We start from the raw sequence: 124237 nt of genomic DNA, 5'->3' as shown, positions 1-124237 counted from the left end.
ACAGAGCCACCTAGCGTGTACTATAGAAACTACAAAGGTTGTTACATTAATATCGATAGTATTACATTGCAAACTCACTAGATGGCGCTGAAACGGAAGTCTAAAGCTTCATATTTGTATAAATATAAACGAGACTTAAAAATTAGTTTGAAAAATAAAGTAAATAATACTGCTCTCAACCAGTATTGTGTTTCTGTGGTGAGTTAGGAAGCCAGAGCTCCTGGAGAGGGCCGTAAGTAGCGTTGGCAACGTGTTTGCGATGCTTCTTGTGTTGCTAGCATCTATATGCTTCGGAAATCACAATCAGGTGCACTTGTTTACCGACCTACTTGTTTAAAAAATAAAATAAATATAATAATGGTCATTGAGGTGCGGTTGGAAGAGCCCGTCCATCCGTCAGTTTCGGTTGTTGTCAAGGACAACAGATAGACTTTAACTTATTGTGGGAAAAAATCCGCCAACCGGTATCTGAGCACCGCTTTGGTGTAGTGGTGCGTGTGCCGTGTCGCCTAAAAACGGTAAAGGATTTGATTAACGCTGGGAGTCGATATTTATATTTGTACCAATATTTACTTACGGTCTGAATATGTGTCCTTGTCCGTCTCTCCACCGTGCCTCAAAGAGTATCGGTATCAGTTGTTATCATAAACACCTGACATCCCTATCGTTACTCATAGTAGGAAATATATCTGCCAAACCGTAATGGAACAGCGTGGTAGATTAAGCTCCGACCCTGCTCCTCGGTGGCGTATTACAAGATTGAGCGCCCCAGGCCAATTAAAGTTTGCCGCCCTACAAATCATCAATCATCAATCATCTTGGCAAAATAGATCGATTAATATAACTGATAAAAGAAATTGTCGATTTATTTTAATACGCACATAGCTACTACACGGAGAGAGGGGTCTATTCCCAGTAGTGGGAAATTACAGGCTGAATCAATCAATCAATCTGCTAAACCCTTTGGAGTAACGTGGTAGACTCGGAGTAGGATGTTTACAGATTAATCTGATCAATTCAATACTATTGGGTTTATAACACATCTGGGTAAGATAGAGTAATCGCGGACCTTTTAGAACAAATGTTGTAACGACCAGAAGCACCACATTTTCTTGGTTTCAAAATTATTAGTCTCTACATAATTTGCTAAATTCGGACTGTTTTTATTATCAAAATATTACTAAATTTCAACCGATTAACAGTAAGAAGTAAAAAAGTGTCGCAAATGTTTGTAACCCAAATTAATTAGCTAAATTTAAACTACCTATCTGCCAAAGCACTAACCAATCAGCAATCTGATGATGCTGGAAGTATGAGTTGTACGCCACTGCAAATAAATTATCTACTTGTAAACAACTTTATTTGTATTAAAGTAACATGCCTGAATAAAATAAATGTTTGTTAACTGAGTACATGGCTGAGTGTGAATATTTTTATTTATTTTTTACTAAAAGATTCTTGTTGACAAGGCTATTTAGGGTGTTTTACCGGTTGCTAATAAGATAAAACATATCTGACTGATTTTTTCTGCAATTCGCGCCGACACTCTTTCGCTCATAGAGAACATTAATGTGAAGAGATTCAAGACAGGTAGGTTCTACCGGAATTATTATAACATAACCTGTAGGTAGAACAAAGTCGAGAAAGCAAACGTCAAGTGTAAGCAGACGTTGGCAACGAAGATTGATAAACAAATGAAAGATATAAATTATATTCAAATAAATATAATTTATTTGAAAGAAAAATTTAGTATAGTCGTCACAAACCTACCTACCTATCCTCGATTATGCAGATGTGTGCTATTTAGATGTGACAAAGGAGCTACTTAATAAATTAGAGCGTCTACAAAATCTTGCGATACGCTTCATCTTTGGTTTACGTAAATACGATCACATCACCCAATTTCGCACTCAACTTAAGTGACTCCCAATCCAACTTCGCCGTGATATGCATATCCTTTCTTTTCTTTATAACATACTCCATGACCAAAATGCTCCCTCCTACCTTCGGTCCCGTTTCCTTCTTTCTCCTACCCCAACACGATCTAGAAGATCTTGCGTCACGTCGATGCTCGAAGTCCCCAGACATAACACCAACTTCCTCCTCAATTCATTCACAATACGCGCTGCAAAACTTTGGAATCATTTACCGAGAGTGATCCAAGACAGCACTTCAATTTATGCTTTCAAGGACAGGCTAAGGAAACATCTTCTCTCCGAAGCTATGAACCTCTCATAATTGTTGTACTCTCAATATATGTATGTATGTATGTATGTGTATGTATGTATATGTGTATGTATGTGTGTATGTATGTATTTATGTATGTATATGTGTATGTATGTATGTATTTATGTATGTATTTATGTGAGTGTATATGTAGGTATGTATGTGGGTATGTATGCATGTATATGTGCATGTAACTATGTATGTATTTAAGTATATATGTATTTTTTTATATCACTAATTTTGAATGTATATATCGACGTAGGAAAGCATATTTGCTGTAAGTAGACAAAATACCTAAAGTGACTTTTTACTACCATTGGAATCAGAAAAAAAAGCCGCATCGAATGATCCGGGTCGTGTGTCTCTACGATGAAAAAAAAATTACATACGCCGTTGAAAACGCCCGTACTCATATATTTTTTAGCAAGATTAAATGCTGTATGTAGACCAAAATCTAGTCATTTTAGACATTTTGTACTTACAGCAAAAGAAAGACTGCATTTTTTGCTTTACAAATACTTACTTCTTCCCATTTAAAAACTTAACGCTACTTACAGCATTTCTGTGGCGTGTGATTTTTACATTCGTTTACTTACAGCAAGTTTAGGGAACCTACAGTCTTAGTTTTTGTTATTTACAGCAAATCATCACGTATTTGCTTTAAAAGCTCACACCACATAATGCATTTTAAAAACCTGTGATGTTTTAGAAATTTTCAGATAATGCATTTTGATAAATCATTTATCAATTCATTTTACTGTTACGCCATTGAAAAAATGATAGTACTTTGAAGTTGTGTCGGTGTTACCGCATCGCTACCGGCTCCGCCCGCACCCTTCGTTCCTTGTACGACATTCTGTTATTGTCGTTTCTGCTGAGTATCCGTAATAAGTAGCGTGATTTAGATTGAACCTGAGTATTATATCACGAAAACGTAAGTAAATTTTCCGAATAATTATTATTAAGTGTCGATAATTATTTACGTATTGTATTTTAATCGAATCTATCTGATACAAGCAAAGATATTTGTAATTTGCCATAATTAGGTTTAATAATTTTTTCTAGGTAGTTTCAAAGTATAAAAATGATCAATTTACTTGTCCGTCTACAGATTTTTTATGAATATCGTTACACCTATAATCCCTGACGGAGTAGGCATTTCACCGACGTATTTAGTCTCCAATGTGACTGGTGGCGAACCAACCAATATACTACGAGCACAAACCCGGTTACGAGCTGCAATTGCTGCAGTTTCACAACAGTAAAACCACATATATTACACTTTGACATAGCCGGGAATCGAAACCGGAACCTCATGACCTATAATCAGCAATCACAATCAATAGACCAACGCGGGTAACAATATTTTTTTTAAGCTGCATTGCTTATTTTAGATGGCGAAACGCAGGGAATGGATGGACGAATTGAGACCTCTTCAAGAAGACATTGTTGAAAAGCATTCAAGAAAGAAACCTAAAATACAAATATTAAGAAACGAACTATACCTACAAGGCAATTTAATTCCGTCGAAATTGAACAACAAAACAATAAAATCACAGACCGATGAATCTAATATTTTTTCGCAAAACAATTGCAAAACGACACCACGACATGCATGGAATTTGAAAGAGGACATGACTAGTAGCAAAGAATTGACTCCAACTTTTCGAAACACCCACGAAACATGTATTACAAAACACGCTAAATTAGATTTTACTGTAACCGTCCAGAATGAAGATGTTTTGGATAAAAGTATTCCACATTTAACAGCTTGTAAAGCCTACTTTTCAGTTGAGAATGATGGTAAGCAAATCAAAACCCAATGTCTCTATTCTATCCCAGAATTAGGTGGTGATGTTGAGAGCAATATGGAACAGCCTCAAAGTAAATCACCAGCTACTGAGAAGAGAGCTATGATCGAAAGCAATGTAAAATTGATGAACCCTGAAAGTCTACCCTCCGGTCTTAGAGCATGTGCAGCAGTAGAGAGCCACGTGCAAACGCAACTTCAAGGTCCATCTCCAATTGCTACTCAAAGTAACGTGCTACAGTTTCGGCGTCCATCTCTAGTACCTTCAACGAGTTTTGCGATTGAGAGTGACGTAGTGTAGGTATCATCTTCAAGCTATTCTCTGATTCCTGGCATAAGTACTGCTACAAATGACGTTGTGCAGATGCAATTTATTCCTGACAACAGTTCTACAATTGAGAGCAATATAGTGCCAATAGGATCTCCAAGTCTATCAATGTTCCCTAGAACGAGTGACAGCAACCTGGTACAGATACAGTTTCGAAGCAGTTTACCATCCCCTGAAACAAACAAAATACAGATAACAGAGGATAGAGGTACCAGAAGGATAAATCCTAAAAGATGCAAGAAAAAACTAAATTTCGATAAATGTTATCTTGATTATGTGGACGATGTGGATACGTTATTGATTAATGAAGCATTTGTATCAGATGACTCAACAGATTGGAGTGAAGAGGAAGAGTCATCTGACGAGATGGAAGATGGAGATCAACACACTAAAACTGCAAAAAGAAATAAGAACAAGCAAGGCAAACATAAAGACAAAATAAAAACAAAGACAAATCATAGGCACATAAATATAGAAAAAAATAAAACAAAAGCGTTGATTAAAAAAGAAAATGAAGAAGAAAAGGAAAAAGGGAAGTGCAATTGAGCAGCCTCAATAGTGCAATGCCGAAATCAAATTTATATTTGACTAAGTTACCAATATCCCAACAAAAATATAACGACTTAAAAAAATTAGTAGAGAAAAAAGTGATTCCAAATATTTACGCCAAAGAATATTTAGGTTTTAAGTACAGCTGTAAAACAAATGACTGTTTACCTGAAACCGATGAAGATGACTGAAAAAAAAATGTGAATGATTCGCGATAGCATAATTTTAATATCAATGGTTTATTTACTTTTCCTTAAATATGCTTTTGATTGAACACAATATCTTCATGTTAAGTTTCAATTATAATTGTATTTTGTTATATCTTTCGTTCTATAAAATGAGGCAAATTGGCACTAAGTTTCTGTTTTTTAGTTTTAAATAAACATTGTTTGATTGGATACAATGTTTTTATTTACATCTTGCATTCCTAACTAGTTTTAGGGCCTTACTTTTTATATTGAATATTTTATTTTTTTACGTTTTATCTCTTATATATAAGAGAAAAATACTTTTTTAATTCATCGTATTGTTGAAACGAAGTTCCGGCAGTATAATTAGAGTTTCAAATTTTGTTTCAACAATTCAAAAGACCACATTTTTTTTACAAATGGTAAACGACATTTTTTTTTCAACCAAACATTACATTACCGACTGACTCACTGCATTTCTAGATCTAATCATACTTATAAATTTAATCTTACATTTTGAATTGCAGTACCCAAATAAATAAATTTACTACATACAGCATATTTCCCGCCTGTAAATTAATAATATTTCCATCTACGCGTACATTTTTCTTCCTTAGTTACAGCGTTTTAAAGGTAGGTGATTTAAAAAACTGTTTGCTGTAACTAGCCAAACATGTACTTATAGTAACTTTGGATAAAAAATTTACATTGCAAATAGTGTCTGGTAGCTAAATAAACCTATGTTTCAAAAATGGTAGCAATATCATGGATAGGTCAGACACTATTAATTTTTTTCCGAAATCAATAAAGTTTCTTGGCTCTGGTGAACAATTGCAATATGTCTACTTACAGCAAATATGTTTTCCTACGTCGATATAGCAAAATAAGTATATGGCATTTTATTATTATTTTTAACTTTTTGTTCAGTTTTTTTTTCTCACTTTATCACAAATGCACTTATGAGTCCCGCGATAACATCTTCTCTCACCACCATGGGTAGACTGGTAGAGATCTCTTACAGAGATAAGTTCGCCCTTGCCAACATTTTTTGTAAAAATGACTTGTAATTGTGATTTTTTTTAAGTGCAATAAAGAATATAATAAAATTAGAGGCCCGTTTGGACATTTGACAAATACCCTAGAACTTAGTGTTTTTAAAACATACGTACATTTATTGGCGCGTTAAATAATATGAAAGAATATATTGGGAGTATTCTTTTCGTGCATACTTTATAGTACTCGTAGCATGCAATTTCTAATTATTAAGAAACATCTCAAAAACAATTACGTTATAAGTCTTTTTTTTTTAACCACTAGGTACTGTAACTAATTAATTACTGAATTTTACCAGCTTTATTCGATTTTAATCGTATATAAATGTTGTGTCGTGATCTTTACTGAAAAAAAGGGCTTCGCGCTTAAAGTCGAAAAGAAAATTTTGATTTGGCTAATGAGCCGCGATAAAATCTGAAAAACTTGCTTGATTATAATAATTAAAATTCGTGTAAACAATAGAAAACAATATAAAAATATAAAATAAAGATAAATTGACCTTTTGTACCATTGTATTATTTCAAATTACCTACAATATTAAAGTTTAAGTTAAATTTCCGATCAAAATTATAATCGAAGTATCGAGTATCGAATACCGACCTGTATGGTTACTTCGCCATTGACATCCCGATGACATATGTCCAAACGGGCCTATTATTTTGTGACAACTATAGTAAGTAAATTGTTATTATCTGCATCATACACATTATACTTCAATTTAGACTCTAGACCACACGACTAAAGTAAAAGTTCGTAAAACAGCATTCTATATACTTTTTAACTGTCTAAAAATCGTTTGTCCCATCTACGAGTATAATGTCCTTCCTTGTAAAATCCGCCACCTGTAAATATCGAATGTCTGCTAATGCTCGTGTTTAATCTTTTTTATCCTTTCTTATGTAAATATATTAAACGAAATAAAATTAAACTGTAAATATATGTGTTGATCGTTGTAACATTACTTAACTGTACGTAACTAACTAACAATGTTTGAATGTGTTTGTTGTACTCTGAATGTTTGTGTTGTTTTAGGTTACGGGCTAGCTATTAAATACCTACTATTACTAATTACTACCTTCAAAAGTCGATTGATGCCGTATTTTCAACCGCGCCGATTAATCTCCTTCGTGTCTTCTCCATCCTACGTGACATTGGCGAAATCATCTGTACTAGTTTGGCACTGTTGGAAGCCATTAATCTGAATTAATGAATGAAAACTTCGTAAAATCGCAACTCTCTTTCTTTCTATCTTCACTAACTTACATCTCCTCTCAACTTCCTTTCGCCTTACCCGTCCACACTTTTTGTAACTCTCTCGTCACGCATTCACAGCTTACTTGTTAAAAAAACAAACACTGAAACATTGAACAAGCACTAAATTGTCGATAAAACAAAATAATAAATAAAAAAAACGCCTAGCACTTAACGGCTCCCACTAGGATTTGTTTCTGTCTGTGGTTTCTGTGTCGAGGTTCCGGAAACGCACAGAATATACAAATACAAAGGCCTAGACCACGGCAAGGGCAAATATCTGTATGGCCAATACAAATATCAATGTCATGTGCGGGGATCGAACTGGCAACCGCTAATACCTCTATATAATTGTGTTTGCAGGCAAACGAAGAAAAACCGACTTCAATTATATCGACGAGTAATACAACGTAGGTAGACGAAAAAATAGTCAAGTAAATACGCATTATCAAAGATTACTCCCAAAAGTTGTAATCAGATCTCGATAAAATTTAAATATGACCACATGATAAACATCGGCTTTCAATTAAATTAAAAATCATCAAAATCGGTACACCCAGTAAAAAGTTATGCGGATTTTCGAGAGTTTCCCTTGATTCCTCTGGGATTCCATTCACGCCAAAAATGACGTGAACTGAGGTAGTAGTGGAACTGTATTAGCCCTTAGTCGCCTCTTACGGCACCCACAGGAAGAGAAGGGGTGGCTATATTCTTTAATGCCGTAACCACACAAGCAACATGTTTATTCTAAACTTAATTTTTTTTTCTAATGTTTACGCGAATTTTACTCATTTAAATGAAATAACTTTTTCGGATTGCAGATTCAGATTCAGCAACCATGGTTACGGGAGTACCTTCCGTGACCATGGTTGCTGTAAAGTATCCGAAACGTCGGGAATCTAAAAAGTTAATAAACCGCGATAAAATCCAAAAAGGTGTTTCACTTAATAATTTTTTCATAATAAGTTGTTTATAAATATTAGATTATGATTTTCGTTCGTCATCGCTCCAATTAATTTTATTTGTAGTTCACAAAATAACACTCGAGCGTAGAACAGAACGCTATATTATTTTAAACTTGTTTATGAAACGGTTTTTGTAATGTCAGTTTATGAACACTGAATTTTGTTTTGTTTTACTTTTAAATAGTTTGTTTTGCAACAGAAATGATCATATTTGGTTAAGTTACATTTGTTTGTGGGTGAATTTGTGGAATTGTATTCCTGTTCATATTGTAGTGTAAGTATTTTCAAGTTATTGAAAGTTTTATAGCTAAAAAGTTGTTATAAAATATCAATAAATCATAAACACATTTTGTAGTAGCATTCACAAAACTGCTAGTGCATAAGCTAACTTAACAGTATATAAGTATTATTTGTAGAATGTTTTCTCTTTTTTGTGAGTTATACAACGAAAGGGAAAATATTTTCTTGAAATTCTTCCATTGAAACATATAAAATATGTATTAATACAATATTAATGACGTCCTTCGTTCAAGTAAATTCATAACTAAAAACTAGCTTCCTTAATTAAGAAAATATACTATGTTGATTATCTACTATTTTGCATCTAGTAGAATGAATTTTTCTACTAATGGTGGCCTGCAATCGCTTTTAGTCATAAGGCTGCCATTGTTGTTTTGCTATAAATTTTCTATAATTTTGTATTTCTAAAATTTATGCCATCAATTATTAAATACTTTTTTTTTTCTTAATGTATAACATAAATTATAAAATAATTTTTTATGTTTGCAGTAACAAAAATGAATACATCTAGAATACCCTCTCCCGCTCGCTCACTAGGTGTAATATCAACACCTCGGAAACACACGCCACGTCGTAGCCGCAGCGTGTGTTCAGCCAAATCAAATGTGTCAGTTCGTCTAACCAAAGTGATATCTGATTCATTTCAAATATCACCAATATCAAACAGACGATCTGTGTTAAATGACGATACAGACATTGAAATCCCAGGACGTAAGTTATTGAATATCTTGTCATGATTTTTATTATAGAGATAAGAACAACTTAGATTTCAGAACTTGGCTATCGCTACTGAGATTTTAAAGGAGGAAGGCAACTTGTCTTTGAAAATATTTAGTTCTACGTTGTAAATGAAAAGTACTGCATATTGTAAATTAAATGCTAACTATACATGTATGCCAACAGACTGTATGACAAATTAAGCTGAAGCTATAATCTTCTATTGTAAAAGAGGTCTATTATGTTTTTAGCCGATGTGTGCAGTTTTACCCTTATTTACTTTAATGATTGTTGCATTAGAGTGACACTGCTTTTCACTCCAGGATTGTGGGCTTAATTCATTCAGAACAATTGACAATTTGTGAATATTAAATGTTGTTATAGAATATAGATACTATTCTCTATGTATTGAACTTTACACAAATAAAAAAGTTTTTACTTTAAATTACAATTTTTTTACATGAGAGATAAAAAGCAGATAACTAAGCAAATAATATTTTTATTGTTGTTTGGTTACATTATTGTTATATTTAGTTTTATATGCAAATGTAGTGTTTACAACATAAAACAGAAAAGTAAATTAAAACACAACTTTTCATGACCTACTTGAATATGAAATTGTAAACAGTTACATATTTTATACCATTTATAAAATTAAGAATAAGGTACCTACAAAACTTATAAAATTAAGAATTAGCCCTTTAAATATATATGCAATTGTCAAAAAAAAGCTAAATATTTTAGGTAAAAGTTGGTGGAAGAAATTGGGTGAGAATTCTAGAGACATGATGGATTTATTGGATAATAAGGACATAGCTGAGGTCAATAATGTAGCTGAGGAATTTGATGTGGAAATTTTAAGGTTTGTTTATTGTAGTTTTTTTTTTTTATACTTCTTGTGTAATGTGAAAAACTTTACTTATAAAATTATATAAATTAACAGTATTTGATTTAAGTTCCTTAAGATAATAATTATATCTTATATATGTATTTCTATTTTAATACTATGCAAAAAGTCATAAGTAAACTAATGGTCTATTTATACATATATTATCAGTTTACCAAAAGTTGTTACGCTAAAACATTTATTACAAAATGGAAACTAAGTGCACAATTCAGTAGATAAACATTATACCAGTTATCCAAATAGCAAATAAACAAATGCTACAAAACTTACAACAAGTACATCTCTAAAAAGGACAGCAAGTAGCAGATGGTAAATCGACAACATGGCTACTGAAATGTTGAAATGTGGTGCCAAATATATCGATCTATTTGCTTTTTTGTAGTAATTGTATAATATCTTACATAGCCGTAAAAATGGTGAGTTAAGGCTCAAAATCTATCTTTGAAAGGAGGATGCAGGAGATAATTGGTTTTCTAGGATATAAATAATTTTTAAGTTTACAGATAATATGTACATGTAAATTTTACAGTCTTTATGATGTGTTTTTTTTATTATTTCAATATAGAGATTTTAATTAAAATAAAACAAATTTTTTTTCAGCCAAGAAAAAAAGAACTACAGCTTAGATTTACCAGAGAGTAGTGACGGAGAATCAATTAACAGTATAGTGATACCTCAAAGAAAGCTTTTCACACAGAAAGAGAATCAAGTTCAAAAGAAATTCGAACATATTATTGACAATAGAGAAACATTAGCCAAACTGCAGAAGAGTCACTTTGATCAAGAGAAAGATATTGATGTTGGCCCAAAAAACCTATTTAATAAAGCTTCAAAACCAAGAACAAAACCTGCCTTTCCTGCTGCCTTATTAAATGTATCTTCGAAAGCAGTTAATAAGACGAAAGAAATGCCAGCGCCGGAGGTTGAAGGACAAGTTCGTAATCTTTTCGGTAATCGACCAGGGATGAAACGTAAAAATTTGTTTGCTGACTTCATTGTATCTGAAAGTGAAGACGAAATACCGGACATACAACCAAAAGTGTTTGGATTTCAAAAGAACGCACAAAAGCGTTGTGAAAATTCAGCCTCGCGGGGTGTAGGTCATTCTCCTACATCTAGTATTGATTTAGAATTAGATGACTGGAAACTCCTTCCGTCTTCAACAATGGTTGAAAATCAGTTTGAAGAAGCAACTACTCCAATTAAACGAGCAAAATTAAGCAAATTGTCTGAGGCCAAAGAATCAGAAACTATGAATACTAATAGCACTGTAAATAAAACTAGGCAGTCAAACAAATCAGCTACTTCAAAGAATAAATCGAAAACTTCTATGTCGAAACTAAAAGATAAAAAAGATGAAGAGTTGCTTTCTGCCTCAAAAACGAAAGAAGATTTATTAAAAAGTAAAAATAATCTAAGTTTAAATACTTCAAGCAATGTTAGGATGACGAGAAATAAAAGTAAATCAATAGAAAGTCCTCTCAAAGTAGAAGAACATACAAAACTTCATAATAAGTCAAAAAATAAATCACAATCTCATTTAATCACTCCAATGGAGGTTCAAGAAGGAGATAAAAATACTGAAAATAATGAAATTATTATGAAAACAGGCTTGAACCAACAAGATTTTGAAAAACAAAATAAAAATGTAGCCGCAGCAGATGCTCCTGAAGAAGATGACGAGGATTTTACTTTAGAGTATGATAATGATGATGAACAAGTCAATGAACCACTTGCTGCTGATAATATTGAAAACAAATCTAATGAAAATATTAATTTAATTGATGAAGAAAGAAACAAGACACAGTCTAATAAAGATAAATTGGATGATGTACATGTTGAAAAGCAAAAAGACGATAATAAACAACAATACTTCAACACGAGCTTAATTAAAAATTTCAATAAACAAAATAAAAGTGCAGATAAAGTGAAAGAAATTAATCGATCTCAAAGTAAAGGAAAACAGAAGCAAAGTCTTTCTGATTCCCAGAAGAACAACTCTCGTAAATCTAAAAACGTTACCTTGGATGAAGTTCATCAAAAAACGAAAAATGAGTCTCGAATAGAAAAAGACAAAATGGACACTGAAGAGAAAAATGTTACTAATGACATTGAAAATACAGATGAAGGAGAAAATATAAATGAAAGTACCCAACACAACGAAAGTACACAACGCAATGATAGTTCAAAAACAAACGATGAAATCGATTCACAAAATGAAACTGATGAAACAGATGAAGAAAATGAACAGCAAAATGAAAGTCAACAACTGGGTAATGAAAATGAAGAACAAAGAGAAAGTACTGATTCGAATGATGATAATGAAATACGAAATAAAAGTAAAGAATCGGAGGCTGAAATCAAAGAACGAAATGAAAGTACACAATTAGACCATGAGCGTGAACAACAAAATGAGAGTAGTCAATCGAACAATGATATACAAAATGAAAGCATTCAGTCAGATGTTGAAAATGAAATTGAACAAGAAAATAATCATGAAGATGTCGATGAAACAATTATAGAAGCAGAGGAAGAGGAAACTGAAAATGAACAGGATGAAAGTGAAGATGAACAAAAAACCGAAGAGCAGGTACAACAAGATGAAAGTGAAGCTGAACAGGAAACTGAAGAACACATACCACAAAATGAAAGTGAAAATAATAATTCTAAAAACCAAGAGCAAAGTGACAGTAAATCTAATCACAGTGAAACAGAGGAACAAGAAAATGAAGCTATGGAGATTGAACACGAAGAAGAATATGAAAGCGATCTTGAAGAACAAAATGAAACTGAAAATCAAGAAAGTGAAACTGAAAATCAAGAAAGTGAAACTGAAAATCAAGAAAGTGAAAATTATGATTCAGATGACAACTTACAAAATGAAAGTAATTTATCTAAGAATGATGAGCAAGAGGAACAAGTTGAGTCAGATCAAGTACAAAACGAAGACGTTCGCGAAGAAAATGAAGTAATTGAAACATTTAATCATGATGCTACACTACGAAATAAAAAGAAAGATCCAACAATTGTTAAGTCACCAGAAGTAATATTGCACGATAAGACAAACCAAATGGAATCCTTTACAACCGAAGGTCGTAACACAAGCATTAGGAAAACAAAGAGCATAATTAAAAACCTAAATATAAAGCCAAGTCTCGCTCCAGTGAGAGAAAGTACAGGTTTTTCAGACGGTACAAGAGATTCTAGTGCTGAAGGTTCCGGTTGGGATTCACACAGAACAACTCGCAAAACAATAAGATTAACTCTAGGAAAAGATTTCACGCCTCGAAAATCTCTACGGGCTTTAGTGATGGAAAAATCGGCTAAACGGCATACTAATATTAATGAAGTTACAACAAAAGTGCCACAAGCTAATTCGACAGAGCTACCTGCGTTTGATTCGTATGAAGATGCGGCGGAAATGAATGAAATGGTTGAAGAACCTTCAGACCATGAGATTTCTGCAAGGACGAGACAGACTACTTTAGAAAACTACTTGCAGAAGATTAAACAGGAAAATTTGGAGAAGAAACGTAAAATGGTTTGTATTTTTTATTATACCTATGTCATTATGTCGTTTTTATTCCTTCTGAATTTGTAAACTTGTCAGGTTAATTGAAGTTTATACTATTTATAAATCAATGTGTGTCATTTAGTAGCTTCAGATATTTCAGCATGAATAATGAACACAAAAACTGTTTTTTTTTTTATTTTATTAGGATAATATCAAACCTCATTTTGATTTTATATTTTTATAAAAAGAATTATTTGGTAGATTTCGACAATTTATATTGTACACTAACTGTGCCCGCGACTTCGTCCGCGTTGAATTTAAAAAATATTATTGTTCAGTTTGCAGAGTTACATAATAAATAAATTTATAAAATAAAAGTAGCCTAAGTTACTCCTTATTACATCAGCTATCTGCAGTCAAAGTCCCGTCAAAATCAGTCCATCTGTTTCAGATTTTAGCTGGAACAAACAGACAGACATACACACAGAAACAAAAATTGTAAAAAATGTTATTTTGGTGGTACCTTGTATACATCGATATGCATTTAGTAAAAAGCACACGACAAAAGGCACTCTTATTTTATTTATTTGTATAGATTTTATTCATTACAATTTGTACTTTGATTGAGTGAGTAAAATATATTTGCATATATTATAAAATCTATTTGAAAATCTTATTAAAATACCTTTATTAGTCATATAATTTTTATTAATAATTTACAGGAAGAAGAAATCAGAGCTTCTCTGAAAGCGCCAACGAGAGATATTTTTAATCCTTTCAAAGTTCCTTTGAAGCCTGTTAGACGTATAAAGCCGGTACAAAATAAACCAAGACCAAAACAGACAAAACCGTCGGCAATCCCATTAAATATGTTACCTCCAGAAGTATTGGAAGACATGAAATATAAGCCACCTAAGAGATTCCAGCCAAGTAATGCATCATGGATCACGAAAAGATTGTATAAGTTCTTAGAAAACAAATTGGAGCCCAAGTAAGTTGAATTTTCTTATTCAATTAAATTCTTAACTTTATGGCCCGTTCACTTTTGGATTCTATACTCCTGTAAACAAGAGGAAGTTACAATTTTTGCACACTGTATCATTCCGTAGGTTCTTTTTTTAAATCTTTGACGCAGTTTTGCCCTATTACGCCCCAACAAATCAGATTTGACGATTTGCACCATCTTAATGTTTCCAATCTATCACTTCTATATGTGGCAATATACCTGGATGGAGATCGAAATAGCCACCTGTTTAGACACTATCCACTCGTATATACTGTACTCTAAAAACAGTTATTATAATTAAATAAAAAATTCCAGATATGACTACAAAGCTCGGATACGAGCGGAACGACTAGTCGAGCTATTGTACGGTTTTACTCGCGAAATCAAACGAGGTCCCAGTGATCAAGCCATCGACACGCTCAAAAAGGAAATGGCGAGACTAGAGATTGTCAAGACACACTTTGATTTCTACGAATTCTTCCATGAATTCATGCCGAGAGAAATACGAGTTAAGGTGACATACTCGTAATATCCATATTTTTATTTATGTAATACAGGTAAATTAAATAAGACAGGCACGCGTCAGATACTCAAATTGCGCGTGTAGTGGCTCGCAGACATACATAAATAAATAATAATAAATACTTCCCACTCGAAGTGCACGTAAACCTGACGGTTCTGGTTTTAATCATAAACTAGGTAACTTGGTAGCTATTGTTACACGTAGTAGGTAAACTATTTGGTAACTCGTAGCACAGTAACAGAGGATTATGCTCGAACTCTTATCCTCTATGGAAAAAGGAGTTTTTCCTCAGCAATGAAAGCGGGTAGTCACAAGGGTCGTCAATTAATCACGAAATGTTTTTAGCAGCTTTTTAACCCCTCTACACAAACCCTCGGGTGACACGTGGTGAAGCTAAGACTACCCCCCTCCCCCTAAATCCAATAACTAATAATAATATGTATTTTATTCAAAAACGGGATATTTACCATGTTTTTTTTATATCCATTTTGCGGAACTCCATATTTCAATCAATCAATGTCGAAATATTAAGCTCCGGAAAATGAAAATAAAAATAATGGTATATATCCGGTTTTTGAATAATTTCTGCAACAAAAATAGCCATGTTAATTTAAAATCTAATATGTATTATTTTGCAAAGTATATTGAAATTTTTATAACACGTAGTATCTTTATTACCTGTATAATCTTAAATTTTAAAATTAGCATTGTGATACTTTCTAGACATTATGGTTGCAAGGTGTGTTTGTCGTTCTTTTTGGTTTTGACAGCGCGTTCACTGAAAAATAAATCCACGTGATATTAAACCAAACCCCCCGCCCCATTTTTATTATTTTGTTATTTTTTTTCTTCAACCCTCACGTGATTAATGTCATACGATCCTTATACGTAAGCGACGCGTCAAGATGCGACTCTGCCGTTGCCATGTGACGTCACCCTTAAAGGTGTAATTATTTCAATTTTTCCGCTCAAATATAACGATTCATATATAAACCGTTTAATATCAAAATCTTGTTCCAGGTTGTTCCCGACATTGTAAACAAAATATCCTTACCAAGGGGCGGTGTCTTCTCTGAAATTTTACAATAACTTATAACTATATTAATGTTCTTAATAAGTGTTATTATAGAATAAACTTCCGGTTAAGTTTGTAATTAATTATTGATGAATGACAAGTAATTACAGATAATGATTTCAAACTTTTTTTGTTATATTTATCCTAATCTCATCTTGTATATAAATCAAAAAGAAACGCTTAATACGTTGTTCCACGCAAAGTCAAAGAAGACAAACTATTCGGATAATTTTTCTGTAAAAAAAATTACACAGTAAATAATAAAAAAATCATCGATTATTTAAACTTCACGCGTTTGACAGTTCAAAGAGAAGACAACATCTTTTGATTCAGTAGGTCAGTAAAAAATGGATACTTGAATCAACGGTTGTTTTAGGAAAAAAATAAAATACATAAATTATCTAGGACTTCTTTATTCGAAAATAGGATTACGAATGTACACCCTATACATACAACGGAGCACCATACACATACATAGATCGCAATTACATAGGTACATATTGTGGGATATAGAAGATTTATACATCATTAATCATATCGCTGCCTCATCATTGTAATTAAAATTTTAAAAGCACTTAAACATCAGATATGACGATTACAAATAATACACATTTTATTAAGCTATTTAGCATTATTAACTTAAAAAAAAAACTTAATGTCATAAAGCTAAATACATACAATAACTCCATCTCTCATCTGAACTTATCGTCTAGAAATTAAAGCTCAGATTTTTTAATGTCTTATTCGAAATAGTATTGCATTAATTACAGACATATAACATTCAATTATATTTTAAACAAATTTTATTATGCAAATAATACTTCTAAATATTTAACTAATTTGAAACATGTACATCAATCATAATCAAATCATAAGACTGTAATAAATACATTTTAAAATATAGAAAAAGTTTGAGGCAGGGGCTTTAGTATAAAATGTGTAACTGACTTTACATTCTATAGATACTGTATTATTAAAGCGAAGCTTAGAAAATTATTTGATTCGCACCTACATTGAGAGACAATAAATTACATGAAATCTTATACAAAATATTGTTCGAGATTGACCCGAAATTCTGTAAGAAAAATAAACTTATGTACACTATAGAAATTTTAAAAAATGTAGCGAATGTTGTAAAATATTCAACTATTTGTGTTAATAAATCTACATAAAGCTATGTGTTACTTGAAACAAAACAAAAATTACTATTACAAAGATATTATGTAAAGTTTGGATTCATAAATACGTTAAACATTTTATGAATACATTGCACTACATGTTTCAAATATTTATTGCAGTAAGACGACAAAAAACTGTTAACATTCATTCCATTAACGAAAATTGTAATAAATCTAGATATTATAGATTAGTGTAGTAAACGCACAGTGGTGCATATTCGTGACTGGGGTTGCCATTAGTCTTAAAAATTCATTAATTTATGACGAAAAAGATTTAATGCATAGTTTGTAAAATTTTTGAAGTGTTTTTTTTTTTTTAATGTGTCAGTAATGTTATTTGTGACTGAAAGGTTTTTTAAAAACTTACAAAAGTCTATCCTAATGACAATTACAAGGATTAATATCGCCAATTATATTTTATGATTACATACATTTTCGTACAAAACGGTACAAAATTGGGTAAAAATGACTTTGGCACTACTAAGACACAATTTCGAGGGTAATAAGTTAATTGCTTATATGTAAATTACTAATAAGGTTTAATTTATTAGAGGATTAATGATAATCAAATGGTAAAATTATGGTTATAGAATTAATATGAACATAAGTCAATGCATTTTATATTTAGGCATATAAGGTATATTTTAAAGCACTAAATTTTACTAATGTTACAGTTAAAAACAAGCTTTTTTTCAACATTTTATAACTATTGTTTGCTTAATAACTATAACGGCAGTAATCAATTTAAAAATAAAAGTTGTGACATATATCTTCATACTAAATATTAAGATATTATTATGAAGTAAATTAAACCTAAATTAATTAAAATAAAATATAATAATAAACCAATTATATATTTCATTTTTTTTTTTTTCATAAAATTTCAATAAAATTCATTTCAAACCAAATTTCAATTATGCACTTAAAATGTTCGATTCTAATTTTTAGATAAATAATACTTATTGAAATATGACTAACTATTAAAATAACTGAATAAGATAATAAGATTAAAATAGTAAACATTGTAAAATAAAATTCACAACTCGTATCAAAGTAAAAGTTAAAAATACATTTCGTAAAATTAGGCTAATTTCTATAAGAAACGAAATAAAGTAAATTCGAAAATATTATTAAATTAAATGTAATTAGTAATAATATTGATTTAAGAAGATACTTTATTTACTGATCGTATATAAATAAAAATGCATTTGTAAGAATTGACTAACATTGTATAGCAAATAAATGCATTTAATAAGCATAGTATAAATGAACGACAATCCAAAGAGATCAATAAACATAAACTCCTACAAAATACAACTAATGTAAAGCGGTAAAAAGCAGTTCTTTTAAGCAAAGACGGCCTGTTATTAGGCCAAATAACATCCACTTTGTGACGTCATAAATATTAAAATTATCGCACGATGTTATGTTCAACACATTGAGCACTGCTATTTTAATTTTTTATTTCGTTTTCCATTTCCATTATAATAATAATAATTTATTTTAATTAGAGATCTGGGTTGCACGATAACTGACTCACATTTCAGAGAGGAAGAAATTAAAATCCGCATCCAAAATACCCTCAAGTGTGGGGCAGCCTTGCATAAAATGCTTGTGTCCAGGCTTTTAAGTAACAACACCAAACTGTGGATATACAAAACAGTTATCAAGACCTATACTGATGTATGGTTGTGAAGTCTGGACTCTAACCCAGAATGAAGACCGTAACCTTTTAGTCACCAAACGAAAGCGTCTTAGGAAGATCTTTGGTCCTACCAAACGAGAGGATGGAAGCTGGAGAGTCCAAAAGAATGCCGAATTACAAGAATATATGGCCGAACCAAATATACTTGGAGAAATTAAAGCACAATGCCTCCTTTGGCTTGGTCATGTAGAACGAATGGGTGAGGAACGAGGACTGAAGACAGCTGGACTGGACCGACCATCGGGCCGACGCCCGATTGGACGACCTAAGTATCGCTGGCGCAATCGAGTTGAGGTGGAGCTGTGTGCATTACAAGCCAATAATAATTGGCAAGAGACCGCTCAGGACCGGGCAAGATGGAGAGTTCTCGTCTCGGAGGCCAAGACCCATTTTGGGTTTTCAGTGCCATAGGAGTAGTAGTTGTAGTATTTATAAAACAAATTTCTTACAACAAGACCAATGATTGACCTTCTTTTAGGCATGTGCCAGTAGACTGCGCTCTTATTTTTGTTTTATTTCTTAATATTATTTTATTTTTCTATTGAAAGGAATAAATAGTGCACATCGCTCAAAGTGTTAAATAGTCAAAAAAACGAATACATTTATTTCATTAAGAAAATTCAGTCACATTTGACAAAAACATACACATTTTTTGTTTCGATTTAAATTCGTAAAGTTATTTAATTGAATAAATCGCATATTTATTTAGTGTACGAATTATAGCCGTTTTCTATTATAATAATGAGCAAAAGTAAGAGAATAAAAAAAATTGTTTAGATCAATTAAATATCGCTTTTTTTTAAATTACGCTTGGAATCATCGTTTTGATGGTTATGTGGTCTAAGGTCACGATATTTAAAAACTTTAGATGGCGACGTTTTTAAAATTCATAGTTATTTAATATAAATTGGCATCCTCCTTCTTCATGGGGAAAGAGGCCTATGCCCAGCAGTGGGATATTACAAACTGAAGCGTAATATAAATTAGATATCGACCACCGCGGTGAAAAAAAAATTAATTATATATTTACGTATTTACGAGTTTTATTTATTTCGGTAGACTAGATATACCAGTTAGCACTAGTCTGGTATTTTAGTCGAGTAGTAAGTCACTTAGTAAACTAAATCTCTCAATATTGCCCAAAAATCGTTTGCACTTCAATCATACAGAAGAGACAAATTTTTATTTTAATGTTCTAGACAAAAATAAAGATTTAAACTTACGTAAGCAACTAAGCAGTAACTAGCAGTAATTGTATGATGAGATATTTCTTGCTAGAAAAAATTCCACTAAATCATATTGACTATATTTTGGTTTTCAGATAAAATTAAGGATAGGGACCATATATTGTCGCACTACATTATTAAACAATACAATAACAATATTGATTTGCATCACGGAAAATTACCGTGTAGTGCGTGTCTATCTCTATCTATCGTCTTAGTTACTGAATCACTACTAGATTAAAATGCCAAGAATGAATAAAATCTTAATTTAAAAGATTCCACAAGCTTACTTGGACTAGGCAATTTAATTGAGTAGGGACTAGAATTTTTTTTTCAATAAATTTAGTCTATTGTTCCATCGTTATATAGAAAATTCTCCAAAAAAATCCTTTACATATCAATGCTTTCGTACTTGTCAATTTGTTCACAATGTTGTGCTTAAAGGGCAAATGATTTTTGGGTGGCGCTCATTAAACACTGCAATAATCGCCGTAGCTAGTAATGCGCGTGGTAGCGACGGCACCACTAAGGCTAGCGGGCACCGGCCGCACTAACTGGCACTAGTAGCACCAGCGACACTTGCACCCTTAGCGCTACCAGTGGCAATAGCCAGCACCAGCGGCAATAGCAAGCACCAGTGGCACAAGCAGCACCAGCGGCACTTGCGCCATTAGCGCCACCAGAGCCACCAGCGGCACTACCATCACTTGCGACACTAGCGAGAATAGCCGGCACCAGCAGCACTAGTGACAGTAGCGGCACTAGTAGTAGCGGCACTCGTAGTGTCGGCACTAGCGCGGGCGCGCCGGCAGCAGTTGAACGTAGTTGGCGGGGAACAGGCCGAACAGGCCGCGCGGCCCGAGCCCCTGCCACCAGCCCGCGTCGATCTGCTCGATGTGCGTGATGATGTCGCCCGGGTCGAACGTTATCTCGGACTCGTCCGCTGTACACACACAGATCGGTTAAAAAATGTACGATATTGGTAAAATATAATAATATTAGCACTATTTTGAACCATTAAATTTCAATTCCTAAGAGCATGAGTTGTTGAAACATGTACGGGGAGGATACTGGCTTCTACAACACAGTACTGCTAGGGCAGAAGTCAGTGTAATCTACTTATTTTTTGAATTATGATTTTGTCCAATAAAGATTATTATTAGTATTATTCTTAGTTTTATTTTTTTCGGTGTGTAATGCTGTTGGCGCTATCATACTTGACAGCGTCACAGGGTGAGGTGGCCGATACTGAAACCCAACTGTGAATAAAGACGCGGAGCCCTTTAGGAAGGCTCGAGATGGCCGTACGTCCTAAGAATGTCTCGGAGTGAAATATCTGCATTGTTTTTTTTTAACTAGTTACAAAATTTAGTATTAATTTATTAGTAAAAACAAATCTTGTCTTTTTGAATCAATACATATAATAAAAATGTAACGGGTCGCTGTCTGTAAATTTAGGATATATGAGAAAAAATATTATTGGGACCGTTATCAACGCAGATAGCACCCAAAAGAATTTTTGTCTGTTTATCGGTGTGTTTGTGCATGTTAATCACAGAAACGGCTTATCCGATTTAGATGTGGTTTTTACTAATATATTGTGGCAAGCTTAGCTTAACATTTAGTGTTTGTTTCATATCAATCGGTTCATAAATACGCAGACGAAGTCGCAAGCACAGCTAGTATAGTATATGCACCTGCTTGGTAGTCGTACAAGGCACGCGCAGTGAGTCCGGGATCATCGTCAAGATCCTCGTATATGGTACTTTCTTCATCCATACCTTCGGGAGATATGTCTGAAAAACGATATACCGGCCATTAAAGATTTCGTCGAGTCATAGCATACTATTTTTACCCTATAACTTTCCTTAGTAAGCAGACTGTCTGATTAAAAAAAATGTAAAATACCAGGGTGCTAAAGGGTCTTGCAACTAATAAGCTCTTTAACTTCACTACACTTAATCATAAATAAAATTATGCTTAAAGTTTAACATGACTAGGGAATAATATTGCTATAAACTCACCTTCAAGCGTCGTAGTACCGTTCTCCTTCTTATAGTTAACATTCTCTATGACGGTGTTTTGCCTACTTAGTTCTCTAGTGTCAGTATTCTTGCTGTACGGCGACCGTTTTATCGTACTAAACTTATTATCACTATCGTCGTCATCATTCTCATTCGAACTAGAATATGACGCGTCGAACATATCATTTTCTAGAATATTCTGTTTGATCATCGGCTCACTCTGTTTAAGGTCAGTTTCTTTGAAGTTTTCTTGATACTCAGAGTAGTTGATGGCGCTAAAAGAGCTAGGGTTATTTTCAGTGCTCGGACTTAAGTCGGCCGATGGGTCAATTATTGGCTCATATTGTATCTGAGACGGACTTTCGAGGCTCATTTTTATTTTGTCTATATTCTTTAACGGGCTCGTTTTTAGTTGGTCCTTGGGTTCTTCTGCCAATGTCTTGTTTGTTTCTTCTGGTGATGAGACATTGTTCGATGATGAGACGTTGTTCGATGATGGGGCTGGATCTGATGGGGGTATGGTAGTCGTCGGTGATATTGGGGATTTGGGATGATTCGGTGAAGCCGGTTGTGACGTGTTTTGCGAGAATGTGTTTATCCTTTGCGCTATTACCGAACTGCGCACTGGCTTCTCTGGTACTGAGTTGGATCTGTAACATTGTAAAAAAATAATAAGTATAAAAAGCGTGTGTGCAATTCACAAACGGTAACGTAACTGTAACTTCAGAAAAGTACAAGTCTACAAGGGATTTTTTCACCAAGAACATAAAATATTTTGTAATATACTCTGTATCAATATCTCCTATACATTTATGTGTGGTTTTTTTTTATCGTGACGCATTTTCGTTTCATCAAGTATAAAGTTTCATTAAATAGCAAATCACAAAGATTCTAAAGAGTTTCACTTCGAAAGAGTTGATTTACCAATGACGACCGCTGTTGTGTAATGGTGCGTATGCCGTATCGGCGGCGTGTAACAACGACGGTCGCGGGTTCGATTCCCGCTCGGAGTGGATATTTGTGTTTATACGAATATTTATTTCCGGTCTGGTTATTTGTCCTTGTGGGTCTCCCCACCGTGCCTCGGAGAGCACGTTAAGCTGTCTGTCCCTGTTGTTATCACACCTAATAGCTATCGTTACTCATAGCAGGGAATGTATCGCCAATCCACATTGGAGCATCGTGGTGGATTAAGCTCTAATCCTTCTCCTACATGGGAATAGAGGCCTATGCTCAGCGGTCGGATATTACAGGCTGAAGTGTTGTGTTTTATTATTATTCTTTATTGCACTTAAAAAAACCAATGTTTCCAAATTTCTCTTATAATAAAAACCGTGTCATTTTATTGATTTCATTACTACTTTACTATCATAAAACTTAATCCTCATAGTAGTATAGATCGATCGACCCTTAATTTTTTTGTAGACAACTGACTTTAGCCAGGGTCTGTTTCTCTCAACAGGAACAGCTGCTCATCAAGATCGCTCCAGCCCTGGTCTCACCTGGAGACAGTCCGGGTAGCTGAATACATCCTAAATTTTTTTCTTAGAGAACTGACTATAGCTAGACCCCATCACGTACTGTTGGAACAGCTCTTTCCCTCGCCCTGGTCTCACCAGCCAGTTACTTGCCCTCGGTTTGCCGGAGATCTACTTCAGGTAATGCTGGAACAGTCTACTGCTGCCAAGTCTCACCTGGATTTACTCCTGCACCCGGTTCAGGTTGAACAACTATCTCCCTCCCCCTCTCTCCACCTCTTCCCCTGCGTAGGTCTCACCCGTCCTCTTCCCTGGTCTCACCTGGAGGAGATTTGTCCCTGAGCTAAGTTCTGCTGGAACAGCCTCCTGGCGGCGGCGGTGCTGGCTCCGATGAGCTGCCTCGCCTCTTGAGACCTTTGTCGCCGAAGCGCCTCGCTAGAACTCACACCCTCCACACTTGCTTCCGACCTGGTTAACATAGGAAATTGGTCTTAACAATTGGGTATATATATTATGGGTATATTATTGGGTAATAAATGTATTAATTTCATTACATTTTAATTTCAGTACCAGCCAGGATCGAGACCAAATATCTAGAATTATTTTAACAGTTTGCGTATACAATTCATTAATACAAACTATTGCCTGAAGGCACAAAATATTTTTGAAAATGATATTTCCTTAAAAATAAATATTAATAAGGAATTCAAGGTCTAGTAGAATATTGATAATATAACTCCATAGCATTTCTGAAGAGAAACCCAACATTTGACATGTAATGATATTTTCTATATATTAATATTATATATGAAGCAAAAACATTGTACCCCTTTTTACGGAAATTGCGCGGACGGAGGAGGATAAATCTTCGCACATCTATAGTTTATATAGAGAAGGAGTGCAGAATGCTAATATATTTCTTTTATTTTGCAAAAAATACATTCAATGAATAAAGAAAACGTTTCACACACTACTATGTATTTAACACACACACGCATATATATATATACTCTTTTCTTTATATTTAAAGTCTGTGGTTAAATTATGGTCGAATTTCGACCATTGGGCGACTAGTACTTTTAATAATTGTGTTTGCTCGCAAACGAAAAAAAAACCGACTTCAATTACATCGAAGAGTAATACAACGTAGATCGACGAAAAAATAGTAATACTTTGTTCGTATTCCATATAACGCGACATTATAAAATTGTAGAATTATATAATATTTACTGTTATTTCTAACATTTTGTTAGCGATTGTAGGCAGAAATTTCATAAAAGGCCCGTCGTCGATTCGCGCGAAGCGCTGACATCGCTTATTACGGCGGGTTTTTTAGTTGAAGCGGATTTATATTGAATTACGGTTTATGTCTTTTTTATTAAAAATATGTAATGTTCATGTTTTCACACAGCTCCGATGCACGACTGGAGTTTACCCCTTCAGATCAACTGTCTAAATAGGCACAAAAAGGCTTACTAGTCTAAGAAATATATTATTACTATATCAAATTGTAAATAAATTAATGCAATAACGCCATCTATCGGAACCTAATTGCGTTATTAGAAAACGTCTGAACGCCATCTCTAACAAGGTCATTCGTTCAGTAGATTTTACTGTTCAATTTTTTCATTCCGGGGCCTTAAATGAAAATCGATTCTTAAGGAGAAAACTCCAAAAACAGTCAAGTAAATACGCCATATCAGATATAGCTCAAAAAGTTCGAGTCAAATCTCAATTATATTTAAATGGGACCACATGACAAGCACCACCTATCGATTAAAAAAAGAATCATCGATATCGATCCACCCAGTAAAATAGTAATGAGGTTAATATAACGTTGGTCGACGTAAAATAGCCAAGTAAATACCCAGTATTAGCAATAACTCAAAAATTAAAAGCTCAAATATATTTATAACGAATAAACTGCTACTCTCTACTCTAGTGGAATATTGTAATTTGATCGATAGTGAACGAAGTAATTTCATAACATTTTGATAGATGGCGTTGTGGCAAAGTATTGAACATGACCACAGTCGTCTTAACATCGTCATGTAAATACGTGTCATCAAAGATTACTCAAAAATTGCTCATTATATCTCAATCATATTTAAAACGGACGACATGACAAGTATTAGCTTTTGATTTATACAAAAAAGATCAAAATCAGTGCACCCAGTAAAAAGATATAACGTATAATACAACGTAGGGTGACGAAAAAACCGTCAAGTAAATACGCAATATTAGATATAACTCACAAATTACGAATCAAATCTCAATTAAATTTGAATGGGACCACGTGACAAATAGTAGCTTTTAATTTATATAAGAAACGTCAAAATCGGTGCACCTAGTAAAAAGTTATGAGGTATAATACAACGTAAGGTGACGAAAATAATGTCAAGTAAATACGCGTTATCAAAGATTAATCAAAAAGTAGTTATCAGATCTCGATAAAATTTATATGTGACCACATGATAAACATCAGCTTTCGATTAAAGTAAAAATTATCAAAATCGATACACCCAGTAAAAAGTTATTGCGGATTTTCAAGAGTTTCTCTCGATTTCTCTGGGATCCCATCATCAGATCCTGGTTTCCTTATCATGGTACTAAACTAGGGATATCCCCTTTCCAACAAAAAAAGAATTATCAAAATCGGTACACCCAGTAGAAAGTTATGTGGTATAATACAACGTAGGTCGACGAAAAAAGCGTCAAGTAAAAACGCATTATGAGATATAATTCGAAAAGTAGTTGTTAGATCTCAAATAAATTTAAATGGGACCAATCGGCACACACCACCTTTCGATTAAAACAAAATTTATCGAAATCGGTCTACCTGGTCAAAAGTTCTGATGTAACATACATAAAAAAAAAAAAAAAAAAAAAAAAAAAAAAAAAATACAGTCGAATTGAGAACCTCCTCCTTTTTTGGAAGTCGGTTAAAAAATAGACAAAAATGTTCATAATAAATGGTAAAAACTTACTTTTGCTGTTCTGCGTTAGCTCTCTTAGCTGCCTCTAACGCATCTCTTCTCTTAACCTCTTCTTCAGCCTTTTTCTTTTCCTGTGAAGAAAACATAAATATGTGTATGTTATGTAGATTTTTAATAATTTTACTGGTTGTAATAATATTGAAGACAATTTTTAAACGACTTCAAAAAATGAGGTGATTCTCAATCCTACAGTATTTTTTTATGAGTAACCTCATATATCTCCTCTATTACTTTTTAATGTATTTACTAATTTTGATGATACTTTTTGTAATCAAAAGCTGGTACTTGTCATGTGATCCCATTTAAATTTGATTGAGATCTGAGCTTTGGAGTTATCCATAATAGTGCGTATTTAATTGACTGTTTTATCGACTATCTACGTTGTATGTACTTGTAGATGGAAATTGAAGTTCCTTTTTTGTTAATGAGCAAAGACAATTATTTTTAAGCCATGTATGTAAAATAATATTTTTAAATGATTTTTTACGAACCTCTTCTCTCCTTTTCCTTTCAGCTTCAACTCGCTTTTTCTCCTCTTGTTCTTCTTTTAACCAAAATTGGTCCCTTTCTTTAGAATTTATTTCTTGAACTAAAAATAAAATTTTACATTTGAGAAAATATACTTCGCTACGTCTATTTTGCTGAGAAAATATTCGGTTCCCTGACACGTCATTTATTTACTTCAAATTCCAAAGTATTAAACACTTTCCGTTATCCTGTGACAATTTTAGTATTTTGTCCTTCCAAAAGACTAAAATCCTAAGTAATATTTATCCATTTCCCCTTAGACGAAATTTATGCTCTAGGTCATTACAGGCATTCACAATTAAATATGTATACACTAAACAAACGAATCCTACCTCGATAAAACCTACCTCGTCTCAAACTCTTCTTCCTCCGTTTTATTTCCTCGGCCACTTTTCTCGATAATATAACATCGTATGACAAGACGTTTGACATTTCAACAACAAAAAAATATAACGAACAGTCAACAATATACTCTGACGAGTCTCTCACAAGTGTTCCTGCAGCGGTGAAATGTTTACATTCTCGATTAGCACACAATGCACTAGCGCATGTGTGGTCATAGCATTGTTATTCCAGTAATGGTAAACAATAGGATAGTCTATATTGTTGGATAATCGTAATTTTAACTTTAAAATAGAATAGTGACGTGGTATGTTGCATAGAACAAGCTTTTTTTTAACTTGACCTGCATGTATGAACATGTAACGGAATCGTTTATGTAAATTTTGACCAAATACGAAAATTCTGACCAACTTGAAAATTTACTCCAGGGTCAAGGGCCGATGGGATAAATAACACAAATTCGTACCTAAGCTTTTTTTTATACAACTAGGTCAACAAACAAGCGTACGGCTCACCTGATGGTAGGCGTGTACCGTAGCTTATAGACGTCTGCAACATCAGAAGCATCTCAAGCGCGTTACCGACCCTATCACCAATTCCCCCCAGGAGCTCTTGTTACCTTACTCACCAACAGGAACACAACACTGTTTAAAATATTATTTAGCTGGATCTTCTGTAATGTTGGGGTACTTCCCCAGTCGGGCTGCTCCATATTTTGAGCTGAGCAATTTCCTGCTGTGCCCTATCTCTCATTTATATATCGCTTATGACTACAATTAACGAGTAAAAAAAAACATTAGATAGGTTTGTAGATTAACCGTAAATAACATACCAATTATAGTCGAAAATGTCATTCTTCTTTATCGACATACTCGCCCAATTTTCTTTTAAAAGGTGTATTTATTATTTCAGCTACAATTTATTTAATCACCTTTTTTAACTTAGTTTTATTAAATGATCTTAAAAAACGAAAAATTGGACATTTATGAACAAATAGGATTTTTTTTGATTGTTTACATTTTTCTATTAAAGAAAAACTATCAATTACATTTGAAGAAAAAATAAGGGCAGTAAACTCTTTTACTGTAACTGCGTACCCTATTCCTATATGAAGAGTGAGACATTGAGAGGCTGATTTGGGTCAATTTAGTTCATACATAATACGGTTGTTATCATAATAATATGGACCTCACTGACTTCACTGAGGTAGGGCACAGCAGGTATTTCCTGCTCAAAATATGGAGCAGCCCGACTGGGATAGTACCTCGACCTTACAGAAGATCACAGCTAAATAATACTGTTTTCAAGCAGTATTGTGTTCCTGTTGGTGAGTAAGGTGACCAGAGCTCCTGGGGGGATTGGGGATTGGGTCGGCAACGCGCTTACGATGCTTCTGATGTTGCAGGCGTCTATAAGCTACGGTAATCGCTTACCATCAGGTGAGCCGTACGCTTGTTTGCCGACCTAGTGACATAAAAAAAACCTGATTGCGATCGTCACCCATAGTAGGTAACATATCCGCCAACCCGCAGTGGAGCAGCATGTTTCATTCAGCTACGACCCTTCTTCGTTAAAAAGAGGCCTATGCCCTATGTAGGATGTTACAGACTGAATCATGATCCGTTACTTTTACTTCCATTTAAATTATATTCCATTAAATTTCCATTATATATTAAATATTTATATTAAATATTATTATATTTTCCATTATATATTAAATTCCATTTAATATATATATATTCTAATATCAATATACAATTATTTTACAATTGCAAATCGTTATCCTATATAAAGAGGAATGTGATTGTAGACTGATTTGGTTCAATACAGTTCATAATAATAAAATTTATAATTATAATTTTTTTTTGATCTAAACAATTACATTTTCTAACCCACCAAATTGCAGGTATTGAATAAATAAATAATAAGTTATTGGTAATAGATTTTTAAATATTTGTTATGTATAAAATTTATTATTAAACGTTTGTTTCCATAAAAATAAATAAATAAAATATCTTATAAATACATACGGTCGTCTGTTCCTAAGGTAAGAAACTTAATCCTGTGTTAAAGGTAACAGCCGACTGACTATATCTATAGCTATATTTTTTCATTTATATATAGTTATCACATACCTGGATTGACCTTCTGATAAGTAGTTCCAATAGGTCCGCTGGGAGGCAACTCTTCGTGTCGACTCGACTTGAAGTTAAATGCGGAGCCGGCCTTCGCTAGCTTCTCTAGTATCAACCTCTCTTCTAAATCGTCTTCAGTTCTTGCGTGCATCGTTAGGTGAAAACCGGTGAAGAATTGAGCTACTTGCTTTATATGATTAGCGCAGGTACCTTTGCGTACCGTTGGAGCGCCTTCACCCTAAAGGATTAAATAATTAAATAAATGTTTCAACGGCCGTTAGGGTAAGTATTATTTTAGACGTTTGGAAACATAGAAAACACGCATAAACGACTAGAAACTTGGATCAAATGCAAATATGAGTTGATTCTGCAAATAACATCCGTCTTTTTTTTTTTTTGATGAATTTAATAGTAAAACTCTTTATGTTATAAAAAGTATTATAAAAATACCTATGTGAACTATATTTAAAGATTTTCGAAGAGACACCAAAAAAAAAATAAACATTAATTGGCTAGAGCACCGACACGGTCAGTCGGCGATGCAGGTTCGATCCCCGCTGGTACGGTCAATTTTTGATATGATATTAAAAAAAGTTTAAAAAATAAACATTAAAAAAACATTTTTAAGAATAAAAAATATTACTTTTTTAAATAATTGAATAGATAAATATAAAAAATAGGTATATAAATATAAGGTATAGTTTCTTTTTGTCGTGTTCGTTATTGTCAGAGAAAGATTTGTTTGTATAAAATAAAATTAAAAAATTTGGTATGTTTACGAAAAAAAAAAATGGCGATACAAATTTCGCCAGATGTTAATATTATTTAAAAAAAAATACACAATTTAAAATAAATGAATAGTTAATTAATTCTTAATTTTTCTCGTCGTAATAACTACTAATAAAAACCGATTATAATTTATTTAATTATGATAAGACTCACGTATGTATGTAACGTTTTTTATTATTAATGCAACATTAAAATGACGTTTGTCATGCATCAATGAAGACTTTCACAACTAAACACACACACCTCATTTTTATAGATGTAAGTGCCACCTTATTTATACCTACATGTAACTATAAATCTATTTCAATACATACATACTTTATTTTATATATATAAAGTCAGACATTGTGTAATTTAACAACATAACATAACAATACACTTTATTGTACACCAAAACAGAAATAATACACATCAAATTGATTTTAACAAAGTATCATAAGGTACAAAGAGCAGCCTTATCGCTGAAAAGCGATCTTTTCCAGGCAACCTAGAGTCAGAGGAGATGGTATTGTGTCAGTGTAGGTGTACAATCATTACGAAAAATACGTGTTTATAACATTAATGATTTTGTTACATATTCGATTTCGATTTTTCTCGAGGCAGATATCTGTATCTGAACAAGTATTTGTTTCTGGTCTTAGTGTATATCTTAGTAGGTCTCCTCGGAGCATCTTAGAGATGTAAAACAGTTGGTCCCGAAGTTATCATAGAGACTATAATAGCAATTGTTATTCATGTTAGGACAATTATCCGTCAACAGGCAGCGGAGCAGTGTTTTGGTTTAAGCTCCACACCTCCTATTTGAATAAAGAAACCAAAAGGTTTCATACGTTCCAGTGTTACCGACTGGAATCAATTCATCAATCAACTATTTTTTCATTGAAAGTAAAATTCAAACCTGAACAAACTCATACAAGTAAACATACTTATAATACAATTCTTACAAATAAATTACTATAAAAGTACAATAAACACAGAACTCCTTATCTTATCAACTTACCTGCCAGTTGATAAGAACATATTTAGATATGCTGCCGTCTGGAAGGTCAACTTTTAAAAAAGCGTATTGTATCTTCCCACTGTTAAATTCATCGATCAGCTCTATAAGACCTCCGTCACCTTTGCTGATATATTTAAGATCATTTGATAAGCCGTCGTAGCCAAATAACGCCCTGAAAAAAAATAGGCGTTATAAGTGGTCACGAATTTTTTTAGGATTAACTCCTAAAGAAACAATATATAAAGTAAATGCGCTGTATAAATATGTGAAATATAATATATATAAAAATATATAAAAATATGTGAAATCGTATGAAACTATGAAACAGAAGTGACACTGAAAGTGATGCTTCAGTGTTTTTAGCTGTAGAAAGATGTGTATTAAAGTATACCAGCATTTAGGGGACATCCATTAATTACGTGAGCTCAGAATGGTGGGGAGGGATCCAATAAAATCTAACCAAATCTCATTTAAACCATAAGTGGGATAATCGAAAATCTCACATCAACTTCAAAAAAATATAAAATATTTTAAAAAAAATTTGAGCGTTAATCCTTGCTAAAATATTCAGTCACTAACTTGATTTGCCATTGTAATTATTGCAACAGGAAAAACTGTCACAAATATTTGTGAAACACAAAAGTAATATAAACTGATTAATATGACTTTTGTAATTTTACTTTGTGCTAAGTACATTTTTTTTAAGAGCAGGCATTCTAATTCATAGAGTATTTAAAATTAGCTTACTATACTCAAATACATCAGATTTTTAGACTAACTAAAACACAAGGTCTTTTATTAAACAATTTTGTTGATGTTAATTATCACAATCAAAAGTTACAAATTATTGATTATTAAATTTATAGTTATATGAAACATTAAAACTATGATTTGTTATTGTACTCAACAAATTCAAATTCTTCATATCTATTAGACTTATCCCAAGAATGTGTTAGATATGTATATCATAGAGATTATAGTTATCAATTATTCTCATGTATATTATCACTTCTTAACACATCATTAATATTATAATCCTTCTATCCATGCAATCACACTGATAGTTTAGACTTTATGTCCTTTCTTCCTTAAGATTGCATTAAAATAGTTTTATTTGTATTTCATAGATTTAATCAAATTTTTTAATCATTTAAATGGTATATCATATCTACAAGACATGATCCTTATTAAAACCTTGTATTTTAATAAATAATCCTATTAGTATGTGTGTAATTAGGTTTATAATTATATATAAAACGCATAGTTTTACTACGTGATAAATCTGTTTGATATCAGTACAATATTCGAAAAGTATGAAATCACTTTTTTCTTATCCAAATTATTTTATACTTTCACTAAACAAAAGAGGTATTTTGTTTGATAAATATAAGTTTATTAAAGTATTTACATTCTATTAATAAAAGTAATTCAAATGATAAGTCGATATTTACGAAGACACGAAATACGCGTAAGAAATAAGTACAATTGTACCTATTATTTAGGCAATAGTTAAAAGTTGGCTATAGTCAAACATAATACATTAAGGAAATATTAATTGCGCCACGTTACATCCATAATTTTTAATATGGGATGTTTATTTCATTTCACTAACAAGTAGGTCGACGTCTATCTGGTCGTACTCACCAATTTGTCTCCGTTTTCTCATCCAAAACATCTTTCCACGCTGCAACAAGGGCCTGTTTATGTTTTTCTAAATTTACAGCCATTTTTCATGCTTTGCATTAATATCCAAAGGTAATGTACGAAGGTATTCCCAAGAAAATCTGAATCGCCGACGGGCTGACTGACTCACAACAATCCTTCCCACAGATAATTATTTGTAAAGTTCATTCAACTGTCAACGGAATATAAATAGAAATTGTCCATGGACAGACAGGGTGCGTTCCACTGAGCGACCGCAACGATTATAACGCCCTTTCTATCGTTCCACCTAAGGCCCGCGGTCGTCGCGAGTGATTACTCGACGTCATAGATTACGTCACTGTTCACGACCACATTGCGCCCACTTCACACACAAAATATAGGTAGGTAGAGTTGGCTTTTATCAAAACGTGGAGGGAATTTGAAAATACAACTGTCAATGTTAAATTGTGAATGTTATCTCTAATTCGATTCGACAAAAACGCAACGATAAATTTCCGGGAATCCATGTTGAATTAAGTTTTACTCCAATCCATGCGAAATATTTACTCACAACCCCCACAGCTGTATGTTTTCACGATGCCACCATATTGCCAGCACACAGCTGACACCTGACAGCGCTCAAATATGCGTTTCGCTCATAAAATTCGCCTACAACGCCCGCGGCGCGTTTCACGTTAGTGGAACGGCAATTTAGCGGTCGTGGTCGATGGCGTTGAGAGCCTTTAGTGGAACGCATCCACAGTGTTATTCACAAACCTTACTAAACCAAAACAGATATATATAAGAGTCATAATAGTAATTCCACGATAAGAGTACCTTTATAATATACTCTTTGAATAAGAGAAACATTTTTCATTAAATAGAAATTTTAGAATTAAAACTTCTTTACGCACGCTTGCTTGACTAGGGGAGTAAGCTGGTGAATGTGTCACGAGAGCGTTATAAAAAATGTGATCGGGCGAGGCTAACGGAAGTTGAGAGGGATAGGTGTGAGCACACATATTCTTTCGCTCTTTCTCTCATAGCCATTTACGTTTCGTATATCTAATACACAGTGCAGATCTATTGTGCAGGCCTATTGCTAAAAAGTTCTACTTCAGAAGTGTGGTCACTGAGTCAACAGCACACTCGTTTTTTTTTTTTTTTTTTTTTTTTAAGTAAAACTTCTTTACGCACGCTTGACTTGGGGAGTCAGCCGATGAATGCGAGACGAGAGCGCTACAAAGTGTAATCGGGTGAGGCGAACCGAAGTTAACAGGCAGATATAAGTCAATGAAGATAGAAAAAGAGAGAGTTACGTTTTATAAATTTTACTTCAGTCGAGTGGTCTAAAACACACTCATTTTTTGAAGTTATATTATTTTATTTTGACACATTAGGGGAAAATGATGAGAGTAAATTTTTACGATGCGTAGCGAAAGTTACGTTGCGAAGTTCGTTGGTACACGAAGAAGAAGTTAGCATGCATTAGGCAATGAAGTATAACTTCGTACATACGTACATAAATACACACACACACTTTTTTATTTTAACGTGTGTAACCTCATAACTTTTCATTGGATTTATCGATTTTGATTATTGTTTTATGGTATATTTTTTTCTCTTTATTTATTTTAACTAGGTTTTATCTTTAAATAGTATTCTTGTTTTTTACTGCTTTAAAATGATGAATGTCTTGTTCTAAATGTAAAATACGCTGAAATTACAATTAAGCTATACTTTGTTACAGTAGAAAAAAGTTTTTACTTAACTACAATTTTTCAACCATGTTTTTATCGAAATATTTATTACAATGTACTTAACGTTACTGGTAAAACGATAATGTAAAATAATATTAATTTGAAATATATGTAAGATATACTATTATTTTTGTTAGTTCTGAGTTTTTGTCGCTTCTCATGCGTGCGCAAACTTTTAACGCATGCCCTTAGCTCGGCCTTTAGGCGCTTTATTTAACGTTCTAGTCTCGACAAACGTCTCTTAGCGGTTAAACGCCGCGAAGTCCGCTATGTTTTGTTTACGGAAATAAAACAAAAACAAAAGTTTTTTTGAAAAATGTGGGTAGATGTTAGTGGTCGCGAAAGACAAAGTTACATGTCCCAAGCGAATGGTTCTTTTATTCCTGGGTAAGTAGGTAGTTGATAAATACCTGAATAATAATATTTTCGTTGTGGAATCGGATTTATGACATCACATAAAACTAATACTGATATACAACTACTTTATGCTTTTGCATAATTTTATGGGATTTCAAGACATTTTACTGATTTTGTTATACTATAAGTAATGTTTAACGTAGTAATATTTTAAAATATAGGTACTTTGAACATAAAAGTTATATCTTTGAAATGATAATGATATAATTAATGACTTAATATAAATAATTGCAAATAAATGTTAAAACAATAAAAGCAATAAAACACTAGTTGAAAAATTCCCTTTTTTACCATTCCTGTTTATAGTTCAGATTATTCATCCTCATTATGATTAATTGTTTTTACCGTTTAATCTGCCATACTTTGTCATCTTCAGTGTTATCTTCATTTATGTTATCCACATATCTATCTGTCCAATATATCCGGTCGGTCCACAGGTTCGTAAGTCATGGTCAATTATTTATCTAAGATAGTACTTGAAAATTGATTCACAATCAGTTCTAAAAATTGTATTCCGCATAAATGTGATTAAAATGATGATTAAATTTTGAATACACAATTATTTTTAATATAATATCGTTAAATGTCTTTCCCCGACACTGGATTACATATGTCATTTCTCTATATTTTACACGCATTGGTTTTAAAGTAATTGGTAAAACAAAAGTTTTGTTAAAAATGTAGGAAATAGCCCAATATAATAATTTCAAAATTCTTTTAATTGGATGACAGAACTGAACCTATTAGAAACAAACATTAAAACAAATATAGGATACGCTACTACTGGCCGTTTAACTCTAAATTTAAACTAAAAATAATTTTTTGCTAATAATTTAGCAATTGATCTGATAATAAATGATAATATTTTTTGTTTTCTTGCTCTTCAGCTAAACAATACCTATTTTATTATTTATTATTTTTATTTTATTAATCGTCATCATAATGGTTTCACGTCACACCTCTTTTTTATCCACTGCTGGAGGATATAACATTTCCTTTAATAAAATCTATCACTGCTGGACATTGCCAACAGTGATAGTGTTGTTCCTCCTCTGATGTGTGTATGGCCCATACATTCTACATTGGTACGTGACTGAGATCAGTCTGGGTCTCTATCTATTAAGAAATGCGTCCAGCCATATTATCTATTGTCACTTTATCTGGCTGTAATACGCTTACCATTATTAAAGGAATATCATAAAAAAATCATGGAATACTCGTAGGTGCGGAAGTGAAACTAAAAATAGCAATAATAAAATAATAAGAAAAAAAGAAAGACAAAAATACTCACATACAATATATTATTCATTCCTAAAACTTTAAATAAAATATGGGATAGATAAGCATTGTAAAGTGTGATACGCGAAATCGACATTCAGAGATTAGCAACATTAATGGCTTCGTATAATATTTAAATCCCTTGGTAAATGTCGTTTAGGGTCAAGGTTTCAAGTAAATTCGAACTGTTTAGACTAATATTAGGTTTAAGTCATTTGTTCTCAGCCCGTGAATTACTTATCCAGCTTTTCGTTAGAAAATAATATTTTAAATAAGTATTTAATTCATTTAGAAACGCGCCATATTTTATTAAATTATCTGTATAAATAAAAATGAATGTTGCTAAGCGCATAACTCGAGAATGGCTCGAACAATTCGGCTAATTTCTTTTTTGTATGTTACTCAAGGCCCACGGAAGGTTTTTATCAAAAAAAAAAAAAGTAAAAACAAAAATTGCTTTATTTAATTATTACTATTTACTTTTGACAGAACGAAGTCTGTCCGGGCAGCTAGTTTATAATAAAAGAAGTGATTTAAAAAAAAACAAATTAAAATTGAATAACTTCTGTTTATTACAGAAGATTAAAAGTTTTTTGACAAGACACAAACTTATGACTTAGGTATAGTAGTAATCAGGAATATCGAACACTCAGTAAAGTAGGTATTGAAATTCGATGCGAATAAAACCACAGAGATTGATTTAACACCATACGACCTCGTAGTTAACGAGACATATTTTTTGTATATTCAATTAAGAGTGCTTTTTCTTAAGTTTATCAAAACCTGCTTCGAGGCCTTGCCAACAAAAAACGAATAAAAAAGTTTCCATTTAACGGAGATGTCGCGAGTACAGACGACACAAAAACGCCCAAAATATCAGCCTCATACATTTTTGTAATCTTTTGTAAGTTGACTTTTATATGAAATACAATAAATCAACCTAAAAGGTTGTAACCTGAATATGACAATTCCTTTGAGAAATGAGCTAAAAATAATCATAGTCATGACTCTCGTTTTACTTACATTTGCTTCGTCAGCGAAATAATGTCCTTCAGAATAAATTACAAGAAACACCTTTATAGCGATACTAGCTGACATCCGCAACTTTGTTTGTCATTTTGGTTCAAGACATCGTAATAAATATGGCTGTTAAGTCATCGAATACCTGTTAATAGACGTTCTATAAGATAGTAACAATAGTTTGCCTATCAATAAAGAAATCCATGTTCATAAATAAAAACTTGAATTTAACTGCTTTCATAACGTTAATGCACTTTTTTACTAGGTACACACACACACACACAAGATCAAAATATGTTATTCTGTTGCAAAATGCATGCTCTTCGCAAGTAGAAGGATTAGGGACCTAGCCCATATTACTGAAAAGAATCGAAACGACCTTTACGACGATAACTAAAGATCTAGAATCAAAACGATCGAAAAACTTACAAATATCTTTTAAAGTATCTAAGAATTTTTCTCAGAAATATAACTTGAGCAAAATATCGGTGAAAGTAATAATTGCTAGCATTATTCTTTTTACAATTGACCCACGGTAGACAGATGGTATAGAAAACCAGATAATAAAGCTTTACAATTTTTTTTATTGCTATAGATCAGAATAAATAAATAAAACAATCGATCGATTGATAGAGCCTGTAACATCCCGCTGCTGGTGTGTCCAAGCCAGGCTTATTTCTCCATGTAGAAGCCTATAACAATTAGCAAAACAAATATATTTTTAAATTTAAACTAAATGAAATTACTGATTAACTCGTAATTTTACAATACATATTTACAAAATAATGTTGAGAGCATTTCTCTGTAGAATCGTCATAGCGATTCAAAGGGTAAATGCTATCCGTTGAATCGCTATGCCGATTCTCTGGCAAAAAATGCACCAGTTCTCTTATCACTAGTGGAGGCAATAAGACGAGGAGTAATCTCTTTAAAAAAAATAAGTGTTTTGACTGCAAACGGAAGTAATGACGCTTGATTCGGTAAGGGATACTTTTCGCGTAAAGCTTCTATCGTTTTATTATCAAACGATGCGAGGGTATCACTAAAAAAAGAATACGAGCAGCATTCTTAAGATTAACTCCATCAATTACTTTAATTTCAATCATTTTATTTGAGTCAGAAAATGAAGGTCATGGGCAATTTTTAGGAATAGGGAATAATAATCTGAATGTCAAATAAAGTATTCTATTTTAATTTGGTTGATAAAGTACCATTTTTGCTTTTATCAACAGGTAAATATCTGAATGAGAAAAAAAAACCAAGCCAAACCAATGTCCGAAATACATTTTTGAAACACACTGATAACTTGATATCATTTTATCGTAGTTTAAAATATGGCGAAGGTAGGGCATTTATTCAGTCCTTGACATGAACTTGACATCACAACGCCATGTTTGATATTCAGAGTTGACAAGTAAAAATTGTTGTGTTTCGCTACGGTAACTTCATTGACTTATTGATACTTTAATTACTTAATCAATCACCATTAAATATTATTTTTGGCAGCCATTAAATAATGTGTCACTATATAACTTTTCAGTATTGATCTTTATGAAATTATTTGCTTGGTGCTCGTCCTCCTGAACTTTTTTTAGCTGCTTTAATACGAATAAGGAAGATTTATTATGTCTACATGTAAAATACCTTTTTAAATGAAGTCCTTAAACAGATTACATACAAGTTATTTAGGGTGCCAGTAACGTTTATACTGTAATTCCTTTTAACAATATCTTGAGGGTTCCCTAATCCTCTAATGAATAGTGAAACAAAGTCTAAATAAATTTATTATTGTACCTAGTAGTTTTTTTTTTTCGTTATAACCATTATATTACGTGCTATAGGTATCTATTGCAACAAACATAATTTGCACATTTTATATACCTACAGCGAAATTCATGAATTTTCATGTTTTTTTAATAACTTTACATTTGAAGGAAATATAAACCCTACGTAAACGAAGCTGTAAAAATACCAAGCAATTCAATATCCACAAAACTTTAAACAGCTAACAAGAGTATATTACGAATCCGATCAAAATTATATTCGAAAGGAGAGAGCTACGGTGGCATAGAGACGACAAACAAAGGCTATTCTATAATAATTCTTATAGATAGTGAAACTAAATCGAGCATTGTTCCCACGATCTCGATTCGCTTCGATTACTGTCCAGGTATAGAAATACATGTCTCAATTACATGTTACATAAACAAGATAATACACTTCAAATATAGAGATATTGGACACCTTATACCTTAATTATATTATACACTAGCTGCTGCCCGCGACGTCGTCTGCGTGAACGCTATCCAGCACCAAAAATACCTACGATTATACCATTTAAAATAACATTCATTTACCCATTTCTTCTTTACATTTCATATCTACAGAAATATCTCATAGATGGCGATGCTTTAAAACTGTCTTGTCTACTTATTCATTTAATTATGTTTATCGGCTTAGTTACTTATATTGCGTGATTTTTATAGTGTGAAGCTAGCTTATATAGCATGGTTATTAACATACTAACAACAACATTTAAATGTGCGTCGTTAGATTACACGTTGTTACAGAGTGCATTGAAGAAATAAAGGTTCACTGCTCGTTCCCCGTAGGTGATAGCGTGATAATGTGTAGCCTATATGTTGACCCGACTTCTTAATAATATTCGTGCCAAATTTGAAGTAAATCCATGCGGCACTTTTTGAGTTTATCCCGGACATACATACAGACAAACAGACAAAAATTCTAAAAACTATATTTTTGGCTTCGCTATCGAATTTAGATCACACCCCAAGTATTCTTTCAAAAAAATATTCGATGTACAGTTTTGTCTTTCCTACCATTTTATTACATGTACATATAGATTATATGCAACTATTATATTAATAACTTCCAATACTTCTGATTTTTTGCAAAATTTTTTACAGGCTTAGGTACTTAGTCAAGGGTTTTTATTTAAGTTTTTTTATGAGTCTTGAAAATAATAATTTAAATTGTTAAGTTAGGTCATCTATGTTAAAAATATTGTAAATAAGCTAATCTGCATGCAGCTGCATCAAACCCCTGTCGTAATAAACAATTTGCGCTATGAATACTTATAGGTATACATATAATGTAAATAATATCAAAATTATACATAAATCACGTGTCAGCTACCAGTGTGTGCCAGCTATGAAAATGTTCGACCATGACATATTTCCTAATACTGGAATGCCTGCCCCTAAAAGTGTCACCCTGAAAGCTGATTGTTCTTTAAGAAAGTCGCACATGACGGAAAGAAAGACAAACGCTTCAAAATTTTCGCAATTGTGTTTTAGACTTTATTAATGTTAGGTTTAGTTAGAGCAAATGTTTATACCCTTTTTATCCACCAACTCTCTACCGTACGTCCCTTCTTTTTAATTGGCCTTATCGTGATTACCTACTTGTTTATAATAATAAATTACATAATAACTTTTTTTTTAATTTTAACTTAAATAACAGAATTCATTTTAAAATATGTAGTTATGTGAACTGCAAAACGTAAAATTACTGTGTTTATATTTGTAACCCCATTTATTAAACCAATGAAAATATGACTGTAACAAAATAAACCTTTTTTTTGTTTTCACCTCGCATAAAATCCACGATACATTTTTAACATTACCTTGAAAGGTTTGTACCAATCGAATAAGCCGATCGTACTGCTTATTAAAATACCAAAAAACTAAGTCAGCTGTTTGATACACGCAAATTTGCGTTACTCATAACTTAACTTCGAGAAACATAATTTAAAAAGTTGGATAAAAATAGGAATTTTAGAAAAACTTCAGAACTATATTTATGTGTGGTAAAAATCGTGAGCGATGAGCAGCATGAATGTTTGAAATTATAAAATTAATTTTTAATTATTCACAATAAGTTTGATTTTTTTAAATAATGTTTAAAAAATAATGGCTAAATTCATGCAACATTATACTTCAATTTTTTTATATATATATTTTTTATTTTCCCTTTTAAAAACTTTATTTAATTATTTTAATCAATCTCTCTTGTCTTTAACGTATCATCTATTATACAGGGTGTCCGGTAATTAATGGATAATCCCACAGGTGGCAGATAGTGGTAATTTTTTTTTAATAAATCCTAGACCATTGCAGATACATTTATTTTTTATTTTTTTCTGGGTAGGCCCTGTGCCCCTCCATAAACACCTGCGGGGTTATCCATTAATTACCGGACACCTGTATTATTATTAATACGTGAACCAAAAACTTTGTAACCCTTTTTACGAAAATTGCGCGGACAGAGGATTATGAAAATTCGTACCCTTATACCAGAATGGTAATATTTTTTTTAATATGCATAAAAATTTATTAAATCAACAATAAAAAACATTACACACACTACCATTTATTTGACACATACGCGCATATTATACTCTTTTGTTGATTGTCAGTCTGTAATCAAATATAATAAATACGCATTATCAAAGATTACTCCAAGAATTGTAATCAGATCTCGATGAAATTGAAATGTGACCACATGATAAACGTCGGCTTTCAATTAAATTAAAAATCATCAAAATCGGTACACCCAGTAAAAAGTTATGTGGATTTTCGAGTTTTCCTCGATTTCTCTGGGATCCCATCATCAGATCCTGGTTTCCTTACCATGGTACTACACTTGGGATATCTCCTTTCCAACAAAAAAAGAATTATCAAAATCGGTTCATAAATGACGAAGTTATCCCCGAACATACATTAAAAAATATATATACGGTTGAATTGAGTAACCTCCTCCTTTTTGAAGTCGGTTAAAAAGGTTGTTCTAAAAGGTGTTTTTCGTTATTTTTTGGTTTTGTTTAATTTAATTAATTGTCGTCGAAGTTCGACCTCTGGGCGACCACTAGTTAAAGTAAAAGTGAGATTACAAATGTATCATTTTTTTATAATTTAAAAATATTCTCATCGGCTCCTATGTATCAAATGTATGGCATGTTAGCAATCTGCGAAATCTCCATTATCACACATTCTACACAGCAAGGCCGCACCGACCGTTCCTGGTACCATCATATTAGCCTGGCTCTATTAATGAGGGCTGGGAGGAATCGCTCCATATTTCAAACCTCGCTCATTATGAAGGGAAACTTCTTAGGTTTAAAAACGTGATTCTCAAAATCTTAAATATCGATAATTGTTTATAAATAATCAAACTATTATTATAGCTTTAAGAAGAAATTGTTATAATGCCTAAAACTAAAAAACTAATTTTAGCCCGGTTTTTAAAACTATTTTACGTTAGCACTTCTCTAGTCTAAAGTCCTTTGTGACATATCGTCTAAAATAGTATTAGTAAGAACAAAATAATTAAAATTTTATAAAATTTTAAAGTTTCACGTCTCAATCATGTCTCTCAGCTCATGTCTCTGACTTCTATATTCAATACAATTTTAAAACAAACTTTTTACAATATTAAAAGTATCTAGCTTATTCAAATGTTGTCAACAAATATTTCACGCAATATATCGCGTAGAAGTTTTCGTTCCTGGTACATTCGTGGTACTGTAATACGTAGGCTCAATATTTAGTCTTTTTTTCAAATATAACATCGAAGTTTTGTATATATATTTATTTTTATTTATATAGAATAGTGGTAAAATTATTCATGAGAATAAAGTCTCTTTAATAAACATAATTTTAAATATTAATTTAATGCAAGTCCAAATAAAAGATTACTTTCTTCTGAATACAAAAATGTAAAACAAAAAATAAAAAAGTGCGGTCAAGTGCGAGTCGAAATCTTGCGAGAAGGAGAAAGTAACATAATTCGATCACATTATATAAATATTTTTTGTCACGCATTTGAATATCACAAAAATTAATATTTTATTAGGCTTTGTAAAATTAATTTAAATTAATTTGTCATTATAGTATGTAGTTTAAAACGCTTTGTGTAAAGGTGTCCTTAATCATCAGTATTGTACAGAAGGGACATTCGTGATTCGCACAAATTTATCATCTTTCGCCAACTTAATACCATTAAATTAATAATGAGGCTTTATGTAAGTTTGTTAATTATGACAACCACTTAGCTGGATTTATGATTAATTAGTTGCTCTCAGTCAAACAAACTATTTGTGATGTTTCTATTTTATGTATTTTGTAGAAAGTTTGAGTGTCCTTTGTTATTTACTTTCTCATTATTAAATTAAATAAAATTTTAATACAATTGAATAGATTAAAATCTTTCAAAAGTCGGTAAACGTGTTGAGTGCTAATTACCTATAACCTACTGGTTTCGCACATACTTCAAGTATTTAAACTTTTATTAACCACATCAAGACGCCAAATTAAGCATATTTTTATTTTTTACCTGTTTTTATTTTACTTAATTTCACAAATGAGACGACTTAATTACCTTTATTTTATAAATAATATGTACCTGTATTAAGTATTATGCTATTATAAAAAAAACACAGTACATTAATTATTTAATTTTCGTCAATCAATTGCGCGGGGCCTTGACCCTCGCGTGCTTTTCGCCCCTAGCATGTACAATTGTACACAGATCTGACATTGAACCAAACATACAATAGAAACAACATCCATTAAATCTAAAACGATCTTTTATGCACCCTGTTATCGTTTTTGACGTGCACGAAACTTGATAAAAGTATGTTACAATTTCCGAAGTCATTTGTAAATAAACTACGAGTAGTAAGCTTAAATGATGTAAATGAATGAAAAGCTTATTAATATTCATCACTTCAACCTATCGCAGTGCACTGCTGGACATAGGCCTCCTCAAGTTCGCGCAAAACATCCCGCTTTCTCGCAATCCTCATACAGCCACTATCGGCAATCTTATGTACAAATGGTCGATCCAGCGGGCTGAAGAACTGAGAGATATCGTATTGAATGCCCAGGGGCGTCGATATTAGATGAATTACAATGTTTGAAAATATCATGTGGACTATTTACTAAGCTTTATATCTGAATCAAATTCGTCTTATCATAAGATCAATAAGAGCTTCAGTACTGAACCACTGCGTAAAACTCAAGAAACACGGCCAGCCAAAAATTTTTTCAAAGATTAAAAAACCAATAAAATTAAGCAACAAAAATATAATGTATGATCAGAAAACTAAATACAATTTTTGGTCGGATGGATGTGAAAGAGTTTTTATTACGGTTCTTCAATTTTAACCGCCACAGCTGGCAGCACTAGTAAGCTTTTAGATTAATGTTAAAGCAACATGGCGGCATGGTGATACACTTTGGATTGGTTAGTAATTTTCCTACCAAAAGTACGCTAACATAAAACATACGCTTTAACTTATTAACAGTATTACTGTGTTTTAAGGAACAGTGAAGTAAGCCACTAGAAACAGTTACACACAGTTCGGAAACAAATACATTTTTATCGTTTTATGTTTCTCTCCCCATCTGTACAAAAATATTATATATATATATTGAATACCCTTAAGAACAGGTATTGCTGTTGTAGTTAGTTTTATTATTCGTTAGGTTGTACGTATATATAGGCGAAGGCCAATATCAATTATATTAATGCTATAATGTTCAAACAGTAAATGCCAGTAACGTCAGAAATGCGCATACTTACTTATTAGTATTTTACTCTTAGATTTTTTCTCTTTAGAAGATCAAATCTTAAATTTCCGAAAGGTCAAGGGCAAATATTCAATTATTCCTGAATAAGAAAAAAACTATTCAGACTCAACGACGACTGGGGTGAAAACATTGTTTCGGGGGCCGGAAACACGATACAAACACAAACGCCCCGACACTAAGAAACATCTATATGGTCTACACAAATACTTAGCATGATAAAACCTGCGATCGCCATCATTAGTAGACAGTACTTTTACCATTTAAACAACCATATCTTCTATGCCTAAATCTGTCGCAGCATAAGGTCTAGAAAAGTCCTCCAAATAAGGAACATATATTTTCGTTAAGATTTTTTCGAAGGACTTCGGAAAAACAGAGAGAGAAACCTACAAAAGAATCAAATATAATACTTTCGACTTATATTTTTCATATATAGGACACGACTTTAGATTCTACAAGATTTACCCAACCATTGCAGTAAGTCCAGTAGAACCAAGTGTTTATCGTAAAAGATTTAAATCTTATTGATAACTCTCTTCTCGTTTCTCTCTCATGTATAGGCCTTGACCAGTCACAATTTTATTATATTTATACATAAATATTTTCATTCCTATGATACTATGTCGACCACTAAGGAATTGCGGTTAGGTATGTGGAGATTGAATGTCATTTGACGATTCACGATTTTTAGAACTAGATTTAGATTATTATTTACCTTTTTTACATCATAAGTCCAAAGTACGTACTTTTGTAATAGTCTATTTGGTTTAATGACTTTTAATGGCGCCAAAAAAGTACAGATGATTATGTCAATTTCACGAAGAAGTAACACTTGGTAAGTCGTAATATTATTTTTCGGTTTATTGAATATTTTTTTTTTTTACTAATTAGCGATAAACACACAATGTGAACTTAATGCAATCATAATAGTAGGTTATTGATTGCCTTCCATAATAGATATTCTATAGAAATATTTATAATTAAACTATTAAATACTAGAAATGGCGCTTTCAATTTTAAAACAAATGAAAAAATAAAAAAAAAATATAAATTTTGTGTATTATCGAGAAAGAAGTAAATTCTGAATATGTTGTAACATTCAATATTAAATCATATAATTACACTAGCTGTGCCCGCGACTTCGCCCGCGTTGAAATCAGTGTGTCACAAAGTTTTCCCGGCAAACTTCCAGTGAAACTCTCATCAAAATCGGCTTAGCCGTTCCGTAAACCTTCCTCTTGAAGCTCTCTCTCCATTGGTTTTAGATTTTGAGGGAATCGATCACAAACATTTTTGCGGACTTTGTTTTATAATAACTGTTGCCCGCGACTACGTCCGCGTGGTTATGAAGATATGTATTGCTATTAAGATGCTTAATGCAATTTTTTTTATTTCAGTAACTTGAAATGCTTATATCACACTGAGTAACTTTTTAAAAGGCACAATTTAGTATAATTTAATAGTTATTTTTATAAAACCTCTCTATATACCACATTTTTAGACATATTTTCAGAATACAGTATAAATAATAATAATAATAATAATAATAATCTTTATTGAACACAATCATAAATTATACAATACAGATTACCCTGACTCCTGCACTAGTTTGCACTGTGTTGCAGACGCCAGTATCCTCCCCTTAAATATATGTAATAACAAATTATGCCCTTAAAAACTAATTATTATCAATTCAATGGTACGAAAAAAATCAAAACTAGCTAACATTAACATTAATAACTTTAAACTATAATTAACATTTAGATGGAAAACATGTGCCATGTGTGTTTAGTTGATCACTATTTATTACCATGTGTATGTGTGTGTGTGTGTGTGTGTTTGTGTGTGTGTGTGTGTGTTTGTGTGTGTGTGTGTTTGTAAATAACCTATCAGGCGAACTTATAGCTGCTGTATATGTTTCATACAAACTATCAACCCCAATCAAAGCCTCTTAGCGGTGAAATATCGCAAAATCCGTTCTTAGCGGACGTCTACTAACTATAATCTAATTTCAAATTTAATCTTTGTCCATCCTGGATGGATGGACCATCCAGCGATTTTTGAATTCTTGTGATGAGAGTGTCAGTGACCTTGCTTTTTTAACTGACTTCCAAAAAAGGAGGAGGTTCTCAATTCGACTGTACTTTTTTTTTATGTATGTTACTTCAGAACTTTTGACTGGGTGGAGCGATTTCGACAAATTTTCTTTTAATTGAAAGGTGTTATGTGTCAATTGGTCCCATTTAAATTTATTTGAGATCTAACAATTACTTTTTGAGTTATATCTAATAATGTGTTTTTACTTGACGCTTTTTTCGTCGACCTACGTTGTATTATACCGCATAACTGTCTACTGAATGTACCGATTTTGATAATTCTTTTTTATTGGAAAGGGGATATCCCTAGTTTGGTACCATGATAAGTAAACCAGGATCTGATGATGGGATCCTAGAGAAATTGAGGGAAACTCTCGAAAATCCGTAATAACTTTTTACTGGGTATAGCGATTTTGATAATTATTTTTTTGTTGGAAAGGGAATATCCCTAGTTTGGTACCATGATAAGGAAACCAGGATCTGATGATGGGATCCTAGAGAAATCGAGGGAAACTATACTGCATAACTATTACTGCGTGTACCGATTTTGATTATTTTTAATTTAATAAAAAGCTGATGTTTATCATGTAACATTTAAATTTTATCGAGATCTGATAAATACTTTTTGAGTAATCTTTGATAACGCGTAGTTGACGTCGATGTAATTGAAGTCGGTTTTTTTTCGTTTGCGAGCAAACACAATTATTATATATATATATATATATATATATAGATTACGATGCATTATTTGGACCCCTCCTCACCATCTATAGAGCATACATTTTAAATTTCAAGTCTCTTACTTCAAAACATAGGACTTTGATACAAACTTCCAACCCCCGCTTTATCCCTTTAAGGGTCGAGTTTCGTAAAATCAGTTCTTCAGTCTACGTCCTATAAGGAACCTACTTGCCAAATTTCAATTTTGTAGCTGTTATAGTTTCGGAGATTTCGTGATGAGTGAGTCAACCTACCATCCCCCGTTTTAACTCCAAAAGAGAGTTGATTTCTAAAGATGCATTATTTGGTCACCTTTCTACTATCTATAGAGCATACATTTTAAATTTTAAGTCTCTTACTTCAAAAACAGAGGACTTTCATACAAACTTCCAACCCCCGTTTTACCCCCTTAGGGGTCGAGTTTCGTAAAATCCATTCTTAGCGGATGCCTACGTCTTATAAGGAGCCTACCTGCCAAATTTCAAGTTTGTAGGTGTTATAGTTTCGGAGATTTCGTGATGAGTGACCTTTCGCTTTTATATAATGTATAGACCAGCTGACCCCGCAAACGTTGTTTTGCCATATATTTTATTAACCCCCTTAATCCCTCTCCCCCTTTTAACTTAGTGGTATGAAAAATTGATGTTGTTCAATTCTCAGACCTACCCAATATGCACACAAAATTTCATGAGAATCGGTCAAGCCGTTTCGGAGGAGTTTAACTACAAACACCGTGACACGAGAATTTTATATATGAGATAAGTCAATTAATAAATAAAATAATAATTATACAGTGTTTTTTTTTTTTTTTGTTTGTGACAGTCACAAAGTGTTCATTGCTCGCTATGTAACAACTTAAATGTAATTTTTTTTATTTTCATTGGACCTTTTTCGTTTTAATTTTTCAATATCATAAAATAACTGAGAGTACGCAATGGATAAACGGTTATATAGGTTAGTATAAATATATGATTGTTGTGTTTCTGTGGTGAGTAAGGTGACCAGAGCTCCTGGGGGAGATTCGGGGTAAGGTCGGCAACACGCTTGCAATGCTTCTGGTAATCGCTTACCATCAGGTGAGCCGTACTCTTGTTTGGCGACCTAGTTGTATAATAGTAGTTTATGCAACTGTCATATAATGAAGGGTATTAAAACACGAGTGTGAGTTTATGAAACGAGCGCAGCGAGTTAGCGAGTTAGAGCGAGTAGAGCTCGTAAACGGAGTCGGAATAAGTTATTATATTCTTTTTCATATAATTTTCTAGATTTTTCTGGCAAAAGATTGTGAGTTAATTTTGTTGCCAATTCTAGAATATCCGGAGGCGTACAAATATCATCGTCGCTATCCATTTTTAACTTTTAATTTATTAAATTAAATTCACGCGTACGTGTATTGTCACAGTGATTTTGCCGCCATTAAAATCTAACCAATGAGAGCGCAGCTGCGCGCATGCGCGCGATGTTATAATGAGATTTTACGATATCGATGTGGATATTATACCATCATGTGAAATTGCTTAAATTGAGTGTTTTGTTGTCTGCGCTATAACAGTAGTAATTATAAGTCAAGTATTGGAAACATAAGTAGAATGTTACAACATTAGTGTAGATAAAAAATATTATAAATATTTATCATGTCTTATTTTTATCATAACAGTTGAGATATTTTTTTTATATTATCTCATCTGTTATGCTACGAAAAGAGATACATTTTTTCGATGGATGTGTTGGCGTGTTGACGTGCTGGCGTATTGGCGTGTTGGCGTGTTGGCGTATTGGCACATTGGCGTGTTGGCGTGTTGGCGTATTGGCGCATTGGCGTGTTGGCGTGTTGGCGTGTTGGCGTGTTGGCGTATTGGCACATTGGCGTGTTGGCGTGTTGGCGTATTGGCACATTGGCGTGATGGCGTGTTGGCGTGTTGGCGTATTGGCACATTGGCGTGTTGGCGTGTTGGCGTATTGGCGTGTTGGCGTGTTGGCCTGTTGGCGTGTTGGCGTATTGGCGTGTTGGGGTGTTGGCGTGTTGGCGTATTGACGTGTTGGAGTGTTGGCGTATTGGAGTGTTGACTTGTTGGCGTGTTGGAGTGTTAGCGTGTTGTCGTGTTGGAGTTTTGGCATGTTGGCGTGTTGGCGTGTTGGCTTGTTGGCCTGTTGGCGTGTTGGCGTATTGGCACATTGGCGTGTTGGCGTGTTGGCCTGTTGGCGTGTTGGCGTATTGGCGTGTTGGCGTATTGGCACATTGGCGTGTTGCCGCGTTGGCGTATTAGCGTTTTGGCGTGTTGGCGTATTGTCGTGTTGGCGCATTGGCGTGTTGGCGTGTTGGCGTATTGGCGTATTGGCGTGTTGGAGTGTTGGCGTATTGGCACATTGGCGTGTTAGCGTATTGGCACATTGGCGTATTGGCGTGTTGGCGTATTGGCACATTGGCGTGATGGCGTGTTGGCGTATTGGCACATTGGCGTGTTGGCGTGTTGGCGTATTGGCGTGTTGACGTGTTGGCGCGTTGGCGTATTAGCGTTTTGGCGTGTTGGCGTATTGTCGTGTTGGCGCATTGGCGTGTTGGCGTGTTGGCGTATTGGCGTATTGGCGTGTTGGAGTGTTGGCGTATTGGCACATTGGCGTGTTGGCGTGTTGGCGTATTGGCACATTGGCGTATTGGCGTGTTGGCGTGTTGGCCTGTTGGCGTATTGGCGTATTGGCATGTTGGCGTGTTGGCGTGTTGGCGTGTTGGCCTGTTGGCGTGTTGGCGTATTGGCGTGTTAGCGTGTTGGCGTAATGGCGTGTTGGCGTATTGGCACATTGGCGTGTTGGCGTGTTGGCGTATTGGCACATTGGCGTGATGGCGTGTTGGCGTGTTGGCGTATTGGCACATTGGCGTGTTGGCGTGTTGGCCTGTTGGCGTGTTGGCGTATTGGCGTGTTGGCGTGTTGGCGTATTGGCGTGTTGGCGTATTGGCACATTGGCGTGTTGGCGCGTTGGCGTATTAGCGTGTTGGCGTATTGTCGTGTTGGCGCATTGGCGTGTTGGCGTGTTGGCGTGTTGGCGTATTGGCGTATTGGCGTGTTGGAGTGTTGGCGTATTGGCACATTGGCGTGTTGGCGTATTGGCACATTGGCGTATTGGCGTGTTGGCGTATTGGCACATTGGCGTGATGGCGTGTTGGCGTATTGGCACATTGGCGTGTTGGCGTGTTGGCCTGTTGGCGTGTTGGCGTATTGGCGTGTTGGCGTGTTAGCGTATTGGCGTGTTGGCGTATTGGCACATTGGCGTGTTGGCGTGTTGGCGTATTGGCACATTGGTGTGATGGCGTGTTGGCGTGTTGGCGTATTGGCACATTGGCGTGTTGGCGTATTGGCGTGTTGGCGTATTGGCGTGTTGGCGTGTTGGCGCGTTGGCGTATTAGCGTGTTGGCGTGTTGGCGTATTGTCGTGTTGGCGCATTGGCGTGTTGGCGTGTTGGCGTGTTGGCGTATTGGCGTATTGGCGTGTTGGAGTGTTGGCGTATTGGCACATTGGCGTGTTGGCGTATTGGCACATTGGCGTATTGGCGTGTTGGCATGTTGGCGTATTGGCGTGTTGGCGTATTGGCGTGTTGGCGTATTGGCGTGTTGGCGTGTTGGCGTGTTGGCGTGTTGGCGTGTTGGTGTGTGGCGTATTGGCGTGTTGGCGTATTTGCGTGTTGGCGTGTTGGCGCATTGGCGTAATGAATGAAAACTATTGCTAACGGGCGTCAGATGTAGCCCGGACGACGACCACTGACTACTGTGCTCAGTCAGGCTTTATACACATTATGTAATTTATATGTAGAAAGCCGGTAGAGATAACTCTAGAAGAAGTCTCTTCCAGTTAACCTGCGGTAGTTGTTTTATTTATTTATTTTTTTTTATTTTATTACTGGACTTTCATTTGGACAAAATCTCTGTGTTGTTACGGCAATAAAATATATAGCCCCCCCGCTATCTTCCCGTGGGTGTCATAAGAGGCGACTAAGAGTTAACACAGTTCTACTACCACCTTGGAACTTAAAAAGCCGACCGGTTGCGGGATAACCATCCAACTGCTGGATTTGAAATACACAGGCTGAAGACGGACAGCAGCGTCTTCGGTGCGACAAAGCCAGCCCTGCGGTCACCAATCCGCCTGCCCACCGTGGTGACTATGGGCAAAACACATGAGTTCACGTTATGCCACCCGACACATTGACGGAAAAAGTTGCCCGGCTATTTCGGAATACAATGTGCCGTTGACAAAAAAAAATAGTGATATAACTTTAGGGCTAGGACCAAATACAAATTTTAAGCAGGTAGGAAAAAAAAAAGATTTAAATAATAAACCAACTAGATATTCAACATTAAGGTAGTTTAATTTCCATTTTTTTTACACTTACCCTCATGTAACAAAATATAATAAATAAGCCTAAAAATATAATAAATAAGCCTACCTAGCTAACCCCAAAACCATCACTTCAGAAATTACAATTTAAACAAATACTAAGGTTGCTCAGTCGTAGAGAGAAGGTTCTTAATATATTTACTACATAAAAAAAAATACGTGATGAGTATAATTGCTTAACGAGTATAATGAGCTTAACGAGTATAATGAGCTTAACGAGTATAATGAGCTTAACGAGTATACCACCAGAAATCAAATAACCTTGTAAATAAGCATAGATCAACTAAATAATGAGAAAGTCTGTACCTCTTCTGCTTTAATTCATACCAATTACTTGAATTGTCAATTTGCTCTGGACATCCACCGGGTGTTAAGGTTTCAACAGGAAGTTTCGATGAGCAGGATCTCCAGCCCAAAGGTTCTACTTTAATACGGACAGATGTTTCATTGCTCTGGTGATCCACGGTAGACTCAGCTTTCAAAATATTGAAAAGATACCTTTTAGTGTTTTATTTAAATTCCAAATTCAAATATCCAGGCCTCGATGATTGAAGTTTAACGAAAATGACAGAATGAAATCGAAATATAATTTTAAGTTTGAGTTCTGTTTGTAACTCATTTAAGTTCCATCTTAATTTCAAATTATAAATTTTTCATATTTAAATTTTTCCTACATCATGGTAACGCAAGTGTATTTTCTTCTAAAGACATATCTCCATTAATTAGTTACGTAATATAATAAAATAAAACAATAAAATACTAAGGAAATATAAAAATGAAAGAATCAAAAAAAAAAAAAAACCCCAGAGTAAATTGCATAAATGTAATCTCTCGTTCCCACTATCCCCGAAATCAGATAAAAATATCTATTTCAAAATGAACAAAATAAGGAAGCATTATTGTTGAGATAAATAAAATTATTATTCTCTACTTCAGAGACATAATTTTTAATATGCAGGCGAACCTGGCCAACAAAACACGAAAACGTGAAATCTTTCCCTCGCCGTCCCCAATCATGGTCGAAGCGAAAGTCCTTTAATCTGGCAGTGTTGCCACTCAAAATTAAAAATTTATCCAATACAGTAAACCGAAAGACATCTATATAAATATTTTTTTTATTATTATTTATAAAAACAATTTAGACAAAAATCCTAAGCAATTAAATAAATATTTAAATATGAAACAATGTAAAAACAAAACCGTGCAAATACATAGCAACTCTCCAAGCACGCCATCTAGTGAGCCCGCAAGCTTCGCTAGATAAACCTCAATACCAGGATCAATAGTAATACCGCGGCTATAACTAGATGTCGCTATGCACCACAATTTTACTACGTTACAATACCCCCCCCCTTACGAAAAGGTTCACCGGGTGAACCACGCTGCCCTCAGCGTTTCAGACCTGAACTAAAGAAATTCCAACTAAACTATCCGGAACACTTAAAAAAAATGCAAACACTAACGTATACTATATATACAGCAAAAGAAAAAAAAAACAATAATATTGCGGTGTATTAAAATGTGCTTAAGTGAGAGCACCTTGACATCACCTCCCAGCTCATTGTTAAATGCAATGAAGCTATCTCCACGGTGACTCACTCCTTGCTGCCAACCGCCGGAATACAATTGTCAAAAGACAATGTTTGAAATCGAATCATGTGTAGTAGTGCGCCCTTCCTAGCGACTAATCACAAGAAAATGCAAAAGTTTCTACTATTTATTAGAATTGGTTCTAAATAAGAAATAGTAGTTTTCCTGGAACTGATCATAACAAAGACCTAAAATCAGAATCTTGAAATAAAATTCAATAACCCAGGAACTAAACAAAACGGAAAATACACGGAAAAATCCAAAAAAATAAAAAAAATACAATGTATCAATCAGCCAAAATCTTAAGACAGTAAATATCAGCATCACACGTTATTTACTCTCTTTTGCTAGTCTTCCACGAACACTCAAATCTCAAGCATCCTAACCTTACTTACATCAACTTCATCAATCCCTATTCAAACCATGGTAATGTAACTGCTAACTCAGTACATCACTACACACTCAAAAAAAACTAATTGAATATAGTCGAAACTTAAATATCCAAACAGTAAAGACCACAAAAATGAAATGCTAAATATTTACCTCTTAAAATCCTTAATATGCCAAGTACCTATAGGATGGTTGTCAGCAACTCTAACCAACTCATACACTAGAGGTGACAAAACTTTTACTACCCTGCACTTTTCATATTTAGGAGCCAACTTGGCTGTAAAAAATTTCTCAGCATCGCTTTGTGTATACGTCTTTTTCCACACAATATCGCCTACCGCATAACGTGCTGGTCTGCGCCGCAAATTATAATGCGTTGCATTCTCTGCATGAGCCTGGAACAAATTCTCTCTGACTTGACGAAATATGTCCTGTAAAATTCCAAAATTTCCAGCATATTCCTCCCTTGGCATTCCTACCTCGTAATCCTTATCCGAGTCTTTATAAAAGGAACCATTTAGTACCGGTTCTCTTCCATGGACAAGAAAAAACGGGGAGAAACCAGTGGACTCGTTTACCGCGCTGTTAATGGCAAACTGGACTTTATACAAGTTTTCATCCCAGGACCTGTGGTTGTCCTTTACAAAAGCAGCTACTGCAGTCATAACAGTCTTGTTATACCTCTCTACAAGATTTACTTGTGGTGTATACAATGGTGTGTAATGCAAATTCGGAATATTGTAACGCTTTATGAGATTACGGAATTCGGAACCCGTGAATTGCGATCCATTGTCTACAATTACGGTTTCCGGAACACTATGGTTCAGAAAAACAAAATTCTCAAGCGCCTTTACAACAGCGGCACCTGTGGCACGCCTTAACGGAAACAACATTGTATATTTTGAGAAGCAACAAGTTACTACAAAAAGAAACGTAAAACCTGATCTAGATCTGGGCAAAGGTCCTACCAGATCAGCAGAAATAACCTGAAACGGTCTACTACAGACTTTTGGTTTTCCTAATAAACCAGGAGTGGCTGTTGTTGTATGCTTATAAGCAGCACAAACATCACAATTTTTAACATAATCAACCACATCCTTATACATACCGCGCCAAAAGTATCGAAGTGATATTCTACGATGAGTTTTGAACACGCCGAAATGACCAGCAGTTGGGTCTGCATGGTTTTCTTTCAAAATCCTATTAATGTCGCTCTTATGGACTACCTCTTTCCAATCGAACTCACTCAAAAGCTGGTATTTACATTTACTGAAACGGAATAATTTATTATTCAAAATGCAAAAATTTGGAAAATTGGCTGGATTATTTTTACAACCATTGAATATTTTGTCATACCAGTCATCAACGATAGTCTGTTGTCCCGAACTACTTCGTCCAACTTTAACCACATCAACCTTTATGAGTCTCGACAAGGTATCCGGAACTACGTTATCACTACCCTTTCTATGCTCAATAATAAAATTATACTGTGACAATCTGCAACCCCATCTGGCCAATCTCCCAGAGGGATTTTCCAAATTCAAAAACCACTTAAGCGATGCATGATCCGTAATAATCGTAATTGTTTTTGAACCAAAATAAGCTTGAAATTTCTCCACTGCAAAAATGACAGCAAGAGCTTCGCGTTCTGTCGCACTGTAATTCCTTTCATTTTTATTTAAACTCCTACTGACATATGCGATGGGATGATCATGTCCATCTACCTCTTGTGTCAACATACCGCCAACTCCATAAGCTGAAGCATCGCAATGTACCTTAAATGGCTTGTCGAAATTCGGAACCGCAAGCACAGGTGCCGTTACTAGTGCATTTTTCAAAGTATTAAATGCCACCTCTGCTTGTTCACTCCACTCAAATTTTGGTGCGTTCTTGCCTTTACTAGTTAATCTATTGAGTGGGGCTGCTATAGTCGAAAAGTTTCTAATAAAACGTCTATACCAGGAACATGTACCTAAAAATATTTTTACATCCTGTGCGGATTTTGGTGTCGGAAAATTCATGACCGCAGCAACCTTCTCTGGATCAGTTCGTAACCCGAATTCATCTACCATGTACCCTAAATAACGTAATGATTTCCGAAAAAAACTACATTTTTCAAAATTTATTGACAATTTAGCCATTTCTAATTTATCCAAAACTCTATTTAACAAAATTAAATGCGTTTCAAAATCTGAAGAGCAAATCACAATGTCGTCTATATAACAAAAAACTCTCCCATTCGTTATATCGTTACAAAAATTTTGATTAAATAACCGGTCCATTAATCTCTGTTGTCGTGCTGGAGCACCGCATAAGCCAAAAGGCATAACTTTAAATTTAAACAAACCCCTACCCGGAACTGTGAAACTAGTTTTCTCTTGAGAATCTTCACTTAACGGAATTTGCCAAAAACTAGAACTTAAATCAATTGATGACAAAAATTTAGCTTCTTTTAGGCTATCCAGAATTTGCGGAATGTACGGAATCGAATATGAATCCCCCTTGGTTACTGAGTTTAACTTACGGCAATCCAAGCAAAATCTCCAGTCTCCATTTGCCTTTTTAACCAAGATCACTGGGTTATTCCAAGGACTCTCACTAGGAGTGACTACATCCAATTCCAGCATTCTATCTAGTTCTTTACATAACGCCTCTTTCTTTTCCGGAGAAAGTGGATATTGTTTAATCTTAATAGGTAAAGCATCACCGGTATCAATAATATGTTCAATCAAGTTAGTTCTACCTAAACCTATCCTTTGTGATGAAATATCCAAAAATTTATTTACTACTGAATTCGCTAATTCTTTTTGCTGGTTTGTTAATGATTCAAAAGATTTTATGGTATGAAGTGGTTCATTATCAATAACATTTAAATTATAAAATCTTGAAGGTGCCTTACTCAATTCCAAATTATCAAAAATTCCTGGCGCTAACTGAAACGTTTTCCAAAAGTCACAACCAAAAATAACATCTACCACAATAGATGGAATTACAAAAAATTTAATAATGTGAGTCATAGAATTGTAAGTAATCGGAATAAACATGTAACCCAAGCAATGGAGTTGGTCCCCATTTGCCACAGAAAATGTGGTGTCATTATCCACATGTAATTTGTAACCCATTTTCAAAAAAACCTTGTGCGCCTGGTTACCCAAAATTGACGCGCAAGCACCGGAATCTAGTAATCCTGTAATCTCTAAGTTGTCTACTGAAGTCTGTAAATGTGGTCTAACATCCTTTTCATTAATTGAAAACAGAACTGTGTCAGGTATGCAAGTTGTTTTATTATAATTGACAACACTATGTAATTGTGTCTCTGCACAGTCCTGGTATATTAGTTTTTTGAATTTTTATCTGAAGGTGGTGGTCTGACCAAAGGCTTCTTACTACACACTGGACATGTTTTAACTGTGTAGTTCTGCAATCCACACGAAAAACACCTTAGAGACCTCGGAACAACCCTACAAAATTTAAAGTTGTGGTTTCCCTTACCACATTTATAACAAAGTTTTTTATTTGACTGTAAAAAATTATTATTTTCACTCCTATTAACCTTAACCGCTGTCGCCGAAACTGTGTTTACTTGTTTTGAATTCGGTTTGTAAGCAAACTCAGAACTTAGAAGCGCTTTATTACTACTGGGCTCCGAAAATAAAGCAGAACGTTGTTTGGCAGCCTCTAGTTTACGACACTTTTCTTTCAAAACCGCTACTGAATCTATGGTTACTAGGGCCAGTTGCTCGGAATAACATGGACGAATGTTATGTAAAAGAATGTCTAATTTTTGTTTTTCAGAAAGTTGAGTCGTTAATCTCGCAAACATACAGAACATTACCGAAAAATAAATACACACTGGTTCATCGGGGCCTTGCGTACGAGCTCTGATTTCTCCAATTAACCTATGATCATAATCGACTGCGTCAAATTCTTCCAAAAATAACTTTTTTAATTCTAACCAATTTGAGACTAATGATTTATTACCTCTGAACCACAATAAAGCTTTACCTGTAAAAAGATGAAAGGCAGAAATGAACAGCTTCGAATCTGAAACTCCATACGACTTCTTATATTCTTCCACACGTTCGATGAAGCTACGTGGGTCTCCCTGTCCATTGTAAGTTAACTTCCACTTGGCGACATTTTTGTCCCCAGTGCATTCTACTGTGGAGCTGTCTGAAGTCAAAGATTCGCTTTCTTGAGCCCAATCATTGTTAGGTTCCAATCTTGAAATTAGAATTTCCAATTTTGAACCTATCTCACTCCTCTTACCTTTTAGGGTGAGCTCGGAAGAATGTATTCTTAAATTTCTGAAATATAAATGTGACGCTAAAGCTTTAGCCCTACAAAGAATATGTCGCTCTTTATTTTCCTCAAATTTCTTAATTAAATCTTTTAAATCCTGAAGTTTTTGAGAAACAACCTCCAACTCGGTTTCAGCATCAATGTCCGTTTCCAAAATTGATTCAGAAGGAATCTCTGTTATTAAATGTTTTAATTGTTTCTTTAAACCAAGCACAGTAGGTGCTGGCGTTTCAGAACGAATGGACACCTCATAAGTTAATTCGTCTTTCAAAAGAGAGTGAAATTGCACAAAAGTTTGTTCCATTTTGATTTATAAAAATCGGTACAGCCAAGATATTAGAAATGGATCCCGGTGGTATTATCGTTACTAAAAAAAAAAAGGTTACAAAAGCTTCAACAAAAATCAAAATTACTTATACGGAATTTAAGCATACTATTAAAAAAAAACAAAAAAAAAATGTTTAAACTTAGCCTACTCTAAAATAATATCTCAACAACTATGCTTCCATTACAAAATAATATTTCTAAAGTATACAGAAGAAAGAAGAAATAATACTAAATAACATACAAAATTGTAAGGTGTGATACAGCCTTATGTGTCAAAATAATCAATGTGGCACAGCCTTCATATACACAACTCAACAAAAAAAAATATGTATATAACCTAAACTAGGTATAAACTATAATAACTTTAAACAAAAACAATCAACTTACTATGAAATACCAAATACAATTTAACATTGGTCAGTTGAAATGTTCATATAGCTCTATATGAACCCAGAATAAAATAAAGAAAATACATAATCTAAATTATCAGAATTATCCAAACAACTTGAAGTGTGGTATGGTATAACCCCAACCTCTAAATCAAATAAAAGTAACTAATCTAATCAAATAAATAAATATAAATGTAACTATGTCTAAGAAACTACTGAATCTTAACAATTGTCAAAAGAACGTCTTCACGGAAAACTTTAAAAGTCAAAACCCCCCAAAAGAAAAAATAAACAAAATGCCAAGGCACAATATGCAGTGCAAACAAGAATGAATAATTGCAAATATGATTTGATATCAACAAAATGCAAAAAAAAAAAAAAAGATTTACTTTTAAAATTTTTTCTTTACACACTGACAATTGTCAAAACTCAAAATACTACTAATATTACAGTATTTTCAAAATCTACGGGTGATATACTCATCAAACAAGATAACATTAAAAAAAAAATTATACTCGCAACAAAAAATGATATTAAACTGTGATTACAACAAAAAAAAAATTCAAAATAAACCATGGGTTTTATTGTTTCACTTCAATATCTATGTTTGTATATAAACATCACAATTTAAATTAATCCGTGGGCGCCATTTGCCACCCGACACATTGACGGAAAAAGTTGCCCGGCTATTTCGGAATACAATGTGCCGTTGACAAAAAAAAATAGTGATATAACTTTAGGGCTAGGACCAAATACAAATTTTAAGCAGGTAGGAAAAAAAAAAGATTTAAATAATAAACCAACTAGATATTCAACATTAAGGTAGTTTAATTTCCATTTTTTTTACACTTACCCTCATGTAACAAAATATAATAAATAAGCCTAAAAATATAATAAATAAGCCTACCTAGCTAACCCCAAAACCATCACTTCAGAAATTACAATTTAAACAAATACTAAGGTTGCTCAGTCGTAGAGAGAAGGTTCTTAATATATTTACTACATAAAAAAAAATACGTGATGAGTATAATTGCTTAACGAGTATAATGAGCTTAACGAGTATAATGAGCTTAACGAGTATAATGAGCTTAACGAGTATACCACCAGAAATCAAATAACCTTGTAAATAAGCATAGATCAACTAAATAATGAGAAAGTCTGTACCTCTTCTGCTTTAATTCATACCAATTACTTGAATTGTCAATTTGCTCTGGACATCCACCGGGTGTTAAGGTTTCAACAGGAAGTTTCGATGAGCAGGATCTCCAGCCCAAAGGTTCTACTTTAATACGGACAGATGTTTCATTGCTCTGGTGATCCACGGTAGACTCAGCTTTCAAAATATTGAAAAGATACCTTTTAGTGTTTTATTTAAATTCCAAATTCAAATATCCAGGCCTCGATGATTGAAGTTTAACGAAAATGACAGAATGAAATCGAAATATAATTTTAAGTTTGAGTTCTGTTTGTAACTCATTTAAGTTCCATCTTAATTTCAAATTATAAATTTTTCATATTTAAATTTTTCCTACATCATGGTAACGCAAGTGTATTTTCTTCTAAAGACATATCTCCATTAATTAGTTACGTAATATAATAAAATAAAACAATAAAATACTAAGGAAATATAAAAATGAAAGAATCAAAAAAAAAAAAAAACCCCAGAGTAAATTGCATAAATGTAATCTCTCGTTCCCACTATCCCCGAAATCAGATAAAAATATCTATTTCAAAATGAACAAAATAAGGAAGCATTATTGTTGAGATAAATAAAATTATTATTCTCTACTTCAGAGACATAATTTTTAATATGCAGGCGAACCTGGCCAACAAAACACGAAAACGTGAAATCTTTCCCTCGCCGTCCCCAATCATGGTCGAAGCGAAAGTCCTTTAATCTGGCAGTGTTGCCACTCAAAATTAAAAATTTATCCAATACAGTAAACCGAAAGACATCTATATAAATATTTTTTTTATTATTATTTATAAAAACAATTTAGACAAAAATCCTAAGCAATTAAATAAATATTTAAATATGAAACAATGTAAAAACAAAACCGTGCAAATACATAGCAACTCTCCAAGCACGCCATCTAGTGAGCCCGCAAGCTTCGCTAGATAAACCTCAATACCAGGATCAATAGTAATACCGCGGCTATAACTAGATGTCGCTATGCACCACAATTTTACTACGTTACAGTTATTTTTGGCGTAAACTTGTGGAGGCCTATGTCCAGCAGTGGCCTGTATCGGCTGTAATGATGATGATGTATGTGTAGACGACTCGTACGTATTTTTAACCCCCGACGCAAAAAGCGGGGTGTTATAAGTTAGACGTGTCTGTCTGTCTGTAGCTTCGTAGCTCGCAAACGGATAAAGCGATTTCAATTTAGTTTTTTTTTTCATGAAAGATGAGTTACGGGTGAGTGTTTTTAGATATGTTTGATGAAAATCGGTTGAGTCGTTTAAAAGTTGTGGGGGGTGAAAGTGGGGAAGAATAACCGAATGTCTGCAAATATAATCTAGCGGGGTCTCAAATGAAAGCACATCACGCGCACTTTACAAAATAATGTGTTTAATGAAAATCGATTAAGCCCTGAAAAAATTTGGGGGTAAAAGTGGGGAAAATACCCAATATCTGCAAATATATGTGGTTGGGGAGAGAATGAGGATGGAAATCCGAATATCAGTAAAGTCTCCCAACGCGATGTATTTTTTTAGAATCATTAATACTCGTAAATACTTAGGTACTTTAAGATTGAGTTTCATTAATTATTTTTTACTTTTTAAAGACAACTCAGGTTATTGTGTCGGGTTTTTTTTTAATTTTTAATTTAATTTTTATCATATCCTTCAAATCTGTTCAACTTGTAATCAATTCAATCAATCAAATCAAATATTATTTTTGTACAAAGACCTATTTACATGCCCGTTCTTGCACTTCTAAAGCTAGCTAGATGCAGCAGAATAGCTTTATTCCCACTTCCTGTACTGTTTAATTATACATTAAAGTAAATAAATATACAGAAAGCATTAACGTTTAATATATTATTCTACTGGTAAAAAATATACCCTCGAGACACTCCTAAGGTACTCATTGAAGTCAATTAAAAAAAAAAAAACAATTTAAACTTTGGTTTTTCTTTTCACAATCTTCTAAACGATTAGGTACTAAGCTACATTGGCCGTGAAATAAAACCATAAACAATACATTATTTTTAATTCTTTGTTAAATTTTAAAACTAAAATTAAATTAAATCTCCATGAAATATACAAACTGACCTTGCGCGATAACAGAGCAGTACCTATACGTTTTTCATTACTTTGCTCAATTATGTAAACCAACAATCTGCCGTGCTTTGGTAAAAGACATTCAATTTAACTTGACTTCATCTTTTTTTTATTTTAACTCTTTTTCATTTCCTTTATGATTACAATTGTAAAAAATATAATTAAACCTTTTTTATATAACCTACTTCATTTATTACGTATATTAACATTGATTTAATTCAACCATATCTAAAACTTTTAAAAAAATTCTCAGATATAGATATTTAAGATTTACTGCCTTTTACCTCAGTCAGGCAGAAATGGAGAGTAGCAGAATACCTACTGTATTTAGACCGGTAGTTTCACTGCAAATATTAGACAAACAAACATAATGGTAGATATTTTTACCGTGTGAGCGATATGATTTCCGCAATTCTTATTTATGAATGAAAGAACAATGGTCCGTTTCGTAATACTACTTTCCTTAGTTACTGTTATTCTTTCCTTTGATTTTAATCGACGATGTCTTCTGTTCGACGGAAAATGTATGTATAATTTTTTACCAATTATCTGTCATTTTAAATGTATAACTTAATTAATTACTCTAATCAGCGTGTAATTAATTTGAACGAAACTAAAATGAAAAAAAAAATTAACCAACCCGTAATATCCCACTTTTTTGTTTGGCAGATAACTTCTTTGAGCGAAATCCGACGAGTAGTTTTTGAGCTATCCCTAATATTGTATGTACTTGTCGATGTAAATCAAAGTTCTTTTTTTCTGTTTGAGAACAAACACAATTAATATAGAAGTTCAACAATTATCTGCCCCAAGTGAAAATCAAGCAGTTGTCCATTGGTTATTAATTCGTTAAATTTCAGGCGTATCTCACTGTCCACGGTACATGCACCCCTATCATACGAAATGTGATGGGCAGACTATGTCGCAACGGACATGTGATTCCCCACTAGTTTATGTCATAGGTGTGAAATTATATCATTTGATTCAGTAAAACACTTAACAATCCTCCTAAATGTTTTGAATGAAAACTCGACCTTACCAAGTAGCTCCGGCTACCCAACTCACTACAGAAACACAAAAGTACTTGGGGGACATCCATTAATTACGCGAGCTCAAAATGGAGGGAGGGTTCCAGTTAAATCTCACCAAATCTCATTTAAATCGAAGTTCTTACATCGACTTAAAAAAATATGAAATATAAAAAAAAAATTTGAGTGTTCATTTTGCCAGCTAAAATAAATCTCATGGCTATTAAAATCATTTAGTTTTGCTTTGAATTTTATTTAATTTAAATAAATTAACTATAGTATACTCGTACTTGGATAGTTTATTATTTCCCGTCAATCTCTATTATATTAAGCCGGGTCCAGACAAATCTCACTAAATCTCACCTAAGGGGGGGGAGCGGTCCAAATTGATCGAAAAATAGCTCATGTTAATAATGGATGCCCCCTTGATTTTTTTTTTCGACTTAAAATTTAGATGTTTCCCAATGTTTACTTAAGGATTTTTTTAGGATATACTTGCGGCTGGTCTAGGTGCGACTGTAATGGCGACTTATTGTTAGACGAGCAAGTCGGTTTTTGCGTAAAAGATAAAGATTGCAGCTTGTATCCAAGTAAAGCACCTAAACGTAACAGTCCGAACGATCGACGTGGAAGGGACCGAAGAAAGTATAAATTCTCGAAAAAGGTTGAAATTGACGAAGATGAGTTAACTGAACTTATTTAATTTTAAATGCAGTCCTGCACTTTGGCATACGTGATTACTTTCTTAATCATTTTATTTCAATAAAATTATGTTGTGATTCTTACCGCATGTTTTATTTTACAATACTTATCAAACAAAATGTCATTGATGGGTACTTTTATTACTAATTATAAAACTTCTTTTAGTTTAATTGTTTTACCCAAAATTGTTAATATAAATACATAATTAAAAATTACTGTGTACATAATTACCTATTATCGACTTCTGAAACCAAATCATAACGCTTCAGCCTGTAATATCCCACTACTGGGCATAGGCCTCTTTCCCCATGTAGGAGAAGGATCAGAGCTTAATCCACCACGCTGCTCCAATGCGGGTTGGCGGATATATTCCCTACTATGAGCAACAATCGCTATAAGGTGTACATGATAACAACCGGGACCGACGGCTTAACGTGCTCTCCGAGGCACGGTGGGGAGACCCACAAGGTCTGCACAAACACCCAGACCACGGCAAACACCTGTATGGCCTATACAAATGTTTGTCATGTGCGGGGATCGAACCCGCTATCGCTAGCGCAACAGGTACAATCCATGGCTGTAACCGTTGCGCCAACGCGGCGTTAATCATAACGTAGGTACTTAAATGTAAATGTTTTGATAAAGAAATTACTGCCTGGGTCGAAAATTCGAGACCAAGCCACATTCCTCTTACAGCTTACATTTACGTAACAGCCACTGTAACATCATAGTTTCAACTAATCACTACATAGTATAAAACAAAATCGCTTCCCGCTGTCTGTATGCTTAGCTGTTATGCTATCTTTAAAACTACCTACGCAACGGATTTTGATGCGGTTTTCTTTAGTAAATAGAGTGATCTCAGAGTGTTTATATGTATAATACATGCATAATATAGTAGAGGAACACCGATAGTTTTAGAGTTTTCTTTTTTTATGTTTAAGGTTTTTTTATGAACACTTACGGTCTTTAACGGTTTAAGTGTATTTACAATGAGCGAAGGCTTAGACTAGCCCCTCAATAAACTGGTTCACTATGTAGAAACGGATCGCTTCTAATGTGATGTCGTAAATAAAGCATTTTTTGCGCATTTATTATATTTATTTTATATTTAATAGGTATATCAGCTTTGCACCCGTGCAAAGCCGGGCCGGGCCAGGTTAGTTATTTATGAATTTCAATAATCTACGAAACGAACTTATGTACGACTGATGCAGCAACCATTGAAATATAACCAAATCAGTACAACCCAATAAACACATTTATAAAAAAATATCCAAAAGAAACATCTTACAATCATTTACATGCGCAATGAACACGTTTATTTTTTGTTTTTTTTTTTTTTTTTTTTTTTTTAATACCTAGCTAGTATCATTTAATAATAATAAATTAGGATTTATGTATTTGAAAAAAAAAATTACATTTCATACAAAGTCAGGATCGTAATCGTAATTATATAAAACAGATAAGTTACAAAACAGTTGATTCTCTGTAATAGTTTGCGTGACAGTTAAACAGTCGATAACAATGTTAAGTTAAATTGCTGAAACAAATTTATACTTTAACGTACTATTATGTACAAGAAACACGTGAACTTAGTAATAATTGCAACGAAATTACTAAGACGGAATAATTATTAACCTATGCCAGATCTGAATTTTTAAATGCCGAGTTTTTACTTACTTATTCTGGAAATAACTATACAAACAAATGTATACTTACGCTTTGTCACGTTAGTATATAAATTTTTAAAAAGTTAGCGTATTTTTTTTTCTAAATTCAAATTTTATAAAAATGGTTAGGTGCCTACAGTTTAAAATTGTAATTTATTCCGTGAAAATTAAACTTAAAATTTTTCAGACAGTTTTTTCTTTCATGCTCACGGTACTACAATATTTTTGTTTAACTTTTTTACTAGATTCATAAGATTCTGGTCGGTAATATAAAATCATTAAATTATTTAAAATACGTTCATTAATAAAAATTAATATTAAATATTATCATCAAAGCGATTTTACGCTTTCTGTAAGAGAATTCTCGTATCAGAGTACAAAAAATGCTTGTATTTAATTCTAGTAAAGCTGTGTGGCAGTAAAGAATATAGCCACCCCCTCTCTTCCCGTGGCTGTCGTAAGAGGTGACTAAGAGATAACACAGTTCCACTACGCCCTTGGAACTTAAAAAGCCGACCGATAGCGGGATAACCATCCAACTGCTGGCTTTGAAATACACAGGCCGAAGACGGGCAGCAGCGTCTTCGGTGCGACAAAGCCAGCCCTGTGGTCACCAACCCGCCTGCCCAGCGTAGTGACTATGGACAACACACATGAGTTTACGCCATTTTGGCGCGAACTTGTGGAGGCCTATGTCCAGCAGTGGACATAAGCCTCCACAAAGCCTGCGATAGCCTACAGTGATGGTGATGAATTCTGGTAAATCTATTTTAAAACTAACAATCCTACGCAGAATGATATTCAAACGTGACTAATCTTTTTGAATTTCTATTTCTTTTTTTTTACTCTCGTCAACTTATGTAAATGGTAGGGTTTTAGTTAAAAAGTATATAAAAATAACATTTATAAAGTGTTGTTCAAATTGTTGACAATTGTTTCAAATTGTGGACAAAGACATCGCCTGATTGATTCAAAAATGTCATAGTTCAATTTTGTTAGAGCTTTGAAAAACCAGTAGGAAAGTTGGATTTGATAAAACAATTATTTTTTGTTCTTTAAAGTATAAACATGGAGTCATTCTTTAATGTGAAAAATAGTTCATCTTTTCACAAAATTATAATATAATTATCACTATAATTATGGTCATTATTGAAACAAAGGATTACCTAATATTTACTTTTCATATACGAGTATAGATAAATACTTATAACGCACGCTTTGCTTTAAGTACAGAATTCGACAAAAAAGTGAAAGTCATATCTTGCGCATATTGATTTCTAATTTCAATTTGCAGGATTGTGTCGCTTTTTAAATTCCTTTTTAATTTAAAAATCATTATACCTTTTTGGTAGAAAATTTTCGAAAGCGTGAAGTGTATTTTGATGCAGATTTACAACTTTAGCAGCACTCATACCGACGCAGACTCTTGACAAATTAATTAAAACCTAGCAAATTTTATGTAATTTAACTGAACTATAATATGCTATGTTATGTATTATTACGTGTGTACAATGCTGAAACAATTCATGGAATTATAGGTGATCAATATTCTTTCCTGTTTTATAAACTTTGTCATACAAATGGCAGTCTAAAAGGCAATTACAAGAAAGAAGTCACCGCGATAGATACACGATGAAGTTACTTTTGGTGATATTTTTCCTATTGAAAGTTATTCATGCTTTATATTATGCTAAAGTCGGCAGCCCTGGATGCCTAACATTTAATAACACTTGTGAGTATTTTAAATTAAAATAATATAACATTTTTGTTCGTATACAAAGTATACCTACCTACTATAACAACAATGAGTATTAAGATAATAATCTAATCCTAAAAGTAATTAGCTTTATTTTTGCAATAGTTTTCAAAGTTTTAATTTCAGTCAAGTTAAAAAACCTTGTTAACGCTACACGCCCACGTGAATTAAATACGTCCAAGAAAAAATTGTTAAAAGTTTAGCGGTTGCGTTAAATACAACTTTTAATTATTTATTAGTTGTAAAACGTAATAAAATCCGAACTATAGTTCATTGCAATTTAAGAACTTAATTAAACTGTTAGTCAATAGGAAAACTTTAGAGGCCATAATGCTAAACTAATTTTACTTTTGTAATTATCAAATACTATTAAGTTGTTGAGTGATTGTTTTAGAAGGACATGATAACCACTTACTAACATACAACAAACCATTGTACAATATACAACAACGTTAATAAGAACATCGAAGTAAGATATTAAAATAGTCGTTTTACAGTTTATTTCATTTATAATTAACTAACTTTACCCGCGACTTCGTTCGCGTGGAGTATCTAGAAACTCATCATTGTTTTAACGGTGTGCCGTGTGATCCTGATTCCGTGCGATTATGTGATAGTAATCATATGTTGCTACGTGACCTCCTATATATTATTTTGGGATTTTTGTTGTTTTTATTTAGCCTATATGTTGCTCCACAAGACTACAACCTCCTATATCTTCCAGTGTAAGATCCATAAAAATTGATTCAGCCGTACCGAAGATTAGCCCGGACAAACAGAAAGATAGTCAGACAGACAGATAGAATTTTTTTTAATCTATTGTTTCGTATTGATAATTATACTCTTGAACAAAAAAGTTATTTTGAAATTACAGACAGACACTTCAATTTTTTATTTATATGTAGAGATTTTAACACGAAGCGTACAATTAATTATACAACAAAATATAATTGTGTTTGCTCGCAAACGAAAAAAAAAACCGACTTCAATTACATCGACGAGTAATACAACGTAGATCGACGAAAAAATATTCAAGTAACTGCGCGTTATCAAAGATTACTCAAAAAGTAGTAATCAGATCTCAATAAAATTTATATGTGACCACATGACAAACATCAGCTTTCGATTAAATTAAAAATTATTAAAATCGGTACACCCAGTAAAAAGTTATTGCGGATTTTCAAGAAGTTCCCTCGATTTCTCTGGGATTCCATCATCAGATCCAAATAAATTTAAATGGGACCAATTGGCACACACCACCTTTCGATTAAAAGAAAATTTGTCGAAATCGGTCCACCCAGTCAAAAGTTCTGATGTAACATACATAAAAAAAAAAAATACAGTCGAATTGAGAACCTCCTCCTTTTTTGGAAGTCGGTTAAAAAATGTACAATAGGCGGTTTATCACTAAGGAACGATCTCTTCCAGACCACCAAAGTGGAGGAGATAATGTGATTTTAATAAGAACATTCAAAACCACAGCTTTGTACATAGAGTAATTTCAATATTCTGAATTATGTAGCTATATAGTCAATTTGTATAGATATAGTCAATTATCTGCTATTACTTTTCATTTATAAGAAATAAAAGGATCTTTTACTTTACTTTTTGTTTATATTCAGGTGTAGAAATGTGCCCAGAAAACATGCACAGAGTAAACAGCGAATGTCGTCCGACACCATCGCAGAGGACTTGCGACGAACCTGTCGCAGTGTCTATGGGCGTCATTTGCGATTGGTCGCGCTGTGATTGCGATTTCCCCTTTGTATTGCACTTGGCTTCGGGATATTGCTTTGCTTATGAAGATTGTCCGTAGTACATAAGCTGCTTAAGTTTTATTTTATAAAATTTTATGTAATAAAACATTAAATTTTTGAAATATTTAGTATTGCTATATTTTCTTTCTTTTTTTTTAAATAACCTTATATATTATCATTATTCCCGACATAAATTCCTCGAGTAAATTGAAAAATAAACCCTGATTTTAAATTGTAAATTACAAATAAAAGTATAAATAATACAGTAAACTATTCATTAAAAACAATTATAACTTTAATGAATCAATTCAACAAAAATTAGCTGAAGTTAAAGAAAAAAGCTTATTAAAATCAGCCAAAAACTAGCGAAAATAACAAATAATTCATCATCATCATGATTTCAGCCTATCGCAGTCCACTGCTGGATATAGGCCTCCCCAAGTTCTCGCCAGACATATACACAACATATAATAACAAATAATACGTCTACAAAAATGTACCTATGTGTTGGGACCACTCGCTTACGAACTCGTTAAATAAAAAAAAGATGCAAACAATTGTACCTTGTTACATAAAAGTACCTTATAAATATTTTCAATTTTTTCTTTGCTGTGTGGCTATGGCACTATAGAATATAGCCACCCCCTCTCTTACCGTGGGTGTCGTAAGAGGCGACAAAGGGATAACATAGTTCCACTACCACCTTGGAACTTATAAAGCCGACCGATGGCGGGATAACCATCCAACTGCTGGCTTTGAAATACACTGATCGAGGATGGGCAGCAGCGTCTTCGGTGCGACAAAGTCAGCCCTGCGGTCGCCAACCCGCCTGCCCAGCGTGGTGACTATGAGCAAAACACATGAGTTCACGTCATTAATGTCCAGCAGTGGACTGCGATAGGCTGAAGTGAGTTGAGTGATTTTCAATTTCTACCGTTAGTTCACTATTGTATAGACGGAAGAATGTATGAAGAACCTAATATACGCGTTTCGCTTTCATGTACAAAGTAATGAAATGATTAAAATGAAACTTCGTATACAGATAATAGGAGATCCAGAGTACCACAGACACATGGGCTACTTTTTATGTCGACATTCCCACGGAATGAATTATTTGAGTGAAACTGCGAAGCCCTATAATCATAAAACTTACTCAAATTTTCATTCGTTCGTAAAATATTTTTTATTCATCAACTGAAATACAATTGTTTTAATTTGTACTTAGTTGATGACACTTGATTTTAAAAAAGGGTAATTAATTACCTCAATGTCTTGTTATTAAAGTGGTATTGATCTAATTTCGTATCAGTTGGATACTGTCACGAAATCTCAATTATTTTCAACCAAGGTATAGAACCTGTTTTAAAGTATCGAATATCGCAATTTTAGATAAGATTTACGAAATTGAACGCTAACGCCAGATCCATTTCCAAAATAAAATTTATTTCGTTATATTTGAAATTGCAAGCGTCTGATATTTTCTGGGTTGATGGCTTTATCGATAACTTTAGAAATTCATTTTCGCACGACATGAAATCAACTTATATAACCGTTTCAATATAATACTTAACATACTTTTATGAAAATATCTATGATATTAGAACATATATTTATAAATATTTCATTTCTATCAGTAGGTACACAAATAACTCACGACAAAATCATATTTATAATTTCTCGTCATCGGGACAGACTTTGATTTACTGTTTTTTATACTTGCTCTTATTCTCATACAAAGAATGGTAATGCCCGTTCTGATTAAGATATTAAATAAATTTCTGAGTATTCCATAAAACAACAAATAAAGTAACTTATTTGTTAATATACTCCATAGTTGATTTATTTGTTAAAAATTATTTTAAAATTAGCATACAGAGTTCGAAATATTTTTAGTTTCAGTTTTAAAATGTAAACAAAGAAACGTGAAAATAACAACTTTTTCCATAATATTTATTTTAAATAATTTCTTTCCAGATACACAGGTCATTGTCCCCTGCTGAAGTTTCGCTACGGAAAGTGCTACGGCGACAACACGCGACAGATTCTCAAAGAAATACGTTCCAAAGGATTGTTTAAGTAAGAAATATAATAACATTAAACATAAAATAGTTGTTACGTACTTTTATAATGTGGCAGAATGTAGAATATTATATATCTAATATATAGACTTATACGATTTAAAGATGATCATACTTATAACTAGCTGTGCCCGCGACTATTTACCCGCGAATTATTGTTCAGTTCACAGAGTTATAAAAAAATTAAAATGAAAGTAGCCTAATTTACTCCTTATTACATCATCTGTCTGCCAGTGAAAGTCCCGTCAAAACCGGTCCAGCCGTTTCAGAGATTAGCCGGAATAAACAGACAGACAGACAACAGAAAAAAAATATAAAAAATGTTATTTTGGTATAATAGGTATCGTGTACGTGTACCGTGTACACATATGAATTTCATTAAAAGCGGTTATTTTATTATTACAAACAGACACTCCAATTTTATTTATTTGTTTAGATGTTCATGTTCAAGTAATTCCTCAGTGGAGTTAAAATCCATGGATTGAAGTCAACGAGATTTATTTAAATATTTGTAGCTAGAAAATATTAAAGCTTATGACATGATCCAGTTAATAATAAAAAAGCTAAATAAGTATAAAATAAAAGTATAAAATAAGTTTAAAATAAAAAAGCCTTGTTTAAGAATTGTTCAATTTTCCTCAACCAGTCTCACTAGGATAGTAAAGTTCAAGGAATATTTTTAAATAAAAAAGGTTAAATTATTATTAAAAAAAAAACTTTATTGTTTGAAGTACAAATTATTGTTGTCAAAATAACAATCAAAATCATTGCCTTAAAATATGTATCTTATAATAATTTATGACTGTATTACAAACTGTAAGTAGACAATTTATGGTCTACGAAAGTGCTACGCAAAAATTATATGAGCTTTGTAACGACTCAAAACGGTTTATTAAAATCGTATAGTTACCTTTAACTGTTAAGGTTTAGTATTTTTAAAAGCTTTTATTTAACTTACTAAGCTTTTATTAACTTAATGTTGTTAATGTGGAATCTAGCAACTCAATTTTGAAGCCTATATCTTTAACGGATTTAGCTGAAATTTTGTATACACGTTTATTTGAGGTGACAATTTATGTTTAGTTATTTAACGACATTCTAAATCCAACATGGCGTCCATGCCCAAGATACCGAAGTAGTTATATTCAATGCACTCATAATCTGCTACAATATGAGTCGCAAATGAATATACTTGCTGAGCTCAAAACATGAAGTGATGTCACTCTGAATCCAATACGGCGGAATTTTAAAGATGGTGGACTAGTTACTTTTAATGCAATCCTACAATACATACTGGTTACCAAATAGTAATTCGAAAAATAAAATGATGTTGTTCTAAATCCAATATAGCGGATTTCTAAAGATGGCGGCTAAGTTTTTTTATACATCCCTACAATGTAGGTATCAAATGAAAGTGCTTGCTGACAGTAACTCTAAAAATAAAGTAACTCTGCTTTGTAGCCAATAGCTGTCCTACAATATGATCAAATGTAAGGGCTTGCGTAGTGACTCGATGAATAAACTGATGTTATTCTAAATCCAATATGGCAAATAAACATTTTCTTTAAAACTTTTACTATCAACATATAACTTCATTACACAATTTATATGATATCAAAGCTTGTCGCGAAATTTACCTACGTAGATAAATACGTAATTCATATAACTTAATCTTATCTTAAAAATTTCATAATTTTCAAAATAAGTAAATACGTGTACTCGAATCTCGCGACCAACTTTGTTATCATTTAAATTAAAATTTATTTAATTTTTAACAGTACCTATTAATGAATATTTTATTCACTTATACTGTAACTAGATGTAAAATTATTTAAATAACTCGAGCAATTTTTTTGTTCTAGTAAGCCTATGCAATATCGTCCTGGCGACAACTACGAACTAGACAATATGCCGCGACGCGACACGCCTAATCGAGAATACAGCAGGCACAGACAGCCTGCCTATATGACTGGCTACACTGGATACGTACCGGGAATGCATTTCACGTATATAATCACTTGATACTTCTTTTGTAACTCTAAACTCATAATAATTGAAGCAACATATTAATGGCACAGTGCTGAACAAATGCTTTACTATATAAGCGAAAATTTGAGCGTCTACCACTTATTTGCAAATTACAAATTATTTACAAATTGTTTGATTACATAAAGACTAAAAATAATTTAAAGAACGTACCTAAGTAGGTATTAGGCAGCGACACGGAATCTCGTGTTCCAGCCCCTCTTGAACTTGACCCGTTTTTATCGTCAAGTCATTTAAGATAATTTAGATAAAAGTAATATAAAAATAAAAAGGCAACTTAATCATAGAAAAAAAAATTGATATTAGGTTAACGACCTCATGCTTATTTTCGCAATATTTTTGCTCGAATAATGTTGTATTACAGTAATAAAGGTTCTATTTAACTATTCTATCATAACGCTTTGCCTGATAAAAAAAATATTACGGAGACAAACAAAAATTGAAAACGTATTTTTAAATATCTCCCCAACAGATATGGAAAATCTTACGGTCGAGCGGCAGACGATTGCATGGCAGACTTCACCGAAAACCAACGCGACATGCGACGCAAAGCAGACTTGAACCGGAGTTTCATTCGATCGAGAAGCGCTCCCAAAATGGAAACCGTGCATTCGAGAGACGAGATTCGACGAGATCTTAACAGATTCATAGAGATTAACAAATATAAAGGTAAAAATGTTTGCTCGCAAACGAAAATAAAACGACTTCAATTTAGATCGAGTAGTAAATACGACACAGGTACACGAATAAATAGTTAATAAAATACGCATTATTAGTGATAATTCAAAAAAAACTCGTTAGATCTCGATCAAATTTGAACTGAGACCAAAAATGACAAGCACTAGCTTTCGATTAAAAAAGAGTCATCACAAAATCAGTACTTACACCCAGTAAACATGAAAAACATACATTCAAATTGAAACTCTTCATTTTTTGTAGTTAAGCTACAAGGGTTGGAAATTTGATTTTGTTTCTTTTAGCGACCAACTAATCAAATAATTAATCGTATTATTTTTAATATATTTCAGATAACACAATATCACCAGAATTCCCTCCAATAGCGGGTTACACTGGTCATATTCCACGTATAAAGGGCTCAGAGGCCTCACTCAGTCAACGTTACCACTGCGCTGCGAAACGTGGCTTAGAACTAATTAAGATGGAGAGAGACAAAATGAAACAACTACAAAACGCTGACGCAAACATCAAATCGATCTTAAAAGACAACGAAAAGAAATATTCGTATTGGAACTGGGGATAGCATACAGGACGAAGAATGTTCTTCACTAAGTGTCGATGAACATTCTTCGACTAGAAACTAATCAGTATTTCTTGTTACAGTATTGTGATTTCAGTGTAGCTGCATTGTTTTAAGCGAAAGTAGGTAATGAAAATTTTAAGCCGAGCCATAGTGATTCATAGAGAAAAATCGACCTTAGTAGATTGTATCGTAACATTTTTTTATCAATCGTAATACAAAAAAAAATAACTTCTTTTTTGAAGTGAAACTTCATTAGGTGCATGAGGGGTAAAATTTTTACGGATTAAACGCGTCATGGCGCGAATTTTTAAACGTCACGTTGAATACACCGGTTCTCGTTCGATCACCGAAGTTAAGCAGCGTCGGGCGCGGTCAGTATCAGTACTTGGATGGTTGACCGCCTGGGAACACCGCGTGACGTTGACTTTTTGTTTTTTTTTCAATTCGTTTTTTTTTTTTTCAATTAGTTTGCCAAATAGGTTTTACTTCTAACATGTGTACTTTGTACGTACGCATTTTTTGTACGTGTACCTATAGTATATTTTTCTGTTGTTATCAAGGTATTATTTATTTATGTAGGTATTTGTGTACATGTAGACTAGCAGTAAATGGATAAATCATTAATTTTTACTGTTCAATTTAACGTACTTTTGAAGGGTAGCACTTGATTCATACATTTTTTAAACGAAAGTCCCGCTACTTTAGTTATTTATGCATTCCCTTGTTCATTCTGTAAATGTTATTTTATATATATATATATATATATATATATATATATATATATATATATATATATATTGTAGCATTTATTAGTGATGTAAAAAATCAATTCATGTATTACAATTTTGAATGTATTTGACCTAAATTGTACTTACAAAGCGTAGTAGAAGACCTTTTTAAAGCATTCAAAGAGTATTTATAAATACTCCGAATTTGTCAATGCTTTTCAATTTTTATTAAATCAGTTGTTATTTAATGTTATAAGTGTAAGTAAAAATAAAATATGGCCATAGTAAATTAATTTTATTGAAAATGTTACTATCATTATAATTACTATTACTTAAAGTTAACTATTTTTAGAAATAAGTAACATACAAAAATAGAGTATATTTATTGTTTTATTATAATTTTAACTGTAATAATAGGATTTTTCAGTACAAATATCTAAGTAAAGTTCACGAAATGGCAGACCAATTTTTATGTATTATTATTATTAAAGCAGAACCTATTATTATAATAGTATAGGTACCAAGATATATATATAGAGCGTTCGAATCCTATGTTCCTTCGAATGTTCCACATGAAAAAAATCCTAGCGTGATCTATTCACCTACAGAACCCATTCGAAGAAACGCAGTTGCGATTCGAACTTCCTGTATGTGTTATATTAATGAGTATGCCCATGTATTTTTTTTTAAATAATAAATTGTATGTTTCACTGAAAACTACTTAAATCTCATAAAGTTTAATTATTACAATAATATAATACAATTTCTTATATGTATATAACATTATGTTGTATATAATGAATTGAAAAAAAATTAACTTAACATTTATTTATTTTTAACATTCTCACAAATCATATTTATAGTTTTATTTTCGCTTAATCTAGTAATTAATAAAATTATTAGTCTTCTAAGATGTCATGTTTAACACGACTACATGTAATATTGAATAATAATAACATTAAGGTACTTATAATACGGCACATACATGTAAATTGCACCATTATATATTTGGAATAAGTTAATTCGTTGTTATGACAATGAATGTTAAACCTTCTTACAAAATTATGTTTTTGATTCTACGGAACTTACCTTAATAATAACAATCGCGGTAAGTTCCATAGAATCAAAAGTGTTTATAGTGGTCATGAAAGTTTAAAATCATTTATAAAATTATGTTTGAGACATCTCTACCATTTTTCCTGATTTTTGATCAACACCATCGATAATTATTGAAGAATCATTAATTGGTGTAGTTACGCTATTTATGGCATTTTTTTTATCCATGGCTAGTTCGAGCATCAACGTTTCTAACTTCTGAGCCTTTCTTGTTTCGTTGTGAGTTATCAAAGCACATAAGTGTTCGGTGAGGAGCTCCTTTTTTTCTTTTTCTTTTTGTAAATTGATTTTAGCTTGTAGGAATTCTTTTTCTACTCTTAAATAATGTTTCCTGTAAGTTATCATTGTGTATATTTAGTAAAGATTTTTTTGTGTTATTTTAATTATTAATAATTTTCTTGGTATATGTATCTGACTTTCTAGCTCTGTATTGTTAATTGGATACAAATCTGTTTTATTTTTATATTAATGTTAAAATCATTGCTGATACTATTTATTTTGAATAAAAATTAATGCATAGTTTTTTTTATTTCAATTAAAATAAAATACTTTATATCGCTAGTTGTCACTAGCTGGTGTGTTGATAAATCAACTTTTTTTTTTTTATTATAAACTCGGTTGGCAATATGAATATAACACTATTCTATATAATTCAATAGCTCAAGGAAAAAAAATCGTTTATTATACATTATATTAAACATTACTTACTCAGCTTCTGAGTAACTGATGCACGCTTGGTCTATTTTCTTTCTTAAAACGGCAACATCTTGTGAAAACTGTCCATCTAAGATCTGTAATTCCTTTTTTATTTTTTCCAATTTCAAAACCTCTTCTTCTGTTTGTTTTGTCCTGAAATATTTTATTTTTTAATTTAATTGAATTATTAATGAATGATTCCTAAATATAAGAAAAAAAAATTATGAACCGCATGAGTTTGCTACCATTTTTCATATAATTTTGATAATTTAAATGAATAAAAATGAATCTCTAAATGTTGATAAGCACAAAACTAGAACAAATGGCGGGATCCATTTGCCTAATTTTAATAACTAGTGGTCGCCCAGAGGTCAAAATTCGACCATAACTAATTTAAATTATAAATTTGAACATTATTAAGGTTCTGTTGTCAAAGACTATTATACTTCTATAATAAAATAAAAAAACAAGAGTATATATGCGTGTATAATAAATGCTAGTGTGTGTAAATCTTTTTTTTATTGGTTTAATGTATTTTTTATACATAATTAAAAAAATACAAGTACTTATTATTAGTATCTAGTACATACTTCTTCTCTATATAAACTATAAGTGTGCGAAATTTCATACTCCCCCGTCCGCGTAATTTTCGTAAAAAGGGGTACACAGTTTTTGCTTCACGTATTAATACATAGATATTTTAAAAAGATTCTTATGTAATAAAAAAAAAGAAAAACTCCAAAAATTTAAAAACAAAAAATTCTGAAAACAACAATTATTTAAACTTCACATATTCCTTAGTTTGTAAGACAGGAAAATGTACGTCGGGATAGCTTCTAATAAAATAAAAGAAAACAAAATTTACCATATTGGTTTTGTTAATAGATAAGCAAACCTGTGCATTACAATAAAACATCAAAATATTTTATTACACTACTTCACCACAAATTTAAGAACACTGCGAGATAATGCTATATTTTTTGAAATGAAAGATAGTAGAAATGATAAAAAATACTTGAAACATTTTTGATAAGTTTAGTTTGAATAGTTACTGAGATAAAACCTAGAGAGTAGTTAATATTAGGATGGACATTTTACATTAAATTTCAGGTGTGCAGATAAAACAACTATGATTTTTGTCATACCGTTAAATGTTAAAAACAAAAATACTGTTGTATATGTTACACTTTTTACTGAAACAGGTTTGTTTAAAAGAACAAAATTATAAATTTTCCATTAAATTATATAACTTTATCATTATAAAAAAATATATTATTTCAATAAAAACTTCAAAAACTAATAAATGTATATATAAACTAGACATTGGTTGCTCTTGCCAACTTCTTTTGTAATTTCAAACTGTACCTATGGATTATAATGAACATATATATTAAATATTTCATTAATTGTTATTTAAGTAAAACTTCTTTATGCACGCTTTGGGGAATAAGCTGGTGAATGTGTGACGAGCGCCTTACGAAAAGTATGATCGGGCGAGACAAGCGGACGTAGAGGGAGATATAAGTTAATGAAGATAGAAAGAGAGAGTTATATTAAGTTTAACTTGTGTGGTCTAAAGCACACTCATTCTTTTTCTAACTAAATATTGTACATTATACAAGTAAATGAAATACCATACCTATCAGCTAAAGCTTTAGCGAGCATCTCTTTCCTTTTCTTGTTCTGTTCTTCCATTAACTTCTGTTTCAGTTGTAATTCTTCTAACTTTACTTTATGACTCGCTAATTCATCTTCAGTATAATTATCAATACATCTTACAACATCCGGTGTAATATTGGAACTATTTCTTCTACTAGATACATTGGAAATATCTTCTTTAATTACTTCTGGAACGTTTTCCTCATTTTCATCCATGATATCTGTATTTACAATGGAATTCTCAGTTTCACTGTCACTCAGTATATCAGTTCCTGGTAATTTGAGGCTGAGTTTGCATTTGTCAAAAGCAATATCTATAGACTCATCGTAAGGCAGTTTTTCTACAGGTAATTTGTATTGTGGTAATGGTCTTTTTAATTTTGAACCAATTTTGTCTATCTTCCGAACATTCGATGTAGTTATCTGTGGACCTGAAAGACAATGTTTTTATAATATTGTTTCAATTTTACATTGTTATTTTTATGATATAAATTAGATTATTTGATTATTTTGGTGATAAAGTTTCTAACTAACTTTACTAATATACAGAATAGATTTACGCGATTTAAAAATAACAAATCTAAAACTAGATTTTAAACAACACTCAAATGTAATTTCACTTATCAGTAGCATCCTACTACAGTATAACACATGTCATACATTATTATTTCATCTTTAAATGATCATAGGTTAAAAGGGATGAGTAATATAAATTATAACTTTTATGCAGTTGATGTCATACTTTGATCATAGTTATAATAAATATACAAAGAAATGAATTATTTAGTACCTATTTTTTTTATTTCATAGTGTAATAATAACTAGGTATCAATCAAGATAAATAAATAAATAAAGGCTTCACACTCAACGGCCCCCAGTAGAATTTTCTCCCGTATCGGGGGTCTGGAAACACACACAATACACATGCACAAACGCTCAGACCACGACAAACACCTATATGGCCAATACAAATATCTGTCGCGAGCGGGGATCGAACCCGCGACCGCCAGCGCAACAGTCAGTACTGTGACCGCTGAGCTAACGCGTCGTCATACATTCCCTACACAAAAAAAAAAACTTAAGTGTAAAAATAAAGATGATCTTTTAATAACCTTGGCGTACCGGTTCCCTCTTAAATAAATATACAACAATAAAACTATTTATAACAATAAGTTTGGAAAACATACCATGTATGTCTTTCTATAATAAAAAGGTTACGGTAAAAGCATGGGAAGTTTAATAAAATTTAAACGTGAGAATCAAATTTACCGCTGTTTGAGCTAGATTCTGTAGATTTCATACGCCTAAGATCTTCTTCACTAAACCCAGTAAAGGACATAATGAAAACAGAATCAGTTTACATTAATGCCAAAAGCACAGCTTCTTAATTATTATTTTTTTTTTTTTGTATTTAATATATGTCAAATACTTTTAAAACACACGAAACATCATAAATACTGAATTGAATACGTGTATAAATAATAATGTATAACAGAATCTGACAGTTGACACTGACAAAATAATGATTAGGTAGGTATAATGTTGTTTTAAAATTTATCCCCAATAGGATTAGGTAGGTATATTGTATTATATATATTATAATTGGATACGTTCCACTGAACGACCGCAACGATTGTAACTAGTCTTGGGTAGCATATGTACGATGTACTAAAAGGTTACGTTACTTAGTAAGGTACGAAATGTAATAGTACCAAACGTCAATCGCTATTCGGACCTAATCGGAGTAATCGTAAACTGTAACAGTACTATCAACTATATAATCTCTATTACTCAAACTACGTTCACCGGGGTCCGATGAGTTTATATTGTACGTCTATGGGTCCGAGTATCACACTGTCCGACTGTCTGATTGTCCGACTGTCCGAGATGAAGTTATTCGAACGGCGTTCGTTAGCTCTAAAATGAAACAGAGCTATACAGCAGAACGGTACGAACGAACGATTAATGTTGAAGTTACATCGCGTAGCGCATTCTATTCATTTCGCGTTTTAACCCTTTCGGACCTGTTGGTATGTATATGTCCCATACTTCAGATGACTGTTGGGACATAACATCCCATGGATATGCAACTGAGGACTGAGACTCTAAATTTATTTTATAAATGGGATTATACATCCCATATCGTGAATGGATCTTCACTTTATATATTGACAATGGTAGTTTTTATCTGGCAACATTATTTTTTAGACAGTCGTAATTTATAAAGGTCACGGAAAAGACGTTACATTTTTGATAATAAATATAAGTGGTTTTAAAGCTGTTTTCAGGTAAGTTTTTTTATTTATTACGTTCTGTAAACTAACTAATTTATGTTAAAGATATTTTCTTTGCAAAATATTGGGATTTTGATAAACAATTTTGGTTTTGGGACACTGGATCCCATCAGTCTTTTTTAAACTTACTTAACCTTAGATTAAAGGAGATTTCATTGCATTATGCTGATTTATAGTTTATATGGAAATAATGCTTTTCATTGCTTTCTTTTACTACTTAATACTGCTTTTCGCTGCTTTTGCATGATTGTGTACTTGTTTCAGAATGTCTTCAAAACGCAAAATTATAAAAAAAACGCTGAGAGAAGATGAAATTAGTAAATTCTTAGACGATGATGATGACGATGAGACCTCTTTCGATGAATCTGTTGGTAGTGATGACTTATATGTTCCACCGCAAGACTCACATGATAGACGTACCTTTGAAAATGAATCAGATAGTAGTATTGATGGTGATGTTTTGATTGAACTAGAAGACCCACTAATGCAGGAAGATGAAGAGATGATTAGTGCAAGTACGGATCATATTGAACTAGAAAGTGAAAATAGGGAAGTGCAAGAAGATCAACAGATAGAAATGGAAGTTATTAATAAAGTTGTGGGAATAGAAGATTCGTACGAAGTATTACAAAGACCTTCGACTTCAAATACTAATATTGTTTGGGGCCCAGTAGAACAATCCTTTACACCGCGAAAATCCGTGAGTTTACCAAGAGTTTGCCGAAGTTCAGATTTATTCTCGAGTGATTCCAAGCCTCTTGACATATTTTTGAAATTTTTCCCTAAAAGTTTAATAAACTACATTGCCCAAAATACTAACTTAAGAATAGATAAAGCAAGATCACAAGTAGGAGATAGAGATGCTAGAGCTCGCAAACGAAGCTATATGACAGCTACAGATGGAGGCGAAATAATGATAGTTCTGGGTTGCACCCTAATTATGGGATATAACCAACTACCTTCATTCTCAGATTATTGGTCTACTAAACCTTCACTTGGTAATGCGGTTATAAAAGCAGCTATTAGTCGCGATAGGTGCAAATTTTTGCTAGGAAAACTTTATTTTACCAATCCTGAAAAGCCTCCTAATGTAATAAATAAAATTTATTATATAGAAGACATAATGAATTGTTTAAAAATAACGTTCAAAAAGTACAGAGAAGATAGTTACATACAAAGCATTGATGAGTCAATGACAAAGTTCAAAGGCCGATCGTCTCTCAAGCAATATATGCCAATGAAACCCACTAATAGAGGAATAAAAATATGGGTACGAGCTGATGCTACTACGGGATATGCTTATGATATGAACGTTTATGTTGGAAGAGACTCAAATGCGACTATGTTACGACAAACACAAGAAATGACACTCGGAGAAAATGTTATTCGCACTCTAAGTGCTACCATAGAAAATCCAGATACAACACTTTGTTTTGACAGATTTTTTACTTCAGTGACACTAATGAACACCTTTAAATTTGCTTGTGTGGGTACATGTAATGTATCTCGCAAAAATATGCCTAAGATCTGTCCCGGACAAAAATTCAAGCAAGGTGAAATGGCATTTGTTGAGAACGGTCATGGCACTATTGCGGCTAGATGGCAAGATACGAAAGATGTTGTGATTATGAGTAACTGTCATGATGCCACGAGAACTGAAGTTCAACGAAAGTTGAAGAATGGTATCACAATACCAGTACCAGCACCAGAAATGGTCGCGTTTTATAGACGTGCAATGGGTGGTGTTGACCGAAATGACAGAATGTGTGGAGAGTCACGATTTGAACGGAAATCGACGAAATGGTGGAAGAAAGTATTCTACAGGCTTTTGAAAATGGCAGTAGTAAACTCTTGGGTAATATACAGAGAAAAGGTAAATCTAAAATGCTCTATGAAAGATTTCATGATTGATTTGGCTGAGAATATGGTAGAATACGGAAAAGATATAACGGGAAACAAAAGAAGACCTGTGAATCCAATGCGACCTACTGGAGGTGTGGTAGGTAACCATTTACCCATCCAAACCGATAATAGGAAACGTTGCATTTCATGCACAAAAAACAAAAAAGACACGCGCACTTACACCAAATGTAGTGCGTGTAATAGCTTTTTATGTAAAAACTGTTTTGCATCATTTCACCTTTCTTGATGCCCATTTCTTCTCTAAGTATTTTGCCCTCTGCTCTCGTTTTTTTTAATTTATATAATTTTTTATTGCCTTAAAATACTAAGCAAACATGATGTTTTTTGATAACATTCAATAAATAGTAAATATAGCATTATTGTTTTATTTATAAAATTAAATTTATAATATTTCCAAAAAATGTATGTAAAACCTACTCAAATACAATAGGTTTCAAGACTGATGGGACGTATTGTCCCATGGTTAAAAATCTAGATTTCAGCCATTAGAAAAAGTCTAGATAGTTTTTATAGTAATCTTATTTCAGTATAAGTATTTTACAACGTTCTAACGCGTGAAGATTCATATTTTAAGTTTCAGTCTAAGAACTGTACCCCTAGGCCGAACCGAAAGGGTTAATGTCCCCTTTTTAAGCAAAGTTTTATGAACATAACGTAAACTAATTCATTTTACGTAAAAGTATTTCTTTTTTGTTATAGTTTTTGTTTAGCGTAGGTTAGAAAGAATTGAGAATTTTAGTGATTTAAAAAACTTTTTAAATACACTTTTACGTAAAAGGAATTTGTTTACGTTATATTTATGGAAATCAAATAATGTGTATAATGAGGTTTGTTATTTTACAATCGTATAAAAATAGTGCTAGAAGACACAAAAAATTAATCAAAATGATGAAAAAAAAGTATTTCAACCTGTGCACCGTTTTGTAGCCAGGTACCATAAGTACTAATAAGGTGTACTGGTACATTTTTCGAATTGTACGAATAGAGCGCGCATCTGACAACGTCCGATTAAGCCCAAGACTAATTGCAACGCCCTTTTTATCATTGCACTTAAGTCCTAAGGCCCCGTGGTCGTCGTGAGCGATCGCTCGACGTCATTGATAACGTCACTGTTCGTGACCACATCGCACCCACTTCGCCCACAAAATATAGGTGGGTCAGAGTTGGCTTTCATCAAAATGTGGCGGGAATTCGAAAAAAACTGTCAATGTCAAATTGTGAATGTGATCAGAATGTCACTGACAGTCATTGATGACGTTACTGTTCGTGACCACATCGCACCCACTTCGCCCACAAAATATAGGTGGGTCAGAGTTGGCTTTCATAAAAATGTGGAGGAAATTTGAAAAAAAATTGTCAATGTCAAATTGTGAATGTGATCAGAACTTGATGAACTTTCCGAACTTTTTTCTCTCATTCGTTTCGTCAAAAACGCAACGATACATTCACGGGAATCCATTTTGAATTAAATTTTACTCCAATCCATGTGAAATATTTGCTTACAACCTCCACAGCTGGATGAATTTCTATAGACTATGTTATGACCTCTGTGTTATCTTATGTGGTGTGCAAGATAATATATCTATCTATATTTTTTTTCATTCGTTAATACCCACATTAATATGTGACCAAATTATACTGTTTACGTAACGCACAAAACGAAATCCACTATATGTAGATTTTGTGTTTCTAAAATTACTTGGGATATAGTACCTGACAGTTCATCAGACGACAACAGCAAGGTTGGAACAGCCAACTTGCAAAGTCTGTTTTTTGGGTACAGGAACTGTTCCTGAAAGTGTCGACGGCAAATTCTTCGAGTTTTGTAAATAACGGCACTGTTCAGCCTTTTAATATCACCCCCTATTTTCTTCACCCAAGACTGAAATCTCTCGGCCTCTTTTTCAGGATTCGGAAAGTAATGTAAAGGCACCCCTGAAATAAAAATTAACTAAAGTGAACATGGATTAAGGAATTATATAAAATTAAAAACCTAATAGAGTTTTGCCAGTATTTACAGTGCTTTTTTATTTATTCAGGCTCTCGACTATGCAGTGTGGTTACAGCATTACAGAAGAAAGCCACCCCCTCTCTTCCCGTGGGCGTCGTAAGAGATGATTAAGGGATAACACACTTCCACTACCATCTTGAAACTTAAAAAACCAACCGATGGCGGGACAACCATCCAACTGCTGGCTTTGAAATACACAGGCCAAAGACAGGCATCAGCGTCTTCGGTACGACAAAGCCAGCCCTGTGGTCACCTACCCGTCTGCCCAGCGTGATAACTATGGGCAACACATATGAGTTCACGCCATTTTTGGCGCGAATTTGGGAAGGTCTATGTCCAGCAGTGGACTGCGATAGGCTGAACTGATTCCCCTAAGATTAAGATATATTGTAAAAAGTCTGTTGCTCTATTGGTAACCGAGCCAAAATGTTAATACTCTATATAAAAATAGATGTTTTGAAGGTGTTTATAATTTATTATATATTTATTCCCCTAAGATTAAGATATATTGTAAAAAGTATGTTGCTCTATTGGTAACCGAGCCAAAATGTTAATACTCTATATAAAAATAGATGTTTTGAAGGTGTTTATAACGGTAACCTAAAAGAGTATGAGGTAAGTAAGTAGTGTCATACTAGGTACAAGGCAATACTAGTTATCACAGTGACTGTTACTTTAAAATATCAGCGATAAATACCAGTGACAAAATACTAGTTTCCTAAGTCTCAACTACTCGATATTGGTATTCTAAAAATACTACGTTTATCTCACCTTCTCTTAGGATAAATGCTAAGGTACAAGCGAGATGGAGATCATATTTTCTAAAAACTATAGGAACGAGAACAAGATGGCGTGGCGCTGAATGCTCACGTATTAAAAATATTACTTTTATCTCGCCTCCTCTTAGCGTAAAGCCGTAAACTCTTGGGCACGAACGAGATGGAGATGATATTTTCTAAAAACTATGACAATGGAAACTAGATGGCGCTGCATGTTCACGTATTAAAATACTACGCTTATCTCGAATCCTCTTAACGTAAACGCTTAAGCACGAGCGAGATGGAGATAATATTTTTAATACTTGCAAAAAATTCCAATAGATACTTAAGTCTTCGGCACAGATTGTAATACTCACAGGCTTTGGCCACAGGTATTTTCCTAAACCAGTCACAATGACAACGGTCTCCTACATGAGTCTTGCAAAAACAGTAGGGGGGTACGTCAGATTAATGGTTGCGACTTTCTTTTCAATTTATGGCCGCCAGAGGCATGAAGATAGATATGTGTGCTGTGCACCAAAGACAGAATAGCATTATGTCTCTTTTCCTAACACACATAACGCATTTATGTTTTAAAATATAACCAATTACAATGAAACGTCACTCAGTATAACCAATTACAATGAAACGTCACTTGGTATAACCAATTACAATGAAACATGCGCAGTACACACTGCGTATCGCACTACGTGACCGCACCCATCGATAGCAGTGACGTACAGCGGCCTTGACGCGAACGAAAAGATATGACACCATCTTACAATCTCTCACTATTGAAATTGAGGTCCGTTGCAAGACATGTATATAAAACCGTGACAGTTACAGACTGTGACTTTTAAATAACGAGTGTAACGAGTATACCAGTGACGATAAATAAGCCTAATGCCTTAATAAACTACATACATACATACATATAATCACGCCTCTTTCCCGTAGGGGTAGGCATAGACCACTTCTTTCCACTTGCTACGATCCTTATATACTTCTTTCGCTTCGTCCACTTTCATTATTCCCTTCATACATGCTCTTCAGTTTAGGATACTCTTATCCTGGTCTTTTTCAAGACATCCCTTATTTGGTCTCGGAACGTCCGCCTAGGTACCCCTTCCAACCCTTCCATCCACATTCGCCTTATACACTTTTTTCGTCAATCGTTCTTCACTCATTCTCTCGACATGACCAAACCATCTGAGCACACCTTTCTCAATTTTTGTCACTACATCTTCTTTCAGACCACAACATTTCCTGATCTCACTATTTCTTATCCTGTCACTCAGTTTAACTTCTATCATACTTCTTAACGCTCTCATCTCAAGTGCATTTATTCTGCTTTCATGTTTCATCTGCCATACCCAACTTTCACTTCCGTACATGAGTGTCGGAACCAACACCCCCTTATGCACAAGCAAACGAGCCTTGTTAGACACCCTCCGACTGCTCATAAATGAGTGCAAAGCTCCATTCACCCTGTTTCCTGCATTCACTCTTCTTCAATATCATTCTCACACTTTCCATATCTTGTAAACTTTGAACCCAGATACACAAACTCATTCACCTGTTCAATTTGTTCATCTCTAATCACGATATTGCAGTCTGTCACTGCCTCATCTCTTTCAAACACTATCATTTTCGTCTTCTTTACATTCATCTTTATTCCCTTTCTTACAAAAGCTCCACTCATATCAGTTACCATCTCCTGCAACTCCTCGGGCGAAGACGCAAGTAATACTTGATCATCATCATAGAGAAGATATTTGACGAGTAACTTATTCATTCTCAACCCATTTTCACTTTTTTTTAAATCTGTCAAACAATTCTGTCAAAAAAAAATCTGTATAAAAAACACTCTAGGGGTAGGGCAGACCAAAACCACGTGGACAGTGGGGTGCTCCTATTCGGTTTTGGGTATTTTTCGAATTTCTATATCAATATTCTAGCACGCAATGTTACTAATTTTATTAGAATATTATGTCTGACGCGTTATTTTGTTTAAAAGTGTCTATTTGTCAGTCGTTAAAGGTCAGTTCGTATCGTATTTTGATCTTGCAGTAAAGATCGTTTTTACGTAAATTTGTTAGAAAATAACGTGTGATAGTCGCAGTACGGAGCATGAGTACACTTCCCGCAGCACCGGAATTAAGGTAGAGTCAGAAATAACAAAAATTTAACCTCCCAAAAAAAAATCTACCTGTAATGTACATGCCTTTGGCCAAACACTTTTCGGCTATGCACCGCAAAGAAAAAACCTGATCCGCACATCCCATTCCCTTTCTAAATCCTTAATAAACTGACATGAATTAAACTTAAGCATAACTAGTATCATAACAGTTATTATGAGTAATTTTTATTTTTACATACATAGCATACTCACCATCATTTGCTACTACTGGGCATCCAGGAACACAACAAACATAGCGAGGCATGTTGGAAAATGTCAATAACTAACACAAATACGTATGGTCCAAACTCCATACGGATGGCCAGAACACAAACAATTTCACAAAAACAGTTAATGCTGAAATATTATTACATTACGTATAAACTACAAAAATACTTGAAAATACCGAAAAATCACTAAAATTTACGAAGGAATACGTGACGTAAACGGCGCTTTTGGGCTTTTTTGACAACTTTTTAGTAAGTTATGGAAGTCAGTTAAAAAGTGGTCACAACACACTGAGATTAAAAGTTCTTGGCTTATGAGATAGATAGCGCATTCAAAGTAAAAATTCCAAGGAACTTAAAAATTCACTTATGTACCGAAGTTACCAAGGGCATGTGCAGACTGAAGTATATCGGATACGAATAATGAATGTCAATTTTGACAGCTAGAAAAGACAAGTCAAGAAGTAAATAAAAATTTGAAAAACACGTGCAAATGTGTTTTAAAAAATACTTTAAAGTTGAGAATTATCAAAATAGACAATAACTAGCGTATAATTTTAAAAATGGGTAAAATTTCGAATTTATTTACTTTATTTTTTGTTTTAATAATGATGTGTAACAAAATTTTATATTGTAAATGTCTTATTTTTTAGATCAAATATTTAATAAAGTTCATACTGTAGACCCTAATAATGGTGAAGCAGTGAAAGAAGCGCTTACAGTGTTTTTTCAAAATTTAGTGAAACAGAAAGAATTTAATTGCAACAAATGGCTACGCGAGTTGAAAACCATAATAAACCGGTATTGTATAACCTATAAAACAATGACAAACGTACATATTTCCTATAATAAAGATGTTTTGTAGGAAGAAAATTAATATTTACATTTTATTAGCCTGTATTTTAGAATAAGAAGAAAATAAACCATCAATAAAAAAAATGTTTTGTTTTGCAAACTCGTAAACAAAAATAAAAGATTAAAAATCTCAAACTAACATTTTGTTAATCAATTAAATTTTCAGGTTTCCTAAATACTGTATGTCACATCGTTCAAACACAGAAGCTTATATAGTTCATTTCATTAACTCCAACAATTATTTCAATGTTATTGAAGCAGCCAAATGTGCACATGCCTTACAGCAGGTAATTTTGAATTATCTTAATAGCTATTTTATTTGTTGGATTAAACTTATATTTATTTTGTTGGTACAAATATATTTATATATTCATAAAAAAACAATATGTATATTATTTCAGTCTAAAAAAAACAAAGCATTAAATGGTAGTGTAGGCTACGGTAACGTTGCAACTAATATATTAATTGTTTATATAGATTTAATACATTGTCATCTATTCCTAAGACAGGATACTTAATGAAATATTACACTCTGATCAGAGTAAGAAATCAAACCCACAACTTACAAGTAGAAAACAGGGTCATTCCTAACTATGCTGACGAAGTAATCAATGCTGCATTATAGATAGTTCAACTCAGTCTTGCGCGCGATTATATGTGTGCATTATAGCTATGTAAAGGACCCCGCACAATTTGTATGGAAAATGGCTCTCGGCTAAATTGGCTGAAATTTTGCATAGGGGTAGTTTTCAACATGCTGATCAAAAGTCTCAAGACACAAACCCCCAAGTTTAACCCACGACCCTCTACAACCCCCCAAACACCCCAAAATGCACTTTGCAATAATCGACTGCAGTTTTGCGAAGAGATAGGCACCAACATGCTTAACATAATTCTAAACTATACCCCCTCAAAATAGACCCCCGACCACCTACAGCTCGACCCCTCACTCCCACCAACCCCCACACATCCTCCCTTAATTCACTTTGCAAGAATTAGCTTAAGTTTTTAAAAGAGATGGATGTCAACATGCTGGTCGAAATTCTCAATCGACACCTCCCCCCCCCCTAAAATCAACCCCGACCCCCCACACAAACCCCCAACCACCCTAAAATTGAGTAAAGACTCGTGAATGTACCAACTGTAAAACTATTCAGAGAGAATACTGCTATTTAAAAATAATTTTCTTAGGGTCCGCAGAATACGGTGATTCAGCAGTCCTTTTCAGGATAGTAGACCCGATCTTCATCACTTTTGCGAACTTTAGTTCGTGTTCGCGAAGCAGTCCTTTCCAGTCTTAAACGAACTTTTTTACATAAATGCGGTGTTACGTTTGTAATGGAGAATTCAACGTGCGACAGTTGGCATTTATGAACGGTGATGACAATGCTGATAAACGTCAACTTGCGATTACTAAAAGGGATGATGTGCCGGATAATGTTCGCAGTTGTGGTCATCATTTAGACAAGAATGGCTATCTCCTCAACCATATTCATTAGGGTTTGCTAAGTTCGCAAAAGTGATGAAGATCGGGTCTACTATCCTGAAAAGGACTGCTGAATCACCGTATTCTGCGGACCCTAAGAAAATTATTTTTAAATAGCAGTATTCTCTCTGAATAGTTTTACAGTTGGTACATTCACGAGTCTTTACTCAATTTTAGGGTGGTTGGGGGTTTGTGTGGGGGTCGGGGTTGATTTTAGGGGGGAGGGGGGTGTCGATTGAGAATTTCGATCAGCATGTTGACATCCATCTCTTTTAAAAACTTAAGCTAATTCTTGCAAAGTGAATTAAGGGAGGATGTGTGGGGGTTGGTGGGAGTGGGGGGTCGAGCTGTAGGTGGTCGGGGGTCTATTTTGAGGGGGTATAGTTTAGAATTATGTTAAGTATGTTGGTGCCTATTTCTTCGCAAAACTGCAGTCGATTATTGCAAAGTGCATTTTGGGGTGTTTGGGGGGTTGTAGAGGGTCGTGGGTTGAACTTGGGGGTTTGTGTCTTGAGACTTTTGATCAGCATGTTGAAAACTACCCCTATGCAAAATTTCAGCCAATTTAGCCGAGAGCCATTTTCCATACAAATTGTGCAGGGTCCTTTGTAATTGTTGTGACGGGGTCATTTGAGTAACACATGGTTTTTCGCTTTTTTTTTGTTGTTATGGATACAATCCTTGAAATTTGTAATGCTTTGTTTTTAATTTTCAATAAAACAATAGTTGTAAAAATTATACTCTTCCTGTAGTTAGTTTTAAACTTATTTAACTGTTGTTGTTTTTTAAAGGGGTTGTAGTTTATTTTTGTAAAATCTTGTGCATACATATGATTTAAGTTAATTGATTTATCTTTATTATATTATTAATACTTTAAGTAGTAAAATTAAAAAGTAAGTAAACATATTAAATTAAATGAAACAGTATCAAATTATGGTGACTGTCTTTTTTTTTTTCTTATACAAAAGTGCCGTTTTTAACTCTACTTGACTGTTTCGTTGTGGCTACACGCTTAATGCACACATATAATTGCACACTAAACTGAGTTGAACTATCTATAATTACTTAAATATGTTCTATGTAGATAAAAAATTACTTTGCTGCCTTCTCTTATTTATCATATTTGTTTTAAAGAAAACATGTTCAGAATACATTCCATTTTTTCGTTACTTCAAGGTGAGGCCCACAAAAGAAAAGACGGCTACACCAACGTCATGTTGGCGAGATCAAATGACTCTATTATGTAACGCCGCACACACTCTCCTCAGCGCTGTATTCCCTGATGCAGTAGATATGTATAAAGATAGTGAAATGGTAATAACTTTTCTTAATTAATCTTTTTCTATTATAATATTAAATTATTCATATTTATTATTTATAAAAAAAATAAGTTTTTCTAAAAAATTTACACATATTTTATTACAACTTTGTAATAATATAAATATGTTTTACTACTTTGTTCTATAGGTCGATTGTTTTTTTTTTTTAACATTGACAATAATGTAAGTAAAGTGTTTAAATAAAAACACGTATGCTATTCGTAATTTTTACATTAATATTTTAAATTTTAAATTTTAATAATTTTATTGTTGTTAAATGATTTTGTAATTTTACTTTTATTGTACTGTAAACTACTTTTTTTTTTAGTCAGAAATAGCGGCAAAATCACCTCTGTCTGTAGCACTTACAGAAATAACAAAGAAATTCAAAAATTTGAAAGACAAACAGTCATTGTTACATATAAGGTTAAAAAATGTATTAATCTTCATTCAGGCTATGTTGGTGTAAGTATATCTTTTACTTTTTTTTTGTATTTTTATTGGTATTAAGTTTCTTACCGCAAGCTTGACATTTGGCCGAACTGAAAAAAATGTGATACTTAAAACCGTAAGAAAAATATATAACGGAAGTGACGTAATATCTGTCACATGACTGTATAATATGACGTTTGTAAAACTAAAATATTTACTAGTAAACTTTTTTTTTTAATTATTTATGTAATTTTATACTATCGACAATAATAAATAGACATATCTTTTTTTATTTCACTTAATAGTTTGAATTATTATTATTATTATTATTATTTTGTTTGATTTATTTTATTTTACGGTATTTGTTATTTTCTAAAATACTAAATTTCCTAAATACTTTTATGTACTTAATTAAAAACCATTCACAAAATTAGATCAAGAACTAGAAAATATGTATAAAATTCAACATTTTTATTTCAAATTATGTAGCTTCTAGACTATCTGAAGGAACTTCATTACTACCTGGTGTCCCATGACACCACATAATTTTTTTTTATATTTTTAACCAGTATTAGCTGTATTATGATAAATTATTTGTGATACTATAATATACAAAACATGTTTTTTGATATTATAACTAACAATAACCTTAATTATTAAAAAAAAGCTAATAAAAAATTTTGAGAAACTTAACCCGATTCATAATATTTTTTTTCTTTTATATTACTTTGTAGTAGGTTCTTATGGAATATCAAATTTTAATCATATAGAATTATAGAGTATTGTAACATTATAGGAAACTTAACAACAAATAATATATTTTCTATCAAAATAGTTTGATATGAACACTAATATAGTTTTCTAAATTTAAATATTAGTAGTAAATAAAATAAAATCCACATTTAAATCTTTATTTACTTGATTTCTTTCTCTTTTAGTGAAATGTATCCAGTAGCAAAACCTATTCGGCCACAGATAATATTAGATGTTATAATCAGAGCACTCAGTGTTACCAGTGGTACAAATATTGATGTTAATATTGCCTCAGTGAAAATACAGTCACTAAGAACTTTAGATGCATTAATTATGTGGTAAGTAATGAAAAACCCAATTAAATATTTATAAAAAATTATATAATAGCTATAGCCATCTGCCAGCTTAGTAACTGTATGACATACAATGGTTCAATCGATTTTCATTGGAACTGTATAACACAGACAAGAACAGATGTTTCTTATTAAAGTTATACTACATTATATATATAGTTATAATGAATTTTTGTCATAATATTTTTCTTAGTTCTCTTTGACATTTACAAAAGATTTTATAAGACGCAAATAATTTCAAGCTCTCTATAATGCTGTTATGCATATTAATATTTCGTATTATAAATTTGGGAAAAGTATTGAATGTGATCTAGTATCTCTTGATATGAGTTTTTTTTTTTATTATAACAGTATAAAATTACAATTTAATTCATTTTTTTAGCCTAGGTGCAAACTTGATACCTTTCTCTCCGCTAATCATCAGATGCGTGATGCAAACATTGAGATGGAGTTCAGAGAATGCTGGTGAAGAACAAAGGTATAAAAACGAGTGTGCTTTAAACTACACAACTGAAGTAAAACTTCTTTAGCTCCATCTAACTTATATTTCCCTCTCAACTTCCGTTTGCCTCGCCCGATCACACTTTTCGCAACGCTCTCGTCACGAACTCGCCAGCTTAGTCCCCAAGTCAAACGTGCGTAAAGAACTTTTACTTCAAAAACGATTCTAAAAATTCAATTATTTTTATAACATCTTATTAAACTGACGTACTTATATTATTGTTCTAATTTGTTCAATTTAATTATATAATGAGTAGATACACAGAGTAGATACTATCGAAAGAGATTAAATTAAATTGTAGATACTACATACTAATTCTACCCTATATATAGCGTTGCCAGTTATCCGGATAAACCCAGATATAGTTAAGCTTTTTGAATAGGTTCCCGGCCAAATTAAAGTGTCTTTGGCTTCTCCTAACTTTTAGTAGGCTTTTTGATTTTTATCAGTCACCCTGCATTTCCTCGATTAATTGTAAATAATCAAACAGCATGGTTTTAGACATGAATTGTCGTATGTCATGTTAATAATAAGACACAAAATCCTTAATAATTTAGGGTGTCCAGCTTTTTTTACCTAAATGTCTGGCCTGACAGTGGCCGGTTTGACGAAATGGTAGCCCTACCTATAAACTAGAAGCATTAGTTTAGTTACAAAGAATGTTTAACATAAACTAGAAGCATTACTTTAGTTACAAAGTATGCTTAAAACTTAAACTACTGCTCTTATTTGAGTGATTTCTTGTAAATAGCTTTAAAAATAAGCAAATGGTATGCAGTACGTGTGGCTTAATGATATCCCATTCTCATGTATCCAGTCAGTATATAGACTATGATCATCCATCAGGTTAATACTGCCTCTCCTAATATTTAAAGAGATCTTCAGTTACAATTACAGTTTGTGCATTATTAAATGGCCATCTGTAAACTTAAGTTATTTATTATTCAACAGGAAAGTAAGGTCAACAGCATACAACACTCTTACAAACTGGTTGAACACATTACATGTTCATAGAGCTTCGGACAATAGAAATCAGTGGGAAGACGAACTAACAACTCACATTGTTGAGGACATCACACCACCTAAGAAAGTGGTTCAACTTACTGTGAGTTTATTTTGATTATAGAATTTAGTTTTTAAAGAGAAATATTGAAAAAGATATAGGTATTGTAGATAACTTTTGTTATATACCTGACGTTAAATAAAAAGTATGCTAAACAAGAATTTTCATCAACAAAAATATATGAACTCTATGATATTAGTTAGCTTAAATTTAAAAGTAATCGTATTATGGAACAATAGTCATGTCTAAGTTAAGCCTTACAGCATATTAAAAAAATATTAATTTAATTAAGCTAATCCTCACAGCATTAAAAAAAATACTAATTTAATACACTTATGCTAGATGTGCATTATTGCGTACACTTCATTATCCAATATTTCTCCCTAAATGTATATCAAACATTCGTAAAATTGTGTAACTGAAATTTCTAACACCTATAGAATTTTATGTACAAAACCTAGACAGTAAATAAAACAATGTCTAATAATACAATTAGTGATTTTAAAATTATAAGTAAAATGTTTTTCTAGATGGGTCCACAGCCAACTAAACATCTCAGTAAGAAAGCGAAGCGAAAACTAGCGACAACTCAGATGCAAGAAAGTTCAATTGCCGCCCACATGCCTGGAGAGAAGAACAAAATTGTCATGTAAGTAGGATTTATTCATAAACTTGCATACATTTCATTCAGCCTGTAACACCCTACTGCTGGGCACAGACCTCCTTCTCCATGTAGGAGAAGGATTGAAGGTTAATCCATCACTCATATATACTCCCTATTATGAGTAACTATCGCTATCAGTTATTTCTGATAACAACCGTTACCGACGGCTTCACGTGCTCTCCGAGGCACGGTGGGGAGACCCACAAGGACAGACATCCAAACTTATAAACTCAAATAGCAATACTCGTAATAAGTGAAATTTCAAAAAGTAATAGTTTACCTAGTCTAAAACTTTCGGATTTTACCCTTTAGGGGGCATCCATAATTACGTGAGCTATTTTTCGATCACTTTAGACCCCTCCACCCCTAAGGTGAGATTTCGTAAGATTTTCCTGACCCCCTCTCCCCTTAAGTGAGATTGACGCAATGATGAATATGACAAAGATTTAAATTAAATAAAAACTAAATGATTTTAATACCCATGAGATTTTAATAGGCAAAATAAACATTTTTTTAATATCTGTAATATTTTATATTTTTTAATGTTGATATGAGATTTGCGATCATCCCCCCCCCCCCCCCGTAAACCGAGGTATAATAAGATTTGGTGAGGTTTCATTGGACCCCATCCCCTACCATTCTGAGCTCACGTAATTAATGGATGTCCCCTTGACAAGTGAGTGAAATCATGTGAAAAAATAACGCTGGACAGTGACTCTGAGACCCGAGATAGAGAATAACATATTATCGGGAAACGTCTCTTTCAGGAAAGAGATATATTTATTTTTAAACTAGCTGTGTCCGGCGGTTTCGCATGCCTTAATTTGAGGAAAAAATCGCTTATAGCCTTTTTTCCCTTCTTCAGGTTTATAATCTAATATATAAAATTCTCGTGTCACAGTTTTCGTTGCCATACTCCTCCGAAACGGCTTGACCGATTTTGATGAAATTTTTTGTGCTTATCCAGTATCTATGAGAATCGGCCAACATCTATTTTTAATCCCCCTAAATGTTAGGGGTAGTCCACCCCTAAATTTTTTATTTTTATTTTTTAGACAATATTTTTAATTTCTATTTTTTTATGATACAACATTAAAAAATACATACAACCCAAAATTTTCAACCCTCTACCATCAACCCCTATTTTTAAATAGCGTTTAGCGGCAAGACAACGTTTGCCGGGTCAGCTAATATTAGTATAGATATAACGGTATCATTCTTTTAGAGTAAACTACAGTCGCGTGTAGGTGACAAACATTTAAATTTATTCAGTAGTATTTTACTTAGTTTAATAACTAAATTTAGAAAGGATTCCAACTTAACTCTAAATATGAGACACTCTGACAAACATGGATATTTAATGCGCTTAAAAATAAAAGGCTCATCGATTGACAAATATTTTTGTTTTCCTTTAGATCCGAAGAAATAAACAATGAAGTGGCGATGGCCGCTTTAGAGTGCTCGGAAATGTTCTTAACAGTTTGTGGTAGATTTCTAAAACCTGCAACTCATAAGGTAAATTTATACATTATTATTATTCTAAGATACCTATTCCTTTTTTATTTTTAAATAAGTTTGAATCACCAGTCTTTTACTTTGAAATATCTAAATCCTAACAATAAATGTGCATTATTGCATTGGTAGCAATGACAAAGCAAATAATAGTCTCTGGTGAGCAATCGCTGAACTAAAACATTACTACGAGTTTTCGTTATAATAGTGGTTTTGGCGCTAATTTCAAGTGTTTAGGAATTAGCAAGCGACTAACAAACGGTCGATGTTTTGTGTAGCTTGGTTTAGTTAACTTGACCTTACAAATCCTATAAGTTTTTAAGTCTTATAAATTTTCACATAATTAACTTCAAACTAAGCCTTTAATTAATTTTATAACAATTTTCAGCTAATTCAAGAACGAATAGTACGCGAGTGCTACAACCATACATCTTACACCGACAATCATTTGATTTACTTACTGAGGGTTCTAGAAAGTTCTCGTAAAACAACGCCACTAAACGTGCCACCTCCTACACAGTACTGCCTGCATTTGTACAGTACACTTGTAAACATGCAAAGTATAGAGGTGTGAACTGTTTCTTGTATATGTTATAATTACTATAATCTAATATATATAAAATTCTCGTATCGCGGTGTTTGTAGTTAAACTCCTCAGAAACGGCTTGACCGATTCTCATGAAATTTTGTGTGCATATTGGGTAGGCCTGAGAATCGAACGACATCTATTTTTTATCCCCCTTAATGTTAAGGGTAGTCCACCCCTAAAAATTATTTTTTATATATTTTGATAATTTATTTTATTTTTACTTTATTATGATTTAGCATCAAAAAATACATACAACCCTAAATTTTCATAATATATATGGCAAAACAACGTTTGCTGGGTCAGCTAGTTTATATATATATATATGAAAAGCCGTAAAGTTGAAATTTCAATTTTGATTTAAAACAGTTTTTTTTTGTAATATCTTCTTGTTGAATTTTAGACAAAGTGGGTAAATATTATATGTTATAAATCTAAAATGTATTAATATTATGCCAGGTTGATATTATTATTCAGTTAATAATAAAAATAATTTTAAAAAGTATACATACAGACAGGTTCTTACAATATGACAAAAATAAACAAACCTTTGATTTCATAAATTATATTTTCTTCATAAACCCTGCGTATTGGAGTCGATATTTTCTTTGTACACTACATTTTAACTCATAGTTGAAACATGTTAAAAAGAATAAGCAAAGTCGCACGTATCGTCTAGTGTCTAATATGAAAATGTACATTCATATTTCCAGATATCAAAATTCTGTACCCAAGCATTACTAGACATAAGGCTCCATTTACACTGTTCACCGCCATCGATTAACTTCGCGATAGAAGTACCCCAGGAAACTGAGAAACAATCAAATTTGAAACAGATATCAGAGTTGAATAGGACCGTTCTGCAATCTCTATTAGGAGCGACCAAGTAAGTAAATTGTTGTTAATCATTCTGTATAGTTTGACCATAGGCCTTGTAGCTGTATCGGAATATCAGAAAGTATGGAAGAATTACCATGACAATAATCCTATTTTACGTCTTAATAGTGTCAGAGACCATGAAATTCCAATGTATTAAACTATAAAGTAAAAATAAGACAACTTCTTATATTTAAATAGGTTTCATATTTTTCTAAACAAGTTACAAAATACTTTTTTTCATCATCCATTATTATAACAAAACATTAATTTTCTTTCCATAAATAAAAATAATACAATATTTTTCAGATTGCCTGGAATAAGCACTGAAAATGAAATAATAACTATACCAGATGAGCCTTCAAACAAGAAGCCTCGTTTAGATATAGACGAATCTGATAAAATAAGTTTGAGCAGTGAATCAGTACAATCTCTTGGAAATAGCGATGAATCGGGTGCAGAAAATATGGAAATCGAAGTAAATGTTGAACTAAATAATACAAACGATAGTAATAATGAACCAATAATACTTAATGAAAGTACTGAAAATGGAGAAAACGATAGCGTTACAATGGACGAACGAGACAAATCTCCAAAACAAATTGAGCCTACAAAAGAAAGCGTTAATGAAACTAAAGAGCAAGAAAAAGTACCCATTCACGAAATAACTACCCAAATAGACTTTAATACGTCCACTGAAACAATTGAACATGAAAAGCCTTCACAAGAAGTAGGTTACGATTTTGTAAACGCTGAAACGAAGCAAGTAACATTTCTAGAAACAAATTATAATGAAATTTTACCTAGTAGTAATGAAACAGATGAACTAATTCCTTGTGGACAAAGGGTCGCAGATACAGAGGAAATAGACGTTGAAAAGAAAATAGAATCAGAACTCCAATTGGACATTTCTAAAGTTAATGGTATTGAAAATGGGATAAAAGAAAATGGATATTTTCCTGATGATATAAATAATGAAGACACTGATAATAATAAAACAAGCACAGATAATGTTACAGATACGGATAATGCAAATTCAAAGGTTGCAAAAAATGATGGTATTTCTGTTGAAGATATGCTTGCTGATTTCGTTGATGAGGTGGTTGATGTACCAATGGAAGCTTAATTTTTATTATTTAATCAACATTTATATATAATGATTGCTTATTTGTGCCAAGAATAAACGCATTTAACCAGAATAGTTTTGTTTTATTAGTAAATTATAGTAATAAAACTGTTTACAAATATTAAAAACCCCTAATTTATTCATCTTTGGCTTCAGAGTTGACAAGTAGAATTTATTTTGTCCAAAGAAATACTTTTTACTATGAAGGGCAAAAATATAAAAGGTTTGTGTTTTAATTAGTAGCTATTAGGAAAATAGAATATATTTCAAAGTCTTGGCAGTTTTTTTTTGAAACCCCTATTCTGCACAAGGGAATCTTAATCAGTTTGGTGTACAATATTTGTCAATATTACTATTTGTGAAACTGTCTAGCTCTATTCAGATCCATTCTCTATTATGAGTGAAGAATTCCCTGTCACGAGTGAGGAATTCCCTGTCACGAGTGAGGAATTCCCTGTCACGAGTGAGGAATTCCCTGTCACGAGTGAGAAATTCCCAGTCACGAGTGAGGAATTCCTTGACATGAGTGAGGAATTCCCTGTCACGAGTGAGAAATTCCCTGTCACGAGTGAGGAATTCCCTGTCACGAGTGAGGAATTCCCTGTCACGAGTGAGGAATTCCCTGTCACGAGTGAGGAATTCCCTGTCACGAGTGAGGAATTCCCTGTCACGAGTGAGGAATTCCCTGTCACGAGTGAGGAATTCCCTGTCACGAGTGAGGAATTCCCTGTCACGAGTGAGGAATTCCCTGTCACGAGTGAGGAATTCCCTGTCACGAGTGAGGAATTCCCTGTCACGAGTGAGGAATTCCCTGTCACGAGTGAGGAACTCCCTATCATGACTGAGGAATTTCCTATCACGAATAAAGATGTACCTACCATGAGTAACGAGCGCTATAAACAGGAAGCAGGAAAGGTGGCACAAATAACACAGATTTACTTTGAAATCTCAGACTTGGCTTCGGCCTTACCTTACCACTCATCGAATCAGAAGAAAAATGAAGTTACTTCAGACTTGGCTCCGGCCTTTTGTTATATCGGAACGAAACTTACAAAATTCAAAGTAGGCTGTATGGATTATAGTCCTTTGCTTTTCCCTATTGGGAATATAAACAACAACAACAACAGATTTATAAAAATACTTTTATGTACAGACTACAGGCAGACTGTTTAAGCAAGTTATTTTACTCTTTGAGGCAGACTTAAGCGTTGTCAAAACCCTAACCATGGAGCATACCCTAACCATGCCCTAACCATACGAAAAAATCTGACAAATGACATTGACATTTTGTGTTATTGTAAATATAACACAGTGTAAAAAAAAACAATATTAAATCTAATAAGTAAACAAAATGGTTATAGCAATAGGATTTGAAGGTAGCGCAAATAAACTAGGAATAGGAATAGTAAAAAATGGTGAAATACTTGCAAATTGTAGAAGAACGTACATAACTCCGCCAGGCGAAGGTAAGATTCTTATTTGCAAGTGTTATAATATATTATTAATATTGGATAGTCTAAAATTTGTTGATTCATTTATTTTTCCTTGTTATTTTTACTATATTACTTACTATAAAGCAGTCTTTATGGGAAATTTCCTATTCAAATTCTTCTAAATGAAACAACCTATAAATTTTAAATTTATATAATATGTAAATGTCACTTTGTTTTATATTATTTTATTAGGCGCATATGAATACTATTAGTACATATATACAACCAAACTATAAGTAGTAACTTAGAAAATAATAAATTAGTGAATCTTAGTAAACTAAACAAATGTTTATCACATAAAATACATTTTATATAAACAGGTTTTTTACCAAGAGAAACAGCAGAGCACCATCAACAGAATATTCACGAGGTTCTCAAAGAGGCGTTGGATCAATCTGGAATAAAACCAGATGATATAGATGTAGTCTGCTACACAAAGGGGCCGGGCATGGGCGCCCCCCTGATGGTGTGTGCTATCGTGGCTAGGACATGCGCAAAATTGTGGAATAAGCCTATACTTGGTGTCAATCATTGTATTGGACGTATCCTTATTAATAGAATGAATATTTATATAATTTTTGTCATAGACATGTTAAATTTTTATGATAGTGGTTATTTCCTTATAACCTAAGGAATACTAAAATAAAAGCTTTTTATTCATATACATAGATATGTATATGTGAATTGAACTAAACTGTATAAGCTTGTAATCATCAAACTATCGTCGTAAATCGTCGGGCTTCTTGTTCAAATAAAAAAGGCTTTAGGTTTGGATCACTGTACTGCTACGCAGCAGATTTCCAGATAACTTTCATAATGTTAGTGGTGATCTCTATCAAGGCTTGTGATAATAACTGATACCAATGGCTTTCGTGTTTTCTCTACAAAAATAGGCTCTAATTATAACTATTTATTTGTATACAAGTAAATAATTACTTAATATTTGTAAATAACAGATATAGAAATGGGAAGATTGATAACCAAAGCAAATAATCCCACGGTATTATATGTGAGTGGTGGAAATACACAGATTATTGCATATTCAAGACAAAGGTACAGGATATTTGGTGAGACCATCGATATTGCCGTTGGTAATTGTTTAGATAGGTAAGTTCTACTATTTTTTCGAAGTAAACAAGACTAAAAAGGTAGATCATTTTATTTTTTGATACAATTTAGATGAAACTTTTTATAATGTCGAATGAAAATAAACTTTCTATAAAAGGGGCCAATCAAATAAATTATTATTCACTTGATTATACTTCATTCTTAATATTAAGTCATAATTTATGTTTAAATAATAATTTAAGTTTAAATAATAATTTAAGTTTATAAAGAAGTAGTAAGTACCTTTAATAATTTTATAATAAGAATAGACTTTTTTATTTGTGTACCAAGTCGATGAACTGTGAAACAGGCTAGTTTTAACATAGGCCTGTCTTGAAAGACTTACCGGAAACATAGTGATATGATACTTAATGGCAGAATGCTGGTCATAAACTAATTACATATGGTTTTAACCTGTGCCTTTACTAGAGATCCTTATTGGTTTTACATATAAATTTAATCAAATTATAATGTTTATTTATATTCTTTAACAAATTCACTTTTGATAGCAAATCAAAATATATAGAATAAATGTTAAATAAGTAACTAATATAAAATTCTTACTTATTTTACGTTCTAGGTTTGCCAGAGTATTAAAGCTATCTAACGCACCTAGTCCTGGTTACAATATTGAACAAATGGCAAAAAAGGGAAAGAAATTTCTACAATTACCATATTGTGTTAAAGGTTTGTTAGATATGTTTAAATTATTGATTTAATACACATTTTAATTGTTTAGTCACATTTATAAAATGAAACAAACAATTCTTATTTTTCTAGATTAAACTTTAATTTTTACACATTTAAAACATTTTGTCACATCACATGATGTTTTTTAGCAACTGTTTTACCTACCCCTACCCCCCTTCCCCCTTCGTGATATGCAATGGCTACACGTAATATCTCATTATACATACTACACCTCCCTTGTGACATTTCGTATTTTTTACTGGTCTACCTGATGGTAAGCAGACGCTGTAGGTTATAGATACCTGCATACTAAGAGCATTACAAGCATTTTGCCAACCCCTACCCCGATTCACCACAGGAACACAACAATATCTTTCTATGTTTAATGTAATTATATTTATTTTTGTTTTAAGGTATGGATGTCAGTTTCTCAGGAATATTGTCGTTTATGGAGGATAGAATAGATGAATTACTAAAAGATTACACACCAGAAGACCTTTGCTATTCTTTACAAGAAACTTTATTTGCTATGTTAGTGGAAATCACTGAGAGGGCCATGGCTCACTGTGGATCAGACGAAGTGAGTTTGTGTCATATTTTATGTTATATCAAGCTGTTAACCTTAATTCTTTAGCCTATGTATTCATTATTTCACTCATTACTTACATAAGGATTTTGTATGAACATGCAGCCACAGTTTAGAAAAAAATATTTCTGTTTATTACTCTTTGCTTATACTTTATATTGACACAATTTTTGCTTTTGTAATAATAATAATTATGTATTTTATATTTAGGCAATGCATGAAGTAATTTACTTCATTAACCCGGCAGGAGGTATTACCAGGTAAAATCAGGCAGTTTGAATGGCTGACCACTGTTTGTGCAGTATTCATCACTAACAGAAGTTTTAGATGCATATGAATAGTTTTTTCTTCTTTTTAATCGTTCACTCTTGTCAGAGTGGTCGTGGTTGCGCTGACGAGGTACATAGTGGGGTGTTTGGTGGGTCGATAACATTTTCGAGGGTAGCTGTCCTGGCGATGTGCTTCCATTTTTTCTGTTGGAGGCGTCGCGAGTATACTGGACCATGGTGGACTCAGTAGCCCTTGTGATGACATCTATCCAGCGGGTTGGCGATCGACCGCGTGCTTTCCTGCCTTCCACCTGGCCCTGCAACACTAGTCTCTCCATCGAGTTCTCATTCCTAGAGATGTGACCAGAACTTCAGTATTCGTAGTTGTACAGTTGCTGATAGTCTGTCTTTATGAAGTTCTCTGAGGATGGATACGTTGGTGCGAAACGCTGTCCGCGGGATCTTTAGGAGGCGTCTCCAGCACCACATCTCTAATGTGCCGTTTTTACGGCCATCCTGCAGTCTCAGAGACCAAGTTTCGGCTCCATAGAGAATTTTTTTAAACACAAAGCATTTCATCAACCTAATTTTCTCTTCTTCTCATTTAATCTTCTTGGTAATCCTTCTGTCTCCCCAAAAGAAATCTTTCCCAGCCATTACACAGCAGACCTGGTGATGGCGCACCGTCGTCTTATCTCGTCGCCACATTCTCCAGTACTTGATATAGTGGAGTCGAGGCAAATATAGTTCTGTACCGAACAATATAAAACTATTCAAGAGCAAGAAGATAAAGACATACCGGTGTCTTCACATATTTCAACATCTTTTAATGAGAATATTACTATATCAGCCTTGTTATGAATATGCAAAAAAGCCTGGTAAATTTACTAGTGATAAAACTACTCATTGGCATTGGATATTCGTTTTAGAACTTCCACTGGATATTCGATTGAGATCACATATTATTATTATGTAGAATTTCATGAAAGTAAAGTTTGTGCTAACGTCATCGTATGTTACAAAAAAAAAAAATTGACTGGGTAAACTAACATAATATGTATAGAAATCATGATATTCTAAGTCGCGCTCAGCAAAAAAGAAGCTTTAATCCATGTTAGCGAATGTCTGCATTACAGTATGCAGTGTATCCTTGGAAAAACACAAATTTAACAACATTAAATTTAAGAAAAGAAAAATTGCTGTATAAAATACCTACTAGAAACCCCATTTTCACAATAAATCCCTGTGGTATTTTTAGCCCGTTAGCGACAGTCCGTGTTACATTCTGGGGCGTGCCTCCCGCAGCGTTAAGTTGCCAGTCATTATGAAAATTATAATGCTTGTTGATCGCCTAATGCCTGCTAAAATGTTTTCAATATATCGTATACCACGCGTAATTATTGATCTTTTATATTTTGCCATAGTTACATTTCTTCTAAACTTTTTTATCCGTGCTTTTGTGAACTTCTTGAAAACTTGTATTCTTGATATATAATATACGATTAATAGGTATAGTTTTTATAAAGTGCAAAAATACGTTGCACATCTAATAACTTGAACATAACCGGCATGAAATTGTCATGATAACATTTTAGTATATAAGGCATATAATAATTTTAATTACTTTTTAGGTGTTAATAGTCGGTGGTGTGGGCTGCAATGAACATTTACAAGAAATGATGGGTGTTATGTGTTCAGAACGTGGTGCTAAAATATTCGCAACAGATGAGAGGTTCAATTTCAATTAAATCATTTGCTATTATTAGTTAGGTTTTACAAAACATAACAATGTTTAATATCAAACAAGAACCCTGCAAGGGCACTGCAAATTTTATATTTTAATATGCAGTATAATTCGGGTATAACGATGGACAAAAGACCGTTGAAATTGCATCAAAAAACAAACTTAAAATTTGAATGTTTGTATTTTTGCTAAAATAACTATAAGTCCCGAGTTCGCCCGATCGAGCCTTTCACCGTTCAGCAGCGAAGTGCAACTGTCTGTATCTTTCTCGCTCGGGTACACTCGGCGGTCCCGAATTCACCCGATCGAGCTTTTCTCAGAGCGTGATGGATCAGCCAAACTTACTACCTACGAATAAATGTGTGTGGGCCGCCAAAAGAAGTTATCACTTCAAAAAAAAAGTTAGAAATTTAAATATATTTATTGCTTTTCGTTTATTTGGGTTATAAATAAATATATTTTTTTTAGGTTCTGCATAGATAACGGAGTTATGATAGCCCATGCTGGGGCTCTTGCTTATGAAAGTGGAAGTAGAATGGAGTTCAAAGATGCGACCATTACTCAGAGATACAGGACTGATGATGTGTTAGTCACTTGGAGAGATGATTGAATAAATGTTTTTATATTTTGTTGTTTCTTTATTTGATAATTATTTTGTTGGATTAATGGTGCGTTGTTGCTGTTGTCATTGACTGATGGGAGTTACTGGATGTCACCGGTTTGTTTCCCATTATATGATATACACAAATACAATGTATAAGCCATACAATGTTTGACACATAAATTGATAGAAATTAAAGAAAGCATAAATAAGTAAATTTTAGTTAGTTTCTTTTTTTTTTATTAATTGTGAAATTTAATCATGCAATTTTTTGCCTATTCACGTGCGCTTTTTTTGCATTATAAGACAAAATATTAATTATTATTATTATTATATTATATTATTATTATTTATTGTGCTTTGAACACAGATGTCTATGCGGAAAAGAGGTTGATTCTTTCAGACTACACGGCCTTTCCTGTAACAAGAGTTCAGGTAGGTTTTTCCGCCTTGGTTCCCTAAACGATACCATAAAAAGAGCTTTTGCCACCATCGACGTTCCTGCTCTTATCGAGCCTACTGGAATTAGTCGCAATAATGGCAAGAGGCCTAATGAATTGACGTTGGTTCCCTGGAAAAGGGGACGGGCGCTTTTGTGGGACGCAACTTGCGCTGACACACTTGCTCCGTCTCATGACAGGGAAACAGCCTTAAAAGCGGGAGCCGCAGCGGAAAAAGCTAAATGACTAAACGGCACAAATATTCGTCACTAAATCCAAATCGACATCTTTGTGCCGTTTGCAGTCGAAACACTTGGACCTTGGAGACCTGGACCTTGGACCAGTGCTAAAAATTTTTTTAATGAGATAACGCCTCGCCTTATTGCCTCTACTGGTGACATGAGGGCTGGTGTATTTTTTGCCCAGAGAATCGGCATAGCGATTCAACAGGGAAATGCTGCCAGCATTCTTGGCACAATTCCAAGCGGACATGATTTATACCAAAACTATCTGTAAATATTTAGTTCTTAAGTTGTGAATTGTAAATATGTAAAAAAAAAAATATTAAAAATAATTATATAATTTCTCAGGATGTCTGCTATGTATTAGGTAACTTTATAAATAAATACAATGCTTTCTAAATCAACCATTAAAATATAATTATGTTCAAAACAAAGAACGCATTTCAGACATGGGATTCTTACTCACAGCAAATAACACATACAAATAAAAAACTATGGAATAAGTGAATTAAATACAATATATCTATTATATAATAAATAATTATTTATTACATTTATAGGAAAACCTAAATTAAAAAGTTTAAATACTTTTTTTTTCGTTTATTTAATCGTTATAGTTTGATCATGTTTCAGAATATTTAATAGTCCCTGCAAACTAGAGACTTCTAATATTATAATTCAAGGATCAATATTCCTATTATAAGAAAGCTACTATTTAATATAGTTATCAATAGTTCATACATTGGACATGGTTCAGTTCCTATACTCAAAAAAGCAATTCGTTTCGCTCGCGAAAATTCGAAAACGTCTTGATCGAAAAATTCTATTTCGAAAATAATATGTTAAATGATTTGATTCTAAGCATCTAGTGTTTTAAAATCGTTAAATTTTGAAACATGTTATGTTTAAATCATTCAATATATTACGTCAATTTTTAAACTATTAAATTTAGAAATAAAATGTTCACGAATATAACGAATCGTAATATATATAGGAACTGGCCTTTAAACTTGAATACAGTATGTAAACACAGCCTTATTCAGTAACATAAAGAAACAAATTCATTTTTAACATGAATAATTAACACACCATTTCCAAGAACATTTCAGATGCATTTATTAAACAATTCATTTTAAAACATGTAGTTTAAAAACTTTTCTCGTTTTAGGCTGATGATTTTTTATATTTACGAATATACCTAAAGGATATTAAATCATAAAAATAAAAATTTTGGCACTCAAATCTGGCTTAAGAAGAATTATTTATAGTCCAGTCATTACGTCGGAAAAATCGGGTTAGAAATGCAAATGAACCGAGAAAGCCAAATTTTGGATATAACGTGGGGGATGGCTAGAAAAGCTTAAGTTCAAATTGTCGACCAAAATAACCTTGTGGGTTTTCCGCCATCTTGAAAAAAGGGTTAAACTCAGTTTTTTTATCATAACTCGGTTCCCCGTTGAGATACGAAAATTTTTATAGAATACTTTTTTGTTGCTCTTTTTACGATCTACAATTAAGGTCCTATACATTTTTCACGTATCGATCATTGTTATCGAGATATCGTTAAAAAAAGCCACAAAATTTGCGAGAAAAAATTGTTTTTCGCTATTTCCTTTTTTCTCGTGAAAAATATCGAAAAATGTTTGAAATAAAACCTGTAGAGCCTGTTCAGACCTACAAATTCGTTTTTTAATTTTTCGTTTTCGAGAAAAATTACGAACTCTAGCGCGCCGCAAAGTGAGTAAGACTGTGCCCGGTGTCGATTTAGCCGCTCGCACGGTTGTATCCACAACGTAAAAATGAATGAATTATTTGCTTAAGGGAATTATTTTTAAGAGAATTATTGGTTAAGGGAATTATTGCTATACGAAATAAATGAATAAACCAGCCAAATTATAAATCAAAATCATGAAATTTTTAAGAATTTACACGACTCGAAGAATGTACCGAGGAGGAACTTCAACAGCAGCCAGGACCATCAAAACGGAGAAAAACGTGTGACAATAATGACTACGTGTAATTATTATTTTTGGTGCATAAAAATTTTTTGATTAATAAATTTCATGATTTTGATTTATAATTTGGCTGGTTTATTCATTTATTTCGTATTGCAATAATTCCCTTAACCAATAATTCTCTTAAAAATAATTCCCTTAAGCAAATAATTCATTCATTTTTACGTTGTGGATACAACCGTGCGAGCGGCTAAATCGACACCGGGCACAGTCTTACTCACTTTGCGGCGCGCTAGAGGTCGTAATTTTTCTCGAAAACGAAAAATTAAAAAACGAATTTGTAGGTCTGAACAGGCTCTACAGGTTTTATTTCAAACATTTTTCGATATTTTTCACGAGAAAAAAGGAAATAGCGAAAAACAATTTTTTCTCGCAAATTTTGTGGCTTTTTTTAACGATATCTCGATAACAATGATCGATACGTGAAAAATGTATAGGACCTTAATTGTAGATCGTAAAAAGAGCAACAAAAAAGTATTCTATAAAAATTTTCGTATCTCAACGGGGAACCGAGTTATGATAAAAAAACTGAGTTTAACCCTTTTTTCAAGATGGCGGAAAACCCACAAGGTTATTTTGGTCGACAATTTGAACTTAAGCTTTTCTAGCCATCCCCCACGTTATATCCAAAATTTGGCTTTCTCGGTTCATTTGCATTTCCAAATGTATATAATGACTGGACTATTAACTGAAACTAAAATTGAATATTTTAATCTTAATTAAGCATTATTAACTTAAATAAAATGAAATACAATTGTTTATATTTTTGCTGACAAACTTTAAAATGGGTTAAATTTAAAAAAAATCTTCAAATATAAGACCTACACCTTTAAACCTTTGTACTCCTCTTGTTATCAAATTGATGTTGAGTAAAGACTAGACTAAATTTAATTTCATAAACTGTTGTTACCATGTAACCCTGTGTAAATTATGATCCATGTTACCTGAAAGATTTTAAGAAATGTTTATATGACTCAAAACAAACCTTAATAATATTTTATTTTATTCACATCTGAACTTTTACAAAAAGAAAAAACAATAAGGTAAAGGTATTATTTATATAGGTAAACATCATGAGAGAAATTCGATAACAAATATTTATAAGAAATATTATTTTATAGTTACAAGACCAATTTTTAACTCTGTTCTTACCAAAAATCCAGCAAATGAGGTCATGAAACCTTCTTTAGTTATTTCCCACATTCCTCCATATTCTTCCTCGTCAACATTTTGAAAGTTATTTACATAAAGGTAAATCACTGCTGCATTCACAGCTACAAAACTGTAAAAGAAAGATATTTATATTTTGAATTTTTTTACACAAAATACTTTATTTTAAGCATTAAGCATATATTACATGCGTAGATTTACATGGAATACATGTATTTTTTACGATATTTCTAATAACTTACAGTAATAATCCAACGAATCCTTTCAATGGCAGTAAACCCCAACATAGGCCCAAAGCAATGCCTATTGCTTGTCGCATCCAATAGATGACGTCCAAGAACTCTTCCTATAAACAATAACAATGTAAATACATATTTTTTAGGTTTAAATTAATCAGTCCCGTGATCATTTCAGCTAACCTTGTCGGGCCATTCAGTGTTAGATGAAAATGCTTTTTTCCAAACGCACTCAGAAGTTTTGTTCTTATTCAAACTATCTGATGATTTGTTCTTAGACGCCATGTTATTCTTTGATGTTTTCAATGTTTTTTATTCAAAATTTCATTTATAAATGTAATCAATAAATAAATTGGATATCATGAAAGTTACACGTCACGTCACTGTCAGTTATCGTGTTATGTCATTTACAAATGCTTTATTTATATATTTATTTTACAGCTCTGGATGCTTTTACTTTTATACTTTTACAACTGAAGACTATAAATAAATGCACTACTTTTACGGGTATACAAGAGGGAATGCTGCGGAAGCTACGCGATTGTTCCGGGAACAAGTGGAACGAAGAGGTGATCATGCAGCTGAAAGATGACCTGATCATCGAACTATCTTGCGAGTTCGTGATACCTATCGAGAAGGCAGATCACCAGGAACAATCCCACGGTTTCTGCCACTAATAAGGGACCTGGAATATGTAGAATAAGTTCTGTATGTATATGAAGAAATAGAAATTCCAGTTTAAGCGTCAGAACCATTGAACTCCGCACTGGAATAATAAAATCTGTAACACACCCCATACTTCAGAGTGAGGGATATCACCCGTATCACACCACGGTCGTAATACAAGACCGTGTATCACACTCAAAGGGTGGAACAAAACCGAAAGATTACCCCAGACGAGTTCGATTTTGCCAAGAAATGTTGCGGTGTCAAGCAGCCAATAAAAACTTTTTTTAAACAATTTTATAGACTGACTATTTTTTCTGCTTATTTGTAATTTAATCGAAAGCCGATGTTTATCATGTGGTCACATTTAAATTTCATCGAGATCTGATTACACCTTTTAGAGTAATCTTTGATAACCCGTATATACTTGACTATTTTTTCGTCTACCTATGTTGTATTACTTGTCGATGTAATTGAAGTCGGTTTTTTTTTTCGTTTGCCAACAAACACTATTATTTATGGTTTAACACATGATTTTGCTTTTAGGGTTTATTTGTGTATGTATCACTTAGGACCCAAGGTTTGGCTAAATTAAAAAACAAATAACATGTATTTATCTCAATTATTTACGAAGTTATGATAAAAAATAGCGCTAAGGTCGAAAAACATTAAAAAAATTACCATTTCCTAAGCTATAAAAAATCGGATCATATACATATAGAATGATTCGAAATCCCCAGGTGTGCTAGCTCTGGACTACCACTTGACAGGCTTTCCTTGCACATCCTGTATATTTCAATACTATTCACAAAGTTATAAACAATTATAAGCTATTTATTATATTCTAAAACTAGCGACCCGCCCCGGCTTCGCACGGGTGCAATACTGATACTAAATAGACTACAGAATTTCTTTATTTATAGTATGAAGTTAGCTTATAGCATGGTTATTAACATAATAACAACATTCAAATATGCGTCGTTAGATTACACGTTGTTACAGAATGCGTTGAAGAAATAAAGGTTTACTGCTCGTTCGCCGTAGGTGATAGCGTGATAATTTGTAGCCTATATGTTGACCTGACTTTTTAATAATATTCGTGCCAAATTTGAAGTAAATCCATGCAGTACTTTTTGAGTTTATCCCGGACATACATACAGACAAACAGACAAATATTCTAAAAATTATATTTTTGGCTTCGGTATCGTTTGTAGATCACATCCCAAGTATTCTTTTAAAAAAAATATTCAATGTACAGTTTTGACTTTCCTACCATTTTATTATATGTACCTATAGATAAAGGGGATATATATATAATAAAAATCTCTTGTACTACAAAGACAGTTTAATAAAAATATAAATCATAAAACAAATCGCTCATTTGTTAAAAAAACACATTCATTTTCTCTTAAAAATTATAAAGTAGGTGCTACTCGATTTTTCAATCGCTGTAATCTCTCTTTTTCCATAGCTTTCGTGATTTCCCAACATTCCTTATTCAATGTGTCGTTGCCTCTTGATAAACTGACCAATCTTGCCAAAACTAGCAATCTATGTAAATCATCTGCCGTTACTGGGTTTTCTTCATCAGAGTTATTGCGCATTTCTATGAAATCGTCTTCAACAAACTATCGAAAAGAAAATAAGTTAATTAATAAAATTTCATTGCTATTTTTACATGATTTGGTTATTTGTATGAATTATCCAACATAATTATATTTATTTTACTCGTTATTTCGTTCTAATTAATTCGTTAATTAGCTTTATAATACTGAAAGTTATTTTTAAAAGCGGTTTACCTGACCCATCTCTATTTTGCCAAAAAATAGTATGTATATATATATATATATATATATATATATATATTCCTAGTTTGTTCTATATATATATATATATATATATATATATATATATATATATATATATATATATATATATATATATATTCCTAGTTTGTTCCAATTCTAAAAAATTGCCTTTAACAAATGAGTTTACTTTCAAATGTAGATGAAATTGTGGAAAAATAGATTAGATTAAATTTCGAATTATATTTATATGTATATTGATTGATATATTACCTGTATATCCTCACTGATGGAATATTTAACAAGTTTTAAATTTGTTAAATACGACCTTATTATGTTCATGATATCTTCTTTTAAGTAATATGTAGCTGCTTCTACAATAGCATTGAATATTTCAAGCGATGACTCTTCTGGCCTCAAGGGGACGTGGTAATCACTCTGGAAATAATTATATACTTGGATAAATTTAACAGATAAAACTTTTGCATTGTTATTTAGTTCCTATAAAACTTATCAACTTCTTTGTTACATAAATATCTAATTGTAAATACAATTTTGTAACTGATTTAGCATAAAATAATTAAACATAATTTATTGTGTTTGCTGGCAAACGAAAAAAACCGACTTCAATTACATCGACAAGTAATACGACGTAGGTAGACGAAAAAATAGTCAAGTTAATACGCATTATCAAAAATTACACCAAAAGTTGTAATCAGATCTCGATGAAATTTAAATGTGACCACATGATAAACATCGGCTTTCGATTAAATTAAAAATCATCAAAATCGGTACACCCAGTAAAAAATTGTGCGGATTTTCAAGGGTTTTCTTGGGTTTTTCTGGGATTCCATCATCAGATCATGATTTCCTTATCATGGTACCACACCTGGGATATCTCCTTTCCAACAAAAAAAGAATTACCAAAATCGGTTCATAAAAGACGAAGTTATCACCGAACATACATAAAAAAAATAATTGTGTTTGCTCGCAAACGAAAAAAAAACCGACTTCAATTACATCGACAAGTAATACAACGTAGATCGACGAAAAAATAGTCAAGCAACTACGCGTTATCAAAGATTACTCAAAAAGTAGTTATCAGATCTCGATAAAATTTATATGCGACCACATGATAAACATCAGCTTTCGATTAAATTAAAAATTATCAAAATCGGTACACCCAGTAAAAAGTTATTACGGATTTTCGAGAGTTTCCCTCGATTTCTCTGGGATCCCATCATCAGATCCTGGTTTCCTTATCACGGTGCCAAACTAGGGATATCCCCTTTCCAACAAAAAAAGAATTATCAAAATCGGTACATCCAGTAGAAAGTTATGCGGTATAATACAACGTAGGTCGACGAAAAAAGCGTCAAGTAAAAACGCATTATTAGAAAACTCGAAAAGTAGTTGTTAGATCTCAAATAAATTTAAATGGGACCAATTGGCACACACCACCTTTCGATTAAAACAAAATTTGTTGAAATCGCTCCACCCGGTCAAAAGTTCTGATGTAACATACATAAAAAAAAAAATAAAAAAAAAATACAGTCGAATTGAGAACCTCCTCCTTTTTTGGAAGTCGGTTAAAAAACATATATATGGTCAAATTGAGTCACCTCCTTTTTTTAAGACGGTAAAAAATGTACTTTTAATTTAATTGTTTTGTTGCTTATTATGTTAATTTTCCAATTGTCTTCAACAAAAATGCTAGCCTAGCTTTAAATCGTTAAATCTATTACTATCTACATCTTAACTCTTATCTACAGTGTATCTCTAAGAAATGAAATAATATCAACTTATATTACTTACCGGTAACAAAGATTTCCCTTCGGACAAAACAAGAACGGAAATATCCGAGTCAAACTCCATTTTATAGTATTTGAAATCATATTCAACTTTTTGTTGTTTAATAAGATTCCCTAAAGCTGTGACATTATTAACTCCCGTCGCATCCAGACGCCCTTGTTCCATTTTAGTCTCGTCTAGAACTAAGTGTGTGTGTTTGCTTAATTGCAGGATACCACTTGTCAGTCTGTTGCAATCGTAGTCTTTTCTGTAACATTTCTGTTGTATTAACTAATGTAGAAATTCTCTTTTGATTGGACATTTTTGTTTTCTTAGAAGGTTCTTTTATTTAACAGAAAATCAATTAGAGGTTTAATCAAGCAAAGAGATCTATATATATATCTAGAAGTAATACCATGCTATGAGTCCATGTGTGGGAAAATATTTACAAACTCTAAAGCAAATAAAAGCATTAACTCTATTTAGTACAATAAATTTCTCTAAAGACTTACTTAGGTAATAAGGCAACTGTGTTCATATTTTCCACGGTCAGAGGTAAATAGTAGCTCTTAGTGACAAATTGTTTTATAATATCATAGAGCTGTTTGCCGTAATTTGGATATTTCTTAGTTGGCAGGTTTGAGATGTTAAGACAGAACTGACCAAGTGTGATTGTGTCTTGACGTAGGTAACTGAAATGTAAATTATTTTTACATTAATTTTTTTAATAGTAATATTGCAATTGACGCCGCGTTGGCGCAACGGTTACATGTCAACAGTCATGGATTGTACCTACCTGTTGCGCTGGCGGTTGCGGGTTCGATCCCCGCACATGACAAACATTCGCATTGGCCATACAGGTGTTTGCCGTGGTCTGGGTGTTTGTGCAGTCCTTGTGGGTCTCCCCACCGTGCCTCGGAGAGCACGTTAAGCAGTCGGTTCCGGTTGTTATCATGTACACTGATAGCGATCGTTACTCATAGTAGGTAATATATCCGCCAACCCGCATTGGAGCAGTGTGGTGATCCTTCTCCTACATGGGGAAAGAGGCCTATGCCCAGATAGTGGGATATTACAGGCTGAAGCGATTATATTGTAATTGTGAAATAACTTAAAAATTATGATTATTTGAATGTTTTTTTTTTTTTTTTTTTTTTTTTTTTATAATTAAACAAAAGTTCAATTAATTAATTTTTCTAATAAAATTTCTAAGAAGATCTACTTCTGACATTTGTTTCTCACAAACTTGATTTCCTTATTTGACAATTTTAGCACATTTTGTATGGAGTTTTTATTTTAAATTAAACAGGCACAAAGTAAAACCTGTATGTATTTGTTAATGTAATTTTTCAATTTTTACATCTAAGTGTTATAACATTGTTTCATTGTATAATACTTACACACAAGCAATGAGATGGCATATTAGATATTCAGCTGCTAATTTATCTCCAAGCAGTAATTCTGACAATGCTTTTAACAAGTGATCTCTTGCTATGTTTGCATCTTTGAGTACTGTCTCTGCAATTAAAAATAAAATAAAATAATTACATTATCATTGTCATTATCATCATTATATATAATAAAACTATGTTGATAAAATGTGCGCACGATAAAGGGACTTATATAGTGTGATAGCCTTTTATCCCCTCCCCCCTCCCCCTAACAAGAAAGTTCACGTTTTAACCTAAAGGTTGTGTTTTTAAAGATATAAGGACTTTTCCAACTTTTCAACTTGGGAATTAAGTGTAGTGGCGCCATCTGTTGTCGAGTATACTATATAATTACAGATATTATAAGTCACAACTATTATTGTTTCTAAGGAAAAACTAAGCAATACAAATATAAAATTGTAATAATACCTTGATTAAAACTATCTCTGATCAGAGGGTTGCAATGGTCCAATTTTTTCACATATACAGCATGTAATCTCGGCACTAAGCTTGGAGGTGGGTTGTGCGTTATTATCTCCGCTTCTGTCTCACTGACTGGTTCTAATAAGGAATTCTTCTCAGAAGCAAATTCTCCAGATAGTGCAGGATCGACAGAGAGAAAACCAACTACTTCGATCATATCATTTATTTTAAGATTTTCATCATCTTCATATACCTAAAATATCAGTCATTTATTTTTTAGTTGGCCAATTATATGGATTCTATATACATAATTATATTTAAAAATGTTAAATAAATTAAAATGTTTGAATTATGTGAATTGAATAATTTTTGATTAAATATTATAATATATTAATAAAATAAAGAATTAATTTATGTCTAATAAGCAGGAATATTACAAAAAATAAAAACTTTACTTGGCTAGTTTGAACTGAACAATAATGACTTCCCCTCCTTTTAAAATGACAATCTTCTATTTAATAAAGTCTTTAAATTTTAGTTATGGTATAAATTTGTTTGTTACATCATTGCAGCATATTAGTGTGAGTTAAAAAATTATTAATTTACATTATACCAGTATTTTTCAAACACATTATTTGAAATAAAGATTTTAGACCACATTAATTTTAAATTGATCACTTTCAATTCCTCACCTTGATAATACAAGTTTTGCTTGCAACGTCTGGCAGCGGAAAATTTAATAAATGCTCTCTAGAAACAACATTTGAAGCCTCATTCAACAATTCTGCAGTTTTCCTTTCCTTATTAACTGTTTCACTTTCAACCTCCATTGCTTCCGGATCTTGTTGGCTTTCATCGTGAGATCTCTTTAGCTTCGCACTATCGGAGTTTAACCTTCTAGATGTATTTGGTTGTTGCTCTAAGTGCTTTAAATGATTTTGATCATCTTCCATTTTTTGAGCCCATTCATTAAGTCCCGGTAGCGATACTACCACCATCGTCTGTCTTTGAGCACTTTTTAAGTTTTCTGTGTAATTAATTTTTTCATTTTCCTGAAATTTAAAGTCAAACAATCATTTTACTACCTTGTTCAAAGTATTGCAGTTTCTCTAAATTTATTATTAAATTCTGATAAGTGTATTTACATACCTGTATGTTAGCTGTGTCTGTATACTTTCCAGTTTTCGATTTGATTTCATTTGTTTTTGTATTAAATACTTCAAATTGTTCAAAATAGAATTCAGGGTTATGCATATCCTGGACCATTCCTCGGAAACGTACCAAGGTTCCATCAGAGAGGTTGTGAGACGCATTCGAATTTATTAAAGGAATCTAAAAGGTTATGCAGAGGTCATTATTATTATGTAAACACTTAGTTTTTCATGGAAAATGTAATACTAATGTTTTTACCTTAGACCAGTTAGATAGTTTTAAAAGTCTATCCTTCCAGACATCTTCATTTAACATCCAAATTTCAGGGGAAATAGTATCGAAATCGTGCGTAAAGTCGCTCATTTTATATATTTATCTAAATAATTAGCTTCTCAGCGAGACTTTATGATTCTAAAACTTACTTGTAGTAAGTATTATTGATTTAGTTTTGCAGAATTTAATAGCAAATTTAAAAAATGAAGTTTGTATCAAAAACAATGTGATTATAAAAATATTCGCGCGCAAAACATTGATTTCTATTTGTACAATACAAATGTCAAAAGTTCTTAGATAAAAGGCTAGAATCTAGATAATTTCAATCATTCATTCATTATTTCATTCGACAATTAAAACTTTGTCTATGACAAACTAAAAGTTGTGGATAACCAAAGAGCAACACGGAGGGGAGTAGCCATGTACAGGCGTTCCCCTCTGTCAAGGTATAAGGCCAAATGGCCATATGCATACAATAAAACTAGTTGCAGCCGCACTGATCACTAGACTAAATCTAAATGCGCGATTGAATCAACATCCTTCAAAAAATACCGAATTGTTCTGGTTTTTGCTGCAAAAAAAGATCTGTCCCGTCAAAGTTACTAAAACATGGCGTTACCTTTCATACGTAACTATTATTTAATCACATTATTACTTGTATACTTCTTTTAAACCTTTTTTGAACTTAAAAATTACAAATATTATCGGTCGTGTTGACTCGATTTGTTTACCAACACCGGCCGCTCGCCCTCATACAATATGCGGATCGGTCGAACGACTGATCGGAGTCTATTTCCGAGAAGTCACTGTCGCCGAGCGATAGTGTTGTTGCCGGTTTGTTTGTAGATAGTTATCGATAAAAACGGCAAAGGCAAAAGAGGAGACAGACATTTTTGAGATTTTGATTTATTTAAAATATTATATCGCTAGCTTTCTTTAATAAAGATAGTTGTATAATAAAATTGCATTAAATTAAATATAATACACGTATTATGAGTATTAAGACATTTTACTAGAATTACTTAATTTGAACTTCGACCATACTGTTTTATATAAAAATTTGGCAAGTTTTTTAAAAATTCAAATTTAAGGGATATATGGAAAAAAATGTAATAATAGACTAACCTGGACGCCCACAAAAAATAGTGTAATTTGTTCAGATCATATCAATACCACTAACTTTCAAGTGTTGGCGAACAATAGAAGGAAATCACCAAACCAACACTAACGCCACACTGTTTTTGTCCCGTAAGTTTTTTTTTGTCTCATGTACAAGGTAATCTAGATATGGTTCACCTTAGTCATAGTAGTGAAATGAAGCTTAGATTTATCAACTTTGAAAATTAACAATGTTAAATCCATCCTTTCAGAGTCATCAATAAATTATTCGATCTAGCAGATGACAGGCTATCATCTTATGATGCCATTAGTGCTACGCTCCCGATTCCTGATTCGTTGACATCACCGTGTACATCATCAACTCCTCAAAATGTGGGTTAACTTTAAATCGTTTATTGTAAATTGGCATTGTTTGGCACAACAACGTTACACCAAACGTATTGAGACATAATTATAATAGTTAGACATATGCTGTCTCGACACTTTTTAACCGACTTCCAAAAAGGGAGGAATTTCTCAATTCGACTGTATTTTTTTATGTATGTTACTTCAGAACTTTTGACTGGGTAGATCGATTTTGATGATTTTTAATTTAATGGAAAGCTGTTGTTTATCATGTGGTCGCGTTCAAATTTCATCGAGATCTGATAACAACCTTTTGAGTAACCTTTGATAACGCGTATATATTACGTATATTGTATTACTTGTCGATGTAATTGAAGTCGGTTTTTTTTTTCGTTTGCGAGCAAATACAATTATTGTAGATAATGATGTGTTCTACAAAGTCTTACTACATTTTGTATTTCTATTATCATTAGTTTTTGCAGCGCACGCAATGTAAGGAATTTTTTAGGTTATTTTTTTATCCCTTGGGTTACATTATGGGAGTTTTAGTAAGGATCCCTAATATTTTTGAAAATATAGTATAACCTATGTCACTCAGGGATAGCTTATCAACGGTAAAATAATTTTTTGAATCCGTCCAGTAGTTTCGGAGACTATTCAATGCTAGCAAACAAACAATCAAATCTTTACTCTTTATAATCGTTTATTTTATATGAAGATGTTTGGTTTGTAGTATATAATAAATTAAGTCTATTTGTATTATAACATCTTACCTTTGTATCACTTTAAAAACCTTATTTTCCTAACCGAGTAATTGAATTTATCCATAATGCATATCGACAGTTGTTACAACCACGGCTGTAAGCAACTTGTCAGTGTAGTTGCGGCGTATCATTATACTGTAATGACACAGAATGTATCTATGTGTCTGTGAAAAATGTGTGTTTTTAATTTAGTATGTGTGAGTTTCGTAGTGACACCCGATTATTTTTGTGTGGGAATTAGATAAAGTGTGCATGTGTGTAATTCCCCCCCCGCAAAAAATGACAGACAGTTTTGTATCGGTAACAAACGCAATGGCTACTCCCCTCCGTGTTGCTCTATGGCGATGGCGGACGAGGAATTCAATACTCCGTTCCTCACACTTCCAAAAGAGAAAGAGATGAGTGAATGATAACAAACAGAAAGAGAAAATATGAAGAGTAGATAGTGAATGAACTGAGAAAGTGGATACAAGGAATACTATTTCGCGAGTTTTTGAGTAATTAACCCTTTAACCAGCAACACCGTAATATCACGAGTACACTCAGCTAACTGTAAATAGTTTTATGGTTTTTACCAAAATATAAAAATCGAATGTCGATATTCAAGTGGGAAATATCGATTCGTATAATCGATTCGGTACAACATATCGGTTAGAAAATCGATTTATTAGGTGCGAAGAATCGATTATTCGATTAATCGATCTCAGATCGCCATGCCTAGTATATAATTTCCAGTGCGTTTCCAGCGCTTTATATAAAAATTATAAATATATTATATACTCTTTGGCGCGTGACGCGTCTAGCTACATATATACCAATCTGTGGACGCGTCGTACCTAAGCCGGTTACGTTGTGACTGTTTGTTATAAGCTTTTGGTTTAAGGAATTAAAGAATATAACCAAATAACTGATAATCACACCTAAACATATAAGTTTGTTTTTAATTAACAAGTAATAAAGTTAATTGCTGAAATATTTTCCCTTAAATAGTTTTTGCTTCGTAAACCTACGAAGATTTCGCTATAACGTAGGTTATAAACTTTCGAACTCCAAAATGAGTAAGTATATTCTGTAAACATAAATTATGATTACGCAACTTTAGATTACTTAATTATTTCAACATTTATAACATATAAATATAAACAGTTTGTTTCGCATACAATCTGCTCATAACCTCAAAATTTTCGTTTTCAGCAATGGACATCCGCCCAAACCATACTATATACATAAATAATTTAAATGAAAAAATTAAAAAAGAAGAGCTTAAAAAGTCTCTTTACGCAATATTTTCACAATTCGGACAGATTTTAGATATAGTTGCCATGAAGACTCTCAAAATGAGAGGTCAGGCTTTCGTTATATTTAAGGAAATTTCAAGTGCGACTGTTGCTTTGAGAAGTATGCAAGGATTCCCTTTTTATGACAAACCAATGGTAAGTTGCAAGTACCAACTTTGTTGTGAATTCTGTTAGTTGGTTCTGTGACTTTATCCTTTAATAGTAGTTGGCTTATAACACGTGTTTCAAAGCAGTCATTATATACACAGTATAAAAATTATACACAAAAAAATCGGGCTGTTCTATACACAATCGGGATATAATTTATGGGGTTTGGGGGTAGAGGGGGTGAAGGGCGTGTTTGTGTGCTAGAATATAGGTATAGAAATTCGAAAAATACCCAAAACTGAATTGGAGAACCCCACTGGCCACGTGGTCTTGGTCTGCCCTACCCCTAATGTTTTTTTGAAGCCGGAGGTGCGGGTGGAGGGGGTGCTTTCGCACGCAAGGGCGGATGGGCTGCACTTCCCTCAGCATCGGAGCCAAGCGTTATTCTATCCTCAAAGGTGGTGGTTTAATTATTTTGATGTATCAAAAATATAATTACATCCCGATTGTATATAGACACCATAAATTGTAATACTGTTTAATAAATATAAGGTATATTAAATTGATATCTTCTCTTGATGGTCTTGCTTCATAATCACTGTACATAAATTTATAACTTTGTCATCTATAATATACTGATTTTCAGACTAAGCACATAATGAAATAATTTTCTTTTTACAGAGAATTCAATACTCAAAAACTGATAGTGATGTCATCGCCAAAGTTAAAGGTACCTTCCAAGAAAGACCGAAACGTCCGAAACTACCTAAAAGCTCAGAAGATGGCAAAAAGAAGAAGAGTAAGGATGCAAATAGATCCATTGTGCCTGGCTTTGGTCAACCGAGTCTTCTCAATAATGTTAATGTGGAACAACCACCCAACCAGATTCTCTTCTTAACTAATCTACCAGATGAGACATCGGAGATGATGTTGTCTATGTTGTTTAATCAGTAAGTATATTGATGTTGTCTATGTTGTTTAATCAGTAAGTATATTGATGTTGTCTATGTTGTTTAATCAGTAAGTATATTGATGTTGTCTATGTTGTTTAATCAGTAAGTATATTTTGTGTTTACAATTAATCAAAAGTATTCTCAAAGCATTAGTAAATAAAAATATGCTTTGACACACAGAAATGCTCGTCTATTCTTAAGTTATATAACTTACAAGTGTTGTGGGTGGCTGACTAGAAAATGTTTTTTTTTAGTAAATGTATGTTAATTAAATTATACCATAATTTAAAATGTAAGCATCAGTTAGCTATTTTATAATTACGCTGGGTTTCAATTCAATATTTTCCTCTATGTGTGTCGAAAACTTTACAAACACATTATCACTGCCCAATGTTTCATTAATAATCTGCCGGATAAACCACAAAGCAATATCAGATGAAACTAATGTTTTATCAGGTGACGATATTTTGAGCCGGTTATTTACCAACCTAATGCGTGTTTACTAAATATCTTTATCAATCATTAAACAAATTTGCAAATTTTCTCTTCTAGATTCCCTGGCTTTAAAGAAGTTCGACTTGTGCCAAATAGACACGATATTGCGTTTGTCGAGTTTGCCAATGAAATGCAATCGGCTGCGGCGAAGGAAGCTCTCCAAGGATTCAAAATAACGCCAACACACGCAATGAAGATATCATTTGCTAAAAAATAATGTTAAGGATTTATTGTAAGAACTAATAAAGCTTTAAGTATTATGAGAACTGTTTTGAGCATTGCACTTAGCCTTAACAGCTCTCTGGCTGTGACTAGTCATTAATTTCATAGAAAAGTAATTTTTCATTAAAACCTGATTGCATATCCTTTATCCTTCTGATGTTTGTTTAAACAACAAGATAAGATTACATTCAAATTTTTACATTAAATTATGTTCAACTTACACATGATTTCAATTTAATTAGAAGTTTTTGAAGCTATAAAACCTAATAACTAATTAGTTAGAATTTTTTTTTTACACCCAATCTCAGGACGGTTATTCTAACAAGATCCTAGAGCGTAAAGCAGTCACTGCTATGTCAAG

General features: G+C 32.9%; 10 protein-coding genes across 12 annotated transcripts; 6 read left to right on the top strand and 4 right to left on the bottom strand.

Annotated features, from left to right (window-relative positions):
- Window positions 1-4375: 4375 nt before the first annotated feature.
- LOC123659623 lies at window positions 4376-5311 on the top strand. Its single transcript, XM_045594825.1, has 2 exons — window positions 4376-4802; window positions 4845-5311. Exons 1-2 carry the CDS (start codon window positions 4401-4403, stop codon window positions 4908-4910), a joined length of 468 nt encoding a protein of 155 aa, XP_045450781.1. The 5' UTR covers window positions 4376-4400; the 3' UTR covers window positions 4911-5311.
- A 3856-nt stretch (window positions 5312-9167) lies between these two features.
- On the top strand, window positions 9168-16536 carry LOC123659830 (myb-like protein X). The gene is made up of 6 exons (XM_045594999.1): window positions 9168-9381; window positions 10132-10249; window positions 10895-13835; window positions 14531-14799; window positions 15130-15328; window positions 16358-16536. Exons 1-6 carry the CDS (start codon window positions 9168-9170, stop codon window positions 16424-16426), a joined length of 3810 nt encoding a protein of 1269 aa, XP_045450955.1. The 3' UTR covers window positions 16427-16536.
- Window positions 16537-20675: 4139 nt separating this feature from the next.
- On the bottom strand, window positions 20676-33639 carry LOC123659625 (drebrin-like protein B). The gene is made up of 9 exons (XM_045594827.1): window positions 33458-33639; window positions 31814-31985; window positions 30025-30262; window positions 27511-27608; window positions 27011-27090; window positions 24345-24491; window positions 22546-23195; window positions 22219-22317; window positions 20676-21464 (listed from the first exon to the last, which is right to left on the bottom strand). Exons 1-9 carry the CDS (start codon window positions 33538-33540, stop codon window positions 21313-21315), a joined length of 1719 nt encoding a protein of 572 aa, XP_045450783.1. The 5' UTR covers window positions 33541-33639; the 3' UTR covers window positions 20676-21312.
- A 1802-nt stretch (window positions 33640-35441) lies between these two features.
- LOC123659622 (protein FAM166B-like) lies at window positions 35442-75342 on the top strand. Of its 2 annotated transcripts, XM_045594824.1 has the most exons (5): window positions 35442-35604; window positions 71932-72033; window positions 73898-74041; window positions 74554-74750; window positions 75110-75342. In XM_045594824.1, the coding sequence occupies exons 1-5, from the start codon at window positions 35534-35536 to the stop codon at window positions 75340-75342; spliced, it is 747 nt and encodes a 248-aa protein (XP_045450780.1). In that variant the 5' UTR covers window positions 35442-35533. The 2 variants fall into 2 exon arrangements, 1 of the variants encoding a protein (XP_045450780.1); XR_006744044.1 differs by lacking the exons at window positions 71932-72033; window positions 73898-74041; window positions 74554-74750; window positions 75110-75342 and adding an exon at window positions 69823-70081 and having other exon boundaries at window positions 35545-35604.
- A 1561-nt stretch (window positions 75343-76903) lies between these two features.
- LOC123659618 (RAB6-interacting golgin-like) lies at window positions 76904-89001 on the bottom strand. 2 transcript variants are annotated; one of them, XM_045594820.1, is made up of 5 exons: window positions 88920-89001; window positions 85472-85693; window positions 79522-79972; window positions 77895-78035; window positions 76904-77517 (listed from the first exon to the last, which is right to left on the bottom strand). In XM_045594820.1, exons 1-5 carry the CDS (start codon window positions 88969-88971, stop codon window positions 77241-77243), a joined length of 1143 nt encoding a protein of 380 aa, XP_045450776.1. In that variant the 5' UTR covers window positions 88972-89001; the 3' UTR covers window positions 76904-77240. The 2 variants fall into 2 exon arrangements, with proteins under 2 accessions (XP_045450776.1, XP_045450777.1); XM_045594821.1 differs by lacking the exons at window positions 85472-85693; window positions 88920-89001 and adding an exon at window positions 80811-81062.
- A 495-nt stretch (window positions 89002-89496) lies between these two features.
- On the top strand, window positions 89497-100533 carry LOC123659829 (proline-, glutamic acid- and leucine-rich protein 1-like). Its single transcript, XM_045594998.1, has 13 exons — window positions 89497-89500; window positions 89587-89734; window positions 89955-90075; window positions 92451-92588; window positions 92922-93058; window positions 93964-94116; window positions 94514-94609; window positions 95585-95738; window positions 96227-96345; window positions 97776-97875; window positions 98261-98440; window positions 99172-99344; window positions 99644-100533. The coding sequence occupies exons 1-13, from the start codon at window positions 89497-89499 to the stop codon at window positions 100458-100460; spliced, it is 2340 nt and encodes a 779-aa protein (XP_045450954.1). The 3' UTR covers window positions 100461-100533.
- LOC123659624 (respirasome Complex Assembly Factor 1) lies at window positions 99198-111432 on the bottom strand. Its single transcript, XM_045594826.1, has 6 exons — window positions 111237-111432; window positions 111060-111163; window positions 110800-110929; window positions 110475-110591; window positions 102283-102348; window positions 99198-99268 (listed from the first exon to the last, which is right to left on the bottom strand). The coding sequence occupies exons 1-4, from the start codon at window positions 111336-111338 to the stop codon at window positions 110541-110543; spliced, it is 387 nt and encodes a 128-aa protein (XP_045450782.1). The 5' UTR covers window positions 111339-111432; the 3' UTR covers window positions 99198-99268; window positions 102283-102348; window positions 110475-110540.
- Window positions 101738-106978, top strand: LOC123659619 (probable tRNA N6-adenosine threonylcarbamoyltransferase). Its single transcript, XM_045594822.1, has 7 exons — window positions 101738-101926; window positions 102274-102495; window positions 102910-103060; window positions 103641-103747; window positions 104164-104330; window positions 106237-106337; window positions 106818-106978. The coding sequence occupies exons 1-7, from the start codon at window positions 101812-101814 to the stop codon at window positions 106957-106959; spliced, it is 1005 nt and encodes a 334-aa protein (XP_045450778.1). The 5' UTR covers window positions 101738-101811; the 3' UTR covers window positions 106960-106978.
- A 1620-nt stretch (window positions 111433-113052) lies between the features above and the next one.
- Window positions 113053-118898, bottom strand: LOC123659547 (mini-chromosome maintenance complex-binding protein). The gene is made up of 9 exons (XM_045594756.1): window positions 118579-118898; window positions 118318-118500; window positions 117861-118220; window positions 117175-117421; window positions 116716-116833; window positions 115828-116007; window positions 115340-115583; window positions 113798-113962; window positions 113053-113347 (listed from the first exon to the last, which is right to left on the bottom strand). The coding sequence occupies exons 1-9, from the start codon at window positions 118681-118683 to the stop codon at window positions 113135-113137; spliced, it is 1815 nt and encodes a 604-aa protein (XP_045450712.1). The 5' UTR covers window positions 118684-118898; the 3' UTR covers window positions 113053-113134.
- A 2714-nt stretch (window positions 118899-121612) lies between these two features.
- On the top strand, window positions 121613-123988 carry LOC123659610 (U1 small nuclear ribonucleoprotein A). The gene is made up of 4 exons (XM_045594815.1): window positions 121613-121879; window positions 122016-122254; window positions 122888-123156; window positions 123712-123988. Exons 1-4 carry the CDS (start codon window positions 121876-121878, stop codon window positions 123869-123871), a joined length of 672 nt encoding a protein of 223 aa, XP_045450771.1. The 5' UTR covers window positions 121613-121875; the 3' UTR covers window positions 123872-123988.
- The last annotated feature ends 249 nt before the right edge of the window (window positions 123989-124237 follow it).

Source organism: Melitaea cinxia, chromosome 14 (genome assembly GCF_905220565.1).
Source record: "Melitaea cinxia chromosome 14, ilMelCinx1.1, whole genome shotgun sequence".
Lineage (NCBI taxonomy): Eukaryota > Metazoa > Arthropoda > Insecta > Lepidoptera > Nymphalidae > Melitaea > Melitaea cinxia.
Note: the sequence above shows the minus strand (reverse complement) of the source record. Positions and strands in the feature narration are given on the sequence as shown.

Coding starts and splice junctions, on each gene's coding strand:
- LOC123659623 (XM_045594825.1), top strand. CDS start 4,401: ATGCAATTTATTCCTGACAACAGTTCTACAATTGAGAGCAATATAGTG. Junction 4,803..4,844: donor AAGGCAAACATAAAGACAAA/ATAAAAACAAAG, acceptor AATATAGAAAAA/AATAAAACAAAAGCGTTGAT.
- LOC123659830 (XM_045594999.1), top strand. CDS start 9,168: ATGAATACATCTAGAATACCCTCTCCCGCTCGCTCACTAGGTGTAATA. Junction 10,250..10,894: donor TTTGATGTGGAAATTTTAAG/GTTTGTTTATTG, acceptor ATTTTTTTTCAG/CCAAGAAAAAAAGAACTACA. Junction 15,329..16,357: donor CGAGAGAAATACGAGTTAAG/GTGACATACTCG, acceptor ATCTTGTTCCAG/GTTGTTCCCGACATTGTAAA.
- LOC123659625 (XM_045594827.1), bottom strand. CDS start 33,540: ATGGCTGTAAATTTAGAAAAACATAAACAGGCCCTTGTTGCAGCGTGG. Junction 24,492..27,010: donor GCTAACGCAGAACAGCAAAA/GTAAGTTTTTAC, acceptor TATGTTAACCAG/GTCGGAAGCAAGTGTGGAGG. Junction 22,318..22,545: donor CGGTACTACGACGCTTGAAG/GTGAGTTTATAG, acceptor ATCGTTTTTCAG/ACATATCTCCCGAAGGTATG.
- LOC123659622 (XM_045594824.1), top strand. CDS start 35,534: ATGTGGGTAGATGTTAGTGGTCGCGAAAGACAAAGTTACATGTCCCAA. Junction 72,034..73,897: donor CGTTCCAAAGGATTGTTTAA/GTAAGAAATATA, acceptor TTTTTGTTCTAG/TAAGCCTATGCAATATCGTC. Junction 74,751..75,109: donor AGAGATTAACAAATATAAAG/GTAAAAATGTTT, acceptor AATATATTTCAG/ATAACACAATATCACCAGAA.
- LOC123659618 (XM_045594820.1), bottom strand. CDS start 88,971: ATGCCTCGCTATGTTTGTTGTGTTCCTGGATGCCCAGTAGTAGCAAAT. Junction 85,694..88,919: donor CCCAGTAGTAGCAAATGATG/GTGAGTATGCTA, acceptor TTTTTATTTCAG/GGGTGCCTTTACATTACTTT. Junction 77,518..77,894: donor ATCAGTTACTCAGAAGCTGA/GTAAGTAATGTT, acceptor GATAACTTACAG/GAAACATTATTTAAGAGTAG.
- LOC123659829 (XM_045594998.1), top strand. Junction 94,117..94,513: donor TTAGATGCATTAATTATGTG/GTAAGTAATGAA, acceptor TCATTTTTTTAG/CCTAGGTGCAAACTTGATAC. Junction 94,610..95,584: donor AATGCTGGTGAAGAACAAAG/GTATAAAAACGA, acceptor ATTATTCAACAG/GAAAGTAAGGTCAACAGCAT.
- LOC123659619 (XM_045594822.1), top strand. CDS start 101,812: ATGGTTATAGCAATAGGATTTGAAGGTAGCGCAAATAAACTAGGAATA. Junction 103,748..104,163: donor ATTACCATATTGTGTTAAAG/GTTTGTTAGATA, acceptor TTTTGTTTTAAG/GTATGGATGTCAGTTTCTCA. Junction 104,331..106,236: donor CTCACTGTGGATCAGACGAA/GTGAGTTTGTGT, acceptor ATTACTTTTTAG/GTGTTAATAGTCGGTGGTGT.
- LOC123659624 (XM_045594826.1), bottom strand. CDS start 111,338: ATGGCGTCTAAGAACAAATCATCAGATAGTTTGAATAAGAACAAAACT. Junction 110,930..111,059: donor GGATTCGTTGGATTATTACT/GTAAGTTATTAG, acceptor TTTCTTTTACAG/TTTTGTAGCTGTGAATGCAG. Junction 110,592..110,799: donor CCTCATTTGCTGGATTTTTG/GTAAGAACAGAG, acceptor AAAATCTTTCAG/GTAACATGGATCATAATTTA.
- LOC123659547 (XM_045594756.1), bottom strand. CDS start 118,683: ATGAGCGACTTTACGCACGATTTCGATACTATTTCCCCTGAAATTTGG. Junction 116,834..117,174: donor CAGAGATAGTTTTAATCAAG/GTATTATTACAA, acceptor TTTTAATTGCAG/AGACAGTACTCAAAGATGCA. Junction 113,963..115,339: donor AAGGGAAATCTTTGTTACCG/GTAAGTAATATA, acceptor AATTATTTCCAG/AGTGATTACCACGTCCCCTT.
- LOC123659610 (XM_045594815.1), top strand. Junction 122,255..122,887: donor CTTTTTATGACAAACCAATG/GTAAGTTGCAAG, acceptor TTCTTTTTACAG/AGAATTCAATACTCAAAAAC. Junction 123,157..123,711: donor TTGTCTATGTTGTTTAATCA/GTAAGTATATTG, acceptor TTTCTCTTCTAG/ATTCCCTGGCTTTAAAGAAG.